We start from the raw sequence: 144179 nt of genomic DNA, 5'->3' as shown, positions 1-144179 counted from the left end.
TGTCAGGACTAACTCTTCTAATTTGCTTATTTCCCTAACTTTACATATCCACATCTCCGCTGTTGGTGGAACTGGTGACTTCCACCTCTTCGTTATACAGGCCTTAGCGGCATCTAATAGATGGCATATAATCATTTCCCTATAGGCTTTTTCTGGTATTTGGTTTAAATGCAGAACATAGAATTCCGGATCTTCCCGAATCTCATAATCTGAGCAAAACTGTAAAGCACTTTTAATCTCTGCCCAAAAACTCCTTAGCATTGGGCACTCCCAGAATATATGTAGCATCGTTCCTTTGCTTCCCTGGCACCTCCAGCATTTATCTGATACCTCTGCAAAAATTTTGCTTAACTTTTCTGGTGTCCTATACCATCTTGTGAAGATCTTATAGTTTGTCTCTTGTATTCTCACACATATTGATGTTTCGTGTGTTCGCCTGTATATGCATTGTCGCTGTTCCGAACAGAAGGACTTCTACAATTCCCTTTCCCATTCCTGAACGCACCTCAGAGGGCAACCTCCTGATCGCACTAATAACTCATAGCTTATTGAAAGACTATGTAGTAATGTTCCTTGTTCGTTACATATTTTCTCGAATTTCATGAGTGGTCTTTCAAAGCTCTCTGGATTTGGCAAAGTGTTCAGGAAGTGAACTATCTGAAGTGCATTCCAGAATTTCAAACGGAATACATTTCCTATTTCCATCAGTTCCGCTATGGTTACCCATCTTCCCATGTGGATATACCTTGCTACTTGTGTACACTCTTTTTTTCTCAACTGCCGGAATGCTCCGTCTTCGTATCCCGATGGGAAGAGGGGGTTACCTATCACTGGGTATAGTGGGGAGGTCCTGGGCTTGATGCCCATCATAGGTAGTGCTGCTGCACAGATCCTCACCGTGTTACCCTCTATTGGATTTTTATTCATTTCTTAAGGGAGTGAGGCAAACCACCACGGTGCTCTTTCTAGAGGTGTTTTGAATTGCGCCTGTTCGATTTGTACCCATAGCTTCGTATCTGAATGCCTATTCCAGTCTATTAGCCTGTTGAGATGTGTTGCATAATAATATTTCCTTATATCTGGTACTCCCAGTCCTCCCTGCTGCTTAGTGCTCATTAGTTGTTTCCTATGTATCCGGGGGTTCTTATGTGCCCATATGAACTTAAAGATCACTCTCTGACACTGTTTAAAATACTTTGATGGAATATGTATTGGTAATGTTTGTAATAAATACAAGATTTTCGGGAGTATGTTCATCCTAATAATATTGCAGCGTCCTAGCCAGCTATGAAAACCCTGGTTCCACTTATCCAATAAGATCTTTACTTTCTGTAAGAGGGGTGGGAAGTTCAGCTCAAAGATCTTCTCCACCTTCCCTGCTAGTTGTATACCGAGGTATGTCAGAGCATTATCAGTCCATTTAAACTTAAATTTTTGTTTTAGATAGTTTATCGCTATATGTGGGACGTTTACCCCCATCGCTTCCGATTTATTAAAATTGATACGTAGGTTCGATAAAGATCCGTATCTCTCAAATTCCTTCATTAATTCTGGAATTGTAATCAACGGGTTTGTAAGACTGAACAACATATCGTCTGCATAGGCTGTAATTTTACAGTGGTTCTTCCCTATTTGTATGCCTGAAATATTAGAGTTTGCTCGTAGCGTACACAAAAAGGGCTCTAGTGACAGGGCAAATAGAAGTGGAGACAGAGGGCAGCCCTGTCTTGTCCCATTTGAGATTGTGAGGGGCTCAGACAGAATTCCGTTGGCCCGTACCTGGGCTGTTAAGCCTGAATACGTGGAGAATATCCACTGTATTATTTTATTCCCAAAGCCACCGTATTTTAGGACTGCCTTCATGTAACTCCACCTCACCCTGTCAAAGGCCTTCTCTGCGTCCGTATTGAGAAATACGCATTGCGTCTGTGTTGAGTTGGCTAACTGCACCAGGTTAATTGCCTTGATTGTGTTGTCTCGTGCTTCCCTGGTAGGGACAAATCCCACCTGGTCCAGGTTTATTAAGTCTGGGATATGTTGTTGTATCCTGTTTGCTAAGACCTTGGCAAAAATCTTCACATCCGAATTTAATAATGAAATTGGTCGGTAGCTTCCACAGAGGGCTGGGTCTTTCCCCTCTTTTGGTATCACCGAGATATACGCTAGCAGGGTATCTTTGGCTAAACTGGCCAATGTCCCTAAGGCATTAAATAGTTTAACCATATATCCTGATATCGAGGGAAACAGAATTTTATAATATTGACCTGTAAAACCATCGGGTCCCGGGGCTTTCCCCCTTTTCATTATGCTTACTGCTACTTTAATTTCCTCCTCGGTTATAACGTCATCTAATTTCTGTCTATCCTCTTCTGATAGTCTTAGTATTGCAGATTCTGTTAGATACAAATCAATTTGTTCTCTAGTCGGGGGCTTGCTCTGTATATTGTAAAGAGAGTGATAGTATTCCTGGAACTCCTTCGTTATATCATTTGGTTTTGTAACCCTCTGTTTCTTGGGTGAGTTAATATGTGGAATATAGTTACTCAGCTTCTGTTCTCGTAGTAGCCTCGCCAGTCTTTTCCCACACTTATTCCCTGACTCGTATTTAGCCTTTTTGCATCTCTGCATTGCCGCTTTTACTTTATAGTACAGGAGATCTGTGATTTCAGTTCTTTTACTAGCTAGTTCTTTCTCTACATTTGTTGACCATGTTTGCCTTCCAAGATGGCTAGCTCCTTTAATAGCCTGTTTAACTTTTCAGTACGTTTCCTTTTGATCCTAGATCCATGTTTAATTAACACACCTCTAATAACCGCCTTGTGTGCTTCCCATATAATTCCAGGGTCGCACTCTGGTGTGTCATTAGAATTGAAATGAAACCTCAATTCTTTAATTACATCTTCTAGGACCTCCTTATCTTCCAACAGGCTTTCATTTAGTCTCCACTGGTTTGGTCTGGACTGTCTTAAATCTTTTAACTCATATACCAGGAAGATCGGGGCATGGTCCGACCATGTAATTGATCCAATTTTAGTCGACTGTACAGAGTGTAATTGGGCATGTGGAATGAGGAAAAGATCTATCCGGGAGTATATTTTATGTGAAGCAGAGTAGAACGTGTAGTCTCTTTCTTTATTGTGTAGCAGGCTCCATATATCAATCAGTTGACTTTTATACAGAGTTTGCATAATATGATTTCTCACACTGAAAGATGTGGATGACTTTCCCGATGAGGTATCCTCTTTGGGATCTAAGGGAATATTCAAGTCTCCTCCCATAATCAAATGTCCTTCTGTGAATTCTAATAGGCGTTTAATTGTTTTGTCTAGGAAGGTTCCTTGATGTTCATTTGGAACATATACTGTGGCGAATGTTACCCCTATTCCTCCTATTTTACCCTTCACGAATAAATATCTCCCTTTCGGATCTCTCATGGAGTCTACATATGTCCATTGGATTCTCCCTGCTATCAGAATAGACACCCCCCTTGACTTTGCCTCTTGATTTGTCGCATGGTATGCTATTGGGTATTTCCTATTCTTTAATGTCGGAGTTTTGTCTTCTCTGAAATGTGTTTCCTGTATATACGCAACGTCAATACCTAATCGTTGTAGGTCATGCAGGAGGATTCTCCTTTTTTTCGGGTAAGTTCAACCCATTCGCATTTATTGATAGTACATTTAATTTCTCCATCTATCTTCCTATATTCCCCGTATCAGTTTAGAGCATAAACCTAGAGGGCAGACAATTAACGAGGGGGGGGAGGGGGGGATTGGTAAAAGTGGGTGAAAAGAACAAAACAGAAAAAAAAAAAAAAGGGACAAAAAAAAAAAGGAGATATTCTCCTTTCCTAATATTAGCTATCCTGCTAATAAGAGTGGAAACACTCACCGTATTAACGGTATTTGAGCGTCAACCTATGTTTGGGGGGCGTGCTCCATAGGTGGCCTTCCGTTGTGCTCCTATGTGCCAGTCTCTTTCTTCCCTTTCCTTCTCCTTTCTTTTTAAATGTAATGCTTACACAAAAAAGATATGAGAGAGTATCCCACTTATAGGGACACCTTCAGTAGAATAGGGTAGAGAGAGACAGGGAGCACAAAAATACAGGCTATCTTAGCCCGATCAGACAGAAAGTGTTGGGGCAGGAGCTCAAAATGAATAGTGCATTGGCTAAGGAAACCCCTGCAGGACTTAGAGTCTCCAGAAAAACGGATTGGAGGTGGTAGTTTCAGTGAATGCGACGCTGGTTGTACTTGGGGTTGCGGATTCGGGGTTCCCAACGAGGTCTGAAGCTGATCAAAGCTTGAAGCCAGATCCTGTAGGAAACGCATCACCTGAGTCTGACTAGCTTAATGCGTCTCGAGTCTACGAACAATGCCCTGTAATGGATCGTCTGCGGGGAGCGACACGTCGGTCGGATTCATGGCTGTTCAAACTGTCAGGTCACCTGTGGCCAGGTGACAAGTGTACCCCGTTGGGGTCAGGGATGCACCACAGGGTAGTGAACCCTATGGCCGACTGCTGCAATTAGAGAGGAAGCGTGAACCCAAGATCGCCCAGGGCGCGGAGTCTAAGACCCAGCTTTGTGTTCACCAGAGCCTCTAGTGGTGAGGATGGCCTTCACCACAGCTGGATCCAGGTCGCGACCCCTGGGATCCCCTAGGTGACGCTCCGCAGGGAGAGAGGGGAAGCAGCAAGCAGGACAAGCGGTAGTGATGGGTAAGCCGAGGTCAGGGCAACAGGCAGACAAGGGTAACCGAGGGACAGGCAAAAGCTCAGGATCACAGACAAACAGGAGAATTCAGGGACGAGCCAAAAACGGTACACAGGAAGATAATCGTAGCACACTGCAGACAGGAACTAAAGCTAACAACACGGTTGAACAGCAAAGCAGACTAGCAGTGCAGTGGTTAATATAGGCTTCCTGGGATGGCCTTGGGTGGAGCAATACAGGGAGGAAGGTGATAAAAGACAGTCAGAAGGAGGGTCAGGCCTCTAATTAACACATGGAGATCAGGTAAGCTGCCAGACTTTATTGCATATCCATGACAGCCAACAGGGAATCTCTCCAGTGTTTTCAAATGGTGGTTCCCGAAACACCAAGGTTACCAGATGCAATCCCCCGAAGGCAGCAGTGAGTGAGCCGGAGGGGCCACATGTCAAAACCCTTGGACAAATGTACTTATCTGTGAATGAGTGGCCAGGGGTCGCTGAAAGAAAAACAGCCAAGGCTGATATCAGCCCTGTAATGGAGCCCATAGAGACGTAGGCCCTCCGTGTGCGAAGGTAATCTTCCAAAAAGATGACTTCCGTGCCCTCCGTATGGTGGAAATCACTGAAAACGACAGGCCTCGTTTACTCAGTATCCGAAAGGCAAACAGCCAAGATGTGAAGTCCAGGGACTGTAGCGGGATCAAATGTATGACCTTGCGATAGAATGTCCTCTCGCATTGACAATCGCCAAGGAACATCCGCCACCAGTCTTACTAACGTTCTTGTGTCCAAGAACGCTGAAGCCAAACTGGGTCAAAGTAGAATTCTCGGAAATCCCTTCGGCCTCTACTCTGCAAAGCAGACGAGGAAGAATATTTGCCGGAGGAAGGCCCAACGTAGCCGATACCGTCCCCACAGGACCACTAACGCGTCTGATGCATCCACCCAGGGATCTTTGGAACCGGACACAATTCCGATTGAGTCTAGTAACCAGGAGATCCACATCTGGTGATCCTTATGGCCGACTGCTGCGATTAGAGAGGAAGCGTGAACCCAAGATCGCCCAGGACACGGAGTCTAAGACCCAGCTTTGTGTTCACCAGAGCCTCTAGTGATGAGGATGGCCTTTGCCATCCTCACCATTAGTAAAGTACTCTAAACACATCCTGCGTAGCGACCATAGCCCATTGCCTAGCATCTGACGACTCAGGGAGTCCGCCTGCCAGTGGTCTACACCCAGACTGTATGCGGGCGATAGTGCCAGCACATTCCGCTCTGCCCACCGCAAGATGTGAGCGACAGCTTGCTGCAACCGAGCGACTTGTTCACTTTCGATGGGTGACATACGCCGTGGCATTTTCCAACTGAATCCTGACTGGACGTTCCCACAGCCCCTGACCAAGTGGAGGGGCACCGCCTGACCGCCGAAGGAGCACACTGAACGGCAAGTGGGATACTTCTTGCTTCCAGCATCCCTGTGTCGACTGTACGCTCAAACTCCCACCCAACCGGCAGGCTGGCATCCGTCGTGATTACCGTCCAGTGAAAAGGGAACGACTTCCCGGACAAAAGGGCCGGAAGCCTCAGCCACCAGATCATGGATACCCGACTAGCCAGAACACCCAGATTCGACATTCCAAGGGCAATGGAGAAGTGTCCCATGTCGACAGAATCTCCATCGCAAGACTCGAGTGTGGAAATAAACACACAGTACCGTCTCGAAGGTGGCTACCACGAGAAACAGGACTCGCATGCAAAAGCGCAGTGACCACCACCTGCGTGATGCGAAGCCTGAAGAGCCTTCAACTTGCGAAGGGAGAAACAACCCTCACCTCTGAGAAGTCCACAATCGAGCCCAGATATGCCAGGCGTAGAGTCGGCATCAACACCGACGTCTGGAGGCTCAGCACCCAACCGGCTCGAACAGTTTGACTGGTGATCCTCCCTTAATTATGAGGTGGAAGCTGCTTTTAGATGGAGATTGACCAAATAGCCCATGATTCCGATCCCCTGTTGCCTCAGCAAGGCCGTAATCGGGACGAGCACCTTGGAGCGACTCCTGGCGCCGATGCCAGGTCAAAAGAAAAAAGGAGAGCTACCATTTTGTAGTGCTCACCCCACACTGCAAAACCACATAACCTCTGATGCCTGATGCATATGGGGGCTGCAATAAATGCGTCCTCGAAGTCCAAGGATGGTAGAAGAAAAAAGAGGATGGAGTGCAGCAACTACAGAGCGAAAGCTGCCATCCTGAACCTTTGTGCTTTCAGAAAACTGTTGAGGGCCTTGAGATCCAGGACCGGCCCATCCCTTCTTCGGGACTACAAACAGATTGGAGTAGAATCCATGAACCTTTCTGATGCCGGCACAGGCACTACCATCCTGCGCATCAGCAGGTCCTGCACTGCCCCAAACAAGGCGGGCCGTTGAGCCGGAAGGAAATGAAGGTTGGAGGGAAAGAATTTGTTCGGTGGACAAGAGAAAAAAATGCCAGACGAAACCACTTTGAGACGCTCACAAAGCTGGAGAAGGCTATAAGAAGATAGCAAAGCGTTTTCAGATGTCAATATCCTCTGTTCGGAATGTAATTAAGAAATGGCAGTCATCAGGAACAGTGGAAGTTAAAGCAAGATCTGGAAGACCAAGAAAAATATCAGACAGAACAGCTCGCAGGATTGTAAGAAAAGCAATTCAAAACCTGCGTTTGACCGCATGATCCCTCCAGAAAGATCTGGCAGACATTGGAGTTGTGGTACACTATTCCACTATAAAGAGATACTTGTACAAATATGGTCTTCATGGAAGAGTCATCAGAAGAAAACCTCTTCTACGTCCTCACCACAAAAATCAGCGTATGAACTTTGCAAATGAACATATAGACAAGCCTGATGCATTTTGGAAACAAGTTCTGTGGACCGATGAGGTTAAAATAGAACTTTTTGGCCGGAATGAGCAAAGGTACGTTTGGAGAAGAAAGGGCACAGAATTTAATGAAAAGAACCTCTGTCCAACTGTTAAGCATGGGGGTGGATCAATCATGCTTTGGGGTTGTATTGCAGCCAGTGGCACAGGGAACATTTCATTGAATGGATTCAATAACATTTCAGCAAATTTTGGATGGTAACTTGATGCCATCTGTGAAAAAGCTGAAGTTAAAGAGAGGATGGCTTCTACAAATGGATAATGATCCTAAACACACCTCAAAATCCATGGGGGATTACATCAAGAGGCGTAAACTGAAGGTTTTTGCCATGACCTTCACAATCTCCTGACCTCAACATAATTGAAAATCTATGGATAGACCTTAAAAGAGCAGTGCGTGACAGACAGCCCAGAAATCTCAAAGAACTGTAAGACTTTTGTAAGGAAGAATGGGCAAAGATACCTCAAACAAGAATTGAAAGACTCTTGGCTGGCTACAAAAAGCGTTTACAAGCTGTGATACTTGCCAAAGGGGGCACGTCACGTGACTTCATCGTGCGACGAACACGTGTGGGACACTAAGCACTGGCAGCAGCACCTGACGGACGGTAAACGAGCGCGGCGCTCGTACGATATGTAACCGATACCAGACTGCTACATGTGAGTCTTTTAAGATTGTTTTATGCTTTGATTAAATTGTTTTTAATACGGAATCACGCGATGTGCCCCCTTTCTTCTCCTTCCTCCACCCCCTCTGCCTTCGCATGAGCCATCTGCTCCGCGGACATCTAGGGAAGAAAAGTTGTGCAGGAGAATTTAGGGAGACGAGCTCGGCGCTCGTGGAGACAAGCACTCCATTTCTACACAGCGTGTAAGTTGTGTGAGTTTCCATCCACCTTATACAGAGCTCCCCCTTTGTTTTATTTATGTGATACCAGCATCACGCCACATTATCTTTATTATTATATATTTTCCATACATGACCAACTACTGAGACTCACCAGGAAGATCCCCACCAAACGAAAGGCCAGAGCACCCATTTTTGGGGTTGTTGAATGATAACCAGGAGGTAAGCTGCTTGGATCACTAACGGTGTGGGCGCACTTGTTTGGATTTGATTTTCCCGCACATCTTCATTCATCATTGGCTTTGGAACTTTATTTTTGATTATTTACTCAGTATGCTTTCTTGCAACAGCACTTTTTGGAATTTGATTTTGGTTCTTTTTTTCATCTAACTTGGGACTGTTGTACTGTAGTTTTTTCTCAGTCCTCTTCAGTGATATGCACAGTTTTGTCTAGTTTATGTTGATTTAATCACCACTTTGCAACTGCACCTCTACCATTTTTGTGATTTCATTACTGCTCCAGAGACCCACCTGACTTCAACCCACCCCCCCCCCCCTCCCCCCCTCCTTTAACCTTAATTCTCCCCCCCCCCTCACCTTCCCCTCACCTTCCTCTCTTCCCTGCCCACAGTGGTAATCATTCACAGCGCAGACATCATCACCTTTTGCAAATTATCTTTTATTGTCTAATTAGGATAGACTTTCTTTGTCTGCTGCAGTGTTCCCATTCACGTCCCACATTCCCCTCTCCCCCATTCACCTATCCAAGACAGCGCAGGAGTTTCACCCAGTCTCAATAAGGCCCCTTTCACATTGAGGAGTTTTTCAGGCGGTACAGCGCTAAAAATAGCGCTGCTATCGCGCCCGAAAAACTCCTTCACTGCACACTCAATGTGAAAGCCCTAGGGCTTTCACACTGAGGCGATGCGCTGGCGGGAGACAAAAAAATCTCCTGTCAGCAGCATCTTTGGAGCGGTGAGAGGAGCGGCATGTATACCGCTCCTTCACCGCTCCTTCCCATTGAAAACAATGGGAAACCGCGGCAATACCGCCCGCAATGCGCCTCTATAGAGGCGCATTGCGGGCGGTATTAACTCTTTATCGGCCGCTAGCGGGGGTTAATACCGCACCGCTAGCGGCTGATACCCGCGGCAATTCCGGCGGTATAGCGCCGCTATTTTTAGCGGCGTTATACCGCCACCGCAGCTCCCGCCCCAGTCTGAAAGGGGCCTAAGTGTAAAGAAAGGACGGAGTGTCAGGGAAATGTCCGTAGTAGAAGTACTGGCAATCTTGCCAGTAGAAGAAATGGCCAGAGAAGAAGTACTGGCAATCTTGCCAGTAGAAGAAATGGCCATAGGAGAAGTACTGGCAATCTTGCCAGTAGATGAAATGGGAGCCATAGGCTCATCATGTGACAGGAAGATCCTTCCTGATGCCTATTTAAAGAGAGCTCTGACCATCAGGCAGTGCTGACTGGTCTTCAGCTTGTACCCTGATACCCTGAATCTTGCTGTTACCTTGCTGATCTCCTGTTGCTGAACCTGGCTTGCCCTGACCCCCGTTCCTGAACTCTGTTATCCCCTGACTACTGGTTTCTGATCCTGGCTATTCACCTGACGCTGCTACCGCCTGCTGCTTGGTACCTCGCTGCCCGCCTTCCACTTGACCCGGCTTTCTGTATGACCCTGCATCTGCTTCCTGTGCTGAGCCCTGGCAACCCCCCAGTGTCTGCGACTTGCTCCTGCGACTTCCTGCAACTTCCTGCTACAAGTCTTCCAGGAACTACACCTCTTCTGATATCCAGTGTCGCTGCTCCCGCTGAGTGCCTCCTACTCATCCCGGCTCGCACCTCCCGCTACTGCTGTCGGAGTCTTCATCTGCAGGCACTCGTGTTCCTCCTGTCCCTCGGTGTCCTCTGTTTCATCTCCAGCGGTGCCAGGGCGGGAGATACAAGAGAGGCCGACCTCGTCATCTCAGTCTCCCATCAGGTACGTGACAGTACCAGTCAGCCAGTGATGGAGTCTGAAAGGGAGGTCCCTCTTCTACAAACCCTCTGTCGGACTGTTACCGCACTCTCTCAAATGGTGCAAGGGTTACATAAGGACTTTGTTCAGCTTCACGACCAATTGCAGCTTGCACCCAGCCTGGCTTCTACCTCTGAGGACTTGGGAATCAGGCATTCTGCTGCTCAAACCGTGACTTGCAACCATGTTGAACTTTCCTGTTCCCCTGAGCCAAGAGTGCCCCTACCTGAACGTTTCTCTGGAGATCGTAAAAGATTCAGAACTTTCCAAAGTGCCTGTGAACTTTACTTCTCTCTGCTACCCCGCACCTTCTCTACGGAAGAAGTTAAAGTGGGATTCCTTATCTCCTTATTGCTGGATGCACCCCAGGCTTGGGCCCACCGGCTTCGAGAGCAACATGATCCTGTCTTGGCTTCCGTTAACTCCTTTTTTGCGGCCATGGCTCAACTATATGCTGACCCTTTCCGTCATCACACAGCGGAAGCTACTCTGAGTCACCTGCAACAGGGCTCCAGGCCCGTTGAGGACTATGTATCGGACTTTCGCTTATGGAGCGCTGATACCAAATGGGACAATTCTGCCTTATGTTTCCATTTTCGTCTCGGCTTGTCGGAAGCTATCAAGGATGAGCTAGCCAGGGTGGACACACCTTCTTCCTTGAATGACCTGATTCTTCTTACTATACAGATTGACCGTCGTCTGCGGGAAAGACAGTCTGAAAAAGCGTTGAATTCCCACTTGTTGCCTGTTCATTCCAAACTTCCTTTACCCGCCTCCTCCGCAGCTATGCCGAAAGACACCCAGAAGGTTCCGCCTGCCAGTTTTCCGAGATCTCCTCTGACTCAGCAAGAACGATCTCGGCGTTATCATAATAGACTCTGCCTCTACTGTGGCGATGAAGGCCATTTCCTTCAGTCTTGTCCTCGAAGACACCGTAGGAGACCCTCTCCTCCATCCCAGATGGTTGCTTCTCCAAGCCTGGGCCAGAACCACACCTCACTACCAATTTCTCTCCAGTTTTCAGGAAAGATCCTTACTGTCCCCGCTATTGTGGATTCTGGGGCTTGTAGCTGTTTTGTAGACTCTTCCTTCGCTACCATGCATGAACTGCCATTGTGCGCCAAGAAAAACAGCTTTTTAGTTCATCTAGCGGATGGTTCAGGTATTAAATCGGGACCCGTCACGCTTGAGACTGCACTTATTCCCTGTTCCACTGCTTCTGGGCATCATGAACTCCTACGTCTGGATGTCATCACATCCCCTCTGTTCCCAGTTATCCTAGGGCAACCCTGGCTGAAGGCACACAATCCTCTCATCAACTGGTCCTCTGGGGAGGTGTCTTTCTCTTCTGATTATTGCAAGAAACACTGTTTTCCTCACACGCCCAGCCCGGGTGAACCATTCCTCTGCATCACTGTGGATCCTGAGACTGCTAAACTTGTGCCTTCCGTCTATCATGAATACCTAGATGTTTTCAATAAAAAGAATGCCGACACTCTCCCTCCTCACAGACCATACGACTGTCCTATTGAACTGCTACCTGGCGCTGAGATCCCCTTTGGCAGAATTTATCCCCTTTCTGAACTTGAACTTGAGGAATTACAGAAGTATATCAACGAAAACCTTGACAAGGGTTTTATCCGGCCTTCTTCTTCCCCTGCCGGAGCGGGGATATTCTTTGTTGAAAAGAAAGATCACACGCTTCGGCCTTGTATTGATTATCGGGACTTAAATAAGGTTACCATTAAAAATCGATACCCTCTACCCCTCATCCCTGAGTTGTTTCAGAGACTGCGTGAAGCACGTGTTTTCTCCAAGTTGGATCTAAGAGGGGCATATAACCTGATCAGAATCAGAGAAGGGGATGAGTGGAAGACGGCCTTTAGGTCTCGTTTTGGGCACTTTGAGTACCTGGTGATGCCCTTTGGGCTTTGTAACGCGCCAGCGACCTTCCAGCACTTTGTGAAGGATGTGTTTCGGGACTTTCTTGATGTGTTTACCATCGTTTACTTAGATGACATATTGGTGTTCTCCACTTCCCTTGAGCGTCATCGAGTCCATGTTAAGAAGGTACTAGACAGACTAAGGAAACACCATCTTTATGCCAAAGCAGAAAAATGTGAGTTCGAGAAGTCCACCATTCAGTTCCTGGGTCTTGTTATCTCCGCGGATGGGATTGCTATGGACCCCCAAAAGGTCTCTGCAGTTCTCGAATGGCCAGCCCCGACTGATAAAAAATCTGTACAACGGTTTGTGGGATTCTCCAACTTTTACAGGAAATTCATCAAGAACTTTTCAGGTATCATATCTCCCATCACACAATTAACCAGATCACACACAACCTTCTCATGGACTTTAGAGGCTCAAGCTGCTTTTGAAAAATTGAAGGGCCTTTTTACTTCTGCACCCATCTTGAGACATCCTGATCCTGCTTTGCCCTATGTTCTTGAGGTTGATGCCTCCGAAATTGCTGTGGGAGCCATATTGTCTCAACGACTGGGGACAAAGTCCCTACTTCACCCTGTTACCTTCTTTTCTAGGAAACTAAGTACCTCGGAAAGGAACTATGACGTTGGTGATCGGGAATTACTCGCTATTAAGTCTGCCCTGGAAGAATGGCGCTATCTTCTCGAAGGAGCGGCCCATCCTATTCTTGTGTTCACTGATCACAAAAATCTTGAGTATTTAAGAACAGCCAAGAGACTAAGACCCCGCCAGGCTAGATGGGCTCTCTTTTTTGCAAGATTCTGCTTCCATATTACTTATCGGCCAGGGTCTAAGAACGGGAAGCCAGACGCCCTTTCCCGTATGTTCCAAGACACTGAGGTTCCTCCTGAACCTGATACCATTTTGCCTGCTAAAAATTTTCTTTTGTTACAGAGTGATCTCATCTCGCAAATCAAGTCAGCAGTCCAGAACCATCCTCCACCTCCGGAACTCCATCTTCAATGTAAGGAAGGGCTCTACTACCACGGTGAGCAAATTTTTGTTCCTGAGCACCTACGAACGGCAGTTCTTTACATGTGCCATGACCATCCCTTGGCAGGGCACTTTGGAGCCTATAAGACCTCAAATTTGGTCCTGCGCTCCTTCTGGTGGCCCCACTTGTTGCAAAACTGCAGGGACTATGTTAAATCTTGCACAACGTGCCTTCGGAATAAGTCTGATAGGGCTAAGAATTGGGGCCTATTGGAACCCCTTCCTGTTCCTGACAAATTGTGGTCTATGATCTCTATGGACTTCATTGTCGAGTTACCCCCTTCCGAAGGGTTTACCACCATTTTTGTAATTGTGGATCGGCTATCTAAGATGGCCCACTTTGTGCCCCTGAAAGGTACCCCTTCTGCAGCGGAAACTGCCTCTTCCTTTATCAGAGAAGTTGTACGCCTACACGGCATTCCTGCTAACATCACCTCTGACCGTGGGGTGCAATTTACATCCCGATTTTGGAAGTCCCTATGTGAAGCTCTGGGCATTAAACACTGTTTGTCCTCTGCCTATCATCCTCAGACTAATGGGCAAACAGAGAGGACAAACCAGACTCTGGAGCAGTATCTGCGTTGTTTTTCATCATTCGCACAAGATGACTGGGCCTCTCTCTTGCCGTTAGCAGAGTTTGCATACAATAACTCTATTCATTCTGCAATCAAACAAACCCCCTTTTTTGCTAACTATGGGTTCCACCCATCCTTTTTGTCTGATGTTCCCCAGGAATCCTCAGTCCCAGCAGTACAGGATCGTCTGGACTTCTGGAGGTCCAACAACCAACTCTTGCAGGAAACCATCACTAAAGCCCAAGAAAGCAACAAAAGGTTCTTCGATAGGAGGAGGAGAGGTAACCTTGACCTTCAACCAGGGGATAAAGTGTTGCTTTCCACTGCAAATTTAAAGTTGGCTTGCCCCTCTAAGAAATTAGGACCCAGGTACATTGGCCCATTTCCTGTTAAGAAGAGGATTAATGCTGTTGCCTTTGAGCTTAGCCTGCCGGGAAGTTTGAGGATTCACCCAGTGTTTCACGTCTCCCTCTTGAAACGATCCATTGCTAACCCCTTCCCTGATCGTGAACCCGAAGCCCCAGCCCCTGTGCTTGTCGAAGGAAACGCGGAATTTGTGGTCGAAACCGTTCTGGATTGCAGGAAGAGAAGGGGTCAAACCCAGTTTCTAATCAAATGGAAGGGCTACGGTCCGGAAGAAAATTCTTGGGAACCGGCTTCTAACATACATGCACCAAGATTGGTGCAAGCCTTTTTTCAACGCCACCCAGAAAAGAGAGCCCTGAGGGGCATCCAGAGGCTGCCCGTAAGGGGGGGGCAATGTAAGGAAAGGACGGAGTGTCAGGGAAATGTCCGTAGTAGAAGTACTGGCAATCTTGCCAGTAGAAGAAATGGCCAGAGAAGAAGTACTGGCAATCTTGCCAGTAGAAGAAATGGCCATAGGAGAAGTACTGGCAATCTTGCCAGTAGATGAAATGGGAGCCATAGGCTCATCATGTGACAGGAAGATCCTTCCTGATGCCTATTTAAAGAGAGCTCTGACCATCAGGCAGTGCTGACTGGTCTTCAGCTTGTACCCTGATACCCTGAATCTTGCTGTTACCTTGCTGATCTCCTGTTGCTGAACCTGGCTTGCCCTGACCCTGTTCCTGAACTCTGTTATCCCCTGACTACTGGTTTCTGATCCTGGCTATTCACCTGACGCTGCTACCGCCTGCTGCTTGGTACCTCGCTGCCCGCCTTCCACTTGACCCGGCTTTCTGTATGACCCTGCATCTGCTTCCTGTGCTGAGCCCTGGCAACCCCCCAGTGTCTGCGACTTGCTCCTGCGACTTCCTGCAACTTCCTGCTACAAGTCTTCCAGGAACTACACCTCTTCTGATATCCAGTGTCGCTGCTCCCGCTGAGTGCCTCCTACTCATCCCGGCTCGCACCTCCCGCTACTGCTGTCGGAGTCTTCATCTGCAGGCACTCGTGTTCCTCCTGTCCCTCGGTGTCCTCTGTTTCATCTCCAGCGGTGCCAGGGCGGGAGATACAAGAGAGGCCGACCTCGTCATCTCAGTCTCCCATCAGGTACGTGACACTAAGTGTATATTGATTGGTTTGCGCAAAAGTTATAGCGTCTACAAAATGGGGATAGATTTATGGCATTTTCATTATTATTATTTTTTTCACTAGTAATGGCGGCGATCTGCGTTTTTTTTATCGGGACTGCAACATTATGGCAGACACATTCTTGGGACCATTGGCATTTATACAGTAATCAGTGCTATACAAATGCACTGATGACTGTAAAAATGTCACTGGCGTGGAAGGGGTTAACACTAGGGGGCGATCAAGGGGTTAATTGTGTTCCCTGAAATAATTAATCAGATCATCAACAGAGTGGGGCTGTGGAACTGAGGTTTAAGGAGTTCCCAGTGCCACGTCCCGATAATTCAAAATGGGAAAAAACTAAATGGCAGATGATGGCCTTTGAAGGCGTATATAAGTTTAAAAAATTGAATATTTATTGACAAAAAAGGAAGAAACATATAAAATCATTAAAAAAGCATATAAAGTATATAACAATGAAGGCTATTCCTAAGAATGGCAAGAAACGCTAAAAATTAGCATAGCACAGCACCTATAACCTAGGGATACAATATGTAAATAAGAGTGGAGAATTACCGATCAATTCCCACTAGTAATATGTAAAAAACAGCCCTTGTGGTTTGCAGGGGGTGGTGTGTCATGCGTAGCTCAGCCCGACATGTTGCGCGTTGCAAGAAAAACGCTTCTTCAGGAGCTTTAAGCGATTATTTCAATCGTGAAGAGTAAGAAGAATGCGGGCAGAAAGTATAAATATATTCAAAAATGCAGACAGGTGCTTGGAAAAGTCCTTTTCTTGTTCTGGAATGGGCCAGTACAAGTAATCAAAAAAAACTCTGGTAGGGATCCTTAGTTGAAGTGTTGCCTAAAAGTCTGATAAGGGCAAGGGTACATTCAAGAGACCTGCTCATTAGAGAAATACTGCTAATGATGAGGTTGCTGGGGGAGAGATGGACCTTTCCATTAGCTGGAGAAGTGTAAAGTATATTTCTCCAAAAACTGCATCATTGGCAATACATCCAGCCGAAATGCTTCTGCCTCTGGTGACAGCCTCGGTGTCCACGACTGTGTGTTCCACGCCTGCTATACTGCTTAAAGGGACCGACGTACAGCTACGAAGGTTTGCGGGATCTTGCCGACCTGCCGCAGTATAATGACGGCAGATGGTCGGCAAGTGGTTAAAAAAAGAGTTTGTCCTACACCATTTCCATTTAACAACTATTTGATGTAAAAAAAAAAATGTTTTTTTTTTTTTTTACATGAAACATGTCTTTTACTGACTTTTTATATTTCTTTAAGACCGCTTTCACACTGGGGCAGTGCACTTGCAGCACAGGAAAAAAAAGTCCTGCAAGCAGCATCTTTGAGGCGGTGGGGGAGTGGTGTATACACCGCTTCTCCACCGCCCCTGCCCATTGAAATTAATAAGTAGCGCTGCCGAAGTGTGGCAACCCTTTCCTTAACCGCTAGTGGGGGTTAAAAGCATCCCGCTAACGGGCGAAAAGCGCAGCTGTAATAGCGGTAAAGTTAAAACTAGTGGCGCTTTACCGATAACGTCCAAACCGCCCCAGTGTGAAAGAGGTCTTAGGCTTGTTTTTGTAAACACGTCAAGACTTGTGTCAGTGCCTGGGTCATGTTCTTTTGTTACTTTACACCGTTTATGGTTCACTAGTGTTGGAAAAGTGATATTTATGTTAATGGTACTGGTTCACACTGACATCTGTGAACTGCTGGGGGTGTTAATGACACCCCCAGATCGGTTCACAGTATAAACTGTGAAATGGTGCAGGAATTGAATCTCATAGGTGTGAACACCCTTGCGATCCGATTCCAGTGCGGACCTAAAAAAGGTCCTGCACCATTTTGGTGCAAATTCGATGTGATTTCAGCCACATCGCATGTGATGTGCACAGCATTGCAGTGCGAATCACATGCAAAGTCTGTGATCATACAAGTGTGAACTCAGCCTCAGCCTGGTCTGATCTGGTCATGCTTGCTGGATACCACCATGTGGTATCCCTTACATAACACTAAAGCCACTAATGATCAGATCGGCTGCACCTAGGAATCGGGAAATTTCTGGTCTCAGCCAGGGGCGGACTGACAACTCATGGGGCCCCCGGGCAATAGAAGATTATGGGGCCCCTCTGGCTTACAGATGGCCACCACGCCAGGAGGTAGTGCAGAGGCGGGCAGCTAAAATCTTGGGATATTCACATTAAAAGCATGTCATTTTCGGACATATCAGGGACAGATCTAAAAAAAACACAGATTTTTACATACTGTCCCTGGTTTTACTGAGCCTGGCAACCCGGATGGGGCCCCCTAGTGGCATGGGGCCCTCGGGCAGTGCCCGAGTGACTCAATGGTCAGTCCGCCCCTGGTCTCAGCATTTGCTAATCGCTGCAAGATGCACTCCGAGGTGTTTTTCATACCTTACAACTTTTAAACTGGAGACTGAGGGACACTTGAGGGAGGTAGAAGCCTGCGGCGCTACAAAAATGGGTGTCGCCAGACGTTATAGTGGGAGGGGCGTAAGGGGCATGGTTAAATAAAATCCAAGCTTCAGGTATGTGCTGGGGGGTCGCTTTGGGGGGTAGAATGTCGGGGACAGATATATACAAGGTGAGGTGGGGGTGGATATGTGCTTGGTGAGACACTTTGGGAGGGGAGTAAAATTGTGCTGGGGGTTAAATACATACCGGGGGGCTTTTGGAGGGGTGTGAAATTGTGCTGGGGGGGTCAGATACATACTGGGGGTACTTTGGGAGGGGAGTGGACTTGTGCTGTGGGGTCAGATGTGTACAGGGGGGGGTCACTTTTGGAAGGGAGGGGGGAGAACTTGTGCTAGAAGGTGGGGTGGGGGGCAGATTTGTGCTTGGGGGGTACTTTGGGAGGAGAGTGGACTTATGCTGAGAGGGTCAGACGTACTGGGGGGTGCTTTGGGAGGGGAGTGGACTTGTGTTGGGGGGGTCAGATACGTCAGATACGTACTGGGAGGGGATGCTTTGGTAGGGGAGCAGACTTGTGCTGGGGGGTGCTTTTGGAGGGGAGAGGACTTGTGCTAGAAGGTGGGGCAGATATATGCTTGGGGGGCACTTTAGGAGGAGAGTGGACTTGTGCTGGGGGCTCAGATACATACGGGGGCACAGAACTGTGCTGAGTGATTAGATACAGACTGGGCGATGCTTTGGGTGGTGAGATATGTACTGGGGGCGCTTTGGAAGGAGGGGAGTGCTAGAAGGTAGGGTGGGGGCAGATATGTGCTTGGGGGTACTTTGGGAAGGGAGTGGACTTGTGCTGGGGGGGGGTCAGATACGTACTTGGGGGGATGCTTTGGGAGAGGAGCAGACTTGTGCTGGGGGGTGCTTTAGGAGGAGAGAGGACTTGTTCTAGAAGGTGGGGTGGGAGTGGATATGTGCTCTGGTTGGCACTTTGGGAAGGAAGTGGACTTGTGCAGGGGTTTTAGATACATACAGGGGCACAGAATTGTGCTGGGGGGGTCAGATCTGTACTGGGGGATGCTTTGGGAGGGAAGAGGACTTATGCTAGAAGGTGGGGTGAGGGAATTTTAAATCCAATCCCCCCTTCAGCACAAGTTCTCTTCCCTCCCAAAGTGCCCCTCCAGAACATATCCTCTTACACCCTTGTTACTTGCACCCCCTCCACCCCTCTTACCCATCACTGTCAAAGGGGCATGGTTAAATAAAAAAAGCCTTCTTAAAATATGTTTAGATTGGTGCTCCAGTGGACTGAACAAGAAAAAAAATAGGAGATCCCTCTATCCACGCAAATTAGGTGGATGGAGGAATCCCTCCCACCGGCCACCTCAAATCCTTGCCTCTATCTATACCATTGTGTCACAAAGAGCACTTACCACTATGCCACTTCACCACAATCGACCCTTAAACACTATGGGCCAGGTTCTCAGAACAGATACGACGGCGTATCTCCTGATACACCGTCGTATCTCTTGTTCTATCTATGAGGCTGATTCAGAGAATCAGTTCCGCATAGATAGCCCTAAGATTCGACAGGTGTAATTAACTTACACCGTCGGATCTTAGGATGCAGTACCTCGGCCGCCGCTGGGGGGAGTTTGCGTCATATTCCAGCTTCGGGTATGCAAATTAGCAGTTACGACGATCCACAAAGGTTTTCCCGTCGTTACGTCGGCGCAAGTCTTAGTTTCCCGTCGCAAAGATAGGGCTGCTATTAACATGGTGTAAAATTACTCCACCATGTTAAAGTATGCCCGTCGTTCCCGCGTCTCTTTAGAATTTTTTTTTCCGGCGTAAGTACGTTACGCACGTCGCGATTCACAAACACGACGCGCCGCCGTAATTTCGCGCAAAGCACGTCGGGAAAACTGCGAACGGAGCATGCGCAGTACGTCCGGCGTGGGAGCGCGCCTAATTTAAATGGTACCCGCCCCATTTGAATTGGGCGGGCTTGCGCCGGACGGGTTTACGATACACCGCCGCAAGTTTACAGGTAAGTGCTTTGAGGATCGGGCACTTAGACTGAAAACTTGCGGCGGTGTAACGTAAACGGGGTACGTTGCGCCGCCGCAATTGTACCTGAATCTGGCCCTATGCCACTAGCAGCCTCTTGTTGAACCATGCACTGTTCCCTGCCTGTCCCCAGTACAATCCTCTCCCGTGATTAGTCTGTCCACCAGTAAATTTCCACACTCCCCCATTAGTCTGTCCCCCAGTGCAACACCATAGGTCTGTGCCCAGGACAGTTTCCCCCTCACGTTTGTCTGTATGCCAGTATAAACCCCCCCCCCCCCTTCCCAGGTCAGTCTGTGCCCAGTACAACCCCCCACTTCCCCAGGTTAGTCTCACTGACCTGAGGGAATTGTACAGGGTAGACTAATCTTGGAAGGGGGTAGGGGGTTGTAGACCCAATCTGCCACAGTCACATCTGCACAATCCCCCACCTCCCAAATTCACAGAATTCAAATCAGAAAGACTGGCATGGAAGATCAAATTTCTCCTGTGTGCCAGATGACATCAGCCACCCACACCCACCAGAGATGCTGTTTCCACCCCTGTGTGTGGCTGTAAGTGTAGTCACACAGGATCCCCTCTGACAGGAGTTGCACTGCCGGTGTAGCGGTGTAGTGTCACATTCTGCTCCCTATCACAGATTGCTCCGGAAGTGACGTTCCATCGCCGCCATCTTGCTACACCCCACACTATTGCACAGTAATAATAGAGTGTGAAGGGGCAAGCGGACATCTTGTTGCACCCACCGGAGTTTTCAATTTCACTGTTATTTTTAACACAAAACGGAGCTTATGGGCCAGATTCACGTAGATCAGCGCATCTTTATGCCGGCGTAGGAGATGCGCTACGCCGACGTAACTTTGAGAGGCAAGCAGCGTAATCTCAGAGCAAATGCTCCCAGCTTTGCGCCGGCGTAACTTAAATTCATCGGCGTAAGCCGACGTAATTCAAAGTGGGAAGGAAGTGGGTGTGATCCATTTAAATGAAGCATGACCCCATGCAAATGAAGGGCCGAACGAACGACGCATGCGCCGTGACGTGATCGCATGTCCCACGTCCCTGTGTGCATGCTCACAACTACGCCCGGCGTATCCCCCGAGATAAGCCGGCCCACCGTTTACGTCCAGGGCATAAATATGCCCAGACATGCGCCCGTCAAGTGCAAAAGTACACCAGCAGCTTTGATTGGTTTGGTGTTGGAACTTTTGCTTGCATATTTCAGAGCCATGTCTGCACCAGTGCCTAGGCGTAGGGACAGGAGGAATAACAATTTCACACAAGAGGAGAAGGCTCTTATTATTGATGCCATGTCAAGGCACAACAAGTACCTCCATGGTTCTGAGAGTGGCAGGACCAGCAAGGTCCATAAGGATGAGATATTGGCTGAGATTGCAACACAGGTCAATGCCCTTGGCCATGAGGATCGGTCCCCAAACGACATAGGCAAGAAAATAAACGACCTGTGGCGTCTCGTGAAAGAGAAGGTGACCAAGATAAGGAGGCACAGCAGGGGCACCGGAGGTGGATCAGCCCTGAATATCACGCTGACTCCTGATGAGCAGGTCATAGCCAGGTGCCTGGAGAGGGAGCAGGTGGAGGGCCTGGAGGGCTTTGATTCAGTTGATCAGCCCTTGAGGACAGGTAAGTGTATTTTATCTCTTATCGGGTGTGTAGCATGTGCGGGGGTGGAAGGGAACATGTGACAAGTGTGTGGGTCCACCAACTAGTGAATGTTTTGTGTCATCCACAGATGTCCAGGAGGGAGCTGGGCCATCCTCTGCTGCTGGGCGACCAACCCCATCCCATGAGGACAGTGTCCACACCTCTCCTTTAGTGAAAGAAGAGGAGGTGCATGGTCCTCTGGAGGAAGGAATATACGTTGGGGACGAGACCATCATCCCAGGACCCTCCCATACCTCCACCTCCATAGGGGATAGCCCCCAAGGGCCTCCTCCATCAGGGGAAGCCCCTCCTCCTCCTCCATAAGGGAAGTACCCTCAAGGGCATCCCCATACAGACGGCCCCTAGCCTCTCCTGCACCCAGGAAGGCTACGAGGAAGACGAGGGGTGATCCAGAGGCCTTAGAAGCGACTTTGTCGAGGGACCAGGCCAGGCAGACCCGCCATGTTGGTTCTGTAGCATGTGACATGCGCCGTGTGGCAGACAGCCTGGCCTCCTTGGGCCAGACCCAGGCTGCCTGCACACTGGAAGTCCAGCAGGCCCTTACCCAGCAGGCTGCTCACACTACTGCCATCATGGAAAGTGTACAGGAGGTCAGTGCAAACAGCACAGCGATAGTGACCTGCCTGGGGGACCTGGAGGCCACAACTTCAGGCCTTGTGGCAGAGGTCAGGAGCCTGGCAGTGGCCATACAGGCCAATACAGAATCAGACTAATGCGGTCCTCACACGCATAGCCCTGGCTTTGGAGGGCAGCCAGCCAGCCAGGGAGAGACCGGGGGATGATCCTCCTCCCGATGACCCACCCCCCCATCTGCGGCTCCCCCCAGGCAACAGAGGATCAGGAGCCTTGGCACTAGGCGTAGCCCACGTCAGGGCAAATGAGTGCCAGTTATAGTATTTGCTTATTATACTCAGGTTATGAGTCTTATTATTTTATTATTATACTCAGGTTATGAGTCTTATTATTTTATTATTATACTCAGGTTATGAGTATTATTATTTTATTATGTGGTATGAATGGTCAGCAACATAATTGGAGCCTTGCCGTGGCGTTGCTGCTCCCAAGTCCTGCTTGGTGGACTTGGGCTAATCCAATGTGATGAGGATGTGGGGTGTGTGTGCTAGGGACCACAGTGGTGTGCATGCGTGCATTCTCCTTGTGCCATGATGAATGTGTGTGTTTAACGTGCAAAGATGCCTACTGCGAGGCATCTCCTGACTGCTCTTCTCTCAGCAGACGGGGTAGCCTCGGGCAGGGGGGGACTGTGTGGTTCGGGGGTCAGGTCATCACGTATGTCAATCTCCAGGCCCTTTACATGGCGAAGTTGTGTAGAATGCAACATGCACCGATGATCTGGCACACAAAGTTTGGGGAATACAACAGGGTCCCCCCAGACTTATCCAGGCATCGGAAACGGGACTTCAGGAGGCCAAATGTGCGTTCCACCACTGCACGGGTACGTGCGTGTGCTTCATTGTATCTTCTCTCTCCTGTGGTTTGGAGATTCCGGTATGGAGTCATGAGATGGGGCCCAAGTGCATATGCAGAGTCACCTGGAAGGGAAAAGACAGGAGGATGTTAGTCATGAACATGGGTGCTCAACCTGTGGCTCTCCAGCTGTTGCAAAACTACAATTCCCATAATGCCTCAGCCTTTGGGAGACATGCTTGTACCTGTCAGCGGCTTGCAATGCCTCATGGGAATTGTAGTTCCGCAACAGCTGGAGAGCCACAGGTTGAGCACCCATGGTCATGAATGTGCCCCTCGTGATGTCTGCATCATGGGGTCGGACAGTCATGCCTGACTCCCATGTCACTCACCAACCAGCCAGCTGTTCCCGTACACGTTCTGTTCAAATTCTGTTGGGATGGTGCTTTGACGGTATATGTAGCTGTCGTGGCTGGCCCCTGGGTGTTTGGCACGGACGTGCCATATGAGGCATTGGGCATCGGCTATCACCTGTACGTTGATGGAATGCCAGTGCTTACGATTGCGGTATATGTGCTCCGTGTCACGGGGGGCTGGAGTGCCACATGTGTGCAATCAATGGCCCCCACGGTGCGTGGAAATCTGGCAATTCTGTAGAAATCCACTATTGCCGTCTGCCACAGATGCTCCTGGGTGGGTCTGATGATGTGGTGGGACATGCATCTGAGGATTGCGGGGACAACCTGGTGCACACATCTGCTCATGCTGGATTGTGACAAACCAGCCACAACTCCACTTGTATGCTGTAAAGATCCACTTGCAAGGAAATGGAGTGTTGTCAGTACCTTGACCAGTGGCTGCACTGCATGTGAGCGGTGTGTCTTGCTGGTGATGTCATCCTGCAGGGTTCTGGCTAATTACAGGATGGCATCAGTGTTGAATCTGAAGATGTGATACACCTCCGAATCCCCCATGCCAAAGATGTTCATGCGTGTGCGTTATATCCTCTCCCGTGCCCTCCTACGTTCCCGTAGGCGCAGTAGTGCTATGACCACAGCTGCCCCTGGCATGTTGGCACACAGATGTGTTGTCCTGCAAGTGTGGGTGCTTAGCTTGCTCAGCTCGTCCGTAACGCTGCTGCTGTAGCTGCTCTCCAGCTGACCTGTGCAAGTCTGTTGCAAAGTTACCCCTGCTTTTATGAGGGGTAACTTTAGGCCGGGCGTACAGCTTACGCGCACTGTGTGTAGCCTGCGCCGGCCAAACGTACGTTTGAGAATCGGCATATCTCCCTCATTTGCATATTTGAATAGGAAATCAATGGGAGCGAAAGATGCGCCCAGCCTAAATATGCGCCCAAGTTACGCCGGCGTAGGAAAGTTACGTCGGTCGGATGAAGCCTATTTTCTGGCGTATCTGCTTCTGTGGGTACGGCACAAAGATATGCCAGCGCACATTTAGACTTACGCCGCGCATCTCGAGATACGTATGTTTAAATACAGTATTTGTAAATCCAACTGACTGTTTACATGTTAAACGTGACATTAGCAAGCATGTAAGGTCAGCAGGTTTGCTGCTGCTTTAAAAATGTAACATGTAAACAGTCCGTCGGTTTTCCAAATTCTGTAATTAAAGTGGAGGTTCACCCAAAAAGTTAATTTTTAATATTACATTGATGCTCATTTTGTCAAGGGGAATCGGGTAGTTTTTTTTAAATCGAAGCAGTACTTTTAGCCGTTTTAGAGAGCGATCATCTCCGCCGCTTCCGGGTATGGGCTGCGGGACTGGGTGTTCCTATTTGATTGACAGGCTTCCGACAGGCTTCTGACGGTCGCATACATCGCGTCACGATTTTCCGAAAGTAGCCGAACGTCGGTGCGCAGGCGCCGTATAGAGCAGCACCGATGTTCAGCTTCTTTCGGCTACTTCTTCTCAACTCGCTGGCTGCATGGGAGAAGAGGTAAGAAGTCAGCATCCCCCGCTTCTCACTTATATGTAAGATGTAATTTCCGACAGCAGGACACCCCTGTAACGGTCACCACCGTTTACGACCTTCCATCACATCCACGACAGCTTATCGACACTCCACAATCAGGCAAACGAACGAGACCCATAAGAATTCCCCCCAGAAACAAGACACACGGCTCTTGTTTGAGGTTTAAAACAGGGAATGACTCTTTATTATCTGCACATGGTAATACATTTCTCTTCAAAATACATCCCTCCCACCCTTGGGAAACAGGGTGGGTTAAATTGTCCAATGACAATGGTGATACAGGTCAGGTGTGTTCAAACTTCTCCTTCAGCAAACAGTCCCAGCAGGGGGGGGGGGCTGCTGGAGTGATTCCCCCCCTTTCCTCACAGCAAGACATTTAAACATCCCATAATAGGTATGCAGACTGTACCAAGCTCCAATACACATAGCAGACTTAATTACCACAATAGACAATGGAATGCAACCGCACCCCACCCCTTTCATCACAGCAAGCTTACTAGTATACATCAACCACCAACACACAATATATATACAATATCTGACCGCATTAAATGTGACTAGCACAGACCATAGTGGGGTCACAATTAACCAACATCTTACAGTGTCTCAAAATCCTGCAATACGATGTCCCATCTCATGTAATACATGAATACATGAATTACGATTCACTTGCCACCCCATGCCCAAAGGGCACAGAGTGGACTCAGACCCAAGAGTTATCAGTGACGCTGACACAGGAGTATCCTCCATCCTCACAAAGTCTTTGGGTGTCCCGGGTCATTCCGTTACATCTCTCCCCTTTCGGTGGGAGACTAACACAGGAGGAGACCCCGAATGGGTTGACTCCGAAGTTAGTCAGTAGTACCAGTCCTCCAATGCTGGTATCCATACCGTACCCCAAATAAATTGCTCCAAACAGAGCATTACTCACCCTGCCAACCTCTGTCTCTCTCAGAGAACCTGCCTGCCGCTGGGGAGAGGCCTGGACTGGCCCTTCTCCCTGGAGTCCTTTCAGCCGCTGGAGAGACGACAGGGTGGCTGGGCTCAGTTCATCATGCTGCTGGGGATCTGGGCCAACTGGCCCCCATCCCTGGGGTATACCAGTGGAGACTGAAGTCCCATCCACTGGTGGTAGAAAATCCCCTGATGCTTGCAAAGCAAAGCCGACATCCCCCTGTCTCTGTGACGCACCATTTTCTGGGGTTGTGTCAGTGGAGACCACAGTCCCATCCACTGCCACAGGAACTCCCTCTTCTGCTAGGTGAGAGCCAAGACTTGTGGCACTCTGCTCCGTTGCCAGCCCTTCTGCTGGGTCGCTTTGAGGGGAGACCACAGTCCCATCCCCCGATGTCAGCTCAAGCTGCAGTTGTGTGCCGCAGCCAGTATCATCCTGCCCTGCTGCCAGGGATTCAGCTGGGGGTAAATGCTTTACCACCACAGCTTGTTGCTGGGGAGAGGGGCCAATTGCCCCGGCTCCCTGGAACTCCACTTCCATGGTGACTGGCATCTGTACCTCTCCCCTCTCTTCAGTTGGTGCTGCTGTGACTTCTGCTGCTGCAGCACCTCTTTGCTCTAGCCAAGTGGCATCCACAGCCGCTATAACCCGGTCTATGATCTCCGGTGGAGGATTAGGTCCATACTGTGCCAGTTCACGTCTAACAGCCCGGTCCCAAAACTCTTCCTTGGGTGTCCTGTCTGTTACGCTGGGCCTCTCAGCTCTATCCATTTCGACAAGTTGTGCGATAATGCCCCTTCTCTTACGGTTGCAGGCCGATCTGCCCCGGCTCTCCAGTAAGTCCTTGAGGGAAGAGAGCTTCAGCCGTTCATACAGCGTCTCCATCGTCCTGTGTCCTTGTCGCCGTCCTTTAAGCGATGGAATTATCCCACTGCTGTGCCACCACTGTAACGGTCACCACCGTTTACGACCTTCCATCACATCCACGACAGCTTATCGACACTCCACAATCAGGCAAACGAACGAGACCCATAAGAATTCCCCCCAGAAACGAGACACACAGCTCTTGTTTGAGGTTTAAAACAGGGAATGACTCTTTATTATCTGCACATGGTAATACATTTCTCTTCAAAATACATCCCTCCCACCCTTGGGAAACAGGGTGGGTTAAATTGTCCAATGACAATGGTGATACAGGTCAGGTGTGTTCAAACTTCTCCTTCAGCAAACAGTCCCAGCAGGGGGGGGGGCTGCTGGAGTGATTCCCCCCCTTTCCTCACAGCAAGACATTTAAACATCCCATAATAGGTATGCAGACTGTACCAAGCTCCAATACACATAGCAGACTTAATTACCACAATAGACAATGGAATGCAACCACACCCCACCCCTTTCATCACAGCAAGCTTACTAGTATACATCAACCACCAACACACAATATATATACAATATCTGACCGCATTAAATGTGACTAGCACAGACCATAGTGGGGTCACAATTAACCAACATCTTACAGTGTCTCAAAATCCTGCAATACGATGTCCCATCTCATGTAATACATGAATACATGAATTACGATTTGTGGTGTCCCAGTACAGGTATTTGCTGTAGGCCCTGTCAGATTGAGGCCCTCGGCTTGTGGGGTCTCCCCTGCAGGGACTCAGCTAGTTATGATGTGATTTATACTGTTATGGTTGATAATACGTTTATTAGGTGTGTATAGCTTTAAGGGGTTTAGCCAGCCATCTCATGTTCAAGTGTATTAGAGTCGGGAGGACTGAATGCTAGACAATACCTTATTGTGTTGTGTGTCTCTACAGGTCAGTCTCTATGATCCACAGCTCTCAACCAATAGGCTTCAGTCTAAACAGGCCCTTATAAGGGATTGTACTTCCTGTTTAAGCAGTCTAAGGCTTCACACAGTTCCTAGCAGAGCCAACACAGTCAGAGGAGAGGCAGTGCAGGCCCGAAGCCTCCAGGAGAAAATACAGCAAAGAGTGGAGTATCCCTAAACATTACAGAACCAGTACTTCAGCTCATTTATCAGATCAATCCGTTATTCCGGCAAAAAGCCTCAAGTCTACAGACACTTCAGTAAGTGTATCTATTTTTCAGCCTAGTTAAGCATAGGCCCTGAATTACTATCCGGCTTTTGCAGCCGAGTATATACAGTATATGATCAACTAAGCTCAAGCATTATCAGCTGTGTGATCCAGAGACTGCCTGCAGAACATTTTGACACTCTGTTTAAAGCTGTGAAGATTTTGACACCTGCCTTCATGCCAGGAAAAGCCTTTGTTGTTTTAACCCCCTGTTGTGGACTGTGTTATTACCATCCTAACTAGCGGGGATACGGAGGCCCCCGGAGCTGTAGTTTCCCGGGGTATACCAAGACTACAGTGGCGTCACGTGACAGAGAGGGTTAATACCATCTGGCCCTCACTAAGGGTTAATACCACCTGACCCTGGGCTCCTAGCCCCAAGAACCAAGTAGCTAACCATCAAGCGCATGTGTGTGGCCGTGGGACTCACCCTCCCCGGTCACCACAGATTCACTTGCCACCCCATGCCCAAAGGGCACAGAGTGGACTCAGACCCAAGTTATCAGTGACGCTGACACAGGAGTATCCTCCATCCTCACAAAGTCTTTGGGTGTCCCGGGTCATTCCGTTACAACCCCCTACATGTCATTTTGCTCAGGGCCCCAGGGAGGTCAGGATCGGCACTGGGTACAGGAGGCAGAGCCATACAGTGCCAAGTGACAGGAGCTGCACAGAGGTCAATGACAGGTGCTTTTGCAGCCCATCAGACTTATCTCATCCATGGGTGCAGTGCACCACACACATTGCACCCATGAATGATACACCACTGGTGATACCACACACCACGATCCAGTCTCTGTATTGCAGCCGACATCTCCCCACCGGCTGCTTTGACATGCAGTGGGCGGGGTGATGTTGGCTGCAATTCAGAGACTGTATTGCAGTGTGTTGTACCCCATGCACCCCACACAAGCTACAGGGCAGAGGCAACCAATGCCCCTGCTGGTGCGGCTCGTCCCCGCCGAAGAAGCCAAGTTCCAGCACTGGGCTCCACTCCGGGAATTACATCAAATCCTGGGACATTCCCGGTGAATTCAGGATGGTTGGGAGGTATGGGTTTTGTATTATGCACTGCTTGTGACAGAGGACAGGGAATATTGCTGCCAAGTAATGGAGGGAGTAAACATGAGCAAGGCGAGGTCAGGACTGAGTAAGGAAACAAGAGGAGCAGGGTGGGAGGATCAGGAACAGGATCAGGAAGGGACAAGGCTCACAGGAAGTACACTGAAGCACTGAACATCAGTTAAGGGCAGGATTATTTGATTTCCAGCAGCCAGTGTCAGCCAGTGCAGTGCAGCCTAATTACTTGGATAAGGTGGCTACTGGGAGACACCTGCTGGTGGGCACCAGAACTGCGTTCTTCGACTCTGGGAGCAACAGTGACACCAGCGGGTGACCCAGGTACTAACACTGCCTGACACTGCCATCACTTACCTCCTTCTAAAAAATCTGGTTGCTTGGGTGTCCCTATCTTTAATACATATAAACATAGAAAAGTGATGGCAGAAAAAAGACCAAGTGGTACATCGAGTCTGCCCATTTTTTTTTTTTTTAAATACTATAGATCTGTTTGTCCAAGTATTCTGATATAGAACACATGCATCAAGTGAAGCTTGAACTCCTGGCAACTAACATTCTCAGGAGAAGCCTGCAATAGTAGCTTCCATATTTTCTCAGTACAGGATTCATGTAAATACTCATTGATCTGTTCCATTTAATTCATGCACATTCATGTATAATGGTCATGGTAGTATGTTGTTTCAGATTAATTATTTGGGTTAAAAGAATGAAAATTTTTGACTTTTTAAAAAAAATCTTAATGTCTCAAAAGATTCTCAGCTATGTTAGAGTTAATCCATTATTTTTTTTTCTTCAAGCCCTTTCCTGCTTGATAGGAGCTATTCTATTTGCTATGATGCTGCCATCATAAGACCAATGGAGGCTGATCTGCTCCTGGAAAAGGAGGAGAGGGAGCTGATGTAGAATCTACCCCCTCCCCTTCTTTCTGTCTCCTCCATTGCACATCCACAATAGCTGATGTTTCAGCTTCTGAACCTGTATCAGCTGTGAGCTCTTTATTAACAATCTCCTACAACACTATTACAAGCATGACCACTGTATCTGGGATTACATCACACAGTACATTGCAGGAATGAAAAAGCACATGAAATTGACAAACCTCTAAATGTGTAAACATGGTGATTTTGCAAGGATTTAAACTAATGATTTTTAGTTATGTATACAAGGCAGAAGACGAGTGACCTAGAAGACGCTTCAGTGTAGCCATTTTCCATAATAATTTACTTTCCACACTGCTGAATCTTCGCTTTGGAAAGGTATGTACATTAAAATGATGTTTCCCTAAATGTAGTCATTGAATGAATTAGGATTTGCAGTCACCCTTTTAATTGTATATTTGTGTTTATGTTTACAGTCATGCTTAGTCACAGAACATCAGAGAATAACATTCATGGTCTTATGTTACACATTCTACAATAAAATGGTGTCAGTTACCTTTGTTTAATGGGCTTCTTTGTGATTTTTGAAGCTGACAAAAGATTGTCAGTGATTATTGTTCAGCAATATGTTAATAGATATATTGTATTACAAGCCACACCTAGATTTTTATTTTTTTAATATGCTTCATTATTTAAAAACATTGGTGAGACCGTTTTCTTTTTCTACCTTTCTGTCTCAGTGGGGAATCATGTGACAACCTCTGTCTCACTCTCGCTGGTGGTGCGTTACCTACTCCATTTTTCAGTGGCCACTGTCCACAGTAGCTGAATATAAATTAGGACAGGGCCTCGTGTGTCAAACACCAGCCTGAGTGACATAAAAAGTTTCCGATTCACCAGATTAACAAAAAGAGAGGGTCAAAATGAGCAATAATAATTTTTCTAGCTACAATATGTTATTCTAGATGTATTAGAACTACAAACGCCAGCATGCAGCACTGACAGCTGATTTGTTTTATAGAATTATACCCCCCACCCACAAAAATGGCCTTTATGAACAATAATGTGCTATCTCTCTCTCTCTCTCTCTCTCTCTCTCTCTCAGCCGGCTTTGGTACTTCCTGATAGTACGAAGGGCAGGTTAGTTCCTTCCTGACAACTGAATCTACCTATTGAGAAAATCTATAAAGCTGCGAGTGCAGAGGGCTCGAAATATCATCATTATCTTTGTTGAATGCAAGCTAAAAATAGTAAAATAATTTTTTTATTTTCTTTTATACTGTCAATGCATGTTTTCCACTCCAGAAGAGGCAAAAATATCTGCCCTGCCCATGTGCAATGCAGTATCTGGCACTAGTTGGCTCACAGACAACCAACTGTGTAATGTATGAAACAAGTAACAGAAACTTTATCATTTCTTACATTCCCCTTTTGTGTAATCTGCACTCCACAAGACAGAGTTATCTTGGCTACACCAATACAATGTACAGTAAAACCTTGGTTTGGGAGCGTTTTGCAAGACGAGCAACATGTTTTAATAAATTTTGACTTGATATACAAGCGATGTCTTGATATACAAGTAGTGTCATGTCACAACTGAGTATAAAAGAGGAGAGAGACACCTCTAAGGCCTTGTACACACGACCAGACATGTCCGATGAAAACGGTCCACCGTTTTCATCGGACATGTCTGCTGGGAGGTTTTGGTCTGATGTGTGTACACACCATCAGACCAAAATCCCTGCGGACAGAAAACGCGGTGACGTATACGACACCGATGTTCTCTGACACGGAAGTACAATGCTTCCACGCATGCGTCGAATCAATTCTACGCATGCGCGGGATTTCGGGCCGCTGGTTATACGTCATAACTAGCGGACATGTCCGATGAGTCATACTAACCATCGGACATGTCCGACGGACAGCTTTTCACCAGACAAGTTTCTTAGCATGCTAAGAAACTTTTGTCCGCTGGAAACCTGTCCGCTCGGCCGGAAAACTGTCCGCTAGGCCCTACACACGGTCAGACATGTCCGCGGAAACTGGTCCGCGGACCAGTTTCAGCGGACATGTTCGGTCGTGTGTACGAGGCCTAAGTGTAGCAATATGGTTACATTTAATGAGGGTACAACATTTGTCAATTCATATGGTTGATGAATAAAACAGGCAGTTCTAAGTATGCAAGAATCCGAGGTAAAGCTGTCCACATAGACCATCCTCCTCACCGCCATCGACGTTGTCCATTCCACGCTGCACTCCACGAGTGGTTCAATCGCTTTACTGCGGGGTAGGCTTCCCGGTCACTTTTGCAGACTGAGGCCCCGTACACACGACCAGTTTCCTCGGCAGAATTCAGCTTCCGACCGAGTTTCTGGCTGAATTCTGCCGAGAAACCCGGCCGTGTGTACACTTTCGGCCGAGGAAGCCGACGAGGACCTCGGCGAGGAAATAGAGAACATGTTCTCTATTTCCTCGTTGTTCTATGGGAGCTCTCGGCCCGCCGAGGTCCTCGGCGGCTTCAGGGCTGAACTGGCCGAGGAACTCGATGTGTTTGGCACGTCGAGTTCCTCGGCCGTGTGTACGGGGCTTGACAGCGGTGAGAGCCAGCGGTGTGGAGGATGGTCTATGTGGACAGCTTTCCCCCGGATGCCTGCATACTTGGATGTGCCACTTTTAATCATCAACCATGTGAGTTGCTAAATGTTGTACCTTCATTAACCTCTTGCCGACCGCGCTATAGACAAAATCCGTCTATAGCGCAGTCGAGTTATTCTGGGAGGACGTCCCTGGGACATCCTCCCAGAATCTTGCTCCCGCGCGCCCCCTGGGGCGCGCTCCCAGAATCATCCGTGAGCGCCGGGTCTAGAAGACACGGCGCATCACAGATCGTGGTAAATTGCCGCTGATAGCGGCCGTTTTCCACGTGATCGCTCTGTCAAATGATGGAACAATCACTTGTAAACAAACCGGTGTCATGTGATGACGCCGGTTCCTCCCTCCCCTCTCTGTCCCAATCAGTACAGTGTGAGAGGAGAGGTGGGAAAGCGGAGGCAGCAGCAGTGCTGTAGGCTGGATCTGTGAGGCCTCGTACACACGGCCGAGAAACTCGACGGGCAAAACACATCGTTTTGCTCGTCGAGTTCCTTGTGAGGCCGCCGAGGATCTCGGCGAGCCAAATTTTCTAATTCCCATCGGGGAAAAAGAAGACATGCTTTCTTTTTGGCCCGACGAGATCCTCGTTGGTTTCCTCATCAAAAAGTGTACACACGACCGGTTTCCTCTGTGACTGTCAGGCCTCGTACACACGGCCGAGTTTCTCGGCAAAAACCAAGAAGCTTGCTGGGGGTTTTTTTTGCCGAGAAACTCGGCCGTGTGTACGAGGCCTGACAGTCACATATCCAGCAATCCATCCCTGCCCAATACTCTGCAATGCCCTGTGCACTACTTTGCAATGCCCTGCGCAATACTCTGCAATACCCTGCACAATACTATGCAATACCCTGCACAATACTCTGCAATACCCTGCACAATACTCTGCAATACCCTGCACAATACTCTGCAATACCCTGCACAATACCCTGCGCAATACTCTGCAATACTCTGCAATACCCTGCGCAATACTCTGCAATACCCTGCGCAATACTCTGCAATGCCCTGCAATACCCTGCGCAATACTCTGCAATACCCTGCGCAATACCCTGTGCAATACCCTGTGCAATACTCCGCAATACCCTGCAATACTCTGCAATACCCTGCAATACTCTGCAACACCCCAATACGCTGCAAAACACCAATACTCTGCAATACCCTGCAATACTCTGCAATACCCTGCAATACTCTGCAACACCCCAATACGCCGCAATACCCCAATACTCTGCAATACCCCAATACTCTGCAATACCCAATACTCTGCAATACTCTGCAATACCCTGCAATACTCCGCAATACTCTGCAATACTCCGCAATACTCCAATACCCTGCAATACTCCAATACCCTGCAATACTCCGCATAACGTCCACCCCCTCCCGCCACCCTCCGGTGCTTTTACTGACTCACTGCTACGATCAAAGCCAGGATCTTTTTTTTTTTTTCCAGGCTTCCCAGCCTAGAGGTGAGATGTGGGGTCTTATTGACCCCACATCTCACTGTAAAGAGGACCTGTCATGCTATATTCCTATTACAAGGGATGTTTACATTCCTTATAATAGCAATAAAAGTGATCAAAAAGTGTATTTTTGGGGAAAAAAGTGTTAAACTAAAAAAATTAAGTAAAATGAACAATACAGTTTTTTGTTTTTTTTAAAGCGCCCTTGTCCCCGTGTGCTTGCATGCAGAAGCGAACGCATACGTAATTTCCGCCAACATATGAAAACGGTGTTCAAGCTACACATGTGAGGTACCGCTGCTAACGTTAGAGCGAGAGAAATCATTTTGGCCCTAGACCTCCTCTGTAACTAAAAACATGTAACCAATAAAAATAATTAAAGCGTCACCTAAGAGGATTTTTAAGTAGCGAAGTTTGGCGCCATTCCACGAGCGTGTGCAATTTTGAGGGGTGACATGTTGGGTATCTATTTACTCGGCGTAACTTCATCTTTTTATATTGTGCAAAAACATTGGGCTAACTTTACTGTTTTGAAATTAGATAGGCCGTCAGTACTTCAGGTGTGATCAATTTTCAGATATTTGCACCATAGCTTGTGGACTCTATTAGCTAGATTCAGAAACACTTATGACGGCGTATCACTAGATACGCCGTCGTAAGTCCGAATCCGCACCGTCGTATCTTTAAGCGTATTCTCAAACTGAGATACGCTTAAATCTTGCTAAGATACGACCGGCGTAAGTCTGCTACGCCATCGTATCTTAGTTGCATATTTACGCTGGCCGCTAGAGGCGTGTACGTGGATTTACGCCGAGAATATGCAAATGAGCAAGATACGCCTATTCATGAACGTACTTGCGCCCGATACGCTGTTTACGTAAGGCGTTTTTCCAGCGTAAAGATAAACCACCAAAAAGATAGCGCAGCCCATGCAAGGTATAGGCGACGGAACAGCCGTCGTATTTTACGTTGTTTGCGTAAGCGTATGCGCCGTACCGACGGTCCTCATTTACATGGGGTTACGGGTATTTTACATGGAGCACGCCCCCTACCTGCCTAATTTTAATTAGCCGGGGTTACGCCGACACATTTACACTACGCCGCCGTAACATGGGACGCGAGTTCTTTGTGAATACAGTACCTGCCTCTCTAAGTTACGGCGGCGTAGTGTATCTGAGCTACGCCCGCACAAACTTAAGCCAGTCTTTCTGAATCTGGCTATATAACTTTCACAAAGACCAAATAATATACAACAATTTGTACTTATTTTTACCAAAGATATGTAGCAGTATAAAATTTGGCCAAAATTCATGAAGAAAAATTACAAATTTTATAAATTTTATAACAGAAACGAGAAAAATTCTTTTTTTTTTTACAGAATTTTCAGTCTTTTTTCTTTTATAGCGCAAAAAATAAAAAACCCAACAGTGATTAAATACCACCAAAAGAAAGCTCTATTTGTGTGAAAAAAAGGACAACATTTTCATATGGGTACAGTGTTGTATGACTGAGTAATTGTCATTGAAATTGTGAGAGCACCGAAAGCTGGAAATTGATCTGGTTAGGAAGGGGGTTTAAGTGCCCAGTGGTCAAGAGGTTAAATGTAATTATATTGCTACACTTAGGCCCCATACACACGGGAGGATTTATCCGCGGATACGGTCCAGCGGACCGTTTCCGCGGATAAATCCTCTCGAGGATTTCAGCAGATTTTAATGCGATGGAGTGTACTCACCATCGCATTGAAATCCGCGCCGAAATCCTCTGGCGATGACGTGTCGCGCCGTCGCCCCGATTATGACGCGGCGACGTGTGCGACGCTGTCATATAAGGAATCATTACGACGCATGCGGGGGATCCCTTCGGACGGATGGATCCGGTGAGTCTATACAGACCAGCGGATCCATCCGTTGGGATGGATTCCAGCAGATGGATTTGTTTGGCATGTCAGCAAATATTCGATCTGCTGGAATCCATCCCAGGGGAGAAATATCCGCGGAAACAGATCCGCTGGAGTGTACACACCATAGGATCTATCCGCTGAAACCCATTTGCTGGGATTTTTCAGCGGATGGATTCTATCGTGTGTACGGGGCCTTAGAGCCCTTTCACACTGGTGCGTTTTTGCAGCGTTTTTGCGGCGTTTTTGCCGCGTTTTCGCCGTAAAAATAGAGCTATTAAGACGCTCATAAAACGCTCCCCATGCATCTCAATGGACCCTTTCACACTGAGGGGTTGCGCTGGAGGAGCGTTGAGAAAAGTCCTGCAAGCAGCATCTTTGAAGCAGCTTTTGAGCGCTGAAAAAAACGCTCCAAAACCGCCCCTAAAATCGCGCTAAAAATGCGGTAAAAATGCTGTAAAATCGTGGTAAAATAGCTGTGTTTTACCGCTATTTTAACGCTCCGCTATAGGCGTTTCCAGTGTGAAAGGGCTCTTAGAGGCTTTTGCTTCTAATCCTCTTGTGGCAGCTTTCATTTGTGGATGGATATTTTATGGTTACACAACCTATCACATTGCACATCTTGTTATATGGATTATAAACTGAAGGACCTATGAATAAATTGTTGTGGAACGAATCATTTGAGTTTCCATTATTTCTTATAGGGAAATTTGCTTTGAAAGTGCTTTGGATTACAAGCATGTTTCTGGAACGAATTATGCTCGCACTCCAAGGCTTTACTGTACTAGCTATGTGCTGGCTTCTTGCCACAGCCAGCAAACCATTAGAATTTTGGAAATACGTAGTAGAAATTACTTTTTTGCATATACAGACATGGCATAAGACCTATTTTGGCTGCACAAAATGTTTGTGAGAAGTAGTAGGCATTGATTCTATTATACACTGTTGTAAATATTTTACAGGCCAAGAAGCTATCTTGGATGCATGCAATACATTTTTTGGGCTATCTGGCTACAACCCAAAGACAAGTAGCAGGTAGTTGTGTCTTTCATGCTGTTGGAATATATTCTACAGACTAGAAGGACCCTAACACGATCATTTTTCGGCATGAAAAAAAACTTTGTTTTTCAAAAACTTCATTTAAAATGATCGTGTGTGGGCTACACATCATTTTTCAGGTTCTGAAAAACGACAAAAAAAAAATTCGAACATGCTGCATTTTTTAACGTCGTTTTAAACTATGTCGTTTAAAACGACGTTAATGCTCAGAAGCAAGTTATGAGACGGGAGCACTCGTTCTGGTAAAACTACCATTCATAATGAAGTAAGCACATTCATCACGCTGTAACAGACAGAAAAGTGCAAATCGTCTTTTCCTAACACGGAATCAGCTAAAGCAGCCCAAAGGCAAATGGAACTTCCCCTTTATAGTGCCGTCGTACATGTTGTACGTCACCGCGCTTTGCTAGAGCATTTTTTAAAAACGATGGTGTGTAGGCAACATCGTTTTAATGATGAAGTTGGGAAAACTTTGTTTTTTGGACATGCTGAAAAACAACGTTTTTTTTTTCATGCTGAAAAACGATCGTGTGTACGCAGCATTAGACCTTTCACATGCAGTGCATTTTACTGGCTGCCTGGTATTAGCTACCAAGTAGTCAACAGTGTAATATTTGGAAGAAGGAGCAGAGAGTTGCTTTTACTCTTCTTACTGCTAGAGCATGCACTACAGAACAAAAGTAGAATACGACTTGGCTTGTCTACCCCAATGCATTTCGGTGGCTACTTGGCTACATTCCACAGGGAGCGAACTGTGTAGGTTTTAGAACAGCTAGCCTCTCTTTTTTTTCACACTGTCAGAGCTTATTCTACATGCCAGGAGGGATAGACTACCTAATTTGTCAGTAAGCAATGCATTGTCCTGGCTATTTGGCCACCGCCTACAAGCAGCTATATATATCTGTTTTCAAACAAGTTTTAGAAATTCACTTCCCTTATTCATATTGTCAGAGCATATTCTATACTTACTCATGATCTCTGCTGTCTGTGTGTTACTTACTCCCTACTTATTGCTGACCCCTGCACTTGGTGATACTTCTGAACTCTGTTCTCTGTGCTTTGCTTACTCCTGCGCTCTGTGTTACGCATTCCTGACCTCTGTTCTCTTTGCCCTACTTATTTATGACACCTGAACTCTGTGCATTACTTACTTCTGATCTCTGTAATCTGTTAGTAACTTGCTCCAGACCACAATTCTCTGTGTTGCGCTTGTTTCCATTCTGCATATCTGAGACATTATGTCTTAATGCCTTTTGTGGGGGTGGGGTGTTACTTTGTGAGTATGGTTAAATTGGGTGTGGACAGTAGGGTGTCCCCAGATTTCATTTTTTTAAATCTGGTAACCTCACTCCAGGCAAATTTTATGCACCTCATTTGGGATTGACAGATTTGACAGTAAATGGGTACTATGCCCGCCACCTTACTACAAATCCTCATTCCTTGTCCATTGGCCACTTTATACTTGTTAAAAACTATGGGCCAGATTCACAGAAGAAATACGCCGGAGTATCTACTGATACTCCGGCGTATTTTCAAATTTGCCGCGTCGTATCTTAATTTGTGATTCTCAAACAAGATACGACGGCATTTGGCTAAGATCCGACAGGCTTACGGCTTTGTACGCCTTAGGATCTTAGGCTGCAATACTTTGGCCGCCGCTGGGTGGAGTTTGCATCGTTTTCCAGCGTCGGGTATGCAAATTAGCTTTTACGGCGATCCACAAAGGTACTCGCGTGCGTTACGTAGTCGCAAATCTTTTTTTCCCGTCGCAAAGTTAAGCCTGCTTTTTCATGGCTTAACTTTAGACCAGCGATGTTAAAGTATGGCCGTCGTTCCCGCGTCGAATTTCAATTTTTTTTTTCCTATGACGTCTGGGAATACGTTACGCACGTCGCCGTTCAAACAATACGTCGGGGCGCCGTAATTCGCGCAAAGCACGTCGGGAAATTTCCTAACGGAGCATGCGCAGAACGTTCGGCGCGGGAGCGCGCCTTATTTAAATGGTACACGCCCCATTTGAATTAGGCGGGCTTGCGCCGGGCGGCTTTACGTTACACCGCCGTAAGTTTACACGCAAGTGCTTGGTGAATCAGGCACTTGCGCTGAAAACTTGCGGCGGTGTAACGTAAAGGCGATACGTTAGGCCGCCGTGATTCTTTATGAATCTGGCCCATAGTTTCTCACAAAGCCATAGCTAATAAATGAATGAGCCCATCCTTTACTACTGTAGCACCTAAAAAATCATTGGTTTACCAGATTGTCTCTTAAGAAAAAGTTATATATGGGAAAAGGAAGCATACCCAAATATTGCATAATGTGTAGTTCAACACTCACATTAAGTTTTGTCCCATCCTTAAAGTTACAACTATTTTACAAAGTATATGTAAACTTCTTGGCAACGTGTTTAGAATGTTCGTATGTAACAAAGGCACACAGAAAACTGTCACTGTTCCAGTTCTGTATTTTTTTTTTTTTGTACTCTAATTTTAGTTTTAAACAATTTCTGTAACTGTAAACATATATGCACTTGTACACTTATGTACAAGTTTAACAGAGTTAAAAAAAAAACAGAAATGTTCCTATTTACCAGGCCTCTTCCAGAGGATACTGGAATGGACTCCTTTGGCGGCACCATAGGGGAGGACATTAACTCTTGTAAGTATGAGTTAATATAAATGATTCCTCCCTGAAAAACTATTTGAATATTTTATATTAATTTATATATTTCTTGCTTAGCCACCTCGACTACAAGTGAGTCCCATCACAAGAGAAAAACACTTGTGGCTCCGGACATTAACATCTCCTTGGATCAAAGCGAAGGCTCTCTGCATTCTGATGACTTCCTAGATGCACCTGATGACTTGGACATCAATATAGATGATATAGAGACCCCAGATGAAACTGATTCTTTGGAGTATTTGGCTAATGGAAATGACTTGGAATGGGAAGGTAAATCCTGAACTATACATTATGATATATTGCATGCAATAGTACTTTCTTTTCCAAATATCTTTAGTAACTCGGGCAAATAACTTAACTTAACTTAACTATAAATAGTTAAGTGTGGTGGAAGTTATAGAGTACTTTCAAGGCTTAAAAACACTATCATAAGGCTGTTTTAAAGAAGCGTAAAGTGACGTATATGTTTAAAGTACATTTAAACCATAACTGAATAACTTTAGGGGACCTATTTATAGCAGAGAGACACGTTTATTCCACATTGTGTCTTCATTTTATTAGTAATTCAAAAACAGCAGACCACAGTGTGGAGCCTTTGGTGTTTCACAGTGTTCTTTGCATAATTCACTCTGATTCATGAAAATACCCAGTCAGGCAGTCAAGGAGATGTGACTGGACTCTCCATACTTCTTTTTTTTATTTGTAATAAATTTGACTTTTCTTGGTTTTAAATTCTGCCGCAAACAAACTGATAAACACTCTTGTAAACCAGAATGCTGTGTTTTCTATATGTGTGTGTTCACAAACAGTCCTGGCCTTACAAAGTAACATAGCATGTGTTGGAAATCAAGGTATTTAGTAGGGGTGCTGAAATGAATCGATGCATCGTGATTCGGGTGTCCCCGATGCAGGATCGATGCATGCGACCGGAAAAATCGATTTACGAGTGTGACATCATCCCGAGATCGCTTTGAGCGTACAGCTGTTAACCCCTTGGTGCCGAGCATATGCGGCCTCGGCTTTAGGTGGTTATACCGGGGTGATGCCCGCAGCTGCAGGCATCATCCTGGTACTGTTTTTAGAGCGGGCAGCCGGCTTTCCAGGGATAACCAATGTGCAAAAAAGCCTCTCGGTTGTTATACCAGAGGAATGAGAGAGGACATTCCCCCCTCCCGCCACCTTCCGCCCCTCTTACCGGGCCTCCTGTCCCACCGGGAGACCCGATCTGCCACTTCCCAGGGCTGGAGATAGACTGACACAAAGCCAGAAACGGCTTCTTTACAGTATCCTGTATGTAAACACGGAAGCAATGTCACAACTTCACTTCCGGGTTTACTTGGCTGCCAATGGCGCTGGTTTTAAAAAAAAATACAGTATTCAGAATCGCTGTTTTTGGCGATCTGAATACTTTGAAGTGCAAAGGAGGGATTTGGAGTCTTTTAGACCCCAGATCCCTCCATAAAATGCACCTGTCACCACCTATTACTGTCACAAGGGATGTTTATATTCCTTGTGACAGCAATAAAAGTGATCAAAATGTATTTTTTTTTAAAAACACAATGTAAAACAATGAAAATAATAGAAATAATTAATATATAATTTTTTAAAGCGCACCTGTCCCCGCGAGCTCACTCAGCAAAGAAAACGCATACACAAGTCACACCTGCATATGTGAGGTATCGTCACGATCGTCAGAGCGAGATAATTAATTCTAGCACTAGACCTCCTCTGTAACTCTAACCTGGTAACCGTTATTTTTTTTTAAAGCCTATGGAGATTTTTAGGTACCGTAATTTGTCGCTATTCCACGAGTGTGCACAAAAAGACACTGATCTGTCCCACAATCCAGCAACGTGGCCATCTGAATCCCCCATTCTCTCCCCCGCCTGTCCACGGCGCTGGCGATACTACTGTGGGCAGCTTCACAGCCGGGTGCGCATGTCTTACGGCCTAATACACCTTTTGTGGCGGTGTCCAAAACTTAATTCCTACTGGGCAGGGGTGGTACATTGGAGCAGGTGATCCTTCTCATAGACCCAAAGGCCTGTTTATTGGGTATGTTGGAAGAGTATCACTGGGAAGTGAATGCCAGGGAGGCTATCCTTGGAGCTTTGTTCCAGGCACGCAAACTGATCATGGTACATTGGAGGTGTCGGAGGTCCCCCCCACTGTGAGGAAGTGGGTCAAAAATATTGGTGAGCTGTTAAGAATGGAAAAGCTTTTATACGGTACCAACATAGGGTAAATGCACATAAATTTGAGAGGTTATGTGCACCGTGGTTGGGTGTTCCGGGACTTGCTCTGGTGGACTTGACCATGGATAGGCTACTTATGTTTAGTGCTGGCTAGTTTGGTGTATCTCTGCAGGGTATATTGACATATTACTCGAGAGGGGACGGTTTGTCTCTGTGTATGGTGCAAAACTTACTGTTGCTTGTATCCCGTGTTTAGGCAAGATAACTTGTTTACTGTATTATCAGGCTTTCTGGTTTGCCACTCAGTGGTGGGTGTGTTTCCACTGGGCTTTACACTGACATGTACTGTTGTCATTGCATGTTGATGTATCTTCAATAAAAATCTTTGTTGGATAAAAAAAACTAAGATAAGAAAGGCTTTGTCAACTACTTGGCTACTTCTTGTCTGCTGTGGCTGTATTGTGGTGCAACCAAGGCTTTGTCCTGTAGGACTTGCTTCCCCCAGCTACCTCTGCATGCAGCCCATCTATATCTCACCTTAGGCCTGCCTGCCTGTCATTTTCTTTTGGAGGTAATTGCATACTTTTATGGAAGCTGTGGCAATGTATGGTGCATTGGTGCAAACCAGTTTACTGCACATTAGTGTATGTGCAGCATACATACACTAAAAACTGCTAAAAACACCCACACACCCACAAGGGGGCCATAAGAGTTGTTGACAAAGCAAAAGTGTAGTCTTAAGAATGATTGATAAAGGACACCTTTTAGCACACAGTATGTAGGCAAAAGACACAACCATGCCATAGCCCTGGGTACAGATACCACAGATATATGCAAAAAACTATTGACTTATTTTGACTTCTATTGTCTATTTTGTTAACGGCTTTTCAAAATAACAAATGCAGTAATAGAGAAGTTGGATAACGTTTAGTGCAGCATAAAACATTTAGTAGCAAAAAAAAGTACATTTTATATACAGATGTACACATTGGACCATAAGGGATTTGGTATCCAAAGAGGGACACTCCATCCAAATGAGGGACAATTGGGAGCTATGAATTGGTTTTGTCCATAGCAATATGAACACAGGGGGACACAAAGATTTGAACTACTACACTCCAACCCACAGTAATAGCACAATATAGCACACAGTATAGCACAATATATTTCTCCACACTGAATACTCAGCTCTAACCCGCTCAAACCTACATACTAACAATTTGGCGGCTGTGAGCCCACCGTTTTTTTTAGTGGGGCTGGCACATACAAAATGATTAGCTATTCTAAGCCTGCTGACCTGAGGCCAGACTGTGCATCATGGATGTAAAACATTTGGTCCACTGAATTTCTGCATAAATACTCTGGTACTGTTACTAGGATTTGCTATATACCCACTGTAGGAGCGAATCTGTTATATATTTCACAGCATATTCCTAGCTTTAGAGTGGAATATTTTTCTACCTAGTTTTACCTAGCAATGCTAAATGGTGAAACAAAAGGCTTGTTTTGACAACATTTTGGTGAGGTAGAAATTGGTTATTTTGCTTTTAAATCAGCTTTGGGGAAATTAGCCATTGATCCTCCTAGTTCTGAAATTACTTTAAACATTTTCCAAGAGAAATTTTGGAGTTGCCATTGCTAAACTTTTTCTGAAAATGCTAGTAGCCTGGCTGTCATACTGACCCTCTTGCCGCGTACACACGATCATTTTTCGGCATGAAAAAAAAACGTTGTTTTTCAGCATGTCCAAAAAACAAAGTTTTTCCATCTTCATCATTAAAAACGACATTGCTCACTTTTGTAAACAAAAAAAAAAACGACATTGCCCACACACCATCGTTTTTAAAAAATTATGAAAAAAGCGCGGTGACAACACGTACGACGGCACTCTAAAGGGGAAGTTCTATTCGCCTTTGGGCTGCTTTAGCTGATTTTGTGTTAGTAAAAGACGATTCGCGCTTTTCTGTCTGTTACAGCATGATGAATGTGCTTACTCCATTATGAACGGTAGTTTTACCAGAACGAGCGCTCCCATCTCATAACTTGCTTCTGAGCATGCGCGGGTTTAAAACGTTGTTTTAGCCAACACACGATCATTTTTTACAACCCAAAAAACAATTTTTTTTAAAATGACGTTAAAAAATGCAGCATGTTCGAATTTTTTTTTGGTCGTTTTTCAGAAGCAGAAAAATGATGTGTAGCCCACACACGATCATTTTAAATGACGTTTTTAAAAACGTCGTTTTTTTTCATGCCGAAAAATGATCGTGTGTATGCGGCATCTGAGTCATTGATCCTAAAGTCTGAAGTAGTATGCAGATTGGGAAAGCCAGAATGAAATCAAAACATCTAATGCTTATTCTGGCAAGACAGCCATGCTACTAGCATTTTCAGAAAAAGATGACAGCAATGGCAGCCTCTCTCATTATGGGCTCCTTGAAATCATTCCTGCTGGATAAAGTATCTGGGGGAAAAGCTTAGCTCCTGAATGCAGGAGCATAAACACTGATATCTTTAGTTTCTTGAAGTAGACATTTGTTATCATTTTAATAAGCCAGATTTATTTTTAAAGTGACTAGAATGTGTTATGGCCATATTTTCTATATCTCTGTATTGTTATGATGATGACCCGAAAAACTTTGTTTAGTTCAGCATATGTGTCTGTCTACTTCGGAACTTGTTTTTCTTTAATAAAAATACATTGAAATATAAAGTGACTAGAAAATAATTATGAAATAATTATAAAGACTTGTAAAAATTTATGCAGAATAGTTAATCTTTTCATCAAGTTCACCATCATCAAGTTTTTTGTTTTTTTTATAGGCCATATAGGACTACCACTATTCTCTATTACTACTCCAACTAATAATAGTAATTATTTTTATTAGTATTGTATTTGTGATGTTCACTCAAAATGACTATATTTATAAAAAAATAAAAAATAAATTCAGATGACACGCCTGTTGCAAGTGGCAAGAAAATACCTGGGTACAGCGCAGACCTGTTTGATGATGAAGAAGTTGAAGGGGGGGAGGCTACAAATGGACGCTTGTGGAGAACAGTTATTATTGGAGAGCAAGAGCATCGTATTGACCTAAAAATTATAAAACCATATATGAAAGTGGTCACACATGGAGGTGAGTCTGTAACTGATAACACCAGTGTCTAATATTTGTACCATTTTTAACCTTTTGGCTGATTTTTTTTTTTTTTTTTTTTTTTTGTGTGTACAGGATACTATGGTGAGGGGCTAAATGCCATCATTGTATTTGCTGCTTGTTTTCTCCCAGACAGTGGCTGCCCTGATTACCATTATATCATGGAGAATCTATTTCTGTAAGTAAAGATTACATTTTTATCAAACTAAGACCTTCTTATAAGGAACTATATATTATACATATTTTTTACTTGTGCTTTTATATAGATTTTATCGTAGATTTGGTGATTGCATTAGTTTTTTTTCCCTAGGCTTTAATTTATTTACTTTGACCTGTTATTTTTCAACTTACTTTAACAGACCAAGCTGTCCAGCAAAGGTGTCAGTTAGAGGGCTGAAACAAACCATTTATCACTTACAGGGGTGCTTATAAGAGCCCTTCCACACTGTGCCACCCATAGCGTTGGCGGTAAAACGCTGCTATTTTTACCGCGGACGCTAGCTGCCGAGAAAGGGTTAAAACCGCCCGCAATGCGGTGCTGAAGCAGTGCATTACCGTCCTGTTAGTGCCACCGCTCCAGTGTGAAAAGGGCCAGATATTTAAGGGCATATTGCAGGCGCTAATTATTATTTTTTTTTTTTATCAAACAAAACGTGTTTATTAAGCACAAAAGGTATTTACACATACATGGTTCAGAGCAGAGCAAATGCAAAAGACCTGCACATTTAAGCATACATAAGAGCAACATAATATACAAAACAGTCTAAACAAACATTGGCAAACCACTCTCCACTGCAAAAAGCTGACCACCCCTCTTTTCCCCATACAGGTATTTGGAAATGTGAAAATAATAACAGATACTAGAACAATCGGTCATAAACCAGATCCAATGGGGCCAGTACGGGAACGTCCAGCCATGGGGCCCATAATCTATCAAATTTGCTTCTCTTACCCCTGTGTTGATAGACCAGTTTTTCTAAGCGAATGGTGTCACCCATTTGGGTAAGCCATTCCTGCAACGTAGGGGGCTCCGTGGATTTCCAGTGTCTCGGTATCAACTTTCGAGCCTGGAAGAGAACCCTCGCTACAGCTTGTTTATGGATGCCCTCCAGTGGGAGTGTGACTAGTATACCAAGCAAGCAATGTTTAGGTTGGAGTTTCGGACACCTCCAAAGGAGATGGATCAAATCTCCGTGGTCCCTACTGCATTTGGTACTATCGGCATCCGCCCTCACCCCCATACGAGCTAATCTAGCTGGCGTATAATGAACCCTCAGAAGAATAAATAGCTGCGACACACGCTGAGCCACATTCAGAGAGGACAGGGGAACAGCCTGCAAGGCCTCCTCCCACTGCTCCAACATCTCGTTCCCACCGCGACACCACCTTAAGAGGGGAGTCCCCGTGGAAAAGGTTGAGGAGCATTGTATAGCTGCAGGAGATAAAGTCCTTATAGGTGGTAACATCAAGCATGTAGTTGAAAATAGAGGTGGAATCCAGGGACCACTGGTCCCCCTCACCCTGGGCCCTAACCGCATGCCAAAGCTGCATGTAGTAGAAGTGCATTGTGTCAGGAAGTCGAAAGGCTTCCTTAAGCTCTGAAAAAGGCCTCAGCCTTCCCTCTCGGAAAATATGGGTCAGATGAGATATTCCAAATTGTAACCACTTGATACCATAGGGTAATTTTGCCAGTTCCGGGTAGTAATTGTTACCCCATATGGGGCTATATTTAGTGAATCCCTGCACCCCTTGCATTGTTCTTACCTTATTCCAAATTTTTTGCAGAAGTACATAGGTAGGGAATAACTAATTGGACTTACTAAAGTGTAGGGCCTCAAGACCATCCGCCACACCCGACCCTGTGGTAGATCGAAGCAGTGTGGTAGTGGAGTCCAACAAGTTCAGGTGCAACTCCCACTGGGGATGCACTGCCCTCGCTATGTGCTGTAACTGTGTGGCTAAGTAGTAAAGCCAAGGTTGGGCAGCGCCTGTCCTCCAGCTTCCTTTGGGCGCTGCAGCTGTTCTAGTTTTATTCTGGACGATTTTGACTGCCAGAGAAGCGACCAGAAAATCGAGTTTATAATGCAAAATTAATTAATGCGAGGGATGACCATCAGGGTGTTGTGGAGCAACTGTGGCATCACAATCATCCTAATAAGGTTTACGCGACCCGCAAGGGATATCTTAAGCCTGCTCCAAACTTTAACACTATCTCGGCAGCGGTTAAGCAAGGGGGTCAAATTAAGTCCAATATAATCCAGAGGTCTGGGGGTTACCTGTATACCCAAATATCTAAAGGAACCTGCAAGCGGGATGTCCTGCATGGTCAGCACCGAGGGATCGGGCGTCTCATCCAGCAACATCAGAGAAGACTTCGTCCAGTTTATGACTAGACCAGAGTATTCCCCAAACTCCCTTATCACCCTCATAGCCTCCCGAAGAGAAGCAGATGTATCACCAAGAAACAACAACGTATCGTCAGCGTACATCATTATTTTTCCATGTAGTTCCCCGTACTGGAAGCCCTTTATAGATGTACAGTATTAGAGCGGACCATTGCAGCCAGAGGCTCTATGGCCAGGGCAAACAACAGAGGAGACAGGGGGCAGCCCTGTCTTGTACCTCTGTATAGTTTAAATTTAGGTGACAACTGGCCCCCCTCCCTGATGTGCGCCACCGGCGAACAATATAACAGCTGAACCCATGAAATTAACCTATCCCCGAACCCAAATTTGCGCATAACCGCCCACAGATAATGCCTTTCGATGCTATCAAAAGCTTTGTGGCAGGCACTATTTTTAACGCTATAGCACCTGCAATACGCTCCAGTGTAAAAGGGGTCTTATGGTCAGCTTTATTCATTTATGTAAAACTTTTACTCCTGATTCCAACCTCTATATATCATTAATAAATGAATTGACTAGCATTGGCCCAAAGACAGAACCCTGGAGCACACTACTTACAACTTTAGACCAGTCAACGATAACTACTGTCTGGACCTATTAATGTAAACATTTTCCTATCCTTATGCATATGATTTCTTCAACTCCAACAGGTCTTATTTTATTGAATTAAACGTTTATGAGGTACAGTATATATGCCAAGATAATCTACATCCAGCGTACAATTTCTCACTTATTTCCTTTATAGAATAACAGGACAGGTTGGTCTCACAAGAGTAGTCTTTCATAAGACTTTCATAAGAATGGTCTTTCATACTTTTATAACAGACAAAATATCTGTATTGAGTCCCTTAAAATTCCCTCAAGACCTTATATACTATTGATGTCTGGTTGATTGATCTGTAGTTTCCTGGTATAGGTACAACATTTGCTCAACATCAGTGAGTTCCAGTTAGTAAGGTGTCTTTAAAAATTAGAAATGGTGGCTTGGTTATAACTGCACAATGTTCCCTGAGGCCGGGTTCACACTTGTCCGACAAACGCTCCGACATTGGGAGCTCATGTCGCATGACGTGTGAAAATCAATGTTTCACTATGAGAGCCGTCTTAACTGGTCCGACACAAGTCGGTCCGGCTTTGAAAATGCTCCCTGTACTACTTTTGTCCGACATTGATCCTACTTCAGCCCATTGAATATCATTGAAGTCGGACCAAAGTAGGAGCCTTGTCCTTACCATCCGACTTGTGGCATTCGACATTGTGATTACAGCAGCAGTAAAAAGAATTTATCTCACACTGGGATTGTTTTGATTGGTCAAAGAACAAGTCAGACTATCACAAATCGGAGCACAGTAGTATCCTATTCATGAAAGTCGGATGGATGTAGGACCAATGTAGGATCGATGTAGGATGTAGGATGGATGTCGGACCAATGTAGGACTGATGTCGCAGAGCAAAGTAGGATGAAAGTCGGATGACTGTCTTCTTGTATCAGTGTGAACCCAGCCTGATGCTGGGTTCACACTACTACACTACTTTCATCCTACTTTGCTCTGCTACATTGGTCCTACATTTATCCTACATTGGTCCTACATCCATCCTACTTTCATGAACAGGATACTACTTTGGTCCGACTTCAATGATATTCAATGGGCCTGAAGTAGGATCAATGTAGGACCAAAAGTAGTACAGGGAGCATTTTCAAAGTCGGACCGACTTGTGTAGGACGCTACAAGACGCTCTCATAGGGAAACATTGAACACAGAGCAAAGTAGGTTGAAAGTAGTGTAGTAGTGTGAACCCAGCCTAAGGCTGGGTTCACACTTGTCCGACAAACGCTCCTACATTGGGAGCTCATGTAGCATGACGTGTGAAAATCAATGTTTCCCTATGAGAGCTGTCTAAACTGATCCTACACAAGTCGGTCTGAATTTGAAAATGCTCCCTGTACTACTTTGGTCCTACATTGATCCTACTTCAGCCCATTGAATATCATTGAAGTCGGACCAAAGTAGGAGCCTTGTCCTAACTATCCGACTTTTGACATCTGACATGTGATTACAGCAGCAGTAAAAGGAATTTATCTCACTCTGGGATTGTTTTGATTGGTCAAAGAACAAGTCAGACTATCACAAAGTCGGATCAAAGTAGTATCCTGTTCATGAAAGTAGGATGGATGTAGGACCAATGTAGGATCAATGTAGGACCAATGTAGGACCGATGTAGCAGCGCAAAGTAGGATGAAAGACGTGTAGTATAGTGTGAACCCAGCCTCAGGCTGGGTTCACACTACTACACTACTTTCATCCTACTTTGCTCTGCTACATTGGTCCTACATTTATCCTACATTGGTCCTACATCCATCCTACTTTCATGAACAGGATACTACTTTGGTCCGACTTCAATGATATTCAATGGGCCTGAAGTAGGATCAATGTAGGACCAAAAGTAGTACAGGGAGCATTTTCAAATTTGGACCGACTTGTGTAGGACACTACAAGACGCTCTCATAGGGAAACATTGAACACAGAGCAAAGTAGGATGAAAGTAGTGTAGTAGTGTGAACCCAGCCTCAGGCTGGGTTCACACTTGTCCGACAAACGCTCCTACATTGGGAGCTCATGTAGCATGACGTGTGAAAATCAATGTTTCCCTATGAGAGCTGTCTTAACTGGTCCTACACAAGTCGGTCCGACTTTGAAAATGCTCCCTGTACTACTTTGGTCCTACATTGATCCTACTTCAGCCCATTGAATATCATTGAAGTCGGACCAAAGTAGCAAGTGTAAGGCTGGGTTCACACTACTACACTACTTTCATCCTACTTTGCTCTGCTACATTGGTCCTACATTTATCCTACATTGGTCCTACATCCATCCTACTTTCATGAACAGGATACTACTTTGGTCCGACTTCAATGATATTCAATGGGCCTGAAGTAGGATCAATGTAGGACCAAAAGTAGTACAGGGAGAATTTTCAAAGTCGGACCGACTTGTGTAGGACGCTACAAGACGCTCTCATAGGGAAACATTGAACACAGAGCAAAGTAGGATGAAAGTAGTGTAGTAGTGTGAACCCAGCCTCATGGGGTGATACTGCGCTGGTCTATAAAGGTGTGGAATTGATATTGATGTAAAATGTTGAATCAATGCCACAAAGTATTGAGATCAGAATATATAATGAGTGCTGCTGCAGCAAAAAATGTCAGATAAAACATCAACAGAATATAAATAAAAATTAAGCTGCGCTGCGCGAACAGTGGATCAAATATGGTGATCAATATGCCAACATAAGTTATATTACATACAATGCTGATAAGTGCATGACATCCATACAAATAGTGATGATCAAAAGTTCATGAGAAAGAAAACATGAGTAGAGTGACATGTGCATGCATGAACCTCAGTGCAAAAACACATGTAATGAATCCCCCAAAAAAGTTCATAAGATGTTCAATCTCTGTGCAAATTCAAATGCATTTGAAAAAAAAAAATGTATTTTTCTAATTTTACTTCACCAGACTATTGTGTTCTGATCCATCACATATAATTCAGATTAAAAAAACATTGAACTAAAGGCTGTAATGTAACAAAATAGGTAAAAAGCCATGGGGTGAATACTTTTGCAAGGTACTGTAGGTCCTGAGTAATGGGGAACTGGGCGGTGAGAGAGGCCAGAGGCATTGGGGCAAAAGAGATGCAGCAGAGACTGCAAGTGCAGTGAGGTTGCGGCAGAGTCTGAAGAAACTGCAAATGCAGGGTTGCTAGGCCCAAATCCAGCAAAAGTCTTTTGAAGCTCAGGGAACAAAATGGACTCCATGCTCGATTGGTGGCAGCGCACCCTAAATGAGTTTGAAGGGTTAGTCCACCTTTCCAAAAACTGCCTATGCATGTAAGGGGCACCTGTAAATAAAAACAAACTGTGCCGCTTTGACCAAAGTTAAATAATGGCCATGCTATAGGTATAGGCCAGTCATGTACCTTTCCAAGCCTGACTGAAAAATACCCAGAGATGGCATCATCCCATTCTGCCTTGTTGCTAAATTGTTGCTTAGACACTATATCAAACCACTTTGCATGCGCTCTCTCTGCAATGGAGGAAATAGTGGCACACATGTGTGGGGGTCTGGTAGCTCTCTCCAGTGATGGTGGGGTGGGGGGGGGTGCATTAATAGCTGGGATTGTCTTAGCTACAAAGCAGGACGGGATGATGTAATCTCTGGGAGTTTTTTTTATTTAAGCTTCGGGAGGTATGTAAATGATCTACATTGGTAATAAGTGACCAATGTTAGTCAGAGTTGCACAGTTTGTTTTTATGTACAGGCACCCCCTTCACCTGCATTGGCAGTTTTTGGTAAAGAGCTAACTTTTTAAATGTAGCCTTCATTCATGGGATATTACCAGGATACACTAGGTAAAACCCCGAAGTGCTTGTGACTGTGGGAAATGGAAGAGGCACTGGATAGGTACTCTGACATTGGGCATAAGTTATGTCAAAGGGTGCCAAAATTCTGCATTTATCCTTTTACATTACAAACATGCAGTGGCAATAAAGTCAAAACTCCTTTGTTCATATTTTATCTAATTACATTTATTTGTTTTTGGCAGTTATGTTATTAGCAGTCTGGAGTTGCTGGTGGCAGAGGATTACATGATTATTTACTTAAATGGTGCCACACCTCGAAGAAGAATGCCTGGGTTAGGATGGCTGAAGAGATGCTACCAGATGATTGACAGGAGGTGAGTTTAGTTTGTGATTGAATGCTACGCATAAATATTTTGGAGACATGCTTAGAGGGAACATAGATGATTTGTACATAACAGTTGTCCTTATTTACTACTGTCAAGAGTAAAAAAAAAAAAAGGTTAAAATGGTTCTAAAGGCTAAGGGCCAGATTCAGAGAGATCAGCCCATCTTTAGATAGGCGTAGCGCATCTCATATGCGCTACGCCAACGTAACATTGAGAGGCAAGCTGAGTATTCACAAAGCACTTGCTCCCATATTTACGCCAGCGTAACGTAAATGGGCCGGCGCAAGCCCGCCTAATTCAAAGTAGCAAGGCAGTGGGCGTGTTGTATTATAATGAAGCGTGACCCCATGTAAATGCATGGCCGAACGAACGGCGCATGCGCGCGCATGCTCAGAATCACGTCGCAAATACTCCCTAACATACGACGGCTCAATGCGGATGACGTGAACGTAACTTACGCCCAGCCCCATTCACGTACGACTTACGTAAACAACGTAAAATCCGACGGCAGTTCCGACGTCCATACCCTAAACGACTTAGACCAGCTTTTTGGTGGTTTAACTTTACGCCGGAAAAACGCCTTACGTAAACGACGTAGATTACAGCGACGGGCGCAAGTACGTTCGTGAATCGGCATATCTTGCTCATTTACATATTCGACGCGTAAATCAACGGAAGCGCCCCTAGCGGCCAGTGTAAATATGCACCCAAGATACGACGGCGTAGGAGACTTACGTCGGTCGTATCTTGGCAAAATTCAGGCGTATCTGATTTCCTGAATAAGCATATAGATACGACGGCGCACATTTGGACTTACAACGGCGTATCTGGAGATACGTCGTCATAAGTCCTTTCTGAATCCGGCCCAATAGGTTTTTCTTTTACCTTAATGCATCCTCTATTCAGCAGGGACTGGCTGATATTTGAACCATCTATGGGCAGGCTGATTGTACCCAATTCGATGCATTGATTGACCTGGGTACAGCCAGCATGTCGGATTTTTACATGCAATTTTTGCAAGTGGCTATAGCCTCTAGCAATAATCACTGGGCCAGATTCATGAACAATGGTGCAGATTTGCACCGGCGTGGTGCATCATTTTTAGACTACACTGGTCCAGCGCGGAGAGGCAGTTAGGTGATTCAAGAAACTTTTTTTGTCTACGATGCCCCAGCGGGGCGGATTTTAGAAGGCGTAAGGCGGGGTAAGGCCAACTGGGAGTCACCCTATGCTAATGAAGTGCCGACCGTGGCGCAGGGGTCACGCCGGGGCGCATCTTAGACCGCACATGCTCAGTGACATCCAGGGGTAAATGCCCCAATCTGCACATGCTCAGAACTGCGCCCTGGCGTGATCCCTGAGCTACGCCGGCCCACTACCAATGCCCAGTCCATAAATCAGCCCAGACTTTCGCCCTGCAGGTGCAAATGTACTTAAGCTTTTTTTTTCCCAAGCTAGGTCGTTTGCATTGTGGTGGGGCAGTTATGGCTGGTGAGGTCATCCTGCAGGATGCTGGTTAATTCCAGGATGACTTCACGGCTGAATCTGTAGGTGCGATACACCTCCACTTCCCCCATGTCAAAGACGTTAATGCGCGGGCGGAAGATCCTCTCCCGTGCCCTCCTACGTGCCCTTCGACGCAATAGTGCAAGGACCACGGCTGCCCCTGGCATGTTGGCACACAGATGTGTTGTCCAGCAAGTGTTGTTGCTCAGTTCGTTTGTAACGCTGCTGCTTTAGCTGCTCTCCAGCTGACCTCTGCAAGTTTGGTGCAAAGTTACCCCTGCTTTTATGAGGTGTAACTTGGCGCCGGAAATTTCAGCTCCGCTCACCGGGAGTAGCCTGCGCCGGTCAAGCTTAAGTTGATGAATCGGCCCAACAACCTCATTTGCATATTTAAAACACAAAAACCATGGCCGCGCCAGATCCGACCAGCGTAAATCTGCGCCAACGCCGCGCCGGCGTGGAAAGGTTACACCGAGGCGATGAAGTCTATTTGGAGGCGTAATCTGGTTCTCTGGGTACGGTGCAGGGATCCGCCGGTGCAAATCTGCACTTACGCCGCGCATCTACCAAAAAAACGGTGTAAGTGCTTCATGAATCTGACCCATTGTGTTTTCCCAGCAGGGAGAACATGGTACCAGAACCATGGTAAATATCAAAAGAATTTATCAAGAACATGATCCTAAAAATAAAACCTTGAAACAGAAAGAATTTATAATTATGCAAAAAAAAAAATGAATGCATACAGTGGCCGGGATTCAGAGAGATTGTCTTATCTTTAGTGCGGCGTAGCGCATCTGATATGCGCTAAGTCGACGTAACTTAGAGTGGCTTGTACTGTATTCAGAAAGGACTTGGTCCCTTTCTTGCGCCGGCGTAACGTAAAATGGCCGGCGTAAGCCCGCCTAATTCAAAGTAGCAAGGCCGTGGGCGTGTTGTATTTAAATTAACCGTGACCCCATGTAAATGCATGGCCGATCGAACGGCGCATGCGCGCGCATGCTCATAATCACGTCGTAAATACTCCCTAAGATACGTCGGCGCAATGCTTTAGACGTGAACGTAACTTAAGCCCAGCCCATTCACGTACGACTTACGCAAACGACGTAAAATACGTCGTAAAAGACGCTGTTCCGACGTTTATACCTTAACAATGACTTTCCCCTGCTTTATGAGGGGTAAACTTACGCTGGACATTAGCCTTACGTAAACGGCGTAGCTTAATTCGACTTGCGCAAGTACGTTCGTGAATCGGCGTATCTAGGTCATTTGCATATTCGACGCGTAAATCTATGGAAGCGCCCCTTGCGGCCAGCATAAATATGCACCCAAGATACGACGGCGTAAGAGACTTACGTCGGTCGTATCTTGGCCAAATTCAGGCGTAACTGCCTTTCTGAATAAGCGCATAGATACGACGGTGCTCATTTGGACTTACGACGGCGTATCTGGAGATACGCCGTCGTAAGTCCTTTCTGAATCCCGGCCAGTATGTATATCATTTGAAATGAATAGGTACAGTTGTGCTCATAAGTTTACATATGAAGGAGCTGCTGGTCTGGATTTGGGCCTGCCGTTACCTTACTGTTCCATGCACTCGTCTCAGGGATTCTCCTTGAAGAAGTGGTCAAAGGAAGAAATGTCTGGACCAAACACCAAGGCCTAGATTCACGTAGGGCGGCTTTACGTTGTGCGGGCGTAGCGTATCTTATTTACGCTACGCCGCCGCAACTTAGAGAGGCAAGTGCTGTATTCACAAAGCACTTGCATCCTAAATTACGGCGGCGTAGCGTAAATCGGCCGGCGTAAGCGCGCGTAATTCAAAGTAGGCAGGTCATGGGCGTGTTGTATTTAAATTAAGCGTGACCCCATGTAGATGCATGGGCAAACGAACGGCGCATGCTCAGTATCACGTTGTATTTACGCCCAAAGATACGCCGGCTCAATGCCTGTGATGTGAACGTAACCTACGCACAGCCCCATTCACGTACGACTTACGTAAACGACGTAAAAAGATACACTTGTTCCGACGTCCATACCTTGCATGGGCTATGCCACCTAGAGACCTGCTTTATATTTACGCCGGCGTATGTCTTACGTAAACGGCGTAACTAATTGCGACGGGCGTACGTACGGCGTATCTTGCTCATTTACAAATTCAACGCGAAAAACAACGGAAGCGCCACCTAGCGGCCAGCGTAAATATGCACCCCAAGATACGACGGCGTAGGAGACTTACGCCGCTCGTATCTTGGCCAAATCTATGCGTAACTGATTCTATGAATCAGGCGCCATAGATACAACGGCGGCCATTCGGACTTACGACGGCGTATCTGGAGATACGCCGTCGTAAGTCTTTGAGAATCTGGGCCCAAGTCTCTTTATCTCCCCCTGCAGAGAGGGTTTTTATTAAAGACAACTTCAGAAAAGAGGGATGGAGGTTTAGGGGAGATTCAGGCATCTGACTTGCAAACCACAGATATTCTTTTCAGGTCCAGAGGAACAGCCGTTTCCACACTGGACTCAGCAACCACCGGATAGGTTCACTCTCACTGGTCTAGAAGCCAGTGCGAAGCTTGATCAAATTATAGTCTCTGCCACAGACTAGGTGAATTGTAGAACTTGTTCGATAGTCTCTGCCACAGACTAGGTGAAGGTATCTCAGCACTGTGAGATAAACTTTGAGATCCGGATGTATCCTTGAATTGAGTCCTCAATTGCTTGGTCCCTTCCAGCAGGTAAGGCGACACAGGATCATCCCTGGATCAGTAGGCCCCAGTAGCTCCTGGGCCTACATCTCAGCTGCGAGGCCTCAGGCCAACGTGGCCCCGAGGCAGTAACTGCCAACACACCCCTGAGTCCAGGAGGGCCCTCAGGGTGGGTTTGGAAGACGAACCCCACAAAATGGTGTCTGTTCCTTAAGTACCCCCTCCCAGAATGCACAGTTGGTTGACCACGCCCTTTGGGCTGCTTCTGGGAAAGAGGCACCCAATGCATCCAGCCCCTTGCCTTTCCAACTCTGACCAGCGGTGACAGCGACACCCACCGTCAGAGGGAAAATCATGCAACCAGCGGGACTGGAACAGAGCGATGAATTTGAACAAATGTCTCTGGGCCAAACTACTGCCCAGGCAACTATAATTTCAACATATAGCGCCCACTCATTGGGAGCAGGGCGCTACACATACCCTGGCAGAATTCATGATTTCTTGCCTATTTTTCAGAGAATATGAACGATAACACAAAAACGTTTCTTTCACTCATGGTTAGTGTTTGGCTGGAGCTATTTATTATGAATCAACTGTGTTTACTCTTTTTAAATCATAATGGCAACAGAAACTACCCAAATGACCCTGATCAAAAGTTTACATACGCCCGTTCTTAATACCGTTTAATACCCCCTTTAACATCAATGACAGCTGAAAGTCTTTTGGTCTCTTGGTATTTGTGGATGAAGCCCTTTATCTTCTCAGATGGTAAAGCTGTCCATTCCTCTTGGCAAAAAGCCTTCAGTTTCTATAAATTCTTGGGCTGTCTTGCATGAACTGCATGTTTGAGATCTCCCCAGAGTGGCTCAATGATATTGAGGTCAGAAGACTGAGATGGCCACTCCAGAACCTTCACTTTATTCTGCTGTAGCTAATGACAGGTTGACTTGGTCTTGTGTTTTGGATCATTGTCATATTGGAATGTCCAAGTACGTCACATGAGCAGCTTCCTGGCTGATGAATGCAAATGTTCCTCCAGTATTTTTTAAAAACCTAGGCCCGGATTCACAGACAGCAGGTGCACATTACGCTGCAGTGAATCCCCCTGTGCTCTACGTCGACGCAGCGCAGAGAGGCAAGCACTGCATTCAGCAAGCTATTGCTCCCAACGCTGCGTCGGCGTGGCGTAGATTTCGAAGGCGCAGGCCGGCGTAGGTGGAAGTGGGTGTGACCCCATGCAAATGATGGTCCGAGCGTGGTGCAGTGTTTTACGCCCGGCGTATCATGAACGGTGCATGCGCCATGACGTGGACGCATGTTCAGCACCCCTCTGCGCATGCTCACAACTACGCCGGCGTAACCCCCTAAGATACGCCGGCCCACCGCGTATGCCGAGAGCATAAGTACGCCCAGCCATACGCCCATCCAGCGCAAAAGTACACCAGCTTGTCTTACCTGGAGCAGAGTACTTTTGCGGGCTGAGCCATGTCAGATACTGAGGTGGACAGGGAGAGGAGAAAGAAAAATTTCTCAGCGGAAGAGAGGGCGATCCTGACCTCAGCAAGATCCCAGTATGATGCCTACCTCCATGGCGCACAGAGCGCCAGGACCAGCAGTGCCAGGAAGCAGGAGATCTTCCAGAAGATCACCCTGGAGATCAATGCCCTTGGGCATGAAACCAGGACCTGCAAAGACATACAAAAGAAGATCAATGACATGAGACGGCAGGTCAGGGAGAAGCTAGCCAAGGTGAGAAGGCACCTCAGGAGCACGGGAGGCAGACCAGCTTCTTCTCTGAAGTTGACACCTGAGGGAGGAGGTGATAGCCAGCTGTCTGGAGCAGGAGCAGGTGGAGGGCCTGGAGAGCTTTGACTCCAGTGACCAGGACCAGGACCAGGACCAGGGTAAGTGTGTTTTATCCCCCATCCGGTGTGGAGCATGTGAGGGGGTGGAAGGGAACATGTGACAAGTGTGTGGGTCCACCAACATGTGAATGCTTTGTGTCATCCACAGATGTACTGGAGGGAGCTGGGCCATCGTCTGCCTGTGTCCGACCCATGCCATCCCCGGAACATCAGCCTCAGCCTGACCCCCTGGGAAGCCAGGAAAGATCGGTGGAGGGGAGTGCCCACACCTCTGCTCTAGAGGTAGTTCTTGAGGAGCAGGTGGATCTCCATGTGGAGGAATGCCTCTACCTTGAGGAGGCTTCCATCTTCCCCGGACCCTCTGACACCTTCACGCCCATCAGGGGAACCCCCTCAAGGGCTACCCCATCCAAGGGAACGCCCTCAAGGGCTACTTCATCCAGGGGAACGCCCTCAAGGGCTACCCCGTCCAGATGGACACAACTGGCTACTTCCCCTAGGAAGGCTCTGGCCAAGACTAGGGGTGTAGCCGGATCCCTCCAAGAAGGGCTTGAGAGGGAGCAGGCACGGCAGATGCGCCACATGGCAGATATTGCCTGCGACCTGCACAGAGTGGCTGACAGCCTCAGGGGCGTATCTAGGGTATGGCAGCCATGGCAAGTGCCATGGGCGCCATATGAAGGGGGCGCTGGTAAGTGGCTGGGCAGCAATGCACTTGCCAGGGTCTGATGGTCTCTTCTTCCCTCCAGGCTCCCGAGCATAAGCTGGATCTCCTTTTCAGCACCTTTGCTAATGGACAATGGCAGCGCTGCAAGTGGGACTATTTCTCATTTCTTACTCCTGTAAGTGAAGTCACTGGTCGCGGAGTAAGCAGGCATCTGCATTTACCGATGTTACCTCTATAGTTCCGGCTACAGCAGCCCTGACAGCTGAATATCACTTCTCTGCCTACTGTCAGGGATGCTATAGCCAGGACTATAGCGGTGGCATCGGGACGGTGTATTTCTCGACAGGACCTGACTGTGGACTCAGTCAGGAGGTGTCTCCTCACAGGCCTTCTGACTCGAGGTCCTATCAGTACAAAAGCAGAGCCCAGCCACCTGCCCAGCAGGAGGGACGGCTGTACTGCCAGTGCCTTATGCTGAAACTGATCCTCTTGATTAAGATGCAGGCACATTCTTTCCCCTCTCCCTGCAGGCCATGGCTCCTTTGTAGTCTAAAATATATTTTTTGGGGCCCCATGAGATCAAACACAGGGGACCAGGAGGCTGTAAAATGGAGGGATTATTTTTTCTAATTCGGCTTGCTTGTTTGTAGTTAATGGCAATAAAAGCTCTCCCATTGCATCTGGTCGATTGGCAGCGCAAAGAAGGAGGAGGAACATCAGTTCCTTCCTCTCCTCTGACAACTGAGGCCATAAGTTATGAAGATTTCATCACTTCCAGTATCGGTTCTGCATTTACCTGGCTGGTACCAGCTAAGAAAGCAGCCAATAAGCCTTGGAGGGCAGAGGAGGGATCTATAGACCTAATAAAACCCAGATTTCTCCATAAAGAGGATATGTCACTACCCAAGGTATCACAAGGGATGACAAATATCACTTGAAGACAGCTGAATTATTTTTTGAGGTTAGGGCAGGGTCAGGGATGGACCCAGGGGTGAGGTCATGGGCCCCATCAGGTAGGCTGTAGGGGGCCCCACAATATCTAACAGCGGCCCTGGTCTCTGGTAAGGGGGTAGTGGGGGCACAGACTCTGGCAGTGGCTGGGTTTGTGCAGCACTGCAGCAGGCAGGGAGAGAGGGTGTCCTCTTGTATATCAGTGCAGTCATCCTTCTCAGTCACACTGGGGAGCAGCAGAGAAATAAGAGCACAGCCTACTATGCTGGAATTTGTAGTCCCATGGAGGTGGGGAAATGCTCACACATACTGTGGAGAGAGGGCTGGTCATATAAAGTAAAAGGCTCTATGCTGTTACAGGGCTGCCATGGCTAACCTGACCCCTGTCTAAAAATACTTATTGTCTGGCACACTGCTTTTAGGGGGAACTCTGCAGACACTGGGGTAAAGGGAAACGCTGATGTAAGTGGGATCTCTGGACTCTGTGATAACCAGATACCCCCTCACATCAGAGCCCCCCCTACATCCCAGTCCGCAGAGATCCCCTTTGTGTTAGAGTTCCCCCTCTTACAGTGTATATAAAGATGACGCAAGATTCCACAGCATTCTTTAGATCAGATTTCCCAGTGTGAAGGGGAACTCTGTGGATTCCGATGTAAGGGGGGCTCTCTGGGAACTCTAAGGGGGGAACTGTGATATAAAATGTAACGCTATTGACTCTGGTGTAAGGGGTAATTAAAGCGCTTGACTTGTAGTTTTGGTAGCTGTTTTCTTTTGTTAAGGTTATCTGAAAGATGGGTTTCAAATGTTTTGACAGGGGCGCAGTTTCAGTGCTTGCCATAGGCACCATTTTCACTAGAGACGCCTCTGGACAGCCTGGCCACCTTTGTTGGGTCCTCGGATATGCAGCAGTGCCTCACACAACAGGCTGCACATACCAAGGCCATATCAGACTGCCTGCAGGATGTCAATGCAAACTGCGCAGCCATGGCCACAAGCCTCTGCGACCAAAGCCAGACCCTGGATGCCATGCATCACCACATGTTAGCAGGGGGTCCTTTGTCATCAGTGGACCAGGGATCTGGGGACGTGCAGGCCGCCCAGGACCGGCACACCGCAGCTATTGTGGAGCTGCAGGCCACAGCATCAGGGATCCTGGCAGAGGTGAAGAGTCTGGGGGAGGTTGTGCAGGCCAACACTGCCGCCATCCAGACAGAGGGTCGGCAGAACAGGCGCTTACAGCGCCAGACCAACGACGCCAGCTGCGGATGCAGGCAGATACCAACAGCGTGCTGACATGCATTGTGGTTGCCTTAGAGGGGATGCAGGCAACATCTGCCATCAGATCCAGGAGCGACAGATCAGGGGATGAACCTCCTCATGATGCCCCCCCCCCCCACGAGTCGTCGCCCAGACAATTGAGGAGCCATACCCTTGGCACGAGGCCTGGCCCACGAGGGGGCAAATGACTGTCCTCTAAACGTTTGCAGTTCAGAGTATGAGCTTTATATATATATTTTTGGACGTGCACAGATGTATGTGCCGTCCTACTGTAAGGGCATGATCCCTATATATTTTTTTTGGTCACTGCACACGGTGAGGCCGCCGAGGATCTCCGCGAGCCTAGTTTCCCCGTTGACTAACAAGGAAACAGAGAACATGTTCTCTATTTGGCTCGACGAGATCCTTGTCGGTTTCCTCGGCCGAAAGTGTGCACACGGCCAGGTTTCTCAGCAGAATACGGCTCCGATCGAGAAACTCTGTCGTGTGTACGGGGCCTGAGTGTGTGTATGTGTGTGTGACATTCCTGCCAGCAAGGCGTGTCACCTTGGCTCGTCAGGGAGAAGTTATCCCTACGACCGTGTGAATGTGGTATGAATGGACAGCAACATCATTGGGGCCTTGGCGTGGCATTGCTGCTCCCAAGTCCCGTTCGGTGGACTTGGGCTAAACCAATGTGAGGTGGATGTGGTGTGTGAGCTAGGGACCACAGTGGTGTGCATGCGTGCATTGTCCATGTGCCATGATGAATGTGTGTGTTTAACTTGCAAAGATGCGTTCCACGAGGCAACTCCTGACTGCTGTTCCTTCAGCAGATGGGATAGCCTCGGGGCAGGGGGGGCTGTGTGGTTCGGGGGTCAGGTCATCACATATGTCAATCTCCAGGCCCTTTCTCATGGCGTAGTTGTGCAGCACGCAACATGCACCGATGATCTGGCACACAAAGTTTGGGGAATACAACAGGGTCCCCCCGGACTTATCCAGGCATCGGAAACGGGACTTCAGGATGCCAAATGTGCGCTCCACCACTGCACGGGTGCGTATGTGTGCAGCATTGTATCTTCTCTCGCCTCTGGTTTGGGGATTCCGGTATGGAGTCAGGAGATGGGGCCCAAGTGCATATGCCAAGTCACCTGGAAGGGTAAAGACAGGAGGATGTTAGCCGTGCATGTGCCCCTCGTGATGTCTGCATCATGGGGTCGGACAGTCATGCCTGACACCCATGTCACTCACCAACCAGCCAGCTGTCCCTGTACACGTTCTGTTCGAATTCCGTTGGGATGTTGCTTTGACGGTATATGTAGCTGTCGTGGCTGGCCCCTGGGTGTTTGGCACGCCATATGAGGCATTGGGCATTGGCTATCATCTGTACGTTGATAGAATGCCACTGCTTACGATTGCGGTATATGTGCTCTGTGGCACGGGGGGCCGTAGTGCCACATGTGTGCAATCAATGGCCCCCACGGTGCGTGAGAATCCGGCAATGCTGTAGAAATCCTGCATTGCCTTCTGCTGCAGGTGCTCATGGGTTGGTTTGATGATGTGGTGGGACATGCGTGTGAGGATTGCGGGGACAACCTGGTGCACGCATCTGCTCATGGTGGATTGTGACATCCCAGACACGACTCCACTTGTACATTAGAAAGATCCACTGGCGAGGAAATGGAGTGTTGCCAGTACCTTGACTAGTGGCTGCACTGCATGTGAGCGTTCTGTCTGGCTGGTGATTTCATCATGCAGCGCTGTGGCTAATTCCAGGATGGCATCAGGGCTGAATCTAAAGATGCGATACACCTCCGATTCCCCCATGCCAAAGACATTCATGCGCGTTTGGTATATCCTCTCCTGTGCCCTCCTCCGTGCCTGTGGACGCAGTAGTGCTATGACCATGGCTTCCCCTGGCATGTTGGCATACAGATGTGTTGTCCTGCAAGTATGGTTGCTCAGCTCGTCCGTAACGGTACTGCTGCAGCTGCTCTCCAGCTGACCTGTGCACGTCTGTTGCTGAGTTACACCTCCTTTATGGGGAATAACTTCGCGCCGGACGCGCCGGAAGCATGTGCCGGGCGCACCCACGTTCGTGAATCGCCGTATTTCCCTCATTTGCATATTTGAATACAAAATCAATGGGAGCGCCACATGCGTCCAGTCTAAATTTGGGCCCACGCTACGCCGGCGTAGTCAAGTTACTTCGGCGGTTTTAAGCCTGTTTTTAGGCGTATCTTAGTTTGTGGGTCCGGCGCACAGATACGACGGCACACATTTGCACTTACGCGGCGTATCTTGAGATACGTCGGCGCAAGTGCTTTGTGAATTCGGGCCATACTGCTTTTATCTTGCCATCAATTTTGACCAAATTTTCCTGTGCCTTTGTAGCTCACACATCCCCAAAACATCAGCGATCCACCTCCGTGTTTCACAATAGGAATGGTGTACCTTTCATCATAGGCCTGGTTGACTCCTCTCCAAATGTATATGTGTATAATGTGTTTATGGCTGTGTCCAAAAGGCTACATTTTGGTCTCATCACTCCAAATGACTTTGTGCCAGAAGGTTTGAGGCTTGTCTCTGTGCTGTTTGGCATATTGTAAGTGGGATTCTTTGTGGCATTTGTATAGTAATGGCTTTCTTCTGGCGATTTGACCATGCAGCCCATCTTTTTTCAAGTGCCTCCTTATTGTGCATCTTGAAACAACCACACCACATGTTTTCAGAGAGTCATGAATTTCACCTGAAGTTATTTGTGGGTTTTCTTTGCATCCCAAACAATTTTCCTGGCAGTTGTGGCTGAAATTTTAGTTGGTCTACCTGATGGTGGTTTGGTTTAAACAGAACCCCTCATTTTCCACTTCTTGATTAGAGTTTGAACACTGCTGATTGGCAGTCTCATTTCCTTGGATATCTTTTTATATCCGTTCCTGTTTTATACAGTTCAACTACCTTTTTCCACAGATCCCTTGACAATTATTTTGCTTTCCCCATGACTCCGAATCCAGAAACATCAGTGCAACACTGGATGAAAGATGCAAGGATCTGTCAAGATAAGATGACCAGATTTATAAAATGAAATCTGGGGACATATTTTTTGATTTTTTTGGCAAATGGTGAACTATTTTACAAGCATATTTTCCTCAAATGATATATGCAGTGTATGTGGTATGTGTTTATGGAATCTTTATGATATATACGTTATTTCTCACATTTCGTTCATGAGATAGAAAAAGGTACGGCTTAGAATTTTTTGGGATATGTTAAGAAGATAAGATGGAGAAAAAACTTAAGTACAAGAGGGGTGCGGAGTGTATGGCAGTGAGTGGTATGTACAGGAGAGGGGTGCGGAGTTTATGGAGGTGGGTGGTATGTACAGGAGAGGGGTGCGGAGTGTATGGAGGTGGGTGGTATGTACAGGAGAGGGGTGTGGAGTGTATGGCGGTGGGTGGTATGTACAGGAGAGAGGTGCGGAGTGTATGGCGGTGGGTGGTATGTACAGGAGAGGGGTGCGGAGTGTATAGCGGTAGGTGGTATGTACAGGAGAGAGTTGCGGAGTTTATGGATGTGGGTGGTATGTACAGGAGAGGGGTGCGGAGTGTATGGAGGTGGGTGGTATGTACAGGAGAGGGGTGCAGGGTGTATGGCGGTGGGTGGTATGCACAGGAGAGAGGTGCTGAGTGTATGGCGGTGGGTGGTATGAACAGGAGAGGTGTGCGGAGTGTATGGCGGGGGGTGGTAATTACAGGAGAGGGGTGCGAAGTGTATATATGGATGGTGTATGGGGGGGGTTGTATGGATGGATGGTGTATGATATACACAATACCCCAAACACTTACTGTACAAGGCTCCCAGTTCCAGAGCGATCTCCGCAGGTAACATGTAGGCTCTGCCTGCAACCCCACCTCTGTGTGCCTTCTGCAGCCAGCCAGACCCCAAAGAAAGATGGGGGCTCCGCCTCTGTGTCCCGACTGCATCCAGAGCAACCTGGCTGCCTCCACCTCCACCTCCACGTTCCTGTCTACAGCCAGAGCACCCGGCTCCGCCTCCACCTCTGTGTCTTGTCTGCAGTCAGAGAGCACCTGGCTCCGCATGGAGGTGGAGGGAGAAATTTTGTCCGGCAGGAGTGTAAATGTCGGGTGAGACACCGCCCGCATTACAGGCGGCCAGAGACATGTCTCACAAACCGGACAGGTGGCAACCCCCATAAAGCGGCTGCACTGCTTCTGGCAGTGGTGGGGGGGGCACTGCTTCTAATTTTGACTGTCCTATCATCCTGGACCACAAACCTTACTCACTGTGCTATGTGTTTTCTGCTGCACCATTGGCATGGTTATATCTTCTTAGTCCTCTCCAAAAATTATCATAAATTTGTGCTTAAAATAGAACTATAGGCAACACTTTTTTTTTTTTCATTTTGGATAGAGTAAGGGAGGGTTATAGCCTCTGTCAGTTTTTTTTACCATCCCTGTTGCATTGCAGAGATTTCCCTTCACTTCCTGCTCCATAGCCAAACAGGAAGTGAGAGGAAATCTATGCAAATTAAGGAAATCCATTTTCCCCCTCCAGGCCCTCAGAACTAGTGTCCCCACTCAAATTTCAGGGTGGATCTTAAACAGAAAGGGGTGTGACCTTGACAGGAAAGGGTGGGTCATATTTAAATTAGGGTGTGCACAAGTTTAGTCAGGCCTAAACACACTACACACTAAACACACTACTTCAGGAACAGCCCAGGATTTAGTGACCCCTGGCAAATCATCATTCAACCCCTAGGTTGAGAACCACTGACCCATAACAACGTGATAAAAAATTATGTTCTTTAACAAGGAACATACATTCCACATTATTAATTATGCTACCAAGATAAGTGTGTGCTGTAAATTGCCTCCAGCATTGCTCCTGTTTAATATTGCTGGATGCTGAAATTTTTCTGAAGCCCAAATCCCCTGAGCAGAAGTAAATCATAAAGTGGAACTAAAGACATCGATTTAAATGTTTCAAAAAAAGTTTAATTTCTGGAATGCCGGGATTGCCAACTGTCACATTTGGTTGTTTCCTCAACCAAACTGTCGAACCATCAAATAGCTGGTGTCATAATTGATCACATGTGCAGCACCATGGCAGTTGAAGAACAAACAGAAACAGCTTCCTTGGCTGTAAGGTATAGCAAGGTTTATAATTCTACTTTAAGGTTGTTAGCAGAGCGGCCTCTACAAGTTCAGCAGTGGCTAAAAATGGAGAGCAACTGAGCATGTGCAGGGCAGGGTGAGACAGTGTGTTACAGGAATTTAAACAGTATAGACATTTATTTTTAGAGCCCATTCACACCTAGGTGTTTTGTCGCCTGTAGTGTGACGCCCGCTGCCGCCCCAACACGCCAGAGGGATGATGTAACATTGCCCTCTATGGAGATGGTTCACATCTCCACGCCGAACGCCGAACGCCTGCCGCCTGAAAAAAAGTCCCGGACCTTTTTTTCAGGCGTCTTTCGGCGTTCGGCATAGGAGATGTGAACCATCTCCATAGAGGGGGTGAAGGCTGCATTCACAATCACGGCGTTTTGTCGCCGCAAAATCGCGGTACAAAACGCTGCTATTTGTCGCCGCAATTCGCGGGACAAAACGCCGCGATTTACTACGCCGAGGTGTGAATGCAGCCTTAATGTTTTACATAGCTATACCTGCAAAAGGGGCCAGCCTGAAGTGATTTATCAGGACTTAATTTTCTGACTAAAGTTTCTCTTTAGGACAACTGGCTGGTACTTTTTCTTGTCTACCTTCATCATCATATGGAAGCTAATGTTTCCATGTCACTGGACCATGTGCACCACAGACACATAGACCTGCAAGCATGGACAGGGACATTATACATATATCTTTTATGTCCCCCATGGGTAAATTTGCTAATGACTGAGAAGGATGGGGAGGGATATATTATTTGCAGTGACAAAACACTGCCACACTGTATTGCAGCTGGTTGCCTTGGGGATAAGACCTTGCAGCTACTTCAGGACCTTGACAAAGGTCACATATGTACATATTCACATTTATTGCTACAGTTTGCATTACTTGAATTACGTCAGAGATGTAAATGTTATAAATGACATAACAGATAATATTGTACATGTATTTTGTTAATAAAACTTTTAAATTGTAATTGTTGTTCTCTGTGGGCCAAATCCTCAGCCAGGCGGCGTAACTTAACTTTCAGCAGTTAAGTTACACTGACTTAAAGTTTCTACCTAAGTGCCTGATCCACAAAGCACTTACCTAGAAATTTCAGGCCGTGTAACTTAAGTGCCGCCGTCGCAAGGCGGTCCTCCTCTCCGGGGGGCGTTTACAATTTAAATGAGGCGCGCTCCCGCGCCGGCCGTACTGCGCATGCGTGTGACGTAATTTTCCCGACGTGCAGCGCGCGAACGTAATTGACGCCGGGCGGCTTTGTGGATTGCGACGGGACACTAAAGTTGCGACGGGTGAAAAAAATATACGCGCCGGGAAAACAAATAATTATAAAAAAAAATGACAGCGGTGCTCAGCATGCATTCCTGAGAGGGAGAACTCCATGCCAATTTTCAAAGAAAAAACCGGCATGGGTTCCCCCCCCCAGGAGCATACCAGGCCCTTAGGTCTGGTATGGGTTGTAAGGAGACCCCCCCACGCCGAAAATTTGACGTAGGGGTCCCCCTACAATCCATACCAGACCCGTATCCAAAGCACGCTACCCGGCCAGTCAGGAAGGGAGTGGGGACGAGCGAGCGCCCCCCCCCCTCCTGAGCCGTGCCAGGCCGCATGCCCTCAACAAGGGGGGGTTGGGTGCTCTGGGGCAGGGGGGCGCACTGCGGGCCCCCCCACCCCAGAGCACCCTGTCCCCATGTTGATGAGGACAGGACCTCTTCCCGACAACCCTTGCCGTTGGTTGTCGGGGTCTGCGGGCGGGGGCTTATCGGAATCTGGGAGTCCCCTCAAATAAGGGGGCCCCCAGATACCTGCCCCCCACCCTAAGTGAATGGATATGGGGTACATCGTACCCCTACCCATTCACCTGTAGGCAAAAAGTAAAAGTTAGTAAACACACAACACAAGGGTTTTTAAAATAATTTATTATTCTGCTCCGGAGGCCCCCCCTGTCTTCTTTATTAGCTCTATTACCAGGGGGGTCTTCTTCTTCCACTCTCCGGGGGTCTTCTTCCACTCTCCGGGGGGGGGTTTCTTCTTCCGCTCTCCGGGGGGGAGCTTCTCCGCTCTCCGGGGGTCTTCTTCTCTCTTCGCCGCTCTCCGCTGTTGACTCGGCGAACCCCGGTTCTTCTGCAGCTGTCCGGTGCCTTCTTCTTCAGCGCTGGCTGCCTGCTATCTTTGTGTCTTAGCTCAATTACTAACAGGCAGCCGGCGCGGTCTTCTGTGACATCAGGTTCTTCTTCTCCCCTCTTCCGATGTTGCCTCGTCGCCTCTTGTCACTGTAATGATGGAAGCGCGCCTTGCATCCCATTTATATAGGCATCACCGTCCCATCATGCTCCGGCAGGTACCCACGTGGTGGGTGCCTACCCACGTGCACCCACTCCGGAGCAGAATAATAAATTATTTTAAAAACCCTTGTGTTGTGTGTTTACTAACTTTTACTTTTTGCCTACAGGTGAATGGGTAGGGGTACGATGTACCCCATATCCATTCACTTAGGGTGGGGGGCCGGTATCTGGGGGCCCCCTTATTTGAGGGGACTCCCAGATTCCGATAAGCCCCCGCCCGCAGACCCCGACAACCAACGGCAAGGGTTGTCGGGAAGAGGTCCTGTCCTCATCAACATGGGGACAGGGTGCTCTGGGGTGGGGGGGCCCGCAGTGCGCCCCCCTGCCCCAGAGCACCCAACCCCCCCATGTTGAGGGCATGCGGCCTGGCACGGCTCAGGAGGGGGGGGCGCTCGCTCGTCCCCACTCCCTTCCTGGCCGGCTGGGTAGCGTGCTTTGGATACGGGTCTGGTATGGATTGTAGGGGGACCCCCTACGTCGATTTTTCGGCGGAGGGGGGGTCTCCTTACAACCCATAACAGACCTAAGGGCCTGGTATGCTCCTGGGGGGGAACCCATGCCGGTTTTGATTTTACAAATTGCCGTGGAGTTCTCCCTCGGGAATGCATACCAAATGCCGTCGCTTGAATGTGCTTTTACATGGTGTTACTAACTTTACACTTTGTAAAAGCAGCCCTAGTTTTACACTTGGCAAACTAAAACTTACGGCGAAAAAACGAAGCAGAAAAGCTTTGTGGATCGCCCTAAGTGCTAATTTGCATACCAGAAGAGGCATTTCGACTCGAAATGCCCCCAGTGGCGGATGCGGTACTGCATCCTAAGATCCGGCAGTGTAAGTCCCTTACAGATGTCGGATCTTCTGCCTAACTTTGGAAAACTGCTTCTGAGGATCAGTTCCAAAGTTAGAACCAGAGATACGACGGCTTACGCCGGAGTATCTCTTTTGTGGATTTGGCCCTGTGTTCTTAAAGTTACTTGTGCATATAGCATGTAGCAAGCTGAGCAAAAAAAAAAAAAACATCTGTTCACGTTTTGATTTTGTGGATAACAAGCCCTCAGACTAAACTTTTCTTTTTTTCTTACAGGCTAAGAAAAAATCTGAAATCTTTAATTATCGTCCACCCATCCTGGTTTATAAGGACAGTGTTGGCATTTTCCAGACCATTTATAAGGTTAGCAGCCAGCAATACCTTGCAGTGGTACTTTCTTGCTACCCATATAGATCTCACTATGCTTCATAACTGCCTAACCCATTTCCAGATCTGTTACACAAAGTGATAAAACTAATATTTTTTCTTTATAGGATATGTGTGATTCCTTTAAAACAAAATAGCCATGAACATTTCATTTAAGTCAATTGCTTTATTGTACAGTATGTATTTAATTTGAATTTGTTTTACTTACATTCAAATATTTTCTATTAAATGTGTTTCTTGGGCACAGGTGATTAAAATATTTTGCTACAGAGAGATTTAAAGTATACCTGTGTATTATGAAAGTAAAAGAGGGCAACAGAAAACAAGTGCAATATCTGTCACTGTTTTTATAAACGAAGGCCTCAATATCCGATTCGATTATTGTAGTAGTAATTCTCAAGGTGAATTCTCAAGTTGCTCATCAGATACTTTGGTTCTAATTTTTCCCTTTGTGCGCTTCATCCTTGAAAATAGTTGCTCACAAACATAGGTGCTGCCGAAAACTGATAACAAGAAAAAGTCGTGATTGTGAAGAGTTTGATATTTTTCTTTGGAAGAACTTCAAATCCAGTAGAGACACTTTCCAATTTGTCTTCAGCCACGTGTGTTCGCTAAGTGTAAATGTACTTTTACAAACCATTCCAAAAACTATTTTTTTTAACCACTTACGGACCGCCCGCCGCAGGAATACGTTGGTACTTTGAAGAGAAATTCTGTTGTTATGATAGCAGCTAGCTACCATAACCCCGGTAGCTAGCTGCTTCAGCGAGTGGTCCTCTTTCAGATAAGTCGTCTCTGCGGTGGATATACTACAAGATCACTTTTATCGGCGCAGAAGAGAACGCATACGTGAGTTGCGCCCACATATAAAAACGGTGTTCAAACCACACTTGTGAGATATCGCTGTGATCGTTAGAGTGAGAGAAATAATTCTAGCCCTAAATCTCATCTGTAACTCAAAACATGCAACCTGTATATTTTTTTAAATGTTGACTATGGAGATTTTTAAGGGTAAAAGTTTGTCGCCATTCCACGATCGGGCGCAACTTTGAAGCGTGACATATCAATTTACTCGGCGTAACATTATCTTTCACAATATAAAAAGATTTGGGCTAACCTTACTGTTATCTTATTTTTTAATTTAAAAAAATGTTGTACAATACTTGATATCAATTTTATTTTTTATAAGGATCATTCAGAATTTTAAGCCAGGGCAGTGAACATGGCAGTACTCCGTACCCCAAAGAAAAGAATCGCCATGTTTGTTAAGATAAATACTGACTGTACTGTAAATGGCAGTAGAGTTCCTGGACCACAGAGTGATTTAGAATATTGTCCACAGGTTTTTTTTACCTTGTGAGGGATGAGCTGTAACTTTGGATGAGAAAGAGAAGGTCATTACTTGACCTATGCTAATTGCCTGAAGCTAGTGACTGCAATACTCATTTTTATTATTATGCAGTTTTCCCTCATTATTAGACAGGCCACCCAGAAGGTATGTACTGCTTCTTAATTGTCTAATTCTTGCAGTGATTACCTGAACCTAATCTTGTTTTTTGCAAACTTTGAGCAGTCAAAATTACAGTTCTATGCTTGATAAATATGGATCTGTGTACTTCACAGTGGGCAGTGTGACAGGAAGTCAGGTAAATCTGTGGGTGTTGTCACAGACGGGACATACATTTCTGCCTTGTTTAGACAATACACCAATTGTTATTAGGCGTCGGCTGCAAATGTGGCCAGGAAAGGTTTGAGGGTGTTGGAAGACTTCAGCTGTCCAGAATGAGGCAATTAAGGCCTCTATAAGTAATCCAGGGGATTACCACTGATTTGCTGCATCATCCTGAGTCTTTGTGAGTAAGGAGAGCAGTGCCAGAAAGTCTTCTGAGGAGGTGAGGAGAGGATTGATTTTTCTGTGTGATAAAAATCAAAATACTATTGTTTTTCTGCTGTATGACCAGCACTGTCTACTCAGCAGTAGGCTGTGCTAGACTTCATAGATAGGTTCCTGTGTGGAAGCTAGACGCCCAAAGTGGCCAGGGTTTATTTTATGTTTGATTTTGTTTATGCTGTTTGGATGCTTGCACTTGTTTCCAGCAAGATGGAAGAATAAACCAAAATCTTTGTTTTCAACCGTCTTCCACTGCCTGTCTGTATAAATTCAGTGTGTGGTGAACCCATCCAAGGGGTCACACACCCCGCTACCGAGCTAACCACTTACACATGGTGGAGTGCCGCAGGCAGTTAAAGTAAACCCAAAATGGAGGAGATACTGAAACAGCTGGCTATAGCAAATGCAAATCAACAGCAGACGAATGCAGGTTTGCAGCGGAGCTTCGCAGCTCAACAACAGGCTCACGCAGCTCAACAACAGGCTTACCAAGAGAGCATGGCAGCTCAACAACAGGTTCACCAAGAGAGCCTTGCAGCTCACCGAGAGAGCATTGCAGGCTTGGAACAGAGACACCAGCAGCAAATGGAGGCCATCGTGAAACAGCTTCAGAGGCAGCAGACCGAGGCTGGGAGTCAGGCCAGTAACATACCGACTTTTCAGGTACGACACTTATTGCCAAAGATGACTGCAGATGAGGACCCTGAGATGTTTCTGACCATGTTTGAGAGAGCAGCGGAAAGAGAGAGTTGGCCTAAAGACCAGTGGGCTGGACTAGTGGCCCCCCTATTATCTGGAGAAGGCCAAAAGGCATATTTCGATTTGGAGCTTGCAGACGCAAAAAACTATGTTTGATCAAAAAAGGAAATATTGGCACGTTTCGGTGTAACCCTGGATGTCCGTGCTCAGCGGGTCCACAATTGGAGTTATCAGCAGAGGAAGCCACCTCGGTCGCAGATGTATGACCTCATCCATTTGGCTAGAAAATGGCTGCAGCCAGAAACTCTGTCCGGACCAAAAATTTTGGAGCGAGTAGTCATGGGCAAATTTCTTAGGTCTCTTCCTAACACCCTGCAGAAATGGGTGAACCATGGTGGTCCGGAAACCGCAGACAAACTTGTAGACCTGGTCGAAAGGTACCTAACAACAGCAGAGAATTTGTCCTCTTCCACCAGAGACGCACTGACTTTTCACCCCAAGACCAGACCCACCCCACCTATAGGTAAGACTGCATCAAGGGATGGGGGTGGAGAGAGGTACCAAGGAGCAACTAGAGGAATTATCGGGATTACTGCTGATGTTTGGCGAGAGCGGCCTGAAAGACCCATCTAACAGGAGAGGACCAGAAGGTTGATTTGTTACCGTTGCCGGGAAGAGGGACATGTAGCAGCGGTTTGCCCAGCGGGTGATGAACCCATGCAGTGTGACTTTCTGACAGAGAGACGACAGTCCCTTTTTGCAACCACATGCACTGCAGTAAAGGGAAATGAGAAACCTTTATATAGAATGTGCTTAGATGGTAAAAATGTTGTGGTATTGTTGGATTTAGGTAGCCTGGTCACCTTAGTGAAAAGTGATCTAGTGGTGGGAAAAACCTTACATCCGAGGAAAATGGCTGTAGTTTGTGTACATGGGGACACTCGAGAATATCCGGTAGCTACGGTTTCCTTTGAAACCTCCCTCGGTAACTTGTGTCACCAGGTGGGTTTAGTTCCCAAACTGCCACATGACGCCATTGTGGGAAGGGATTTCCCAAAATTCTGGGAACTCTGGGACTGCCCAGATTCCCCAGTAGGTGGTTCTTCTGAGTCTGAACCATCTACTCCAGAAACCTATAACTGTGAGGATTCTCCTGAGTTTCCATTCTCAGTATTATCAGGGGAAACACCAGTCCCTAGGGAGGAGCCTGCTACCTCAGAAGAGGAACAGCGGCCGATAGGGTTTGATGACCTCTAGGTGCACAGAGAAAATTTTGTCACTGAGCAATTGAGGGACCCCACATTGCTAAGAGCCCGGGAGAATGTAGTAAAGATAGATGGGGAGTTAGTTAACCCTGACGAGAGGGTTGCCCTCCCTTACTTCATTATTGAAAGGGACCTGTTATATTGAGTGTCAGAGAGGATAGAGCACACCATTCAGCAACTGGTAGTGCCTAAACCGTACCGCAAGATGGTTTTGGAACTGGCCCATGGGCACATTCTTGGGGGACATTTGTGAGTGGAAAAAACCTGGGAGAGGATCACCCAGAGGTTTTATTGGCCTGGGATCACTAAAGAAGTGGAATTGTACTGCTCTTCCTGTCCAGTGTATCAGATTACTGCACCTATGCCACATTTCCGCAGTCCGTTGTTACCCCTGCCCAGTATCGAGGTCCCTTTTGAGAGGATCGCCATGGATTTGGTTAGCCCCTTACTGAAGTCCACTAGAGGGCACCAGCACATCTTGGTAATAATGGACTATGCCACCCGGTACCCAGAAGCGATTCCTCTCCGAAACACCTCTGCTAAAACCATTGCCAAAGAGTTGTTTCAGGTTTTCAGCTGTGTGGGTCTTCCTAAGGAAGTCCTAACTGACTAGGGCACCCCGTTTATGTCTAGGGTGACCAAAGAACTTTGTAAACTCCTGAAAGTGACCCAATTACGTACATCAGTATATCACCCTCAGACAGACGGGTTAGTGGAAAGGTTTAATAAAACCTTAAAACAAATGTTGAGGAAGGTGGTGGATAAAGACGGAAAGAATTGGGATTATCTGCTCCCTTATCTGACGTTTGCAATAAGAGAGGTTCCCCAATCGTCCACAGGGTTCTCTCCATTTAAGCTAGTCTATGGGAGGCACCCTCGGGGCCTACTGGACATTGCCAGGGAAACATGGGAGAGTGAGAGTTCCCCTCATCGAAGTGTGATTGAACATGGGGCCCAAATGCAAGACAGCATTGCCCAAGTGATGCCGATTGTGAAGGAACATTTAGCCCAAGCCCAATTGGCTTCACAAAGGATTTACAATCGTGGGGCCCAGGTCCGTTTCTTTGCACCTGGTGATATTGGTGGTATTGGTCCCCACGGTCGAAAGTAAATTCCTAGCCAAATTGCAGGGTCCATATGAAGTGTTGGAAAAAATGGGAGTGGTGAATTATAAAATTAGCCAACCGGGAAGAAGTAAACCTAAGCAGCTCTATCACGTGAACTTGCTGAAACCATGGAAGGATAGAGAGTGCTTGGTCGCTAAGACTACCAGATTTTCTGCTCCATTTAACCTGGCTGTCCCTGAAGTTGGGATAGCGGAGACTCTATCCAAAACTCAGAAACAGGAGGTTAAAGAATTTGTGCTCCGTAATAAGGAGAAGTTTTCAGGCCTGCCAGGTTGGGTCTCCGGAGTTGAACATGACATTATCACCACACCAGGGGATAAGGTCAAGTTGAAGCCTTATAGAATTCCAGAAGCCTGGCGAGAGGCAATTCGCAAGGAAGTAAAACAAATGCTTGAGCTGGGGGTGATAGAAGAGTCAAATAGTGATTGGTCAAGTCCCATTGTCTTAGTGCCCAAACCAGATGGAAGTTGGCGGTTTTGTAATGACTTTCGTCGCCTGAATCAAATCACTAAGTTTTACACCTATCCCATGCCCCACATAGATGAACTGATTGATCGCCTAGGCACTGCCCGGTACATGACAACGTTAGACCTGACCAAGGGTTATTGGCAAATTCCTCTCTCTGAGTGGGCCAGGGAAAAAACAGCATTTGTAACTCCAGACGGATCTTTCCAATATCGGAGGATGCCTTTTGGGTTACAAAATGCCACATTCCAACGCACCATGGATAAGACCCTTCGGCCTCATCGAGCCTATGCTGCTGCATACCTCGATGACATTGTCATCCACAGTGAGGATTGGGAATCACACTTGCCAAAAGTTCAGGCTGTTTTGGATTCCATCTGGAAAGCCGGCTTTACAGCCAATCCAAAAAAAATGTACCCTTGGGCTAGAAGAGGCGAAGTATCTGGGGTATACCATTGGAAGAGGTCTAATCAAGCCCAAAATAAACAAAGTTGAGGCTTTATCCCCCATTTTGCCTCACAGGCTGTTTCCCTGACCAATTTGACCAAAGGGAAGGAGTCTGTAATGACCAAATGGACTCCTGAAGCAGAAACAGCTTTTCAGGCTTTAAAACAGGCCTTATGTAGTCGGCCAGTTTTAAATTCGCCTGATTTTTCACGGGACTTCGTGGTTCAAACAGATGCATCAAATGTGGGCTTAGGAGCTGTACTGTCTCAGATTATCAAGGGGGAGGAACACCCTGTTATGTACCTCAGCCGAAAGTTGAAGGCCCATGAAGAGAATTATGCCACCATTGAGAAAGAATGTTTGCCGGTGAAATGGGCTTTGGATTCTCTCCGGTACTACCTCGTGGGTAGACAGCTTGAACTGGTGACGGATCATGCCCCATTGAAGTGGATGGCACAGAACAAAGAGACCAATAGGAGAATAAATAGGTGGTTCCTGGCCCTCCAGGAATTTAGTTTTGTGGTAACGCATCGCCCCGGTGCTAAAATGGGGAATGCAGATGGGTTGTCCCGAGTGCATGCCTGCCTGGCAACCTGTGTCCCAACCCTAGGGTTGAAACAAGAGGGGGGGTATGTGACAGGAAGTCAGGTAAATCTGTGGGTGTTGTCACAGACGGGACATACATTTCTGCCTTGTTTAGACAATACTCCAATTGTTATTAGGCGTCGGCTGCAAATGTGGCCAGGAAAGGTTTGAGGGCGTTGGAAGACTTCAGCTGTTCAGAATGAGGCAATTAAGGCCTCTATAAGTAATCCAGGGGATTACCACTGATTTGCTGCATCATCCTGAGTCTTTGTGAGTAAGGAGAGCAGTGCCAGAAAGTCTTCTGAGGAGGTGAGGAGAGGATTGATTTTTCTGTGTGATAAAAATCAAAAGACTATTGTTTTTCTGCTGTATGACCAGCACTGTCTACCCAGCAGTAGGCTGTGCTAGACTTCATAGATAGGTTCCTGTGTGGAAGGTAGACGCCCAAAGTGGCCAGGGTTTATTTTATGTTTGATTTTGTTTATGCTGTTTGGATGCTTGCACTTGTTTCCAGCAAGACGGAAGAATAAACCAAAATCTTTGTTTTCAACCGTCTTCGACTGCCTGTCTGTATAAATTCAGTGTGTGGTGAACCCATCCAAGGGGTCACACACCCTGCTACCGAGCTAACCCCTTACAGCAGTAAATTGAAAAACATCTGTAATCGAAACTTGACAAAATAAGCTTTGTAAAATATTAAGGGGCAGATCCACAAAGCACTTACGCCGGCGTATCTCGAGATGCGCGGCGTAAGTGTAAATATGCGCCGTCGTATCTATGCGCCGTATCCCCAAAATGAGATACGCCTGAAAAATAGGTTTTTCCCACCAACGTAATTTTTCTACACCGGCGCATCGTGGGCGCAAAAATACGCTGGACGCACCATTGTTTTGCATATGCAAATATGCAAATGAGGGAGATACGGCGATCCACGAAAGTACGTTTGTCCGGCGCAGGCTACGTTAAAGCAGCTTTAACTTTGCACCACACGTGTGCAGGTCAGCTTCAGCAGCACCGTTAGGGACAAGCTGAGCAGCCACACTTGCAGGACAACAATCTGTATGCCAACATGCCAGGGGCATCCATGGTCATAGCTATACTACTGGCTTTAGATGCGCATAGAAGGAGGAGGGCACGGAGGAGGAGGGCACGGGAGAGGATATACCAACCGCGCATAAATGTCTTTGGCATGGGTGATTCGGAGGTGTATCGCATCTTCAGATTCCCTTCTCCACCATAACCGAGGGTGACACCCCTTTTCCGGCAGGAGTGTCACCCCCACATTCAAACATCATTCACACTGTAGCCAGCACTACTTACCATGTGCTGGGTCTACAAAATAAAATAAAAACTCATAACCTGATTAAAATAAAAAAGAAACATAAAACACTCATAACCTGAGTAAAAAAACAAAAAAAAAAAACTACCGGCGCTGCTGTGCCCCACGCCTGCGGTGGCCACGGCCCCGGCTCCTCAGGGGAGACTCATGGGGGGGAAATCAGGAAAAGGAGGAGCATGCCCTCCAACGCAGGGCGATACGAGTGAGGACCACATTGGTGTCCTCCTGCAGCCTCACCCCCGCCTGGATGGCTGCCGTGTTGGCCCGGACAGCTTTGGTCAGGGCGCGCACCTCCTGACCCACGCCTGCTGTGGTGGTCTGCAGGTCATTCAGGCAGGTTATCACAGCCAAGTAGTTGCAGGCCAGATCCTCCACAGACTCCTTTATGGAGGCCATGCTGTCTGCCATGCGCTCCATAGTCTGGGCAACCTGACCCAGATGGCGGCCTGGTCCCTCCGCAGATTTTCAGGCAGAACGTCTGCCACCCCCCTTGTCTTCCTGGTGGCCTTCCTGGCTCCTGATGTGGCTTGGGGCCTAGGAGTAGGGGAGACCCTTGGGGGGAAGCCCTGTTGGGGGAGGAGTGGGAGGGGCTACCCCTGATGGAGGCCTGACTGCTGCCAGCCCTAGGGGGAGACTCCTCCAAATGGAGAAGGACCTCATTGCCACTCAGCACCTCCTCCTCCTCAACCTCCTCCTGAGGAGAGCTGTGGCCACTCCCCTCCACAGATGACTCGTGACTTGCCTGGGGGTCTGCCTCAGACTCATGTCTGGGGGAGGCTGTGAACTGGCCAGATGGCCCAGCACCCTCCTGCACATCTGTGCATGACACAAAACATTCACAGGTTGGAGGATCCACACACTTGTCACATATTCCCTCCCCCCCCCACACATGCTATACACCAGATAGAAAAAAAAACACTTACCTGTCCTCAAGACCTCCTCAATGGAGTCAAATCCAGGCACTCCCTCCACTTGATGCCTGTGGAGGCACTGGGCAACCACTCGCTCCTCAGCACTGAGCCTGAGAGTGGTTGATGGTCCCCCTTCAGTGCCCCTGGCATGAGCGGAAATCTTAGCCAGCTTACCTCGGACGGCACGCCTGAGATCATTGATCTTTTTCAAGATCTCATTGGGGGTCCTGGCCTCCCTCCCCAATGCAGTAACATCATCTGCAATCTGTTGCAGGATATCCCTCCTCCTGGCCTGCGTGGTGTTGATACTCTCAGGCCCATGGAGGTACCTATCATACAATGTCATGGCCCTGACAATAATAGCCCTCTCCTGGGTGGAGTAATTCAGCTTCCTATTCTTGGGAGCTGCAGACATCTCTCCAAAAAACACACCGACAAACACCAACAGACAACAGAACAAAAGTACCTTGCTTCGGGGGGGAAACAAGAGGATGTACTTTTGCACTGGACGGGCACATGTCTGGGCGTATTTATGCCCTGGGCGTATCTCACTAATTACGCCGGGCCTAGTTCCTATTTCACTGATTACGCCGGACCGAGTTCTGAGCATGCGCAGCGAGGCGCTGAACATAGTCAGCGTCATTGCGCATGCGCTGTCCGTTCGGCCCTTCATTTGCATGGGGTCACGGCTCATTTCAATGGAACACGCCCACTTCCTTCCCACTTTGAATTACGCTGGCTTACGCCTCGGAATTTACGTTGCGCCGGCGCAAAGTTGGGCGCAAATACTATGAGGATACGGCACTTACCTCTCTAAGTTGAGCCGGCGTAACGTAAATGAGATGCGCTACGCCGGTCTATATATGCGCCGATGTACGTGGATCTGCCCCCATATGTTCTACACACTTGGCTAAATAGTAGGTTAATAGTAAATCATTTGCAAACCATTCAACCAGGGTTGTAGAAATATAGAAACTATCCTTTAATTAGTGTACCACAAGCAGAAGTCTAACAGGCACATATAAATCGTAATCAATTGTAAAAAATTGAACTCTTCTATCGCATATGCTTTTCTGCATGCAAGCCCACCTTAAAGTGGAAGTAAAGGAATTTTTGTTTAAGGACAGAAGGTGTTTTTCAGATTCGGCATTTACAAGACTAAAACAGTTTTTTTTGCTAGAACATTACTTAAAACCCCCAAACATTATATATATATATATATATTTTCTAACACCCTAGAGAATAAAATGGCGGTCATTGCAATACTTTTTGTCACACCGTATTTGCGCAGCGGTCTTACAAGCGCACTTTTTTTGGAAAAAATTCACTTTTTTAAATTAAAAAATAAGACAACAATACATTTGGCCTAATTTTTTTATATATTGTGAAAGATAATGTAACTTTTAACCTTAAAAATCTCGATAGGCGACATTTAAAAAATTCTATAGGTTGCATTTTTTGAGCTACAGAGGAGGTCTAGGGCTAGAATTATTGCTCTCGCTCTAACGATCGCGGCGATACCTCACTTGTGTGGTTTGAACACCGTTTTCATATGCGGGCATAACTCGCGTATGCGTTCGCTTCTGCGCGCGAGCTCGTCTGGACAGGGCGCTTTAAAAAAAAAAATTGTTTTCTTATTTATTTTTATTTAATTTCAAATTTTTTACACTGAAAAAAAAAAATTATCACTTTTATTCCTATTACAAGGAATGTAAACATCCCTTGTAATAAAAAAAAAAAGCATGACAGGTCCTTTTAAATATGAGATCTGGGGTCAAAAAGACCTCAGATCTCATATTTAGACTTAAATGCAAAAAAAATGTAAATTTTGTCATTTTTTCAAATGACAACAAACAAATATCTCTTTAGGACGCATGGGCGGGACTGACGTTTTGACGTCACTACCACCTAGCAATGCTATGGGGACGGGTGGGGGCCATCTTGCCCTCACTCGCATCCCCACACAGCAGGCAGCGCCGATTCGAAAATCTGAAATTCGTAAAATCGGAAATTGAAAAAATTCAGAATTTGAAAATCAGAAATTCAAGAAATTCAGAATTCAGAAATTCGAAAATTCGAGAAATTCAGAATTCGAAAAACAGAGATTCAAAAATCGTAAATTCAAAAATCGGAAATTCGAAAATCGTAAATTCATAATTCGAAAATCGTAAATTCGAAAATCAGAATCTCGAGAAAATCTGAATTCGTAAATTCAAAAATGAGAAATTCGAGAAATTCAGAATTCGAAAATCTGAAATTCTGAATTAGAAAATTCTGAAATCAAAAATCTGAAAAAAATTCAAAAATTGGAAATTCGAAAATTCAAAAATCTAAAATTCAGAATTCGAAAACTAGAAATTGGAAAATTAGGAATTTTAAAATTTGAAAATTCAAATATTTGAAAATCTGAAATTTGAAAATCTGAAATTTGAAAATCTGAAATTTGAAATTTGAAAATCTGAAATTTGAAAATTGAAAATTTGGAAAATTCAAATCTTCAAAAATTCGAAAATCGTAAATTCGAAAATTCAGAAATTCGAGAATTTTGAAAAATCGGAAATATGAAAATTCTAAAATGCGAAAATTCAGGAAATTCGAAAATCATAAATTCAAGAAATTCGGAAATTCTAAAATCGAAAATGTGAAAATTCGAAAATCGGAAACTCGAGAAATTCGGAATTCGGAAATTCGAAAATCGGAAATTTGAAAATTCAGAAAATTGGAAATTCTAAAATCAGAAATTTGAAAATCAGAATTAGACTATTCTCACTTCTTCAACTTTAAGCTGGATTTAAGCTATTCATCCTGTTAGCTTTAGCAATACAGCTATTCAGCATTCCCACACATTTTCTGGAGGTAATGCATTTTCTAATTATTAAATCGAGTCCACCTGTTGGTAATTTAATCTCAGTATAAATACAGCTATTCTGTACCCTTAGAGAACTTTAGTGAACAACCAGCATCATACAGGCCAAGGAACACACCAGGCAGGTCAGGGAGAAATTTAAAGCAGGGTTTAGGTTATATAAAAATATCCCAAGCTTTGGACATCTCAATCCATCATCCGAAAATCCAAAAATCGGAAATTCGAGAAATTCGGAAACTCGAAAATCGGAACTCTGAAATTCAAACATTTTGAATTCAAAAATTGGAAATTCGAAAATTCGGAAAATTAGAAAATTCAAGTATTCAAAAATTTGAAATTCGAAAATCTTTTTAAAAATCAGGAATTCGAAAGTTCTGAATTCAAAATCGGAAATTCCAAAATTAAAAAATCAGAAATTCCAAAATTCTGAATTAGAAAATTCAAATATTCGAAGATTCGAGAAATTCGGAAATTCGAAAATCGGAAATTAAAAAAATTGTCCGAAATTCGGTAATTCGAAAAATCTGTATTTCGGAAATCGCAAATTCGAGACATTCTGAATTCGAAAATTGATTTTCGAATTCAGAATGTCTCGAATTTGCGATTTCCGAAATTCCGATTTTTCGAATTACCGAATTTCTGACTTTCTGATTTTCTCGAATTTCCAAATTTCTCGAATTTCCAAATTTCCAAATTCACGATTTTTCGAATTTCAGATTTTCGAATTTCAAATTTTCGAATAATTGAATTTTCAAATTTTCTAATTTCCAATTTTTGAATTTCCGGCTTCTTCGAATTTCCGAGTTCCGATTTTCGAGTTTCCAAAATCGGAACTCGGAAATTCGAAGAAGCTGGAAATTCAAAAATTGGAAATTCGAAAATTTGAAAATTCAATTATTCGAAAATTTGAAATTCAAAAATCTGAAATTCGAAAAATCGTGAATTTGGAAATTTGGAAATTCGAGAAATTTGGAAATTCGAGAAATTCAGAAAGTCAGAAATTCGGTAATTCGAAAAATCGGAATTTCGGAAATCGCAAATTCGAGACATTCTGAATTCGAAAATCAATTTTCGAATTCAGAATGTCTCGAATTTTCGATTTCCGAAATACAGATTTTTCGAATTACCGAATTTCGGACAATTTTTTTAATTTCCGATTTTCGAATTTCCGATTTCCGCATTTCTCGAATCTTCGAATATTTGAATTTTCTAATTCAGAATTTTGGAATTTCTGATTTTTTAATTTTGGAATTTCCGATTTTGAATTCAGAACTTTCGAATTCCTGATTTTTAAAAAGATTTTCGAATTTCAAATTTTTGAATACTTGAATTTTCTAATTTTCCGAATTTTCGAATTTCCGATTTTTGAATTTTCGGATGATGGATTGAGATGATTGTAAATTCGAAAAAATCGGAAATTCGAAAAATCGGAAATTCTTAAATTCTGGAATTTGAAAGTTCTGAATTTAAAAATCGGAAATTCAAAAATTGGAAATTCCCAAATTTTTAAATTTATGTTGATTTTGAAATCATTCCTACTTTTCCAACTATTCTCACTTCAACTTTTTCTTACGGATTTAAGCTATTCATCCAGTTGGCAAAAATCGTAAATTTGAAAGTTCAAATATTCGAAACTTCTGAATTAGAAGATCATAAATTCGAAATTTGGAAATTCGAAAATTGGAAATTCGAAAATTGGAAATTCGAAAATTGGAAATTCGAAAATTGGAAAATCGGAAATTCGAAAAATCGGGAATTTGAAAGTTCTGAATTCAAAAATCGGAAATTCCAAAATTCAAAAATCAAAAATTCAAAAATTCTGAATTCGAAGATCGGAAATTCGAAAATCAGAAATTCGAGTAATTCAGAAATTCTGAAATCGGAAATTCGAAGATTCAAATATTTGAAAATTCTAAAATTCAGAAAATCGGATATTCGGTAATTCGAAAAATCGGTATTTCGAAAATCGGTATTTCGAAAATGGGAAATTCGAGAAATTCTGTATTCGAAAATTCGAAAACTTGGAATTCAGAAATTCCCAAATTCGAAAATTCGAAAATTAAAAAATTAGAAATTTCGTAAATTCGGAAAAATTGTAAATTCGAAAATCGTAAATTCGAACATCGGAAATTCGAAAATTTGGATTTCGGAAATTCCCAAATTCGAAAATCGGAAATTCGAAAATTAAAAAATTCTGAATTTCAGAAATTCAAACAATCAGAAATTCGAAAATCGGAAATTCGAAAATTCTGAAATTTGAAAATTCTGAAATTTGAAAATTCTGAATTAGAAAATAGGAAATTCGGAAATTAGAAGATACGGAAATTTAAAAATTCTGAATTAGAAAATAGAAAATTCGGAAATTAGAAGATACGGAAATTAGAAAATTATGAATTAGAAAATAGGAAATTAGAATATTCGGAAATTAGAATATAGGAAATTAGAAAATTCGGGAATATTCGAAAATTTCCGAATATCAGAGTTCCCAATCTTCGAATTTCCGAGTTTCTGAATTTTCTAAAAAATTGAATGAAACGAAAATGAAAGTATTTTTCTTCAGTGCACATGTCTATCAATCAAAAAGCTTTTAAAAAAAACTTTAAATATTCCACATCTTTCATACATTAGTGGTGTTGTTAAACTTTTTTAATTTATGTTGATTTTAAAATCATTCCTACTTTTCCAACTTTTTCTTCCGGATTTAAGCTATTCATCCAGTTAGCTTTAGCAATTCAGCTATTCGGCATTCCCACGCATTTTCTGCAGAAAAATGCATTTTTTAGTTATTAAATAGAGTCCACCTGTGTGTAATTTAATCTCAATATAAATACAGCTGTTCTATGAGGCCCTTAGAGGTTTGTTAGAGAACTTTAGTGAACAACCAGCATCATAAAGGCCAAGGAGCACACCAGACAGGTCAGGGATGAAGTTGTGGAGAAATTTAAAGCAGGGTTAGGTTATAAAAAAATATCCTAAGCTTTGGACATCTCAATCCATCATCCGAAAATGTCACTAGTATGGCACAACTGCAAACCTACCAAGACATGGCCAACCACCTAAATGACAGGCCTGGACAATGAGAGCATTACTCAGAGAAGCAGCCAAGGCCCATGGTAACTCTGGAGGAGCTGCAGAGATCTACAGCTCAGGTGGTAGAATCTGTCCACTGGACAACTATTAGTCATGCACTCCACAAATCTGGCCTTTATGGAAGAGTGGCAAGAATGCCATGGTTGAAAGAAAGCCATAATAAGTCATGTTTGCAGTTTGCGAGAAGCCATGTGGGGGACACAGCAAACATGTGGCCAGATGAGACCAAAAATGTATTTTTTGGCCTAAAAGCAAAAATCTTTTTTTTTAGGTTTAGTTTCTTCCTCTTGTATACGGCATAAACTAACACAAACACACCATTGTAGTGAAATCATATATAGTGGAGTCCGGTTAGATAGTTGATATTTAGGTATTATTATGATGACTATAAGTTATGTTGTTCCGCAGCAACACACCAGAGAGTGCATATAATTGACTTCCAATACAGAATAAAGTCCAAATTCCACAGATGATACAAATCCAACAGAGTAATTCAAAGTCCCATTTGACTAGAACAGTTCTAGACCTGTGCCATATTCAGAGAATATACAGAGAATATTCTGAGTGACAAGACTCACCTCCAGGATTATATTCCCTATCCACTGAATAGCTGAGCAATTTGATTGTCCGTCTTTGATCTACATCCTGTCTTTCAGAGTGACAGATAATGACCCCAACCAAATGTTTCCCATGAATGAATACCCCCTCAAGTCTAATTAGCATCAATAAATACTTCCTTATGTATGTAAACAATTTATCATTTGAGGTTAACAGGCCATACCTCACACACACCTAGGTAGTCTTGCATAAGATTAACACATCTAAGGGTCTTCTGTACCTTTTGATATGTTAGAATTTAGCTGGCTTGGACAGTTCAACTGAATTCCTGGTCAATATGGTAATGTAATACAATATATTGTGCCATACATACCTACACATATATATTAATATTACAACAACCATCCCCACTGTGAAACGTGGTGGTGACAGCATTATGTTGTGGGGATTTTTTTTTCCAGCAGGGAGAGGGAGGCTGGTCAGAATTGGTGGAAAGATGGATGGAGCCAAATGCGGGCAATCTTAGAAGAAAACCTGTTAATCTGCAAAAGACTTGAGACTGGGGCGGAGACTCACCTTCCAGCAGGACAACAAACCTAAACATACAGCCAGAGCTACAATGGAATGGTTTAGATTAAAGCATATTTATGTGTTAGAATGTCCCAGTCAAAGTCCAGACCTAAATCCAATTGAGATCCTGTGGCAAGACTTAAATTGCTGTTCACAGACACTCTCCATCCAATCTGACAGAGCTTGAACTATTTTACAAAGAAGAATGGGCAAAAATATCACTCTCTAGATGAGCAAAGCTGATAGAGACTTCCCCATAAAGACTTGCAGCTGTAATTTCAGCAAAAGGTGGCTCTACAAAGTATTGACTCAGGGGGGCTGAATACAAATGCACTTTTCACATATCGTCTTTGTAAAAAAAATTGAAAACCATTTATCATTTTCCTTCCACTTCATAATTATGTGATACTTTGTGTTGGTCTATCACATAAAATCCCAATAAAATACATTTACATTTTTGGTTGTAACATGACAAAATGTGGAAAATGTAGCTAAAAAACAACTGCTTTGTGTAAAGATTTTAGCATACAAGCATAGGACGAGACAATTGGACAAAGATGCACCACTTTAAAACAGTCAAGCCTAAGAAAATAATCCTTAGATAGCATGATAAGCTTTTTTGTCACACTCTTTCTAGGAAAAAATCCCTTTGTGTTTTTTTATGTCTGGTTAATATAGTTTATTATTGCTTATACATCTCTGTTTTCTTTTGCCACTTATTCAGTGTGAAATTTATCAACAAGATACAGTATGTGCATAGTCTAGAAGAACTGGAGCAAATCATCCCTATGGAAAATGTACATATTCCTGAATGTGTATTTCAGTAAGTTGAAAACATACTATGATTAGAAACATGGGCCCTAGGTGTTCAATTTATAATTGTGTTGTCTATTTCATTGTATATCCCATTAATTGTGTGACTTACATATTACAAGACTTCTCAAACATGAAGTGCAACAAAGCAATTCTGTAGCTGCTTAAGAGTCTCAAGGCTGTGCTTCGTGGACTGGGTGTTATGGCTATCACTGGGTTACACAAACTCTGTGGATGATTGTGTTTACCCAAATTAATATTTAATTAACAAGGCCATCTAGTTAGTAACATAGAGGGCCACCGTGTTACATTGGAACCACCCATATTTTTTGAAGCCCCAAAATCATAACACCAAATGCCCACCTATGTTGCTGTATTCTTGACTTCTAAATATTGTTAAAGGAAACCTGTCATAAAAGAAACAGGAAGACTGACATTCTGACCTCTCCCCCTAAAACTGCTTGGTTAACTGTCAATAAACCTTTTGTAGAGGACAGAGTCTGTCTAGTACCATTGGTCATAAAGAAACGGATTATGTTTGAAATAAGACTGTTATTGTAGACATTATCTATATAGTTACATAAGGGGAGTTCTGCTGATACAATGTTTTGATATATTTAAGAAAGAGACAACTTACTCTAATGAACTTTATTTTAGCATCAATAGATAACATGCAAGCTGGTATTTTCTGCATGCTTTTAAGGCTTTGCAAGTGTTGTCCAGTGTCTCTCTGTTCCCAACAAAGCCAACCTGATCAGTGTGGAGGACGATGGAAAGGATAGTTTGGAGTATGGTCACAATCAGGGCCGGCCTTAGGTGTTCTGGCGCTCTGTGCAAGCTAATTCTGTGGCACCTCCCCCCCCCCCCCCATCCTCACCCCTCGCCCCCTGGTCAACTAAACATACACAAAGAGGAAAAAATAATTGTAACAATACATTTTGGAATGGATTTACATCACTATTCATATAGTATTATATGTATATGGAGATTGCAGAGTATATGCTGTATTTTTAAATACGTTTGAAGCGTATTAATACTTGGATTATCCTTTGTTTTTCCACCATCATTCACAATTATAAGATCAGGGAACCCACCCATCAGTGTCCCCTGCCCCAAAAGACCCCCATTCGACTACCTTAATGAAAGCAGCTTCAAGCCAGGAACTGTGGGAGCCGGAGTTTGGGGTGGAGCTCCTCTACTGTAGTGCTATTTTCCTTCCTTCCATTGTATGGGGGGCCTTGGGGAGAAGTGTGTTGGCATGACACATCTAAACTGGTACACTCACTCACAGAGTGGCTGTCAGCAATAATTGGGGCCCCATGCAGCCTACCTCATGGGTCCCCCATCCCCTGAGAAGCGAAAGAGGTGGGAGGAGGGAGGTGAGATAAAGGGGGGAGGAGGCAGGAGAGAGGGGGGTGAGAGAGGGACAGAGAGGAGGGGTGCTGACAGAGAGGAGGGGGGTGACATAGAGAGAGGAGGGGGGATGAGAGAGAGAGAGGAGGGGGGTGACCGAGAGGAAGGAGGGGGTGACAGAGAGGGAAGAGGGGGGATGACATACAGGGAAGGGGGGGATGACATAGAGGGAAGAGGGGGATGACAGAGAGGGGGGTGACAGAGGGAAGAGGGGGAGGTGACAGAGAGGGAAGAGGGGGGTGACAGAGGAGGAAGAGGGGGGGTGACAGAGAGAGATGATGGGGTGAGAGAGAGAGGAGGGGGTGAGACAGAGAGAGGAGGGGGTGACAGAGAGAGATAGGAGGGGGTGACCGAGAGAGAGAGAGGAGGGGGTGACAGAGAGGGAAGAGGGGGGTGACAGAGAGGGAAGAGGGGGGGTGACAGAGAGGAAAGAGGGGGGGTGACAGAGAGGGAAGAGGGGAGGTGACAGAGAGGGAAGAGGGGAGGTGACAGAGGGAAGAGGGGGGTGACAGAGAGGGAAGAGGGGGGGTGACAGAGAGAGAGAGGAGGGGTGACAGAGAGAGAGGAGGGGTGACAGAGAGGAGGGGTGACAGAGAGAGAGAGTAGGGTGACAGAGAGAGAGAGGAGGTGGTGACAGAGAGAGAGAGGAGGGGGTGACAGAGAGAGAGAGAGGAGGGGGTGACATAGAGAGAGAAGAGGGGGTGACAGAGAGAGAGAGGAGGGGGTGACAGAGAGAGTGTAGGGGTGACATAGAGAGTGTAGGGGTGACATAGAGAGATAGAAGGGTGACAGAGAGAGCGATAGGAGTGGTAACAGAGAGAGAGGAGGGGTGACAGAGAGAGAGGGGAGTGACAGAGAGAGAGGAGGGAGGTGACAGAGAGAGGAGGGGGTGACAGAGAGAGAAGAGGGGGGTGACAGAGAGAGAGAGAGAGAGAGAGAGGAGGGAGACAGAGAGAGAGGAGGGGGACAGAGAGAGGGGAGGGGGGACAGAGAGATGGCAGAGGAGTGACAGAGAGAGAGAGGAGGGGGGTGACAGAGAGAGAGAGGAGGGGGGTGACAGAGAGAGAGAGGAGGGGGGTGACAGAGAGAGAGAGGGGAGGGAGACAGAGAGTGAGGGAGACAGAGAGAGGAGGGGGGCCTCCATCATCCACAGACATACAATGCCTGGGATGCTGGCTGGCTGAATGTGGGATGACTTACACCACGGCCTTAGAAATGATCCACGACACCATCTTGCTGACAGAGCTGGCACCGCCCGGGATCTAGCCTGGTAGAGGTGCCCCCCCCCCCCACCGGGCACCGGAGAGTTCTCCCCCTGCTCATGTCACCATGCCCCCCTTCCCTCCCTCCCCCGAGGTGTCCTCGTCCAGGGAAGAGTCACGATGCAGTGTTGTTGGTCCCGGGGAACTATCACTACTATCACTACGTGACAAGAAACAATATCTAGCAAGTGGACATTGATGGTCAGACTTTCAGGCCAATGAAGTATGTTAAAAATTATATTTAATGACATATAAATATTTATATGTCATTAAATATAATTTTTAACATACTTCCTTGGCCTGAAAGTCTGACCATCAATGTCCACTTGCTAGATATTGTTTCTTTTCTAACTATTACTACAGATGTGGCCCATGTGAGTGCTATCCATATGTTTTTTTCTTTTTTTTCTCCCCCGAGTTCCTGGCCCTGTGCCCCGGCAGCACAGTGCAGGGAGGGCGGGCTGTGTGGGGTGATTGGTGAGATGAGTGCGGGCACCGGCGTATAGTATAGCTGAGGGTGGAGGGCACAGCATGGCAGCCTCAGGGCCGGCCTTTGGGGTGTGCGAGCTGTGATGGCCGCACGGCGCCCCTGTTGCCCATGGCACCCTGTGCGGCCGCACAGCTCACACACCCCAAAGGCCGGCCCTGGTCACAATGATTTTAGATGTGAGCTGAGAGGGCTTGCATTAAGGGGAGTTGCATCAGTCAGATATTGCACTGCATGTACAGTACTAAGTATGCACTTTGCCATTTAATCAGCATGCTTATTCTATGTCACTGACCAAGAAAATAGTGAACACCAACTAGTCATGCAACAAGTATTATTAAAAATGCTTACCTCTCTAAAATGATGCATTATTTCTGTATGTTTTGTGCTATAGGTATGATGAAGAAAGAATCAAAGCCAAGAGAGAAAGGTACTGTTAGTAAGCATTAAGATAAACTGCTATCATTGAAAACTTATTTTGCATTTATGTATTTTACAAAAGTATACAAAAGTGCCTAAGTTGATAAACATCCGGATAATAATAAATTAGTGTTTATACTGGCTAGGTGTACATAGGGAGCTTACAACCCCATGTCTATATAATATGCACACAAGACCAATATCATGAGAAAGTTGACCTCCTGGTCTGTGGCTACAAGGCATCAGTACTAATATTAGTTAAAAGACTTACAGTTGCAAGAAAAAGTATGTGAACCCCTTTGAATGATATGGATTTCTGCACAAATTGGTCATAAAATGTGATTTGATCTTCATCTAAGTCACAACAATAGACAATCACAGTCTGCTTAACCTAATAACACACAAATAATTAAATGTTACCATGTTTTTATTGAACACACCATGTAAACATTCACAGTGCAGGTGGAAAAAGTATGTGAACCCTTGGATTTATTAACTGGTTGAACCTCCTTTGGCAGCAATAACGTCAACCAATCAGTTCCTGCAGTTGCAGATCAGACGTGCACAACGGTCAGGAGTAATTCTTGACCATTCCTCTTTACAGAACAGTTTCAATTCAGCAATATTCTTGGGATGTCTGGTGTGAATCGCTTTCTTGAAGTCATGCCACAGCATCTCAATCGGGTTGAGGTCAGGACTCTGACTGGGCCACTCCAGAAGGCGTATTTTCTTCTGTTTAAGCCATTCTGTTGTTGATTTACGTCTATGCTTTGGGTCGGTGTCCTGTTGCAACACCCATCTTTTGTTGAGCTTCAGCTGGTGGACAGATGGCCTTAAGTTCTCCTGCAAAATGTCTTGATAAACTTTGGAATTCATTTTTCCTTTGAGGATAGAAATCCATCCAGGCCCTCACGCAGCAAAGCAGCCCCAAACCATGATGCCCCTATCACTTTACTTCACAGTTGGGATGAGGTTTTGATGTTGGTGTGCTGTGCCTTTTTTTCTCCACACTTAGGCCCAGATTCTGAAAGGACTTACGACGACGCAGCGCCATGTACGCCGTCGTAAGTCCTAATCCAACCCGTCGTATCTATGCGTCTGATTCTTAGAATCAGTTACGCATAAATATCCATTAGATCCGACAGGCGTAAGTCTCTTACGCCGTCGGATCTTAACTGCATTTTTTTTGACCGCTAGGTGGCGCTTCCGTCGAATTCCGCGTTGAGTATGCAAATTAGCTAGATACGCAAATTCCAGAACGTACGCGTGGCAGACGCAGTAAAGTTACAATGTTTACGTTAGGCTTTTCCCGGCGTATAGTTGCCAATGTTAAGTATGGCCGTCGTTCCCGCGTCAAAATTTGAAAAAGTTACGTCGTTTGCGCAAGTCGTTCGTGAATGGGGCTGGACGTCATTTACGTCCACGCCGAAACCAATGACGTCCTTGCGGCGTACTTTGGAGCAATGCACACTGGGAAATTCCACGGACGGCGCAAGCGCCGTTCCGCAAAAACGTCAATCACGTCGGGTCACAGTAGTTTTACATAAAACACGCCCCCCTGATCCAAATTTGAATTAGGCGGGCTTACGCCGGCCGATTTATGCTACGCCGCCGCAACTTACGGAGCAACTGCTTTGAGAATACAGCACTTGCCCGTGTAAGTTGCAGAGGCGTAACGTGGATACGTTACGCCCACACAAAATTACGCCGCTAGACGAGAATCTGGGCCATAGTGTTGTGTGTTCCTTCCAAACAACTCAACTTTGGTTTCATCTGTCCACAGAATATTTTGCCAGCACTGCTGTGGAACATCCAGGTGCTCTTGTGCAAACTGTAAATGTGCAGCAATGTTTTTTTTGAACAGCAGTGGCTTCCTCTGTGGTATCATCCCATGAAATCCATTCTTGTTTAGTGTTTTACGTATCATAGATTCGCTAACAGGGATGTTAGCATATGCCAGAGACTTTTGTAAGTCTTTAGCTGACACTCTAGGATTCTTCTTCACCTCATTGAGCAGTCTGCCCTGTGCTCTTGCAGTTATCTTTACAGGACAGTCACTCCTAGGGAGAGTAGCAGCAGTGCTGAACATTTATAGACAATTTGTCTTACCGTGGACTGATGAACAGCAAGGCTTTTGGAGATACTTTTATAACCCTTTCCAGCTTTATGCAAGTTCGACAATTCTTAATCGTAGGTCTTCTGAGAGCTCTTTTGTGCGAGACAAAATTCACATCAGGCAATGCTTCTTGTGAAAAGCAAACCCAGAACTGGTGTGTTTTTTTATAGGACAGGGCAGCTGTAACCAACACCTCCAATATCATCTCATTGATTGAACTCCAGTTGGCTCACACCTCACTCCAATTAGCTCTTGGAGATGTCATTAGTCCATGGGGTTCACATACTTTTTCCACCTGCACTGTGAATGTTTACATGGTTTGTTCAATAAAAACATGGTAATATTTAATTCTTCGTGTGTTATTAGTTTAAGCAGACTGTGATTGTCTATTGTTGTGACTTAGATGAAGATCCGATCACATTTTATGACCAATTTGTTCAGAAATCCATATCATTCCAAATGGGTTCACATACTTTGTAACGGAAGGGCCCGTGGGACCCAGAAGCTCCCCGATGCCTCTTATGTGTAGATCACCCTGTGTCTCTAATAGGGGCACAGGGTGAATGAGAACCCCACTATGGTCTGGGCTAGTCAGATTTAATGCGGTATACATATATATATATTGTGTGTTGGCTGTAGTGTACTATAAAGCTTGCTGTGGTAATTAAGTCTGCTACTGTGATGTAAATGAATCTAGGATGGCTTCTAAGGATATGTCATTGTGGCTTGTGCTAATTGACACTGTATTGTGTGAAGGAGTCCTGTGATAAAAGTGTATTGCAAGTTAACAGACAGTCTAAAGGTCATGTAAATTAGGTCAGAGCCGGAGTCAGCATGTCTGACTAAAAGATGTGTATTGGGGCTCATTAGGAACCATTGTATGATGTTGTGGGTGGAGTTGGGTCATTGTTCATTTTGGTTACTGCAGGATCCTAACTGTATATAAGAGCCTGATTTTCTCAATAAAGGGTCTATTCGTGTGGAACCTCAAACAGAGCTGTGTGTCTCGTTATTGGGGTTTGTCTGCCTGACTGTGGAGTGTTGGTAGCTGTCTTGGGTTTGGGAATGGAATATCTTAAACGGCTTTAACCCCTGTCCCATTTGGGGTTCCGTTACATACTTTTTCTTGCAACTGTATAAACTGTAAAATATAGAAATACAGTTAAGATTCCTGTGTGCTCATCAAGTTAACATAAAAGATAATGAAATGTACAAATTATTTTAAAATATTTTAGTCAATAAAGCAATCATAAAATTCTGTATCATTGTAAATATCTTAATTTTTTTCTTAAAGGAGGAGTCCACCTAGAGCGTTTTAGGGTAACAGGAGTGCAATTCGTTTTGCACTCCTGTGACCCGTTTTCAGCAGGGAACGGTCTAAAATCCGAATTTTAGATGTATAAAGGCTCTGAGACAAATGTATGAATGTGTCTCAATTTCAACAAATACTGTATGTAGGAAAATAATCAAATCAAACTGTGAAACAATGTGTAAAATTAAATTTACAGCAGCAATATACTGTATATTTCTATAACCACAATGATAGTTTTGGAAGCAGAAATTTCATAACAATGTTCATACATTCCTCTCTGAAAGGAAACCTGTGCCAAGAGAAATATTGCGGCTGTCATTACTGAACTTAAAGCAGTATTAAAATCTCCATTTTAAATATGTTGAATTCCACAAATACACTACTTAGTAATGTATTTTTGGGAAGCGCACAGCAAGTAAATCACATGATGATTCTATTTGGGACTATATGCCCCATCATCATCCTTCTCCCATACCAGGCCTCGGAGCCTTAGTCATTTTAGTAAATTGGAAGAGGAGCAGGGATGGGGCTTGCATGGCTTCAGGGCTGCCAGTGAGTGTGCACAGGCATCATATGGACATATGGCTGTACTCAAAGTCAGCAGTGTGCTTTTAAAACTCTGATCAGTGCTTTAAGCCTTATTGGCCAATTGGCTGTTGGTTTACAATAAAAAAAATAAACCACCCACCTGGGTGAGAACAAAATCCTGCTAGCCCAAAATAGTAGTAAAATTAAAAAAATGCTCCCAAGGGCCTATAGGCAGCTAAACAATTTTTTAAACTAGATCAAATATATAAAAAATAAATTCTCTTTATTGTGTATAAATATATATGGGACATGAATTAAAAACGACATGAGCTCTGGTATGCATGATATTGAAAAAATTAGATGTCAATGTAACATATGCAGATAAAAAGAAATGCAAAGTGTATTTCTCAACACTGGATCCTCCCGCCTCGGAAAACCCCAACGCGTTTCGATGGTATTCTGTCCTGATCTTCCTCAGGGGGATGAAGACATCTGATGTTATAAAACATATCAAAATTATAGCATTGTACAAGAAGGCAGAAGTGCACATATATGGACACATCATCCAATTAATTTAGCCATTATTTGATCAAAAGAATCATACCTTCAAATTGGAATATTGTGTGTAACCAGAGCCAACTAAAAACATAGGGACAGGGGGCCAGATTCACAGAAGAGATATGACGGCGTTTCTCTGAAACGCTGTCGTATCTCTTAGAGTATCTATGCGACTGATTCATAGAATCAGTTACGCATAGATAGCTCTTAGATCCGACAGGTGTAATTGTCTTACACCGTCGGATCTTAGGATGCAGTACCTCGGCCGCCGCTGGGTGGAGTTTGCATCGTATTCCAGCGTCGGGTATGCAAATGAGGTTTTACGGCGATCCACGACGGTTTTTCACGTTCGTTACATCGTTGCTAGAATAGCTTCCCGTCGCAAAGTTAGTCGTCGTTTTACCTGCCCTAACTTTACACAGCCCATGTTAAAGTATGGCCGTCGTTCCCGCGTCGAATTTCTACATTTTTTTTTCTTGCGTAAGACGTCCGGGAATACGAAAGTACGCTACGCACGTCGCCGTTCGAAAAAATGACATCACTTCGCGCAAAGCACGGCGGGAAATTTCAAAACGGAGAATGCGCAGTAGGTCCGGCGCGGGAGCGCGCCTAATTTAACTGGCACACGCCCCTTTGAATTACGCGGGCTTACGCCAGAGGCCGCCGGCGTAAGTTTTCACGCAAGTGCTTGGTGAATCAGGCACTTGCGATGAAAACTTGCGGCGGTGTAACGTATATACGATACGTTACGCCGCCGCGATTCTACGTGAATCTGGCCCAGGGTGGTTTCCAGGTGGTGATCTTTCTGGAAAGTGTGCAGAAGGTCCAAGGGGACAATTACACCTGCTGGATGTAAGGAAATGGAGAGAAGCGCACACAAGCCTGCAATATAGATAATATGGTTGAATGAAGATGATCATGTTGTGTTATTCAATTGTAGATGGTAAATAATTTCATTATGTGTCATGTATTATTGGCTTACCCACAAAAAAGCCCTTGGTGGTAAAAAACACTCAATATTCAGCAGACACCTTGACGGGAATTCCTTTAAAAATATAACGTGTGTGTATCCCACTGTCAAAAGAAAAGAGCAGCACACAGGACTATTAATTGATGCTCCCTCCTTCAATATTGGACACATATGTAAAATAGGATTATATATAGAAGGGGTAAAGTAAAGAAAAATTGATATAGTGATCTCTTTACCATAATTATGTACAGGCATACCCCACGTTTAAGTGCGCAATGGGGCTTATGTAGTCAATTCAAATCCAATGTTGGTTATCCCTACAGATCCATTGTTCACCGAGACACATGTGTAGTTTCCAAGTTTTAAAGGATCAAGGATTCATGTAAGGAGATCATTTTGATCCTTCACATATCCAGGTAGGCTGCATATGAGGAATCATATTTACATTTTTGTAAATATTTTATTATATGTTTTCATGTGGCAACACTGAAGAAATTAAACTTTGCTACAATGAAAAGTAGTGAGTGTACAGCTTGTATAACAGTGTAAATTTACTTTTCCCTCCAAATAACTCAACTCACAGACATTAATGTCTAAACCATTGGCAACAAAAGTGAGTACACCCCTTAGTGAAAATGGGCCCAAAGTGTCAATATTTTGTGTGGCCGCCATTATTTTCCAGCGTGGGCATGGAGTTCACCAGAGCTTCACAGGTTGCCACTGGTGTCCTCTTCCACTCCTCCATGACGACATCATGGAGCTGGTGGATGTTAGAGACCTTGCACTCCCCCACCTTCCATTTGAGGATGCCTCACAGATGCTCAATAGGGTTTAGGTCTGGAAACATGCGTGGCCAGTCCATCACCTTAACCCTCAGCTTCTTTAGCAAGGCAATGGTCATCTTGGAGGTGTGGTTAGGGTCGTAATCATGTTGGAATATTGCCCTGCGGCCCAGTCTCTGATGGAAGGGAATCATGCTCTGCTTCAGTATGTCACAGTACCTGTTGGCTTGCATGGTTCCCTCAATTATCTTCTAGCTCCCCAGTCCTGGCAGCCCTCATGCAGCCCCAAACCATGACACTCCCACCACCATGCTTAACTGTAGGCAAAATTGTCCTTGTACTCCTCACCCGGTTGCTGTCACACACGCTTGACACCATCTGAACCAAATAGATTTATCTTGGTCTCATCAGACCACAGGACATGGTTCCAGTAACCCATGCCGTTGGTCTGCTTGTCTTCAGCAAACTGTTTGTGGGCTTTCTTGTGCATCATCTTTAGAAGAGGCTTCCTTCTGGAATGACATCCATGCAGACCAATTTAATGCGGTGTGTGGTGTATGGTCTGAGCACTGACAGGCTGACCCCCCACCCTTTCAACCTCTGCAGCAATGCTGGCAGCACTCATATGTCTATTCCCCAAAGACAACCTCTGGACATGACGCTGAGCACATGTACTCATCTTCTTTGATCGACCATGGCGAGGCCTGTTCTGAGTGGAACCTGTCCTGTTAAACCACTATATGGTCTTGGCCACTGTGCTGCAGCTCATTTTTAGGGTCTTGGAAATCTTCTTATACCCTAGGCCATCTTAATGTAGAGCAGTGGTTCTCAAAAATTGCCGTGATCCCTTGATAAAATTTCCCAAGTTGTGGGGACTTCTAACAGTACTATTATTATTAAGTAGCGTGGGTTTTTAGCACCCAAGGCAAGACAAATAATTTGCACCCCTAACCCACGGACATTTAGGGCTCCCTGAGTCCCTTCCACTCGTACAGTATTAAATTACATTTTAAGATGTACCACTCTTTCTCTTTGTTCTCCTTTCTTTCCCTTTTATCTCTCTCTATCCCAATTTCTTGTTTTTTTCCCCAATTCCTCTCTCTAGCCATTTTTCTTGTTCTTTCTTATTCTTTCTCTCCCTTTTCTTGGTCCCCCCCTATTTCCTCTCTCCCTTCCATGTATTCTCTAATTGTATTCCTTCTCTTAATCCTTGGTGGGGTGGGAGAAATGGGATGAGTGGAAGTGCTGGAAGGGAGTTGGGATGAGTTGCAGTGCTAGTGGGGAGTTTGGATCAGTGGCAAAGCTAGCAGGGAGTTGGGATCAGTGGCAGTGCTGGTGGGGAGTTGGAATAAGTGGCAATGCTGATGGGTAGCTGGGATAAGTGGCAATGCTGGCGGGGAGCTGAGATGAGTGGCAATGCTGGCGGGGAGCTGGGATGAGTGGTAGTGCTGGCGGGGAGCTGGGATGAGTGGCAGTGCTGGCGGGAAGTTGGGATGAATGGCAGTGCTGATGGGAAGTTGGGATGAATGGCAGTGCTGGTGGGAAGTTGGGATGAATGGCAGTACTGGAAGGGAGTTGGGATATGTGACAGTGCTGGGGGGAGTTCTGATCAGCCAACTTAGGTGCTCTTAATCAATATTAGTCGTCTGCTGATCTGAGAACTGTAGTGGGGACTTTTAATGGCAACTATAATCACAGATAGTGTTTCTCACTGTGTCTCCTGCTTCACTGTGTCTCCGACTTTGTGGGATCTCATAGCAGTGACACATATGCCAAAATCAGGCCCTCCCACTTCACATTCCTCACCAGTCAGCTGACCTCTAGTCTCTATAAAAATGGGAAATTCCACGCTTAGGATAAATATGAAGGTTGCAGCCTCCCCTAATGAGCTCCCCAAAGGGGAACTCTAGAAATATAGAGAACAGAGATGTTTGGGTTAGTGGCGCTACCTATAGACAGAAGAGTGATCTTCCAGGTCTCTCTTTATATGGCTGTTTTGTAAAAAAAAACTGAATGGGATCTAGATGGTCACAAAGATCCTCAGTGGTATACCTCACTAGTAATACCGTTAGCCGTGATCTGTGCAATAAAGGATAACAGTGTGTGCAATACAAGTCCCCTATGTGAGGGAGATCCCTCCTATGCAATGCTAAACTAGTGATTATTTGAAATCCTGAGAAAATACCTTTACAAATCCTCAGGGCTAAACAAGTGAAACTAATGTGATAAATACAGTACAAAATAAACTGTAAACCAGGTACACAATATATAGTTCATGCATGATTGGGGGAACCCCTCACAAAAAGTGCTAATGTGCTTGTGAAGGATTAGAATCCTCATACGTCCCTTAAGAGGGAATATAGTAAGTACTCAATATTAAATAATAAGTGAAAAAGCAGTGCGTCCAATAGTCAAAGTAACATGACATATAAAGAATATAAATAGAAGGTCATAAGTAATTTGGCAGTTATCAGTCCAGTAATTCATACTATATTGCTTTAAGGGATCCCAGGTACATAAAAGTAAAAAAAGAGCCAACAGAAAGTTCCAATGTGAATTGTGCTCGCTGTAGCACGATTTAGCAGGTGTCTTTCGTGCTCCCCCTCTTAGGTCCCCACTCACCAGCTCCTTTAACCCCTACAGGGGTGTCTCGCATATAGACTAAATCCAGATGGCTTTCATGATTGGTTCTCCAAGTCGCAGCATCTGCAGGCTCTCCAGTGTCTCTCTTTGATGTCACTTGATATCCAAATATTAGGCAATTGCTGATACATTTATGTGTGCTCCTCATAAGAAAAAGATAATGGCTCCCATAGTGTAGTATCAAAAAGATTTGAAGTTAAAAAAATATATATATATTTAAAATATATATACACTAAAGAGATTCTTTCCCTAGGGAAAAAACACTGCGCTAACACGTGAATAAATATATATTAACCTAATTAAAGAAGCCGCCAGTACCTATTACTCAAGATACCCAAAGTAAAAAAGACATAAAATACAAAAAAGGTACAGTGCTAAAAATATTGAGTGATAATAACCAAATAAGTGAAAAATAGTGACAAATTCAAAAAAATGTGAATAAGATGATATAAAATAAACGTTTATTGTATATCATCTTATTCACATTTTTTTTAATTTGTCACTATTTTTCACTTATTTGATTATTTTCACTCAATATTTTTAGCGCTGTACCTTTTTTTGTATTTTATATATACACTAAAAACAAGTGCCAATATATATATATATACTTACACTAAAAACACCATCGCAGTGTTAATGGTGATCCTTAGCAGAAATCAGAAAAAACGCTATCAGGTTTAAACAGCAGAGTGAACCTGAGCCAGGGATAGCAGCGTGCGCTCCAGCTGTGTTCCACCTGACTATCTCTCATAATTGGAAGTGATGTAGTGTGCGTGGCTCCGTCTTACGCATTTCATCATTGACGTTGTCTCAGGCGGTCAGACCTCTAATCTCTGCCCCCCAGCCATTCTGTAAAGAGGCTGAGTGGGTGGTCGCGTGCTCCAGGAACAGCCCAGCTGGGCAGCCACAGGCTCTAGGGCAGCCCTGCTGGGTGGCCGTAAAAAGGCTGGGAGAGTGGTGCAGGTTTCAGGAACAGCCCAGGATTCGGAGACCCCTGGCAAATCATCATTCGACCCCCGAAGGGATTCCGACCACAGGTTGAGAACAATTCCTTTTTCCGGATCCTTCGAGATTTCTTTGCCATGAGGTGCCATGTTGAACTTCCAGTGACCAGTATGAGAGCAATAATACCACATTTAACACACCTGCTCCCTATTCACACCTGAGACCTTGAAACACAAGTCACATGAAACTTAGGGGTGAATTCACTGTTGTTGCCAGCGGTTTAGACATTAATGGCTGTCTGTTGAGTTATTCTGAGGGGGCAGCAAATTTACACTCTGTTATACAAGCTGTACACTCATTACCTTACATTGTAGCAAAGTGTCATTTGTTAAGTGTTGTCACATGAAAAGATAATCAAATATTTTCAAAAATGTGAGGGATGGGCTTTCTTTGTGAGATACTAGATCTTATCGGCTGCTGGTTTTCCAGCATGCTCGTCTGACAGAAGCCAGATCAGCTGCCATACATACGGGCTGAATGTCAGACAGTTTTTATTGAACTGGCCGATGTGGTCTAGCATCCGGCCCGTGTGTACAGGGCTTAAGGGTGGCTACTGGGACTGCATGGCAGTGGAGCCATCCTAATACAAAAAAGAAAACAGAATCATAGGCAAAACTTTTCTTCTTATTTTGTATAGATTAAGGGGGGGGGGGGGGGGTTATAACTTTTTATGTTACATGTTACACCCATATTTTGGATGTAACTAGTTCAGCATCAGACCCCTCTCTTTCCGATCCCCCCCCCCCCTTGTGGCAGCAAGCCAGGGATCTTTTCCTTCAAAATAAATTTGAATTTTTAGATTTTTTTCGGTAAAAAAGTTAACTTATCCTTAATTAATACTTTAACTTCTGAAAATATTAGAATCACATTGACTTGACTGATTTTGAAACTTCCGGATAAAGGGCCTGTAATTACAGTATACATCGCTCCCAAAACGCCCTGCCCATTGAAATGAATGAGCAGTGCTTTTTTAACCCCTTCTTTGGGGTTAAAAGCGCCCCGCACCTACAGTATATTTATTTCTACATTGTATTTCAATTATTTTGAGGCTACTCCTGTTACTCTGAATGATCTTAAACTTTGTAAACTTACTCTGTGATGATCCCCGCACATTCAATTCCTTGAATTCTGTGACATGTATTCACTATGCCATACTGATAATCGCTGCTGTGCCACACATTTTGCGTAGTCTGAGAGGAGTTTCAGGAGGTGGAGTCAGTACAGAAATTACTGCTTGCAAGCAGAAAAGTACCATGGGATATGTAGTCCCTAGAAATGGAAAGTAAAAGGCAGAGGAGAAGGTGCAATGAATGCAAGGAATCCAGGAAGTTTTGAAAAGAGATGGCTATTAGACAGGCAAAATTCACAACATGAAACCTAAATGAGATGGCAGCACTAATAAATATAAATGATATGTGCTAAAAATACTGCTAATGTGCAAAAATTACAGGTGATTTACCCATGTATTGTTTAACTACCTCCCGCCTGCCGTATTGTAAAATGACGACGAGCAGGATCCTCTCTCGTTCTGGGGCGCCGTCATATCACGTCACTGCAGTGTCACCGCCGAGGCGCGCAGCGCGGAGATTGCAGTCATGGCGTGTTCCTAGGACAGGGCGCAACCCTGATCTGGGTAAAGAGCCGATGACTTAGCTCTTTGACCGTGTGATCGGCTGTGTCCAATCACAGCCGATCACATGTAAACACGGAAGTGCCATTTTTCGTCTCTCCTCGCTGCACCCTCTGTCAGTGCCCTTCAGTGACGCCTCATTAGTGCCAATAAGTTCAGCCCCATCAGTGCCCATCAGTGCAGCTTATCAGTGCCCATCAGTGAAGCCTCAGCAGCGCACATCAGTGAAGGAGAAAAATAACTTATTTACAAAATTTGCCGACAGAAACTAAGAAAAACTTGTTTTCAAAATTTTCTCATTTTTTTATTTTGTTTTAGAAAAAAAGAAAAAACCCAGTGATGATTAAATACCATCAAAAGAAAGCACTATTTGAGGGAAGAAAATTATAAAAATGTCATTTGGGTACAGTGCATGACCGGGCATTTGTCATTCTTAGACCCCATAGATTTACCAAAACTATGTAGTGCAAGGGTCTGCCTGATTGCATATAAATTTAAATTCTAATGCCGCATACACATGCCCATTTTTAATGGTCTAGAAAAAACTATGGGCTAGATTCAGGTAGGACTTACGCCGACGTATCTCGAGATACGCCGCGTAAGTCTAAATGTGCGTATCTATGCGCCGTACCCACAGAACTAGATACGCCTGAAAATAGTCTTCTCCCGACCGACGTAACTTTCCTCCGCCGGCGTATCGTAGGCGCATATTTACGCTGAACGCATCTGGCGCACCAATTGTTTTTCATTCAAATATGCAAATGAGGGAGAAACGCCGATTCCAAAACATACGCGCGTGCGGCGCAGGCTACGCGCAGTGCGCGTAAGATGTACGCCCGGCCTAAAGTTACCCCTCATAAAGCAGGGGTAATTTTGCACCAGACTTGCACAAGTCAGCAGGAGAGTAGCTGCAGCAGCACTGTTACAGATGAGCTAGGCAACTTCACTTGCAGGACAACACATGGCAGCCGTGGTCCTAGCACTACTAATGGGTCCATCGCCACGTAGGAGGGCACGGGAGAGGATATACCGCACGCGCATTAACGTCTTTGGCATGGGTGATTTGGAGGTGTTTCGCATTTTCAGATTCAGCCCTGAAGCCATCCTGGAATTAGCCACAACCCTGCATGATGACATCACCAGCAAGACACATCGCTCACATGCAGTGGAGCCACTGGTCAAGGTACTGGCAACACTGCATTTCCTTGCAAGTGGATCTTTTCAGTGTACAAATGGAGTCGTGCACCAGGTTATCCCCGCAATCCTTACACGCATGTCCCACCACTTCATCAAACCCACCCATGAGCACCTGCGGCAGAAGGCAATGCAGGATTTTTACATGATTGCAGGATTCCCACGCACCGTGGGGGCCATTGATTGCACACATGTGGCACTATGGCCCCCCCATGCCACAGAGCACATATTACGCAATCGGAAGCAGTGGCATTCCATCAACGTACAGGTGATAGCCGATGCCCAATGCCTCATATGGCACGTCCGTGCCAAACACCCAGGGTCCAGCCACGATAGCTACATATACCGTCAAAGCAACATCCCAACAGAATTCGAACAGAACGTGTACCGGAACAGCTGGCTGGTTGGTGAGTGACATGAGAGTCAGGCATGACTGTCCGACCCCATGATGCAGACATCACGAGGGGCACATGCACGACTAACATCATCCTGTCTTTTCCCTTCAAGGTGACTTTGCATATGCACTTGGGCCCCATCTCATGACTCCATTCCGGAATCCCAAAACCAGAGGAGAGAGAAAATACAATGATGCACACATACGTACCCGTGCAGTGGTGGAACACACATTTGGCCACCTGAAGTCCCATTTCCGATGCCTGGACACGTCCGGGGGGGCCCTGTTGTATTCCCCAAACTTTGTGTGCCAGATCATTGGTGCATGTTGCATGCTGCACAACTACATGAGAAAGGGCCTGGAGATTGACATACGTGATGACCTGACCCCCGAACCACACAGTCCCCCCCTAACCGAGGCTACCCCGTCTGCTGAGGGAAGAGCAGTCAGGAGATGCCTGGTGGTAGGCATCTTTGCACGTTAAACACACACATTCATCATGGCACAAGGAGAATGCACGCATGCACACCACTGTGGTTCCTAGCTCACACACACCACATCCACATCACATTGGATTAGCCCAAGTCCACCTTGCAGGACTTGGGAGCAGCAACGCCACGCCAAGGCCCCAATTATGTCGCTGTCCATTCATACCACATTCACACGGTCGTGGGGATAACTTCTTCCCGACGACCCAGGGTGACACACCTTACTGGCAGGTATGTCACCCCCACATTCACACACCAGTCACACTGTAGCTTGCACTACTGACCGTGTGCAGTAATAAATAAAAAAAACTCCTCACCGGAGCATAAATAAAAAAAAAACTCCTCACCGGAGCATAAATAAATAAAAAACTCCTCACCGGAGCATAAATAAAAAAAAAATCCTCACCGGAGCCAACAAAATCAAAAAAAGACACTCAATTGCCCCGTCGTGGGCTCCGCCTGGTGCCACGTCTCTGGCTCCTCACTTGCCTGGAGGCAACTTCAGGTGGGGGTGGGGCATCAGCAGGAGACTCCTCCTCAAGTCTGCCACTCCTGGCAGGTTCTGGCTGCCTGCCCTCCAACGCCAGGGCTATGCGGGTGAGCACCGCGGTGGTCTCTGCGTGCATCCGCAGCTGGTGGGTGGTGGTCTGCTGATGCTGGCGCCTCCTGTGCCTCCCCTCCGGCGCGATGGCAGCAGTATTGGCCTTTACAGCCACTGTGAGGCTCTTGACCTCTGTCACTAGGCGTGACGTCGTGGCCTGCAGCTCCCCAACACAGGTCACAACAGCTGCACAGTTGGCACTTATATCCTGCAGACAGTCAGGTATTTTTGCCGAGGAGGCCAGGCTGTCTGCGAGACGATGCATGTCCCGGGTAACAGCACCCACATGCTGGGTCTGGCGGGCCTGATCCCTCGCCAGAGTTTCCTGGATTGCTTCAGGTACACCCCTGTTTTTTCGGCTGGCCTTCCTGGGGGCAGGAGAGGCTTGGGGCCGTGTATATGGGGAGGCCCTTGAGGAGCTTCCCCTGATGGTGGAGGAGGGTGAGGGTCTTTTCCTGAGGGGGGAGGAGGATTGAGAGGGTTCCCTGATGGGGGAGGAGGGTTGAGAGGGTTCCCTGATGGGGGAGGAGGGTTGGGAGGGTTCAGGGATGCTGGAATTTTCCTCCACGAGGTAGAACACGTCCTCCAGGTCCCCGTGCTCCTCCACTACTTCCTCCAGAGGTGAGGTATGGGCACTCTCATCCCTGGATGGCGTGGGTCGCCCAGCAGCCGACGACGGCCCAGCTCCCTCCGGCACATCTGTGGATGACACAAAGCATTCACATGTTGGTGGATCCACACACTTGTCACATATTTCCTTCCACCCCCTCACATGCTACACACCGTATAGGAGCTAAAACACACTTACCTGACCTCAAGGACTGCTCACCGATGTCGAATCCCTCCATGCCTTCCACCTGCTCACGCTGCAGGCATTGGGCGATCATCTCATCCTCATCCGTCAACCGCATAGATGAGGCTGGTCCTCCTCCCCTGGCATGCTTCCTTATAGCTGCCAGCTTCTCCCGGACCTTACGTCTCAGGTCATTGATCTTCTTTTGAATATCCTCGGGGGTCCTGGTCGCATTGCCCACGGCACTGACCTGCAGGCTGAGCTCCCTCAGGATCTCCTTCTTCCTAGCCTTGATGGTCTGGTGACTGAGGGCACCATGGAGGTACTTGTCATATTCGACTATCCCAGCAATGATGATTGATTTCTCCTCCTTGGAGAAGTTTTTTTCCTCCTCTCCTTGCCTCCATTACCAGCAGCCGCCATCGCACAGCAAAATTACCTTGCTCAGGGGGGGAAAAAAGCAGGATGTAATTTTGCGCCGGACGGACACATGTCTGGGCGTATTTATGTGTTCGGCGTAAGCCAGTGGGCCGGCGTATCCCAGGAAGTTGAGCCGGCGTAGTTGTGAGCATGCGCACATGGGATCGCTCATACGTCCTCGTCACTGCGCATGCTCCGTTCATGATACGCCGGGCATAAAACACTGCTCCACGCTCGGACCATCATTTGCATATGGTTACACCCACTTACACCGGCTTACGCCAACAAAATTACGCTACGACGGCGCAACGTTGGGAGCAAGTGCTTTGTGAATACTGTACTTACCTCTCAGAGTTACGTCGGCGTAGCGCATATGAGATGCGCTACGCCGGTATAAAGATGCGCCAATCTACCTGAATCTAGCCCTATGTTTTTTTCAACCCGATTATTGTTAATCCTGCCTTGACTACACACGATCGTGAACAAAAAAAAGCTCTAGCAAAGCGATGTGACGTACAACATGTACGACGGCATTATAAAGGGGAAGTTCCATTCCGATGGCGCCACCCTTGGGGCTGCTTTTGCTGATTTTGTGTTAGTAAAAATTTGGTGAGAGACGATTCGCGCTTTTCAGTCTGTTACAGAGTGATGAATTTGCTATCTCCATTACGAATGCTAGTTTTACCAGAACGAGCGTTCCCGTCTCATAACTTGCTTCTGAGCATGTGTGTTATTTTCACGTCGTTAAAGCCTACACACGACCATTTTTTACGGCGGTAAAAACGACAACGTTAAAAACGACGCAAAAATTTAGAGCATGTTCTAAATTTTTAATACCCATTTTTAACTTTGCGGAAAAAAAAAATATTTCACATTGCGAAAAACGGTCGTGTGTATGCGGCATTATGCCTTGTACACACAAATTTTTATATTGGTCGTGAAAACCGGTCGTGTGTATACTCCCCAGCAGTTTTCTCGACGAAAAAACTGCCTGCAAAAAATTTAAACCAGCTCTCTTTTTTCTCGTTGTGTTTCGCGAAAAACGATTGCTTGTATGCTTTTTTAGAGGGGAAAAAAACGTGCATGCTCAGAATCAAGTATGCAGCCCAAAGGGTGGCGCCATTTGAAAGGAACTTCCCCTTTATAGTCCCGTTGTACATGTTGTACGTCACTGCGCTTTGGTCGAACATTTTTTTGCAAGAACGTATGTATGCAAGTCAGGCTGTAGAGGAATCACGTTTGAGAAAAACTTTGTTTTTTTCCCTGCCAAGAAAAATGGTCGTGTGTACAAGGCATTAAGGTTTGACCTCATTTTATATGGTTTTGGCAAATCTGAAGACAAAAATCTGCAGAAAATCTAATATTGTGTGTGGGGCCATAGTGTGACAGCCAGGGGTCAAGTCCTGGGGAAAAACTGTGGGAACTCCCACCCAAGATCCACTCCCCCACCAAAAAAAAAAAATGATACGCTCATATGCATAATTACTAAACCACATGTTTTTGTTTTTTTTTTCATTCACTGTACCATAGTTATCCTTTATGTTACTGGCTGCTTCCTGCATATGGATTTATCGAGTAGTGTGCGGGTATCCCGTCACTTCCTCGATGCCGCAATGTCTCCTGGGAGCTTTTGTCATTGTTTCCAGGAGACATTTCAGAGGTCTGCCGCGAGTTATCATGGGATTTAGAAAGAATTTAGGATTACTAAGGTTCGCCTGCCCCTGACAGTGACTCGAGCTGGGCATCGACGCTTAGTGAAGGATTGGCTCAGGCGGCTCGACTGCTCTCGGCTGCTCTAGTCCTGCAAAGGGAACTGCGTTCCTGCTGTGAAAAAAGTGCAGGGACTCCGTTCCCACGCGTTCCCGCAGGACTTGAGCCCTGGTGACAGCGCTGAATGCAAAAAATTGGCCTGGGCAGGAAGGGGGTGAAAGTGCCCAGTATTTTAGGGGTTAAAGATCACACATCATTATAAATGCAGCATAAAAAGCTGCACATAAATGATCATTCAAAAACATATAAAAAAAACATAATAAATGTCAACATCCAATAGTGCTGCACCACAAAAACAAGGGGGTAGATTCAGCTAGGGGCGCGCACTGTTACGGCGGCGCAGCGTACCGTTTTTACGCTACGCCTCCGTAAATTACTGGAGCTACGCTTCATTCACGAAGCATTTGCTCCGTAATTTGCGGCGGCGTTTTAGTAAAAGGGGCCGGCGTAAGCGCGCGTAATTTAAATGATCCCGTAGGGGGCGTGGATCATTTAAATTAGGCACGTTCCCGCGCCGAACGTACTGCGCATGCTCCGTCGGGAAAATGTCCCGACGTGCATTGCGGTAAATGACGTCGCAAGGACGTCATTGGCTTCGACGTGAACGTAAATGGCGTCCAGCGCCATTCACGAACGAGTTACGCAAACGACGCAAATTTTGAAAATCGCGACGCGGAAACGACATCCATACTTACCATTGGCTGCGCCTCCTAATAGCAGGAGCAGCCTTACGGCGGAAACGACGTACGCAAACGACGTAAAAAACGAGTGCAGGCCGTACGTTTGAGAATCGGCGTTAGTATGCAATTTGCATACTCTATGCTGACAACTACGGGTGCGCCACCTAGCGGCCAGCGTCAGATTGCACCCTAAGATACGACGGCATAAGAGACTTATGCCAGTCGTCTCTTAAGGCTACAGTCGGCGTATCGAGCTTTCTGAATACAGAAAGTCGATATGCCAGCGCTACTTAGCAATTACGCTGCGTATCTATGGATACGCAGGCGTAATTGCTTGCTGAATCTACCCCAATGTTTATGCCACACCTCACATTTGTGGAGTTAATGTGCTCTAGGGTGACCACATTTCTAAACTGCCATTCAGGGACACCCCCTGCCCACTTCTCAAAAATCAGCTTGTGCTGTAACGAATCACAACAATTTAAATTCTCCAATCACAAGCAGGATTCTCCAGGCATTCCCGGCAAGGACAAGTACTATCAGTGAGTAAAGCAGTGATGTGGCAGACTTTTTTGGGGGCATCAAATTGGCTCGGAGGGGTGGCTGTGTCAGTTTCATTCCGGGACACTGTATTGTCCTGGAATGAAGGTGCCTGGGACAGACATGCAAAATGCGGGACTGTCCTGGGCAATCCGGGACACGTGGTCACCCTAATGTGCTCCCTACGTGATCCCAGTATCTGCTCACTCAGATATTTTTGAACTCTTACATAAGTGAGCAGGTCAAATAGCATTCTGTTAATCTCAGCAAATCCTCAATCCTATACACAAAATTGTAGAATAAACCACCTGTAATACAATCAGCATGCACTGTTACATCAATATCAGACTTGGTGTGGCGTGCCTCCAAAGAGTTGCAGTGACATCAACCAGACGTGTAATGAGTGCACTGGCTTTTTCTGTATTCTTACCTAGATTCAGGTACGGCGGCGCATCTTTAAGGCGGCGTAGCGTATCATATTTACGCTACGCCTCCTTAAGTCAGAGAGGCAAGTACTGTATTCACAAAGCACTTGCCTCCTAACTTATGGTGGCGTAGCGTAAATGGGGCCGGCGTAAGCGCGCCTAATTCAAATGAGGATGGGGGGCGTGTTTTATGTAAATTACTCGTGACCCGACGTGATTGACTTTTTTACGAACGGCGCATGCGCCGTCCTTGTACATATCCCAGTGTGCATTGCTCCAAAGTACGCCGCAAGGACGTATTGGTTTCGACGTGAACGTAATTTACGTCCAGCCCCATTCACGGACGAGTTACGCAAATGACGTAAAATTTTCAAATTTCGACGCGGGAACGACGGCCATACTTAACATTGGCTACGCCACCTAGAGGGCAGCTTTATCTTTACGCGGCGTATCTCTTACGGAAACGGCATATCTTTACTGCGACGGGCGCACGTACGTTCGTGAATCGGTGTATCTAGTCATTTACATATTCTACGCCGAACTCAACGGAAGCGCCACCTAGCGGCCAGCGGAAAAATTGCACCCTAAGTTACGACGGTGCAGGCCGTCGTATCTTAGCTAGGTTTAAGTGTATCTCAGTTTGAGCATACACTTAAACTTACGACGGCTTAGATTCCGAGTTACGTCGGCGTATCTACTGATACGCCGGCGTAACTATTTGTGAATCTGGCTATCTGTCTTTTAATAAAACAGCTCTCTTTCTCTCCCATATTTTTTGGCATGTGTCTTCACACATGATGGTATTAACATTTGTGCAACCTATAGAATTGGGGATTTGCAGAGATCAATTGTGGTATTTGCAGTATACAACTACAGAGTGCTACAGAATGCTATTTGACCTGTTCACTTGTGTAAAGCCTCGTACACACGATCAGTCCATCCGATGAGAACGGACCGATGGACCGTTTTCACTGGTTAACCGATGAAGCTGACTGATGGTCCGTCGCGCCTACGCACCATCGGTTAAAAAAGCGATTGTGTCAGAACGCGGTGACGTAAAACACAACGACGTGCTGAAAAAAAAAGTTTAATGCTTCCAAGCATGCATCGACTTGATTCTGAGCATGCGTGGATTTTTAACCGATGGTCCTGCCTACTAACGATCGTTTTTTTCCCATCGGTTAGGAATCTATAGGTTACATTTAAAGCAAGTTGGCTTTTTTTTAACCGATGGTTAAATAACCTATGGGGCCCACACACGATCGGTTTTGACCGATGAAAACGGTCCATCAGACTGTTGTCCTCTGGTTAACCTATCGTGTGTACGAGGCCTAAGAGGTCAAAAATATCTGCTGCTAAGAGTCACCCAGGGAGCATATTAACCCCAAAAATGTGAGGTATGGCACGAATCCTGCATTTGTGGGGGAGCTTGCACAGAAGATTTGTGTTCTCTTGACTTTCTTTGCACAAGCGCAGCACTATTGGATGTGGACTTTTAATAAGCGCTATATGTGTTTGAAATGATAATTTATGTGTCATTTTTACATTGCATTTATGATAAGTGTGACCTTTTCACAATATATTAATCACTTGAAATTTTGTACATTAACATTCATGGATTATTTATATATTTCACAGTATTTATAGCAAATATAACTTATATTTATTTTTTAGCACTGCCATCTCACTCAGGTTTCACTAATGTAATTAGGGAAGAGCCAAACACCCCCCTGGTTTGGTTCGCACCAGAACATGCAAACAGGCAAAAAAATTGTGCGAACATGCGAACACAGTTTAAGTTTATGCAAGTTTTTGCCATAAAAAGTGTATGGGGACTCGGGTACTGCCCCAGGGGACATGTATCAATGCAATTTTTTTTAAAAGAATTACAGTTTTTTCCAGGAGCAGTGATTTTAAGAATGCTTAAAGTGAAACAATACAAATTTAATATTCCATTAAATATCGTTCCTGGTAGGGTCCCCTTAGGCCTCGTACACATGACCGGATCTATCCGCTGGAATTGATCCGCGGATCAGTTCCAGCGGACAAATCCGGTCGTCTGTACGGCCTAGCGGATATTTATCCGCGGAGATTCCTTTGGGCCTTACCATTTTTCAAGCGGATAGAAATTTCTTAGCATGCTAAGAAATCTATCCGCTTGAATCGGGACCAGCGGATTGATCGGGTGGTCTGTACAGACTCACCGGATCAATCCGTCCGCTCCCCTCCCTCGCATGCGTCGTAATGATTTGACGCATGCGTGGAAGTACTTACCTTCCAGCGTTGCGCACGTCGCCGCGACGCGGCGACGGCGCGACACGTCACCGCGGATGAATTCCGTGCGGATTTTGATCCGATGGCTTACAGTACAAGCCATCGGATCCAAATCCGGAGGAGGAATCTCCGGCGGACCGTTTCCAGCGGAGATCCACTCGTGTGTACGGGGCCTTAGTCTGCCTGTAAATTAGAGCATCAGTCTGATGTGTTTTACAGTCCTGCAGCAAAATGACATTTCTAAAGGAAAAAATTCATTCAAACTTGCTCATGGCTGTAATGTATTACCGGCTCCTGGTAATATAGATAAAAATCAAAGGAAAAAACAGCATGGGTCCTCCCTCCCCCCCTCCAGTCCATACCAGGCCCTTTGGGTCTGGTATGGATATTAAGGGAGACTCCATGCCAAAATGTAAAAAAAAAAACAGCGTGGGGTCCCCCCAAAATCTATACCATGCTCTTTCGGGTCTAGCATGGATTTTAAGGGAAACTCCACGCCACAATTTAAAAAAAAATTGGCGTGGGGTTCCCCCCCAAAATCCATACCAGACCCTTATCCAAGCACGTAGCCTGGAGGGCAAGAGGGGGGGGGGAGCAAACGACCCTCCTCCTGAACCATACTAGGTCACATGCCCTCAACATGGGGAGCCAGCTGCTCCCCATGTTATCAGTGCAGCTTGTTCGCTAGCTCGTTTCATTGCTCCCCTCTCAACTACCACTGTTCTCTCCTAAACTATCATTGTTCTCCACTCTGCTATAATTTCTCCCCTCTCCACTATCATGTCCCCCCAAAGCACCTTGTCCCCACAACCCTTGCCCGATGGTTGAGGGGATCTGTGAGTGGGGGGCTTATTGGAATCTGGAAGCCCCCTTTAACAACCTGAAGGGCCTGGTATGTATTTTGGGGGAGACCCCCACACCATTTTTTTTTTATAATTGGCGCGGGGTTCCCCTTAACCACTTCAATATACTGTTTTATAACACTGCCGGCACTGACTGAATATAGGGCCAGATCCACAAACAGCGGCGCAAATTAAGTTACTCAAAACTTATGTCATTTAAGTTAAGGCGCCCTAATTTTGTGTCGTAAGTGCCGTATCCACAGCGCATTTGCGTCCAAAATTGCGCAAGTGTAACTTAAATTCCGAGACGTAAGGCGGGGTTATTGCATGTGGGAAGGAAGTGGGCGTGCTTCATTGTAATGAGCCGTGACCCCATGCAAATGAAGAGCCGGCCGTACTGCGCATGCGCGCACGAATCTGCTTCTCACTGGGCATGTGCAGAACTTTGCTCGGCGCAATCAGTGAGATAGGAAAAAGGCCAAGTGTACTTAGTTTGAGGATCGCCCTGTGTATAAATAGCCCCAGACAAACACACTTCCCTTGCAAAAGTATATCCCTGTGTTACCCTTCCTAGAGCAAGTTGCTTCTGCTCTGTCGTTTGTTGGTGTGTGTTGGTGAGTTGTGTGTGAGATAACATTTTTGGAGGAGTAGTAGAGTGTAGTTGTAGTTGTTTTTTCCTAAGTGTATTTTCTGTTTTTTTTTTTTCTGAGTGTATTTTTTTTTTCCTGAGTGTATTTTCTGTTTGTTTTTTGCGTGTTTGTTTTTGAATTTGTAGTAGCTGTCTGCTTGTGTTTTTTGATATTTGTTTGTTTGTTGTGTGTGTATATTTGTTTGTTTGTTGTGTGTGTATTTTTGTTTGTTTGTTGTGTGTGTATTTTTGTTGGTGCTGAGTGGTGGCTGTGATGGCACCCAAGCACAGAAAATTAAATTTTTCTATGGTTGAGAAGCAAATACTTGCTCGGGGCATCGTCCAATATGGGCGATATTTACATGTCCCTGAGAGCCGGAACACCTCCCCGGCCCAAAGGAAGGCGATCATCCAAAAAATAACGGATCAGATCAATGCGGCGGGGGGGGGAGACGAGGCCACCAGTGGCATACAAAAGAAGATAAATGATCTTAAGAGCCTGGCCTGTGACAAGATGGCCAAGATCAATGCCCATGCCATGGGCACTGGAGGAGGCGCACCCTGCCCCATCAGGCTGAGTGAGGAGGAATGGGCAGTGGGCCGGTGTTTTCACCCACAGCAGGTGGTGGGCCTGCGTGGCTTTCAATCAGATTTTCCTGTGAGGACAGGTACGTTTTGGGTTTTTCTATCTGGTGATTAGCATGTGTGGGTGGGGGAAGGGAAGATGTGCCAAGTGTGTGGATCCTCAAACCTGTGATTGTTTTGTGTCCTCCACAGATGGCCAGGAGGTTGCAGGCCCATCAGGCCAGGCTGCTGCACCACCCCAAGGACAAGAGGCTGCTGAGGAGTCCCAAGAAGGGCAGGATTCCCCAGGGGAGGGGAGTGGCCACATCTCCCCTCATGAGGAGGTTGAGGGGGAGGAGGATGAGGGGGTGGAGGCTGATGAAGAAGATATGCAGATTGGCAGGGAAGTCCTTTTGGCCTCAGATTTGTTTACCCATGAGGCTACCCCTGAGGCTACCCCTGAGGCTGGCAGCAGTCAGGCCACCATCAGGGGTAACCCCTCCCCCAACAGGCCTCAACCCACAAGGGTCTCTCTCTCCCCTCCTCCCAGGCCACAAGCCTCAGCTCCAGCCAGGATGGCCACCCAGGAGACCAGGGATGTGGCCGAGCATCTGCAGAGGGACAATGCCCGGCAGACCCGCAATCTGGCTCAGATAAAACAGACAATGACCCAGATGGAGCACAGCCTGGGCAGAATGAGGCACTCACTCACTGATGTGGCCACAAACTCTGTGGCGGTCATAACCTGCATTTGCGACCTGCAGACCGCCACAACAGGCGTGGCCCAGGAGGTGTGCGCCCTGACCCAGGCTGTGCAGGACAATACCCGGGCTGTCCAGGCCAATACGGCTGCCATGACTGTGTGCCTGAATAGGATAGCAGTGGCCTTGGAGGGCAGGCCAGCAACAGGACAGTCACCAGGGGAGGCTCCTCCTTCCCCTGCTTCCCCCCCCCCCAGGAGCCTCCCCTGGTTGGCCGTGGCCATGCCCGTGGCAGGCCCAGGCGAAGCTCCTGCCGCCGAGATTACGTTTTGGGGCTACTTTTGTTTTTGTTTTTTTATTATTTTTTTAATTATACTGTATTTATGATTTGGTTTATGTGTGTGAATGATGTATGAATGTGGGGATGGGCATTCCTGATTAAATAAGGGTCTCACCCTCAGTTTTGGTGGAGTAGGGATCCCCAGGACCAGGAAGAAGTGATCCCAGGTCCCTGAATGGTGTATGAATGCACAGTGACATAATTGGAGCCGTGGCGGGGCGTTACTGCTCCCAAATACCATTGGGGGGGTACTTGGATCTAATCCAATTAGATGTGCATGTGATGTGTCTGTGCTAGGGACCACAGTGGTGTGCATTCATGCATTCTCATTGTGACATAATTAATGTGTGTGTTTACTGTGCAAAGATGCATTCTGCAAGGCGTCTCCTGGCTGCTGTTCCCTCAGAAGAGGGGGTACCCTGGGTTACTAAAGTCACTAGTATATGCGCATGGATGCCCCTGGCATGTTGGCATACAGATTGTTGTCCTGCAAGTGTGTGTGCTCAGCTCTTCCTTAATGGTGTTGCTTTAGCTGACATTTACGGCAATAAAATTGTGTAAATTTAGGGCTGCTTTTATAAAGTGTAATTTTACACCATGAAACTAACAGAAGCGCACAGGGCGTAATCTACGCCGCACACACTTAATTTTGTGGATCGCCTTATCTCCCTCATTTGCATGTTTGCCTATCAAAACAGCGGCGTGTCTAGCGTATTTTGCGCTCGGAGAAGCGGTGGTGTAATTTTTTTAGGTAGGACGGAAATAAGTAGATTTCAGGCGTAACTCGTTTTGAGGATCAGGCGCAAAAATACGCGCGGCGCAAATTTCAATTACGCCGCGTATTTCGAGTTAAGTCGGCGCATCTGCTTTGTGGATCTGGCCCATAGAGTCTACACTGATAATCTAGTCTACACTAAATGCACAATATATACTAAATACATATATACATATATATTAAATACACTGCCTGCACGCCACTAACTGACCTGCCTGACAATTCTAGCTCAATCTATCTCTGTTCACGTGTGTACACGGCCGCTATGTAATGCCGCATACAGAGGGTCGTTTTTTGTGATAGAAAAAAACGACGATTTATGTGATGAAAAAAAACGAAGTTTTTCAAACTTTCAACGATCATACACACCATCGTTTTTTCCAAAAGCTCTAGCAAAGCGCGGTTACGTTCAGCACGTACGACGGCACTCTGTTCCATTCAAACTCGCGTCCTAACTTGCTTCTGAGCATGCGCGGGTTTAAAAACGTTGTTTTAAACGTCGTTTTAGCCTACACACGGTCATTTTTTATGACACAGAAAACAACGTTTTGAAAAACGACACAATAGCATGCTTCAATTTTTTAAAACGACGTTTTCCCCACACACGTCATTTTAATTGACGTTTTTAAAAACGTCGTTTTTTTTCATCACATAAAGTGATGGTGTGTACGCGGCATTAGACCTATTGCCAGATTCAGAGAGACTTAGGCTGGCGTATCAGTAGATACGCCAGCCTAAGTCTGAATGTGCACCCGCGCTAATTTAAGCGTATTCTGGTAACCAGATACGCTTAAATTAGGCTCAGATACGAGTGGCGTAAGTGTCTTACACCCTCGTATCCTAAAGTGTAATTTTTAGGCTGACCGCTAGGTGGCGCTTCCATTGCGGTCGGCGTAGAATATGTAAATCAGTAGATACGCCTATTCACGAACGTACGCCCGGCCGACGCAGTACAGATACGCCGTTTACATAACGCATTAGCGGCCTAAAGTTATTCCATCGAATAGATGGAATAGTAATGTTAAGTATGGCCGCCGTTTCCTCGTCGAAATTCGAAAATTTTACGTTGTTTGCGTAAGTCGTCCGTGAATAGGGATTTACGTTGTTTACGTCCACGTCGAAATCAATAGGCCCGTGCGGCGGACTTAGCCGCAATGCACACTGGGAAATGTAGGCGCACGGCGCATTGCGCAGTTGCAAAAAAACGTCAATCACGTCGGGTCAAGCCTAATTATCATAAAACACGCCCCCTCAGCCAAATTTGAATTAGGCGCCCTTACGCCCGCCCGCTTTAGACTACGCCGCCGTAACTTAGCAGGCAAGTACATTGTGATTCATGTACTTGCCTCGCTAACTTACGGCGGCGTAGCCTAAATGCCTTAAGCTACGCTGCCGCAAGTATGCGCTCGCCATTCCTGAATCTAGCTATTAGTCCCACTGAGCCATGATTGGCCAAAGGCACCCTGCCTTTTGCCAATTATGGCTCTTGCAGCAGTGCACACTGTGATTGGCCAAAGCATGCAGGTCAGGTGCATGCTTTGGCCATTCATCAGATGTCAATGCACTGCATTATGCCGCGTTACGCAACGCTCAAATTTCCCACGAACGCCCATATGTTTGGTTCGTTTGCGAGCAAACAAACACCCGATGTTCGAGTCAAACTTTGACTCGAACTGTGGGCTCATCCCTAAATATGATACATAGGCATCTCATAGCTGCTTTATATACATACAAGTTTTTAAAAGGAAGCACAGGAGATTATTTTATTTTTATAGAATCCACAACATGAAAGATTGAGATTTTTTAGGTAACTTTATATTGGATTGTCAAAACTATTGTTTGTATTGCTATTATAAATGTTATACAATTAAATCGTATGCTGTGACCATAACGTTGCTTTAAGTCACTTGTCCTCTAATTGCTCAACATCAGCATTTGGACTCATTATATGTTAAAAAAAAATGTATCCTTTAAATTGCAGTATTTTTGTTGAAAAAGCGTCAGGAGAAACAGAAAATTTCCCAATGTACCATGCAGCCGCTACCAGGTATGTATCTTTACTATGCGATATTTACTGTATATCTACCTGTTTTTTGGAAAATAGAATAAAAAAAGTTCTATATACATTTTCATCATGTGCTGCAGATCAGACCACTCAGTTCTGTAACCTAAATGGTATGGAAAAATCATTCAAAATGTCATGGTAATTATGCATATATATTAAGTTATATATTAAGTTATATAAAATGTACCCAGAATTCCCAATAGAGGGCATATTTGCAGAAACATTTCTAGGATACGTTCCAGTCTGCCTGTCCAGAGAGTTTTCTAATCATTGAACTGGTCAAAAGGTGATATTGGGGCCTCTCATTTGGTTCGGAAAAATGCTGCATGTGGAGCCAATGCCTCATCCTGTGGTGTACACTACACCCATTATTGTCACAGAGTGGGTTACCAAATCAACCTGCTATTTTGATTAAGATGCCACATCATCAATGGCATTATTGCACCTTTTTGGGCTTAAAGTATTACTGAAATAAAAACAAAGTATATTTTCAAATATGGGAAAATTATAACATGAAAGTATTATGCCGCGTACACACACGACCGTTTTTCGGGTTAAAAAAATTATGTTTTTAAGGGTCTAGAAAAAACAACGTTTATTTCAACCCGATCATTAAAACGGCCTTGCCTACACACCATTGTGAAAAAAAAATGCTTTAGCAAAGCACGGTGACGTACAACACGCACGACGGCACTATAAAGAGGAAGTTCCATGCGGATGGTGCCACCCTTTGGGCTGCTTTAGCTGATTTCTTGTTACTAAAAGACGATTTGCGATTTTCAGTCTGTTACTGCGTGATGAATGTGCTTACTCCATTACGAACGGTAGTTTTACCAGATCATAACTTGCTTCTGAGCATGCGCAGGTTTTTCACGTTGTTAAAGCCCACACACAACCATTTTATACAACCTTAAAAACGACAACGTTAAAAACGTTGTAAAAAAATAGAGCATGTTCTAAATTTTTAATGGCCATTTTTTTAGATCGCGAAAAATGCTCTGAAGCCCAGACACGATCATTTTTAATGACATAAAAAAAAAACTTTATTTTTTAAAACCCGAAAAACTGTCGTGTCTACGCGGCATAAGAGCCAATGTCAGATTGTTCTTGTCTGTATTTCTGCTGATGCAATTCACCCTCTATGTCCTGATGACCATTGTCACAAGTACAGAAAACCCCATATTTTAAAGTTGTCACCAGCACAGGATAAGAACCCAAATCTTTGAATAGGGACACTTGATACTGATAACACCTTTCAAAGGAGAGATTACAACTCACTTTTGGAGGATTTTCACTGACTATTGTTTCTCCAGAACAGGAAAAAAAAAGGAAAATCTCCCCAAGGACCCCTACTAAAGGAAAAGTGTTTTTATCCATCACCACTCTAACCAAAAACAAATTAATTTTTTAATGAGGATATCTTCCCGTACCAATAGACATAATAGTCCTCTTATGTCTGTGGGTGACTGAAGGTAGCTTACAGTTCAGAATTTTGAATATATATATCCCCATCTTGCCCTCCTATTTAAAGTTAACAGTTTTCGCTCTCTGACAATCAGATAAACAATGTTTTATGCACTACAAATTTTACTGCAAATTATGCAAATAGGAATGTGACAAAATGCAAGTCCATTCTTTATGCTACATTCCTGATACACCATTTAAAGCTTTGGCTGATTTTAAGCTTTTATTTTTTATTGTGTCCCAGGGAAGAAGAAAGGGAGGAAAAGGTTGAAACAACAAGGTATTGACATAATTTACAATATTAAAGAATACGTTTTATGTTCCATGTATACATGAATTGTTTGCAGAAACTATTACATTTAGATTGGCACGATTAGAACAGTTTGTTTTGCTTCCTTGCAAACCCTTGCATATACCCACTAAAGGGACTAAACTCATGTGATATACAGAGATGAAAAAAATTATCCTACATAAATTGTGCCTGTTTATCTGCAGCCTTCTCTCCCACTCAATGGCGTACTAAGCAGGGGGCAGGCCGCACCGGGTGCCACACACTGGGGGGGGGGTGTCAGGCCGACGACCCCCCCCCCTCCAAGGGTGCTGTGTAATGTAAGGGTTCCAGAGATGCAGGGTGCTGTATAATTTAAAGGGGTCCAGAGATGCAGGGTGCTGTGTAATGTAAGGGGTCCAGAAGTGCAGTGTAATGTAAAGGGGTCCAGAGATGCAGGGTGCTGTGTAATGTAAAGGGGTGCAGGGTGCTGTGTAATGTAAAGGGGTCCAGAGGTGCAGGGTGCTGTGTAATGTAAGAGGTCCAGAGATGCAGGGTGCTGTGTAATGTAAGGGGTCCAGAGATGCAGGGTGCTGTGTAATTTAAAGGGGTCCAGAGGTGCAGGGTGCTGTGTAATGTAAAGGGGTCCAGAGGTGCAGGGTGCTGTGTAATGTAAAGGGATCCAGAGATGCAGGGTGATGCGTAATGTAAGGGTTCCAGAGGTGCAGGGTGCTGTGTAATGTAAAGGGGTCCAGAGGTGCAGGGTGCTGTGTAATGTAAAGGGATCCAGAGATGCAGGGTGATGTGTAATGTAAGGGGTCCAGAGATGCAGGGTGCTATGTAATGTAAAGGGGTCCAGAGGTGCAGGGTGCTGTGTAATGTAAAGGGGTCCAGAGGTGCAGGGTGCTGTGTAATGTAAAGGGGTCCAGAGATCCAGGGTGCTATGTAATGTAAAGAGGTCCAGAGGTGCAGGGTGCTGTGTAATGTAAAGGGGTCCAGAGGTGCAAGGTGCTGTGTAATTTAAAGGGGTTCAGAGGTGCAGGGTGCTGTGTAATGTAAGGGGTCCAGTGATGCAGGGTGCTGTGTAATGTAAATGGGTCCAGAGGTGCAGGGTGCTATGTAATGTAAAGGTGTCCAGAGGTGCAGGGTGCTGTGTAATGTAAAGGGGACCAGTGGTGCAGGGTTCTGTGTAGTGTAAAGGGGACCAGTGGTGCAGGGTGCTGTGTAATGTAAAGGGGTCCAGAGGTGCTGTGTAATGTAAAGGGGTCCAGAGATGCAGGGTGCTGTGTAATGTAAAGGGGTTCAGAGGTGCAGGGTGCTGTATAATGTATAGGGGGTCCAGAGGTGCAGGGTGCTGTGTAATGTAAAGGGGTGCAGTGTAATGTAAAGGGGTCCAGAAGTGCAGGGTGCTGTGAAATGCCGTAAAGGGGTCCGTGGTGCAGTTGTGGAGAGGGGGGTACACAGTAGTGACAAAGAGATATTGAAGGATGCAGGGGGAACAGTGGGGTGTTTTTACATTTTACCGTGGGGGGGTACCAGATATTGGATCCACCCCGGGTGCCAAATGTTCTAGGTATGCCCCTGCTCCCACTAAAGACTTCTAAATCAAACAGATAAAGGTATTTTTCTCAGCTCCAGGAGGCAGGGCAGGGATCTGATGTGACTACACAGAATAGTAATCGGAGACCTGAGTTGAGAAAAAGGACACACCCTCATCTACTGTACTACAAAGTCTATTAGGGAAACATACAAATCTGAGGCTGTCAATCACCTGCTGTGTGATGGGGGGGAGGCAGGCAGGCAGGCAATCTCCTGAGATTGTCTGGTGTCAACATAACCAGAGGTGACTTATGCAGATAGCAGAGGAAGGAGACAGCAGAGAGAAATCACATCCTTTGCTTTATATTGAGGCAAGTACTGTAACAGGCGCTCCTCGCGCCGTCGTAATGCGTTCCACGCTGGAACGCATACAGCGACCGCGCAATGACATCATCGCCCGGCACCACGTGGAACGTGGAAGTGCGCCGCAATTCACGGCGGTTTTCTTGAATCAGTGCATATGCACTGCACCTGCCTTTACCCTATAAACAGAGTGGTGTGCAGAATGCACACCGTTTTATTTTTGTCAGCCGTAGCTCGGCCACGCTACAATCATTGGTGCGATCGCTCCCCAGGCTGCAAACTGCACCAAGCTGCAACTCCAGCATTTCTGCTGTTACCCTGACTGCTTCTGACTGCCATTGCTGGGGACAACCTTAGAGAGCTTCCTTGCGGACACCCTACACTATGAAATCCCTTGTTGCTACACTGAAGCCCTGCAAACAGAAAAGTAGCAATTGTTTCACTTGTAGTACTATAGAAAGATCTGCTGCATATATTCCTCCTAAAACAATTGCTGTTATTTATTATGGCTTGTAGCTATTAACATACTATTTGGGACTAACTGTTGTGCCTATGGCTGTTTACTGAGGAACATCTTAAAGGGACATCTTCTCTCAAAATTACCTGAGCTAGTTATCTTTACAATTCCTATTTACTACGTGCTTGACATAAGTGTTATTTGTTTATGGGCCTTGTCCTAACTTGCTGAACATGTTGGGCCGGATTCATAAAGTCCGGCGTAAATTTGTGCAGGGGTAGCGTATCTCAGATACGCTACACTGCCGTAACTTAGTGAGGCAGGTTCTGTATTCAGAAAGAACCTGCGCCCTAAGTTAAGGCGGCGTAGCGTATGTGGCCCGGCGTAAGCCCGCAGAATACAAAATTTCCATGCAGTGGGCGTGTTGTATGGTAATGAAGGCTGACCCTACGTAAATGACGTTTTTGACTAACGGCGCATGCACCGTCCGTGAACGTATCCCAGTGCGCATGCTCCCAATTACGCCGCAAATAGTCAATGCTTTCGACGTGAACGTAACTTACGTACAGCCCCATTCACGGACGACTTATGCAAATGACGTAAAATACGACGCTGTTCGTACGTTTCCGACGTCCATACCTAACATGATTTACCCCTGCTTTATGAGGGGTAACTTTACGCCGGAAAAAACCTTATGTAAACGACGTAAAAAAATGCGCCGGGCGTATGTACGTTTGTGAATCGGCGTATCTACCTAATTTGCATATTCCTTGCGTAAATCTACGGAAGCGCCACCTAGCGGCCAGCGTAAATATGCAACTAAGATACGACGGCGTAAGAGGCTTACGCCAGTCAGATCTTAGCAAAATTCCGGCGTATATTGTTTTCTGAATACAGAAAAACGATACGCCGGCGCATCCTAGCAGTTACGCGGCGTAACTTCTTTCTGAATCCGGGCCCTTCACTCTAACTTTTCTATGCTAAGGGTTGATGGTATTTCATACCAACTCCCTTACTGCCCTAATGCATTTCTATATCTTTAAGTGATATGATGTAAAGAACCCCCAAACTCCTGTTTGCGTGGAGTGACGCCTGGGGTCCTGTACTGATAATCACTTGCATATACAGTAGGTGCACGCGATTATTGTGTCAATCTCGCTCCCTTTCTCGGCGAGATTGAGCACCTACGAGCCCCATCGCGGGAGCCAGCGCCGAGCTGGCTTGCCGCGATGGAGACAGAGCCGTCATAGAAGCGACGGGAGATCCGACTTGGATTCCCGCCAATTCTACACGTGTGCGGCGTTTGTTATGAATCCTGAGGGGGAAGTCCCCGCCGGATTTTAAATAAAAATTCGGCATGGGTTCCCCCCTCAGGAGCATACCGGGCCCTTAGGTCTGTTATGGGTTGTAAGGAGAGCCCCCCTACGCCGAAAAAAACGGCGTAGGGGGTCCCCCTACAATCCATACCAGACCCGTATCCAAAGCACGCTACCCGGCCGGTCAGGAAAGGAGTGGGGACGAGCGAGCGGGGGGGGTTGGGTGCTCTGGGGCAGGGGGGCGCACTGCGGGGACAGTCCCATCATGCTCTGGTACCTACCCATGTGATACCTACCCACGTGGTACCTACCGGAGCATGATGGGACTGTGAGGCCTATATAAATCCGATGCAAGCCACGCACCCGCCATTGCAGCGAGAAGAGGCGACGTGTCAGCATCGGGAGAAGAGAAGAAGAGAAGACGTCACAGCACAGCGGCCTGAAGGGAGAAGTAGAAGACGTCACAGAACAGCGGAAGAAGAGGAGAAGACGTCACAGAACAGTGGAAGAAGGAGAAGGCACCGGACAGCGGGAGGAAGAACCGGGGTGCGCCGAGTCAAGAGCGGAGAGCGGCGAACATAGAAGAAGACCCCCCAGAGCGGAGAAGACGTCACAGAAGAGCGGTGAAGTCCCCGGAGAGCAGGAGAAGACCCCCGGAAATCGGAAGAAGAAGCTCCCCCTGGTAAAAGAGCTAAAGAAGACAGGGGGAGCCTCCGGAGCAGACTAATAAAATATTTTAATACCCTGTGTTTTTTATTTGTGTTTTTACCACTTTTCCTCCAGGTGAATGGGTAGGGGTACGATGTACCCCATATCCATTCACTTAGGGTGGGGGGCCGGTATCTGGGGGCCCCCTTATTAAAGGGGGCTCCCAGATTCCGATAAGCCTCCCGCCCGCATACCCCGACAACCAACGGCCAGGGTTGTCGGGAAGGGGCCCTGTCCTCATCAACATGGGGACAGGGTGCTCTGGGGTGGGGGGGGCCCCGCAGTGCGCCCCCCTGCCCCAGAGCACCCAACCCCCCCATGTTGAGGGCATGCAGCCTGGTACAGCTCAGGGGGGGGGGGGCGCTCGCTCGTCCCCACTCCTTTCCTGGCCGGCCGGGTAGCGTGCTTTGGATACGGGTCTGGTATGGATTGTAGGGGGACCCCCTACGCCGTTTTTTTCGGCGTAGGGGGGCTCTCCTTACAACCCATAACAGACCTAAGGGCCCGGTATGCTCCTGAGGGGGGAACCCATGCCGAATTTTTATTTAAAATCCGGCGGGGACTTCCCCCTCAGGATTCATAACAAACGCCGCACACGTGTAGAATTGGCGGGATTCCAAGTCGGATCTCCCGTCGCTTCTATGACGCGCACGTTGGAATGTGCTGTCACTATTCCAGTGAGTGCGAGATGTCGGCGAGATGTCGGCACCATGTCGCCGAGAATCAGCGCGATGCTGTCGTGCTAAAAACACAATATCACAAACACCTACTGTAGAAGTGCATTGGAAACTTCAACTATATGCTATAATTATAAACGCTAAGCTCTGGTCGCATGTTGTAATGCGTCCAACCTTAGTAGCTCAACGCCTTTCTTTATGTGACAGAGAGATGATGTAGAGAACCCCCAAACTCCTGTTTGCGTGGAGTGACGCCTGGGGTCCAATACTGAATTCTCACATAGAGAAGTGCATTGAAATCCTTGCTAACCACAGTTGTGGTTCACTCCATTCGCCAGAACTGTTACAGAATAATAGAACCATATCATGAACCCAGCAGAACTTGCAAACCATGTTGTCACCCTCGCTCAAAGGGTAGACGCTCTTGCTCAAACTGAACAAAATCTACAAGCAGAAAATCAGGCCTTGCAAGATTTAGTTGCCCTCACCCCAAATTTGCCTCGTCTCCCCCCTGAACCAAAGGTTAACCCACCTCCTCTTTTTTCTGGTGATCGAAAGACCTATAGAGAGTTCATTAATGCGTGTAAATTAATGTTTGAACTTCGCCCTCGCACTTTTCCCAATGATAGGATTAAGGTGCTTACCCTTATATCCTATTTAATTGGTGAATCTCGTGCTTGGGCAAATACCTACCAAGAAAAAGAGGATCCAATCCTAAATTTCTGCCAACAATTTCTAGCAACTATGTCTTTGCTGTATGATGACTTCAATAAGCAGCTCACTGCTGAAAATGCAATTAGGAATCTCAAACAAGGTAGACGACCAGTTGAGGACTTTATAGCGGAATTCCAGAGGTGGGCCATTGAAACTGAGTGGAATGATGTCACTCTGCATAACCAATTTTGCCTCGGCCTTTCCGAACCACTCAAGGATGAGTTAGCTAGAGCAGATCTCCCTCCTACTCTTAATGACATCATACAACGTTCGATCACTATAGATCGTAGGTTAAGAGAGAGACAAGCTGAACGTCAATCAAGTCCAATAACATCTGCCCCTATGCCTCAAAAATTGAGTTTGATTCCCTTTGATGAAAAAATGGATATTGGAGCTAAACGTGCCCCACTTACCTCATCTGAAAGAGTCCGTCGTCGCTCATTGAATCTTTGCCTTTATTGTGCCTCATCGGACCATGCCATCTCTTCTTGTCCTCTTGTAAAAAAGAAAAAGGACGAACGTAAGCCAATCCACCTTTGCAAATTGTCTCGTTCTGTTTCTAAACATGCCCCTTATATCTTTTTACTTCTTTTTTTACAGTGGGATCAAGTTAGAATTCCTGTTAAGGCTATGTTGGATACAGGCGCATGTGGTAACTTCATCGATTCAGGCCTTGTTTCTTCACAAAAAAATCTGAAAAATTATCTCCTCTTTCTGTGAGTTTTATCGATGTAACAACTTCTGCATCTGGACCTATCTTATACCAAACTCAACCTTTATTGACTATTGCTGGAGATAATCATAGTGAATTTTTGACCTATGATGTTATTCCGTCTCCTCTATTCCCTGTTGTTTTGGGGGTTACCTTGGCTTAAATTGCATATGCCAACCTTTCTTTTGGATCAAGCAACTGTACTTCTGCACTTACCTTACTGTAAAAAGACTTGTTATCAAGTTGCTCCATTGCTTCATCTTGCCCCTCAAGAGATACCATTTCAGTACCTTGAATTCTCTGATGTATTCAGTGAGAAGAATGCGGAGACATTGCCTCCACATAGGATATATGACTGTCCCATTGAATTATTGCCAGGTACCCCTATACCGACGGGTAGGATTTATTCTCTTTCCCAACCTGAACTTCAACATTTAAAGAAATATTTACAGGATAATCTAAAAAAGGGTTTCATTAAACCTTCTACTTCTCCTGCCAGTGCTGGTATGTTTTTTGTTACAAACAAAGATGGTAGCCTCAGACCTAGACTATCGAGCCTTAAATAAAGTCACAGTGAAGAATCGCTATCCTCTTCCACCTATTCCCGAATTGATTGAAAGACTATAGGCTTCTACCGTATTCACTAAACTCGTTCTCAGAGGAGCTTATAATTTGATTCGTATTAAATCAGGTGATGAATGGAAGACTGCATTCCGCACACGTTATGGATTCTTCGAATATACCGTCATGCCTTTTGGGTTGTGTAATGCTCCAGCAACCTTCCAAAGCTTTGTGAATGATATTTTCAGAGACCTTCTCGACATATGCGTAAGTTGTATACTTGGATGACATACTCATTTACTCAGATGACTTGATGCAACATCGGAAACATGTCAGATGGGTACTTGCAAGACTTAGAGCTCATGCCTTATACGCCAAACTTGAATAATGTGTCTTTGAACAAACTACTATTTCCTTCCTTGGCTTTGTCATTTCTCCAAAAGGAATACAGATGGATCAGTCCAAAGTGACTTGCATTTTGAATTGGACTACACCTACTTGTAGAAAGGCTATACAGAGTTTTTGGGCTTCACTAACTTCTACAGAAAGTTTATAAAACATTTCTCTTTATTGGTGAAAACACTTACTCAGCTTACCAGCTCATTAGTAAAATTCACCTGGTCAAAAGCTGCCCAAAACGCCTTTTAACAATTAAAACATCGCTTTACCACAGCTCCAATCCTTCACCTTACCAATTCTAATTATCATTTTGTATTGGAAGTTGATGCGTCACAATGCGCTCTAGGCGCAATCCTTTCTCAGCGTTCTGCTCCTGATTCACCACTTCATCCTGTTGCATTTCTCTCAAAAACTTTGAATACAGCTGAATGTAACTATCCTATTGGTGAAAAAGAGTTGCTTGCAATTAAATGCGCCTTGGAGAAATGGAGACACTTACTAGAAGGATCATTACATCCCATAATGATTTATACTGATCATCGTAATCTACAATACCTTAAGTCTAACAAAACCCTCTCCTCTAGACAGCTACGTTGGAGTCTCTTTTTAGATAGATTTGATTTTTTGATTACCTACAGGCCTGGCGCAAAAAATGGAAAAGCAGATTCTCTTTCTAGACTTTCAGAACCTGTTGAAGAACTTCCTCCTCCATACCTTCTTATTCCTTCTCATAAGTTTATGCTTGCTAATCTCAATCTAAAACAGTTACTTAAACAACGTTTGAAAATGCAAGTTTCTACTATGCCTCATGGCATAGATGCCATGAGGCATAGTAGCAGAGGCATAACGCAAGATGAAGCAGGGTTCTTTTACAAGCATACTCAACTTTTTATTCCTACTTCTATTGTTATCCATATATTAAAAGTTCTACATGATGCTCCCCTAGCTGGCCATCCTGGAATAGAAAAAAACACTGATCTTATCCAACGTTATTTCTGGTGGCCTAACATGACTAGCACCATAAAAGATTAAGTATCGACCTATGAGGTCTGTATAAGATCCAAACATGAAAGAAGACCACCTTTTGGATTGCTGATGTCCTTACCTATTCCTACAAAACCTTGGGAAGCATTGTCCATGGATTTCATTGTTGAATTGCCTCCTTCCAATGGATATAACACCATCATGGTAACAGTTGATATGCTTACTAAAATGGCTAATTTTGTCCCTCTTAGGCCCTGTACACACGATCAGTCCAAACTGATGCAAACGGACTGAGGTTCAGTTTCATCAGTCCAAACCTACCATGTGTATGGCCCATCAGACTTTTGTCCTTCAGTCCAAAGTTTTAGAACTTGCTTTAAAATCGGACTGATGGACTGATGACCGATCGGTCAAAACCGATGGTTAGTACGCAAAAGCATCGGTTCAAAACCTGCGCATTCTCAGAATCAAGTCGACGCATGCTTGGAAGCATTGAACTTCGTTTTTTTCAGCACGTCATTGTGTTTTACGTCACCGCGTTGGACTCGATCGGATTTTGAACTGATGGTGTGTAGGCACATCAGACCATCAGTCCGTTTTTATCAGTTTGGACTGATGGTGTGTACAAGGCCTTAAGAAACTACCTTCTTCTAAAGAAACAGCGTAAAACTTTACTTGATCATCTTAATAAATTACATGATGTTCCTTCACGCCTGGTTTCTGACAGAGGTTTCCAATTTGTTTCGAAATTCTGGAAGGCCCTGTGTCATATTCTCCAAATAAACCATAGATACTCCAGTGGATATCATCCTCAAACAAATGGACAGACAGAACGAGTAAACCAATGTCTTGAACAATATCTCAGATGTTATTGTACCCATCTTCAACATAACTGGTCTACCCTTCTCCCTCTCGCTGAATTTTCCTACAATAATTCAACTAGTTTGCGGTAAAATCGCGGTAAAATAGCGGTGTTTTACCGCGATTTTAACGCTCCGCTATAGGCGTATCCAGTGTGAAAGCAAGAGCCCACAGCGTAGCACTCGTTGCATGTCACTGGAGAGCACATTGAACACATTTTATAAGTGGTCAGAAACTTGTAAATAACTCATGAAAGAATAAAGTTACGTTAAAACCAACCATTGTTTTTCTTGTGAAATTCCCAATAAGTTTGATGTGTCACATGACCCTCTTACTATTGAAAAAAACAAAAGTAGGATTCAAAATGGCCGACTTCAAATGCCATGGTCACCACCCATCTTGAAAAGTTTCCCCCCTCACATATACTAATGTGCCACAAACAGGAAGTTAATATCACCAACCATTCCCATTTTATTAAGGTGGATCCATATAAATGGCCCACCCTGTACTTGGGACTAACTGTCGTGCCTATGGCTGTTTTTCTGAGGAACATCTTAAAGGGACATCTTCTCTCAAAATTACCTGAGCTATATTTGCCTCTCATATGCAACTATTAGTTGTCTTTACAATTCCTATTTACTACGTGCTTGACATAGGTGTTATTTGTTTATGGGCCTTGACCTAACTTGCTGAACATGTTCACTCTAACTTTTCTATGCTAAGGGTTGATGGTATTTCATACCAACTCCCTTAGTGGCCTAATGCATTTCTATATGTTTAAGTGATATGATGTAAAGAACCCCCAAACTCCTGTTTGCGTGGAGTGACGCCTGGGGTTCCGTACTGATAGTGACTTGCATATAGTGGATTGGAAACTTCAACTATATGCTATAATTTTAGCTCAACGCCTTTCTTTATGTGAGAGAGAGATGATGTAGAGAACCCCCAAACTCCTGTTTGCGTGGAGTGACACCTGGGGTCCAATACTGAATTCTCACATAGAGAAGTGCATTGAAATCCTTGCTAACCGCAGTTGTGGTTCACTCCGTTCTCCAGAGCTGTTACAAGTACACACTATAGAAGGATGTGCTTTTTGTATTTTTTATTTCAGAGATTTACAACCACTTTAATGTTAAAGCTGAAGATTAATTTAAGTATTTTTCTGTTCCAGCTTTCCACAATCTGATGATCCAGTTTGTAAATGAATCATTCCATAGACTTCAATACAACTTCTCGGCATGAAATAAACCTTTGTAAAAGATTCCTGCTGCATCTTCCAGTCTGAACCTCCATTTTAAAAGGCAACACTGAGCCTTAAACCTTCTTATTGTCCAAGATCTTCCTTTGGTGCACTGTTTGTTCTGTGAATAATTTTCCCCATCACACAATTACATCATAATTTCTCTCTTCATGGGTAAAAAGGAAAAGCTTTTCAAGGGGTACTTATTTACAACATTATGTGTAATTTAAAATTCTATGTGAGAGAAATGCTAGCCATCTGCATCTAGTGAAAGCTGTACATGCAGGCACGATCAGACTGGTAGAGGATCTTTCTTGTAAAAGACACTTTGAAATACATACCCAAGCTATTGAAAAGGCTACAGAAGGAGAAAGAGAATAACAACATCATTGTTATTTATATTACCATTGGAACTACTGAAGAGAGAAAAAATGATTATTAAAAACATTTTGATTATCGTGAATAATTTCAGAATGGAAACATAACCCAGGGCTTTCAAAGTTTAAATTATCACGATCCCAATAGAAGAACAGCCTGAGGGGAGGATGGTCTCATCCCACACTTGTGAAGAAAAAACAAACAAAGTAAGGTGTAAGTTTATCTTGTACTAAATACAGGTAAATAAACAATCCTACAATGGAAGGAAGTAGTGTGAGCAGAGCAAACAGGAGTGAAAAGTAAAACAGACTACATACTGTAAACCAAGCTACAACACTAAAGGGCAACTTTGAGCAATGCTAGACACAAAAAAAAGTTTAATTATGGCTTAATACATGGTTTGGGTAACTTAAAACTGCTTACAGCAATACTGGATGATGAGATACAAGATTCAGCAAGATTTAGGATTCAGCTATAAAACACCAGGAAATAGAATTTAAGATGCAAAATGCAATGATAAGGGGTAATGCAAACAAAATACATAGGCACATGAACAAGGGAGAGAATGGCTAATTAGGCATGTAGTAGGTTGCAGGGAGATACATGTTGGTAAGCAGCGAAAGCAGGTTCTTAAAACAACATTGCCAAAAGGAAACAACAAGCTGTGTATCGGCAATGATAAATATAATGTAAGAATAAAAAGGCAATACAGTTAAAATATGCAGTATATCATAGAGTGCAGTTTCGCTTTATAAAAGCTGGGTTTAGGAAAAAATTACAGCATTTGAGGACATGGTAATACATAATATACAGAACATTAAAAATAAATGCAGTACAATAAAAAATTAGTAAGGGATCAGTCTACCCAACACTAACATATTGGTTTTGATGGAAGCTGGTGCACTGTAATATTTGAAAGACTCCACAGCTTACCGCAGCATGAAAATATCTATCCTGCCCTATAAGTTGCTGTTGTGTCACCTGGATCCTTGCAAGAATAAATGTATTCCCATGAAAGAGCCAGTAGAGGGTAAATTACAGGTTCTGGAGGGATTAGGGAGCTTGTGTGTGTATGTGTGATTGAAACAACTAAATTCCCACCATAAAACTAAGACATTAGCAGGGACGTGCAGTCAGAGAAGGCAGATGAGGCAGGGCCTCACCTGCCCTGAACATTAAAATAAATAAATAAAAAATGAATTAAAGAAATCAAGCTTTGAGGGTCATAGCTGGGCGTAAGTCCTACCCCACCACTGGGGCTCCTGCCACCTATGGTTCCAGAGATATGACACTCTTTGCGCAGCCTGTCAGAAGCTAAATACAGAGCGACCACTTTAAATACTCCGTTTTTACAGGCACCCAGCTCCCACTTCCTCCCTTGACGCTGCAGCATCGGAAGGAAGATCACCTCTCCCCCCTCCCTCCCTGCAATCTTCTGGGACATGTCACAGGTCCCAGAAGATTGTCCGACCATTCACAGCACACAGCATGGCTTGTGCATGCGCAGTGCAACGCCCGGCTGTGACGCCACAGTTAGAATGGCGGCACCACGGAGAGGAGCGAGGCTTTGTGCGACTGCATCGCTGGACCGTGGTACAGGTGAGTATCTGATTATTAAAAGTCAGCAGCTACACTTTTTGTAGCTGCTGACTTTTAAATGGGTGGAACTCTGCTTTAAGAGGTAGAAACTGATTCTGTTGAAAAGGAACGGTTATATTCAAGCTAAATCATATATTTATATGCTATATGTTATAACATAATAATTTATTATTTATCCCAAACCTAAGTAATTTGTCCGTTTAGCCACCTGCTTGAGTACAGATTTAGAAAATATAGTAAATGACCTTAAAAACAATATATAATAATTATTTGTATATTACTTACTTATGGTAATTAACTCATTGCCACCCAGACCAATTCTGACACTTCTCTCCTACATGTAAAAAATCATAATTATTTTGCTAGAAAATTACTCAGAACCCCCAAACATTATATACATTGTGACAATTTTTTTTTTTTTTACAGGTTACATATTTAGAGTTACAGAGGAGGTCTAGTGCTAGAATTATTGCTCTCACTCTAACAACCGCGGTGTATGTAACCTGTGTGTATCTGGCTCTGATACTAGCCAGTGCCTCACCAGCCACTGACCTCACTGCATGTCCCTGGACATTAGTTCTACATGTCAAATTTAAGTATGTGCATGCAAATGTCTGCCTGTCTATGCACAATACATTTATATTCCATTATTTCTTTATTACTTTACATTTTTTTTACTGCAGCATGTTGCAGTTTTGATCCCACTAGTTCAGATTTTTTGTACGTTAAAGATAATAAAAAGCAGGTGTCATATCTCACTGATAATTTACAATTAATTTTTAATTATTTTTTCAAGTCTGTGCAATGATGAGTAAAAATGCAGCTATAAAAAATATATATTTTTTAAAAAAATCATTTGGACACAATACAACTATTAGCATTGTTTTGAAATGCTAAATAAAATAATAGCAATTTAAAAAAAAATGTTTTAAGAATTACATATTTATCCCTGCTTTTTTCAGATTTAAAATGTGTTGTGTGTATACCTTGACCCTTTAAGATTTAAGTTCCATTTTGTGTAATAGTGTTTAAAGGAGAAGTTTGGGAAATATTAAATACAAACATACAAACTCAGCTTTATGGTGCCTGTCCCCCATCAGCTCTACGCCCAAGAACTGAGCGATCAGGTGACCGCTAATTGCTCAGTTCTCAAGTGCGCCCTGAGCAAAGACCTGTGACTATCAGTCTCCACTCTGTTATCTGCCCCTCTAGAGCTCACTGGAATGTTGGGCAGTAGAAGATATGGGAGCGGCTGGCTCAGGCTCCCAGCAGTGTGCAGTGGGTCAGCTGCCTATAAGGCATCTGGGTGGATCCCTATATTATTATCCCTCCAGAGTCTGGAGCTACTCTGAGAGGTCATCTGACAGTTGATTTTAGCCCACCGTCAGCTGATTCTGGGTCACAGGAGAGCATAAATAAGTGCACCCCTGTGCCCCCCAACAGAAGTATGGCCAAAAAAGCTTCAAACACACTTCTCTTTTAAAACAACCCTGTTGCTTCTCTAAGGTAACATAGGCAGGTGTTCTATGCAGTAGAAGAAGATGAATACTTACCTTTTCAACAGATGGAAAGTCAAATCTTCGCTGTCTTCATAAGCTCTGGGCCCTGCTGCTATCCAACACTTCCAGATATGTCAGTGTGCTTCCCACTGGCTGCTATAGCTGCTCTTTCTGGCCACTAGAGATATAGTGACCTGCGGGGAGAACCATGCTATCTGGCACTTCCAGAAGTGTCTGATAGCAGTGGTGCCTATGGAGACAGTCAAATTTTCCATTGCAGAAATATTCAGCTTCTTATATTGCAGGGATCTTCTCCCTCTATTATGTTAGAGCAGAGTAATGGGGAAATTGTCATTTTTTTCTTGTCATGGCTCACTAATGCATAAAAAGGTAGAGGGGGATATTTTGCACTCAACTGACCAAACATTGCAAGAATGTCTTTTCTCTTGGTTTTACTCCTGCCAGTCATCACACTCATTTCTGTTTTCACTGTTGTTTGGTAAAACTGGTTTTAACTAATTTCCGAGTCAATTTATACTGTATATGGGTAAGACAAAGACTGGTTGAGCTCACCCAGGACTCTGAGATAGAGTGCATGGGAAAAGCGGACTGTCTCTTCCACAAAGTTCAAAATATATCACAGGCTCCCCTGGACTTGCGTGATGCTGTATTTATCCATTTTATCATCTGTAATACATCTTTAAACCAACCTAAGTAAATTCCTTTTATTATTAAACTACTTTTGAGTTGTTTGAATTATTGCACCACATCCACATATTTGAAAGGTTACACAAAGGAACCAGTTAACAAACAAATAATAAGTAATAAAGTTCAACCCTTTATTACATTGCTGAGTCAAGATCACTTTAGGAAAATGACGGTTTAAAGGGGTTGTAAAGGCACAATTTTTTTCCCTAAATGGCTTCCTTTACCTTAGTGCAGTCCTCCTTCACTTACCTCATCCTTCCATTTTGCTTTTAAATGTCCTCATTTCATATGAGAAATCCTCACTTCCTGTTCTTCTGTCTGTAACTACACACAGTAATGCAAGGCTTTCTCCCTGGTGTGGAGTGTCGTGCTCGCCCCCTCCCTTGGACTACAGGAGTGTCAGGACGACCACTAACACACAGACAGCGCCTTTCTCTATCTGCAACGTAGCGAGCGTCCTGACTCTCCTGTAGTCCAAGGGAGGGGGCGCACACGACACTCCACACCAGGGAGAAAGCCTTGCATTACTGTGTGGAGTTACAGACAGAAGAACAGGAAGTAAGGATGAGGTAAGTGAAGGAGGACTGCATTAAGGTAAAGGAAGCTATTTAGGGGAAAATTTTTTTACCTTTACAACCCCTTTAATGAATGTTTTCATTTAATAGGGTACAGCTGCAGCTTTGTCGACTTCTAGTGAAACAAGCAAGAAAACTGAAGTAAGGCTGGGTTCACACTACGGTTTTCCCATCCGTCAGCCGCATACGATTTATATGAAAAAACGTATGCGACTGAAACGGACGGGAACGTATGGAACCGCACATATGTACGTTTTCCATTGACATTAATGTTAAAGGAAAACGTATGCGGTTGCCATACTGTTTTAAAAACGACCGCAAAACCGTGGTTGAACACGGTTTTGCGTACGTTTAAAAAACGTTTTGCCAGCAAATCGTACGCACCCGGATGCATCTGAGTGCATACGATTTGCAATGCATTCTCTATCTATACGTTTTCCCGTCCGGGCCCGTATGTTTTCAATACTGAAATCGTATGCGGCTGACGGACGGGAAAACCGTAGTGTGAACCCAGCCTAAGTTAGATCATGGAAGCCAAATGTGGACAGCTAGAGAGGGCAGAATCCAAAATATCAGAGAATTGGTAGAAATGGGAACACAAATATTTCGGGACAAGGTAGTTCTGCTACCGAGCTATAGGACCTGCAAGGGTTGTGGAAAACTCTTCATCTTATGACAACACCCCATACAGTAGGTAAAACTCTACAGTATGTGTTCATCCATATTCAGTTGCCTACAGTAACTGGCAAATAATTTTGTTTACCTGGGCTTGCTGGTGTACAGTAGTAAACAACTACAGAATACAAGAATTCAGTTTAGAGGACACTGGAAGGCACAAGGTACAGGCAAGGACGAAGCTAAAAACAGAGTCCTGGATCTGAACAGCGATTGGAGGAAAGAACAAACAAGGCAGGAAGAACAGAAATCACCAGAGAGGAATACTAGAAATAGTAAACGAGAAAGTGTACCTTGAAACTGAGACCTAAACTGCTTCAGGCAGGCCAGAAATAATAAAGGGCTTAGACAGACACAAATGAACATGGGGCATTGAACACAGTATACAGAAAATACAAATTTAAAAGGCAAAACCAAATGCAGGTTTGAAAATGTAGGGTACAGGCTGGGTTCACACTACTACACTACTTTCATCCTACTTTGCTCTGCTAATATGGTCCTACATCCATCCTACTTTCATGAACAGGATACTACTTTGGTCCGACTTCAATGATATTCAATGGGCTGAAGTAGGATCAATGTAGGACCAAAAGTAGTACAGGGAGCATTTTCAAAGTCGGACCGACTTGTGTAGGATCAGTTTAGACAGCTCTCATAGGGAAACATTGATTTTCACACGTCATGCTACATGAGCTCCCAATGTAGTACCGTTTGTCGGACAAGTGTGAACCCAGCCACAAACTGGATTAATTATTTTTATTTTATTCTTGGCTAACGCAGTGAGCTAGCAATATATTCTGGCAAAAGTACATCTATAAAATACCCACACGCCCTATGCTACTGAGACTTAGGTGAAGACAGCGAAGAGACATAGGTCAATAAACACACAGACAGCAGGTGGAATGAAAATGATAGAGAATGGAATACATGAAAAGTTAGCTAAAGAAATCAATATCATTCTGCCAAGTGAAACACTTTTCTATATACTATACTGGTTTGACACTGAAACGCTATGACAAATGCAGATGCTAAATTGCTTCAACAAAACAATCAAGTTTTTTGTAACTAGTGCTCTCCGATAAATGTAATTCTTTGATGTATCAAATGTATCTACCCTTTATGTAAAAACAAAAAAGAAGAAGAGATGTAGCGGATGTTTGCTACTAGCCCAGGGCCGGCCCTATGATGGGACCGGGTGGTACCATGGGTACCAGGCAGCACTTTTAGGGGGGCAGCATTCTGATGCCCGCCAGCCCGTTCCGCCACCTAAATAAAATTGATGTCCTTTTTTCCCCACAAATAGAGCTTTCTTTTGGTGATATTTGATCACCTCTGCGGTTTTTATTTTTTGTGCTATAAATATATATATTTTTTAACTTTTTGCTATAATAAATATCCCCAAAATTTAGAAAAATAAACAATTTTCTTCAGTTTAGGCCAATATGTATTCTTCTACATATTTTTGGTACCAAAAAAAAACAAAACACAATTAGCGTACATTGATTAGTTTGCACAAAAGACATTGTGGCCGCCGGAAATTCACAGGTCTCTTTATACTCCTGGATACATGTATAGAGCCATGGCAGGTCCTTTTATACGCCTATATGCATGTATAGAGCCATGGCAGGTCCTCTTTATATTCCTTTACATGTAAAGAGTCTCGACAGGTCCTCTATATACATGTATAGAGCCATGACAGGTCCTCTTTATACATGTATAGAGCCATGACAGGCCCTCGTTATACTCCTTTATACATGTATAGATCCATGTCAAGTACTCTTTATAGTCCTATATACATTTATAGAGCCATGACAGGTCCTCTTGATATTCCTTTACATGTAAAGAGTAATGACAGGTCCTCTTACTACTCCTTTATACATGTAAAGAGCCATGACGGGTCCCCTTTAGTTATCATGATATAAAATAATGAATGTGGGGGCCTTTTGGTTGGCGTGATTTTTTTTCTGGGGGGGGGGGGGCAGCATTTCATTCTTGGTCCCAGGCAGCACAATGTGTTGGGCCGGCACTGTACTAGCCCCTATGTTAATCCGGCCCTGGGTATGAACGCAGACCACCAGGATACTGGGCCTTGCTTAGCAACTGTGTGATATATAAGTTTGTAAGCAAGCACCTGCTCAACTGCAGTAGCTTTAGACCTGAAGGATACCAAGCACATATGCACTACGCTCATGCCTTTCAAACATGCATTATAAAAACATGCATTTAAGCAATAGAACTGCAAGCACATATTATCTGCTTGTGGGCAGGAACAGCATAATATAACACTTTTAAAGTGAACTGCTAATCATCCAGGGGTGTATCTACTACTTACAGCTGTACATGCCCTTTGGAAAGGCAGAAAATATGCAGCATGTAATCAATACTTGTCTGTACCCATTACCAAGCCAGTACTCACACACTCACAGGCCACTGTTCTGTCTCCAAGGCCTATCCGACCTGTCAGCATATGGTAATGGCTGCTCTTCCTGCCTACAATAAACAATAGGCTAGACTTTGAACAAACATGCGCCCTCTAGTGGCTGGGGAAAAAACAGCAGCCTGCGTGAGCAAAAACATAAGCATAGTAGAACAGCACACTGCTCCCACTGTCCACCGGGAAAACAGACAATCAGATCTCTCTCTTTTAATAGAGACACTGCAAACAAATGCAGACTCACCATTCCTTGCTGCAGGGTACTGCTGGAATATCACAGCCAGGGGTCAAGTCCTGGGAAAAAAAGTGTGGGAACTCACCCAAGATTCCCCACACCCCCACCTCAAAAATAAAAAAGTGCGCGTGTGTGTATATATATATACACACATAACTGCAACATTTAATGTGAAGTGAATGTTAGATGTGTCAAGGACACATGTAACATTCACATGCATTAAACAAATAAATAAAGCACAGATGTAACTACAAAATAATTTAATCTGTATGCTATACTAACAAAAAAAACACCACGCTGTGTGATAATGGTTCCCTCGCTACTTGTTCTAAAACAAGTTGCAACGACTGGGGGGCCCCTTCTGCACTATATTTCTAATCTATGAAGGCTTCGATATGTGGGGCCCCTGCTGCCCCAAGGTGTCTGCATACATGTGAGGGCGTGATTGCTGAGCATGCTGGCCCAGGGCCCCTCTCCTCAGGCTGCCTGTATTGATTGTGCAAAGTGGGGCCCAGGCCCCCGGGCCGCTCACTCATCAGTGCCCATCAAATGCAGCCTGATCAGTGCCCAGTAATGCAGCCTGATCAGTGCCCATCAAATACAGCATTGCCAGTGCCCAGTAAAGTAGCCTTACCAGTGCCCATCAAATGCAGCTTGATCAGTGCCCATCAATGCAGCCTGATCAGTGCCTATCAAATGCAGCCTTACCAGTGCCCATCAAATGCAGCCTTACCAGTGCCCATCAAATACAGCCTTACCTGTGCCAATCAAATGCAGCCTGATCCGTGCCCATCAAATGCAGCCTGATCCGTGCCCATCAAATGCAGCCTTACCAGTGCCCATCAAATGCAGCCTTACCAGAGCCCATCAAATGCAGCTTGATCAGTGGCCATCAATGCAGCCTTGCCAGTGGCCATCAATGCAGTCTTGCCAGTGGCCAGCAATGCAGCCTTACCAGTGCCTATCAAATTCAGCCTGATCAGTGCCCATGAAATGCAGCTTTATCAGTGCCCATCAATGCAACCCGATCAGTGCCCATCAAATGCGGTCTTACCAGTGTCCATTAATGCAGTCTTACCAGTGCCTATGAAATGCAGCCCGATCAGTGCGCAGCAATGCAGCCTGATCTGTGTCTAGCAATGAAGCCTGGCATGTGTCTGGATCTGGGATTTGAATATCCCAGCACGACCCCGTCCTCCCCTCCCTCGGTCCGCCGCCTCCTGCTCCTCCAGTGGCCGCTGTAGCAAAGTCCCGGCACCTATAATTCACATCACACTGATTAAATTTGCCATTGGATCAGTGTTCCCCCTATCAGGGCCGATCCTAGGGTCACAGACGCCTGGTGCAGAAATATTTCTGGTGCCCTCACATGGGTGTGGTCATCTTACAAACTCCTCCCCTTTACACATGTTTTTATGGCAACGAGTCAAACACAGAGATGCTCCTCTAAGAAGTATTTGTTACCCTGGGATCCTCCCATGATCTTTTAACAAGAAAATACAGGAAGAGCGTAAACTAATGAGACCTGGAGGGGAGTCTCTCTAATGCACACAGAGAGTGCTTCTGTTAGAAAGAGCTCCCGGACATAGTACAGGAGACGGTCAGAGACTGCAGACATGATACAAGAGACGGTCAGAAACTGCAGACATGAATACAAGAGATGGTCAGAGACTGCAGACATAGTGCAGAAGATGGTCAGAGACTGCATTTATAATACAGGAGATGGTCAGAGAGTGCAGACATATTACAGGAGATGGTCAGAGACTGCAGATATAATACAGGAGATAATTGCCGATCAGCCCTCTCACCTGACCCAGCGATACAGCAACAACGTTTCCTCTGATCAGGAGTCAGCTCACTCCGAATTGCCCATGGATACTCCGCTGGGTAGAGTCCAGATCTGTATTTTGGCAATGACTCCATTCCTTTCTCTGCCAGGGATGGTACCAGGCTGTGTGGCTTTTCTCTCTGGTGGTGCAGGGCAGCGGGGTTCTCTCTCTGATGGTGTTCTCTCAGCACTGTCCTCTCCCTCTGCCGTTCCCGTGTTACAGTGGGGCTGCCAGTCCCTGGGACTATATGTCCCACAATCCTCTTCTCTGCTCCTTTTTCTATTCTATTTCTTCCCTGGCCAATATGAAGGCAGGGGAAGAAACAATGTAGGCGCCCCCACCTCTGTGGCACCTAGGTGAACTTCCCTGCCCCCTATGCTAGAGCCGAGACTTTGGAGGAGGAATAGGCGGACCGAGGGAGGGGAGGACGGGTGCGCCTTGCTAACAATGGGAACGACGTTCCTGCTGTGGAAGAAGTGGGGGAACGTCGTTCCCATGCGTTCCCGCAGGACTCGAGCCCTGATCACAGCGACCCAATCTTCACCCATCATGGTGTCATACCAGACCTTCAAGGATGGGGACACCTCTGCCAGAGCAAACCTGTGGTATAGCAATGTGACCAAGGCGCTGGATCTCAGGGCCCAGCTCTCATAAGAGAAGCATTACAGGCAAAACCTTGTTCTTCGGTACCGAGGCTCGGGTACCATCCACTTTAGCATTTGTTTTGGCTCTTTGAATGGATCCAATAGCGTAGCTCCCTGACCATGTTCAGGCCATCTATGTAGAACTCATTAACCGTGAACAACACCTTAGACACTGGTTAAAAACTGAGGTACTCCCTGTATGAAATGGGTTATATAGGGAGGGGACTTCCTGTCTTTATTATGCCAGTGTCCATCACCTGAAGGTGGGCTTATTATAACCCATTTAGTAATTACTATAATGCTCTGTGTCCTGTGATTTATCAGAAAGAAATAATGGCCCGGATTCACAGACGACTTACGCCAACGTATCTATTGATACACGGCGTAAGTTCTGAGATACGCCGTTGTATCTATGCGCCCTATTCAAGGAACAAGATACGCCTGAATTTTGCCAAGATACGACCGACGTAAGTCTCCTACGCCGTCGTATCTTGGGTGCATATTTACGATGGCCGCTAGGGGCACTTCCGTAGATTTACTCGTCGAATATGCAAATGACCTAGATACGCCGATTCACGAATGTACTTGCACCCGCTACGCCGTTTACGTAAGGCTTACGTCCGGCGTAAAGTTACCCCTGCTATATGAGGCGCAGGTAATGCAAAGTATGGACGTCGGAACAAGCGTATGTTTTTACATCGTTTACGTAAGTCGTACGTGAATGGGGCTGGGCGTAAGTGAGGTTTCACTTCTTACGCATTGTGACGTCGTATTGTAGGGAGTATTTACGACGTGATTCTGAGCATGCGCGCGCATGTGCCGTTCGTTCGGCCATGCATTCACATGTGGTTATGATTCATTTCAATACAACACGCCCACTACCAGCCTACTTTGAATTACACGGGCTTACGCCGGCCCATTTACGCTACGCCGCCGTAACTTAGGGAGCAAGTGCTTTGTGAATACAGTACTTGCCTTACTAAGTTACGTCGGCGTAGCGCATATGAGATGCGCTACGCCCGACTAAAGATACACCGCTGTACGTGAATCTGGCCCATTGTTTTTTTTTTTTCAAAATAATTGCTCTTTTTTGTTTATAGCACAAAAAATTTAAACTGCAGAGGTGTTCAAATACCAGCAAAAGAAAACTCTGTTTGTGGGGAAAAAGGGACGTCAATTTTGTTTGGGTACTGCATTGCACGACCGCACAAATGTCAGTTAAAGCAATGCAAAAAATGTCTTGGTCAAGAAGTGGGTAAAAACCTTCCTGGCCAATCACACAAGCAGGAAATTATGTTTCTGGGGAGTGGTCAGTACACATTTTGTGTACAGAACTTCTCCAGGTAGCCATATTGCATTATATTTTCAGAAAATTACAGAGCTGCAGATTGAAAAGAAAAGGTAATTTTTTAAAACATTCAATTACAATATGACTTGTATAACAATTGTGTACACTATATTATTTTTTCTTTATTTGCTTTTTTCCCCACGAAAGTGGAGTTACCCTTTAACCACTTCCTTAGCGGGCCTATTCTGGCACTCCTCCCCTACATGCAAAAAATCATAATCTTTTTGCTCTAAAATTACTCCGAACCCCCAAACACATATATATATATGTTTTTTTAGCCGACACCCTAGGGAATAAAATGGCGGTCATTGCAACTTTTTATCTTGCATGGTATTTTTGAGAAATCATTTTTCAAGCGCCTTTTTTTGGAAAAAAAAAAGGTTTCATGAATTAAAAAATAACAAAACATTAAAGTTAGCCCAATTTTTTTGCATAATGTGAAAGATGATGTTACGCTGAGTAAATAGATACCTAACATGTCACCCTTCAAAATTGCACACGCTGGCCGACGCTTTAAAATGTTTTACTGGTTACATGTTTTGAGTTTCAGAGGAGGTCTAGGGCTAGAATTATTTCTCTCGCTCTAACGTTTGTGACGATACCTCACATGTGTGGTCTGAACACCGTTTTCATATGTGGGCAGGACTTAGGTATGCGTTCGCTTCTGCAGGCAAGCTACTGGAGACAGGGGCACTTAAAAAAAGTTTTATTTTTTTATTGTTAATTTCATTTTAAACTTTTTACTTTGACAATTAAAAAAAAAATGTGATCACTTTTATTTCTATTACAAGTGAGTGAGTGAAAACTTGTATAGCGCTACAAATGTGAACTAAATCGCCTCAAGGTGCTTGCATCCAGTGACGTCCTAATCCTTCAGAAGAAGTGGGTCTTACGTTTTTTTCTGAAGGCCCGATGGTTTTTCTCAATGCGGATGTCCGTGGGTAGAGCGTTCCATAACCGTGGTCCTTGAACTGCAATCTACGATCTTCCTTCGATTTGTAGTGGGACTTGAGGATGTGGAGGAGGTTTTGGTTGGTTGATCGGAGAATGCGATTGGGGGTTGTGACGGTATTGGTATGATATCCCCGTCAAACAGTCCCTTCTTCCCATAACAGAACATCACAGAATCATCCACACATGAGCCAAGGCTGAATGCTGGAACCAGACTGCCTTTAATAGTATAACACACAGCTTATATGTAATTTCCAAAACTGTTACAATGACAAATCTCCGCCCCCCCTTACACTGGGGCTTCCATACAGATCATGGGCAGACATTTCGGAGCCGATTCTGAAAACACATTTTCTTTAGATAATGACATCAGTGGAGTTAATTACTAGGTGTAACAGAATACATTATCTAGACAGCCTGACCACAATGAAGCAATCAGAATAATTAACCTGAGCTCCTTCTAATCACAGTAAACAGTAACCACAGGGCTTCTTCACACAGCACACTAGATCAATTAACATTTCAACAGCCTGTTAGTAGAGGGAGTCACACCTGAAATCACCTTCTAACACAGCATTAACCAAACAGGGAGAATTTAAACTGAAGCATCCTTCACAATGGCCCCCCTTTTTTTCCCTGCTCCGGCAACCCGGTTGGACCTTCCCTGGTCCAGTAGGGTTGACGGGTTCAGAGCTTTTAGTCCGAGGTTAACTCAGTTTGGCGTAACTGACCTCCCTTGGCAACTGCTTCAGACTCAGGTATGCCACTGGGTCGTCAGATCACACGCCGGTCAGTCCCCAAGTCTTTGTGCGATCTGCAGAGTCACCAGAAGTCAGTGTGAAGACGGCGAATGGATCTGTGTGCCGCCGTCTAGGTGTCCCGCTATGGGAGGGGGCAGGTTATGGCTCTGAAGTGACAATCACAGGAGATTTCATAAAAAAAAAGTTATATTTGTTGAAATGCTGTAGCACTGGTGCTCAGAGTTCAGGGGGGGGGCGAATCAGTGCCCCATAGGGTCAGCCACCCTCTGCTCCCTCCGCAGCCACCGGTTCTCCTCTTTGAGCTTCTCCAGCTCCATCTCCAGTTCATGGAGCCTGAGGGGGTCAGCCTGCTGTGACCTCAGGTAGTTGTTCTCCTCCTCCATGCGGCTTATGCACTCCTCCAGCTCCATGTATTCACGGATCAGCTCCTGCTTGCTCATGTCCTGCTGGCTCTCCACGTGTTCGCCAAGGGCCCACCGGTGGCCCCTTACACCACCACCCAGTTCCTGATGATGAACTGGGTGGTGGTGTAAGGGGCCACCGGTGGGCCCTTGGCGAACATCTCGGCCCGCATCTGGGACGCCCGCTGCGACTCCCTCTCCTCCAGTCGCTTCTTCTCCTCCCAGGTCAGCTTGTTATACGGCTTCCGGGACCTCTTCTTCTTGGAGGGTGGCCGGCGGTGGCCGGCGGTGCCTCTTTCTGCCCAGCTCCCTCCAGGGCCCCTCCGGCTCATGGCTGTCGCCCATGACCAGCTGACAATGGTGTTCCCTGTTGTCCGTAATAACAGATTGTACCATGAGGGCTTCGTAAGGGGTGCCCAATGGTTCTTCCTGACCCAGCTCCTGGAGATCCCAAGCCGAGTCTACACAAT

General features: G+C 45.4%; 1 protein-coding gene and 1 long non-coding RNA gene across 4 annotated transcripts; one reads left to right on the top strand and one right to left on the bottom strand.

Annotated features, from left to right (window-relative positions):
* Positions 1-30259: 30259 nt before the first annotated feature.
* ATCAY (ATCAY kinesin light chain interacting caytaxin) lies at positions 30260-130314 on the top strand. 3 transcript variants are annotated; one of them, XM_040322213.1, is made up of 13 exons: positions 30260-30601; positions 31329-31363; positions 39879-39943; positions 40025-40237; positions 45114-45299; positions 45396-45498; positions 52333-52464; positions 70053-70139; positions 86701-86799; positions 90346-90381; positions 117326-117391; positions 119118-119153; positions 129604-130314. In XM_040322213.1, exons 3-13 carry the CDS (start codon positions 39901-39903, stop codon positions 129635-129637), a joined length of 1035 nt encoding a protein of 344 aa, XP_040178147.1. In that variant the 5' UTR covers positions 30260-30601; positions 31329-31363; positions 39879-39900; the 3' UTR covers positions 129638-130314. The 3 variants fall into 3 exon arrangements, with proteins under 3 accessions (XP_040178147.1, XP_040178143.1, XP_040178149.1); XM_040322209.1 differs by lacking the exon at positions 31329-31363; XM_040322215.1 differs by lacking the exons at positions 30260-30601; positions 31329-31363 and adding an exon at positions 31413-31473.
* Positions 84432-101589, bottom strand: LOC120910462. Its single transcript, XR_005741532.1, has 4 exons — positions 101378-101589; positions 95868-95959; positions 90303-90339; positions 84432-84518 (listed from the first exon to the last, which is right to left on the bottom strand). It is a non-coding gene; the product is annotated as an uncharacterized LOC120910462 (long non-coding RNA).
* Positions 130315-144179: the final 13865 nt, after the last annotated feature.

Source organism: Rana temporaria, chromosome 1 (assembly GCF_905171775.1).
Source record: "Rana temporaria chromosome 1, aRanTem1.1, whole genome shotgun sequence".
NCBI classification, from domain to species: domain Eukaryota; kingdom Metazoa; phylum Chordata; class Amphibia; order Anura; family Ranidae; genus Rana; species Rana temporaria.
Note: the sequence above shows the minus strand (reverse complement) of the source record. Positions and strands in the feature narration are given on the sequence as shown.

Bases quoted from the DNA above. Each gene is read 5' to 3' on its own strand.
- ATCAY (XM_040322209.1), top strand. From the start codon at position 39,901: ATGGACTCCTTTGGCGGCACCATAGGGGAGGACATTAACTCTT. The intron at 45,499-52,332 runs GTAAGTAAAGAT...TGTTTTTGGCAG, and splicing joins ATCATGGAGAATCTATTTCT to TTATGTTATTAGCAGTCTGG. The intron at 70,140-86,700 runs GTTAGCAGCCAG...CCACTTATTCAG, and splicing joins TTTTCCAGACCATTTATAAG to TGTGAAATTTATCAACAAGA.